Genomic DNA, 144,179 nt, shown 5'->3' on the forward strand with positions numbered 1-144,179 from the left:
AACAGATATATCAGTTTATACTTTACATAATAGACCTTACACTTCTTTCTTGCCAATTTAAAGTGATGAGCTAGTTTAGTTAGTTACTCTTTAAGTAAATACATCCATGTATGTGATTTTAAAAGGCGGCATATCAAAATCACATGAATTCCACTAGTCAATGGCTGCAGACACAGCAGTTACTGCTACTGTGCTAAGCTAAGCTAAAGGATTTATATTATATTATTAGATATATATATTTTTTTCATTTATGTTATTATCTATTTAGCTAAGCCTTGTTTATGTGGCAGTTAAGATGGTTGGAGCATCTGGATTGATTTTAAACCACAGGAAAAAGTTAGTTCATGAAAAGACCCTTTGTCAATATGAAATCACTATGTTAATAACAATAATAATAGTAATAATAACAATAAAAATACAAATAACAATAATGTGCTGATTATCTTTAGCACAAGGTCAACCAAGCTTTAAATCAGTTATTGGCGGTGTAAAATGGGTGGATGTGTCTTACTTAACACGCAGCTGCAGCCATATTTGATTACACTTTACTTTAATTCCGTAGCTCTAAGCGTATTTGTGGCAAGAGGTAGTTTAGTTAATAACATACACCCATAGAGCTCTCTATATTATGTATGCAGACCCCTATTTCCTCCTGTGTGGCAGAGAGATGATGGAGATGTGGGAGGCAGAGCTTCTATTTTGGGGTCTTATAGGCACAGCAGAGTGAGCTCAACTCCCTCTTTCCCTCCGAACCTCGACTGGCAATCGTGCCATTCGCAGTGTGCCCATTCCCCAGTGTCCCCCGAAGCACCTCCAGATGTATTCAGATCCCATTTGTCATTCCTGGGAATGTGGTGGCGTCAGCAGTTATGTCCCAACCTCCGCTGATGGCACCACACCACCACTACGAGGAGTTTCAGTCCCGCCTGAGGTCACCCTACTCCCTTATTACAGTTTTTACTTTCAGCGTGATGGATAACGATGTTGTTGCCCTATTTAGTCTGCAGTGGCAACCACGCTCACGCATCAATTGCTCGTTCAGTTGCATTTCGTCCATGCGCTCGCTCACTTCTCAGAGGTCTGTTAGCTGCATTTAATGCAACTGAATCCGCCCAGCCGAATTCCCTTTTAAACTAACCGAACCTGTCGTGTGGTTATCAGTGATTGGTGCATGCAAACGGTGTGGAGAAAGCCTGCGATTCGACTGGAAGACGCTGGTACGTTTACTTTAACTTATTGTACAGTGGGCCTTTTTCACAGCAAACCATTTGTCTCATCATAACGGGAGATAAGTTGCTGCCAATAACATTAACAATGTCTCCATTCTGATCCCAGTCAGTCCGGGCAGTGTGAAAGCGAGTTCAGCCATTATTTACACATTTTTCCCGCTGTGACAAAGACGCCATGTTGAGTCTGAATTTCAGCGTCTGTGTTCAAACTGTAGTTTTTAGTATTTAAAGCATGTATCAAATGCCTTGTAGTGGAGATATCATAGCCTCATAAGTCTATTTTGTACAATCCTGAAGTGTATTCAATTTAAAGCTCCCTTCATCTGCACCATCAACAATAAAGCAATGCTAGCTACCTTAAGGCTAACTGTAGCTGGCCTTATTTAGCATGTTGTTTTGCTACTGTATGTAAAACATATTTATGTTACAAGTCCAGACTGATGAGGAGAGTATTTTATTGTGTAGCTTAAGTTACTTTACCGAGAGCTCAAAAATAACAAACCAACTCGCCCTGCACGGCTACTGTTGAATTAGCATCATGATACTAAAAGCAAACTACCCCAAAAAGAAAAAAGTTGCAAAGCTTAACTTAACTAAATCACTCCAGGGGCTTCTGTCTGCTTTCTCTTTGTTCAGTTTACTCCCCCCTCACATTTAGCTCACCGCTGCGTTCAATGAGAAGTTTAAAAGAGGGAAAATAAAGCGAGTTTGCTAACTGACTGCTAAGAAGCTCGACTAATCGGACAATGCAATCCTCAGTGTTCATCCAAAAGACGTGTTTGTACCATCTTGTCACATAACCGTCTCTCTTTTGTGCAGAACATTTTATTTAACCAGAGAAGGTTAGATTAAACTGAATCAGGCGACGCGGCTAATAAGCTGTGATAGCGTCATCTATTTTGGACTCTCTGGCTCTCCCTCCCCTCAAAGGTCAAAACTGTCAAGCCTGCTTGCTATTGGCCGACAGTTTAACTGAGTCAATTCTGCTCACAAAACATGTTGATGTGATTTGTACAAAAGGCTTTTTACATAATGAAGAATCCCATCTGCTGGAGAGAGAGAGGATGTTGAGGCCTCCAGGAACTTGTTGCGCAGCTACCGGCGGCCTCATTTGAAACAGATCTGACAGCTCCGCTCTCATCCCTCGTAGCTACAACATTCACCTACGGAAACACAAAGGCCCGCCGGCAGCTTACACTGATGACGATCTAATAAATTAAACTCAATGAATTACCATGTTTAGCATAATTCTGGAGTTTAACAAAGGTCTTTGTGGTGGATGTATGCATTACAACAATTATTCATTTTGATGAGCAGGGATTATAAATGAGGCAATTAACACGCGGTCAGACTGGCAGGGAAAAGCGCCTCGCTGCTCATCCTCTGAATCCTATTTTTTGCATGTAAACTTCAGACTTGAGTGCGGCGACGGCGGCTGGTGTCAGGCTGTCAGATGGGGAGGGCCGGGGGTCAGCTGGGTGCCGGGACAGCAGTGGACAGTTGACCCCATCAAAACACAGGGAAGCTGAGTTAAAGTGGAGATGCTGTGTCCTTCCATCCTCTCAGGTTAACCTGATTTAACTCAACAACATCACACATTTAGGATGTTAAACCCCTGCTTTCTGCACGTCACATGCACACACACACACACAAACACTGAAACAGAGATGCGCACACATACACACTGGCTGCCAGCTACTTAAGTCCCCAGGCGGGAGCTGGGGCTGCAGAGAGGGGGAACACATTAGCCTAATAAGGGCCATCTGGTGGCCATTCATTAACTTGACCATCCTTGAAGTCCCCGACCCAAAATGTCATTTTTCACTTTGCTGAGGAATCCGTTCGGTGACAAGATGAACTTGGGCCAAATTACCAAAGATGGAAAACGTGGGCGAAAAAAGCAGCGAGAGAAAGAAGAGGGATGTGAGGAGGACTGGTGGTGGAGGAGTTAGGAGAAAAGAGAGCGAGGACTGACAGGGAGTGGGAGCAGGAGTGAGGCCGGAGAGGGAAGTTAATTAGCTCATACTGTATACACTGTGGGCTGATCCCGAGCATTAGTGACACAGTGAAATGGAAAAACACATTTGCTAATTCTTCACATCACCATCCACAATGGGGTCCAAACACTTGACATTTTTAAAATTTTTTTCATAAAAAAAAAACATTCTGCGTACTTTCACTTCATGTAAAAAATTCCACCATCATTTTTTTTGACACTTTAAAGTCTCTCCTTTCGTCTTCATGTCCTGTCCAGACGTCTACCGAGGCACAGGGAATGCTCGGTGGAAACTTAAGGCGGACAAGACGCTGTGACAAAATGCTCATCTCAGACCTTGACTGACACTCATTTACCATGATAAGTGATTCTTAAATGAGTGTACGCTCACACACGTGAGCTGCAAAGCCCTCGTGCAACAGGGGGTCTGCACGGGTTTAATCAAGCCGTCTGATTAGATCCTCGCGCTGAGAAGCACCTTTTTGTCTCATACCAAAACACTCCCCAAGGTCATATGCAAATGTTCTTACTGCTTCTCACTGTCTTAAATCCTTTCAAGGTAACGTAAGCGATCTGTGTTTTTTCCTCTTTTGTCGTTGCCGCTGAGCGGTCACTGCTGTTCTGTTTTCGCTCAGCATTTCCCACAGATCAGTAGCAAAAGGATAAATGTGTTTTTGTTTAAAACATTTTTTGCCATCTATGCTCAAGGTTATTGAGAATGAATGGATCCAATTTTGGTACAGCAGGTAACAGTTTATAGTTGATCTTTGTCTGGTCTTCTTGGACTGGAACATCTTTTGTCAGTGTTCTCACTATTTCTTCAGTTCCAGTTGGTATATTTTCTCCTTCCTTTCCACAGATCAGATTTTCTGATGACTCTGATCCTCAAGCATCTTGAGCCCTTGTTTGTTGTGCAGTCACATGGCAAAGTGAAGTGTACATAGTGTGCGGCGATACAACAATTAACAATGTCTGGATAGTGTCCATTTTCATGTAATATGGTGTGAAATACCATGTAAGCATGTTTAATGTATTTGTTAACTAAATTTCCTAAGCTGAGCCGTTGCCTTTTGGGGTTCTGCAGCCAGGTGGGCTGTGAAAACGTAGCTAAGTAAGCTAATTTCCTGCAGCCGCTGTGGATGCGGTAGCTGGCCCAGCTGAACAGGCTTTGTAATGTTTCTTTGCAAATGCATCACAACTAAATGAATTAGCTGCCTTTCGTCTCTACTAGTCGCCTTTATCAGCTAGCTAGCTGTCGTCAAAGGCTAACAGATGTATACAAGTTGATGCCGTGAATCAGTCAACACACCTTAAAGGTCAATATGACAACTCTGACGATTGCATTTGTCTTCATTGGCTCTCTAGCATGACACATGCTTTACTGATGGCTGGATTTTAAAGTGCTTAAAAAATGCATATGAATTTTGACTGGATTACCTGTCCACACTGTTTCCTCACTTGAGGAAAAAAGTGGCGTGATTCTGGTGCACTCTGGCAGAACTATACTCATGAAGTGATGGTGAGATTAAAAAAAAAAAGCAATAAAGCTTTGACTCAAGTAAGATGCATCTCTATGTGTGCAAGCGAATGTCAGTTTACAGCTGCTTCAACTCCTACATGGCTGAAATGCCTGTCGGTTATACCAAGGACAAAATTCAGAGGACTTTAAAATAGGGAGTTTCAAACCTTTGGATGGTCTGGTTGATGAAAAGAAAGGCTAACCGTCACCAACATGTAAGTGAATATCTTGAGTTAAAAAAGGGGTTTCAGCCACAGTGTACTAATTACATGACTAAACCATTCGTTGCTAAATATTCAGTAAGTGGTAGATTATGTGGTCAGAATATGACGGCGTCCAACACACAAGCTTAACCAGTAGCTTTACATTTTGACACTGCTTTAAAACAGGAAACGCTAACTGCCACCACGGTGAGCTCAGATGTATTTATATCTTCATCACTGATGTTGCAGCAAACTAACGCTGCACGGAAGACTTTAGAGCAAACATGCCATGCATAATTATTTCACTCACACACACCTGTTTGTGTCCTTGGGGATAAGCGAAAGCAAAAAAGGTATTTTCTGCTGCTCAGAGACGGCTCCTTAATGACGGTCTTCCTAGGCAACAATCTAGGTTACCGACTGCATTCGCTCATCAGCGCAAACCAGAAGGAGGAGAGATCCTCAGCTGGTTGGACGAGATTCAGGAAACAAAAACCTCCTATGTAGTCGTCTCATTATCCTTTTTTTTTTTTTTTTTTTTTACTGTGGGCTCAAAGATAAATTCAAAGCAAAAAATGTCACTCTGGTGTCAATACTTCCTGCTCTGTGTCTCTAACACAAGCTTCTCTTAAACATTTTTAACGTCTTCATGTATGGAATCATTTTACTTCCTTTTCAGCGTTGTTCAACATTTGCTTCAGCAGTCAGGCTAACACAGGCACAGTTTGCTCAAGGGCACTTTAATTCCAGTCGATGAAAAGCAAAGAGGGAGGTTTTCATTTACTTTCCCTGGTTGTAGCTGCAGAGCTGCCAACCAACACACTGTGCTATCCAAACCATAGAGGCTGCCCAGTGGTCCGATTGCCAGGCCGAAGGACTTTTAGCCATGTTTGTCTCTCTACCATCCAGTAAATGCCTTTTGTTTGACTCGCTGCCAGAGTCTTTGCTGAGATATTCCCATTAGGAGGGCTGGACCACAATACGGCTGATTATCCCATCCTTACTAAAGCAGCGGGGATGCCAGCAGTGGAGCAAACTGTATTTACAGCACCAGAGACGCTCTTTTGTTCTCCCAATAAAAGGGAAGATACAGGAATGCTGGCTAATGATGGCACAGATGACCATCTTGGCCCCTCGTTCGTAGTTAGCAGGCAGCACGTGGCATCACTGTCTCCCTCAGACCGTCACCCTTTCACTCCTATCTCCCACTACATGGTGTACCTGCAGAAACATCAAAGATAGCAGGAATTAGCCTGCCTCTTTGAAGGGAACAACGCCACAGCGATGCTGATTCTCGAACCCCCGTCTCTCTCTCTTTAAAGTGAAAGACACTTCAAATGAACATATCACTATCTGTCAAGTGTGGCCTCATTTTCTTCTGAAACGACTGCAGAAAACAAACAGTAAAGGGGGGATTATGTAGCTAACGTGGTCCCACATATAAAACCCATAAAGCTATGTGACTGACACGTTTTCTGTCATTGACTGATTTAATAACACGCTGAAAATCAGTCACACAACCACTGGTGTCTCTCCCCGGTCTGGTTTACAGAAGCTAAAGATGTCTGAAAGGGTCTCACATGTCTGAAAGGGTTTTTGCACATCAGATGTTTTGCCACAGGCATGGCACCGAATCAATTCTATTTCTGACGAGACAGCTGTCTCTGCTCTTATTAGTACAACACAGACAACAGTGAACGCTGATATGGCTGCCGTCAAGAGAAAATACATGAATGAGTACCTGTTGCACCGACACATCACCGTCAAACAAATCCACCTCACAGTGACATTACTATGACACGGATGACTTTCACTTGCACCTCTGATTGGCTTAATTAGCTGCTGACTGTGAACAACGATGATTCTGACAATGTGAGGTTTTAGGTGGGATTTATGGCAAAAGAAAAAAAAAAGTTGAAACTGAGGGCTTGACTAAGTTATAGTGATATTTTGCAAGCCAAACATTTTCCTCTGTATTTGGTCGACTTGTTCACAAGTAAACAACATCTAACTCTGTTTTTTCTGTGTCCACATATGTAAAATGGAGCGTTTGAGAAAGATGCCATGTGAAAATATCTCTTATAATAAAATTCCTGAATACGTATGGTCAAGGCCTAAAAGATGGAAAACAAAACAATACAGTTTGACAAGTTTCTTTTATTCTGGCGTGCGAGCTGTGTGACTTTTTCGTTGACCCTGTGTTTGTTCAGTCTATCAGTGTATCGGAGCGTTGAGGCTGTGGTTGCACACACTGTTTGTCCGCAGCACACACTACATCTGTGGAAAACGGCCAGTGTGTACTCAGGTTGATACTATACACACTGCAGGGAAGAGCATGACACAGAAAGCAAACAGTCTGTTACTTCAAATCTCAGCACTTCTATATTCAGCCACTTGTTATAGCTCTGACTTTGACATGAGAATGCAACTGAGCGAGCTGTGACGTGGCGCCGGTGTGCTTCATTTGTTCTCACAAAGCCTCACAGTGGAAATCCTTACAAGGCAGCCTGTTTCTTTTTCTTTCTTAATTCAAGTGACATGTATTTGTCAGCGAGTATCAACCAAAGTCTTTCCAATGAATCTACTGAACATAAAACTAGCAGTAAAGGCATCAAGAAACACTTCAGAGTTCTGATCTACTGTGACACATGCGTGAAAAGGTCGGTGTGAAACAACTTCTGGGCTTTTAAAGGCATCGCTCAGCCATACTCCACTCATACAGGTGCCTCCACTTTAGCCAGACCTTTTCCCCAGACTGTGTGGGCATGTGCAGACGGCTCAGCTCACATCTGCCTCCTGTTACACATATGCATGTACATTAGAACTTTAAACATTTTGGTTTCAGCTGTCGGCTCGCGTCAAACAAATCTGATGACAGGTTAATAAATTTGCAGGGACCTTTGACCTTCTGCTGGAAGTGATGTAGGAAGCAGTGAAATCTGAACACAAGTGGTCAGCTGGGCACATTAGGGTTTGACAAAAAGAAAGGAAATCTGAGGTTCATGTATTTTTCTGCAGTGACAGCACACCCAGTATTCAGTTCACTGACAGTGCTGATGCTGGTAATTTGATTGGTGCAATATCTGTGTACTAAAAATAGTTAACACAGTTAAAAAATCATTCAGGTGTAAATAATGAAAACAATGATGGCTGAATTCCATACAGATCAGCTTCAGGGTCTGGATGTCACTGTCTTGACCTGCTGGGACACTTGCGTAGAACAGAGCCATCATTAGTGTTAGGTCTAATATATGCTAATATATGTTAATGTCAAATAGGCTGGATTGAGATGAGCCAGGCCTGTGTGGAATCAATGACTGATCACATAATGCATGCTGATTTCTGTTTGACTTGATCAGGATTTGCTCTGACATCATGCAAACGTAGGCAAAGATCCCAAGATCAAAGCAGCAGCACTTAATGGAGGCGGGTGCTGCAGTTTCTCTCCATTGATTACAAAAACAATGTGACATATAATTATGTTTGTCCATTTGAAGACATTTTGATTTTATTAGACACATGTTGCACGTGAATGTTTGTTTTATTATGAGCACCCTGTGCAGTAGTCATGAATGAGATCCAATTAGCTACAGAGACCAAAACAGTTTTTTGCACCACGCTGTAAACATGTTTATTTCTGCTGTAAAGTTGGTCATTTGTATATGGGGGTCTATGGGGATTGCTTTGCTTTTGCAGCCAGTCGCAAGTGGCATTCAAGGATCTGCCGATTTTGGCACTTCAGCATTGGCTCTATATTTCACCCCCAGAGGTTGCTGCTTTATTTATATACAGCTGCAAACTGCTGTGACTGCATGCCTAATATGAGAATTGTAGCTAATTGGATCTAACAGGACGTTAATATTTCTTTGACCTCCTGTGAATGCTGTGAAGGCTTCTGGAGACTGTCTGTCTTGAGTGCGACTTCCCGCCAGTGCTCTCGTTCTCAGGCCCTGTGCAGTTCATCGTGAACGAGCCCGATGTCTGCTGTCAAAAAGCCTGTTAGTTGGCTTAAAAGATGTTGTTAGTGCTTTAAAAAAACAATGCCGTGAAGTAGGTTTGTTTCCGCTGTAATCTTCCCTCCCATTTCTGGGCATATTGATTAAGCTCATAAATTTAAGATGTCTTAATTTATATTTATGCCCTCTAGGGTTTTCAGTGACTAAATATCTTTGTAGTGGATAAATGAAAGAAACCCTTGTCTTAGATTTAGATTAGACTTTATTGATGGCTTTGCCCAGGTGGTAAAGATTGCACGGACACTTCACTATAAAGACAAAATCATTAGTCAGAGGTACATGTGAATATAAAAAAAATCGGGTCTCTCAGCATCTCTCAGACGACTGAATGGGCCATATCAGGATCACTCTTTAAACACAGTATGTATATACCATATCTTTTATCACAGTGTTATATTATTAGTATCACTGCACAGTGTTTGCCATAATATCATATAATTACAAATGTTCTGGTCTTCATTAATATACATTTAAATTTAGCCATAGACATGGTTGTTTTTTATTCCTCAGTCTCTTTCCAGTTTCATTCCCAGAGTTACCAGTTACAGGTGCATCATTCCAAGGTGCAGGAAAAGGTTGTCATTGCCAAACTGTCACTTCAAAAACCGCTGAACATGGTGGCTGGTGTGGGCTCCCCTCCGCTCCTGACTCCTCCCTGGCATGAGAGCAGTGTTTGACATCCATCAACCGCGTTGAGCCTCGACGGAATTTCACTTTCTACATTTCAAACATTCCCTGCTCGCAGCTGGAAAGTCATCACGAGTGTCAAGGATTTTGAAGTACTGGGAAAAAGTCTGATAAAGCCCGAATCCCGATGGCTTAACTCTGTGCCACTGCACAATATTTTCACTTCAACAAGATGTCACTCCTCAGTCTCACTTCTCAGTCACTTTATCTCCCATGTGTTGTCTCACTCAGCCGGTATGATGTGGCCCAGCACTGAATAAACAGACTGTGCTGATATGATGTGAATCACAGGATAATGAAGAAATCTTTCATTTGTTCATGTCTACACAGTCGTGGTCTTGCGTACAGAAAAGAGACATGTGTTTAAACCTTTTTTTCTTGTTAGGGACAGAATATCACAGCACAATGTGACACAATCTGAGATCGTAGTGTAGTGTTTATAGTGTAAAGTGCATAAATGTGTTTGTGAGCCAATCAGACTCAGTAAAACATCAATAACTGTGAATATTTCTTCCGAAATCATGGCAACAAAAGTCTGCCTAACTTTAAGAATATCTGGTGTTTCCAAACACTGCGAGAGCTGACTATGTGACATTTCCCCTCAGAAAAAATGGCAATAAGTTCCAGCCAGGTAAAAATCCTGGATGTGTAACAGTCAATCACCAGCAGGGAGACGTACTACCGTGGTAGCACCTCAGGTGTCCTGGTCTGCAAAGGAATCTGTACCTTTGAAAAATCAAGCCTTGAAAGTATTTGTGAGCTAGCCAAGCGTTGAGATTAACCTGCTAATAAAATAATAGAAGGAAAGATGTGGGCCAGAGGAAAAAAAAATACAAAAAACTTCATACCTCCTCAAAAGAAACATTTATAAAGGGACAAAAAGTCAAACAATTTCAGTCGAGCTCTATGAGGGCTTCTCGCTGAGTAGCGCCTTCAGTATCCCTTAATAGACATACTGTATGTCTCGTTTCAGTGTGGAGAAACCACTCAGCGCCCGCTGTAGGAAAAAGAAACACTGATCAATAAGTGCTGTGTGTGGTTCAATAAGTGCATTGATCATCACACAAACAAACACATCACAACCATAGCGGGAAAAAGAGTGCATGGGCAAGGTCAATACCTCTCAGCCCGACCTAATGTAAGGCTGCTTAAGCTTGTTTTCCCTTGCCCTCCAACAAAAGATCAGTTAAAAATCAGATGCTGAATATACACTCAACGCTCCGAGACGTCTCCTCCTCTTGAAAGGAAAAAAAAAGCTTCATATTTTTTGATATTTTATGTTTTTTTCATTAAATTGTCAAGAAATGCAGAGCGAAATAATTTTAGCAACCAAGGATAACTTATTTTGAGAGAATTGAAAATGCAATATGAATTAATTAATGTCTACCCACGTTTTACATGAAAGCCAGTAACATTGTGAATTACTCTTCAAGTCTCTGGCACATTGTAAGATAGATAAGGGTAAGAAATGTATGATTTGTATAGCTTTTTATTTGCACAAGACACAGAGTCCTAAACCAATTCTGCAACGTTCTTCATGATATCCACCAATGTCTTTTTTTCTTTAAAGGATGGCAGGGAGAGGCGCGTTTGGGGAAGCAAGGACACAGAAAATGATGACTTGCCTGACCTGAACAAATGGAAAGCCTGGATATTCATCGTGACAGTGAGTCAGTCACTACAAACCTTACAGTTGAATTGGATTGGGTCTGTATGTCTTTGATCACATGACTTCTTGCCTGTAGAAGAGGTCGCTCAAAGAGATGAACCCACGCAGAATTATCACTCAACTCTGCAAGACCCCTCAGCTCCACAGAGCTTTATGGTAACTTTCAGCTCTGTAAAGTTAGCTGGGAAGTGGTTGAATGCTAATGTTAGCAGTTATCAAATATGCTGTTTTACCGTGAAATATGGCCTGATGTCCAGCCCAACAGCGCCTCTAAAGCGAACTAAATTATGCGGTAATATATTGTGGACATGGCTCACCGAGGTTACTGCGTCCAGGCAAATATAGCTCAGTATAGGCCGAACCTGTCTTTACGTCTGGCAAGAAAATGAATATATTTCACAAAGGGTCAAATCATTCTTTTATTGATGATGCAAATTCTAGCAAGTGGGAAAAGCCTCAAGATTCACTGCAAGTGTGGGTCGTCAGGTTTACCACACAGAAACAGATGAGGAAATGGACAGCTCTGCATCTTCATTGACTGCAAATGGCAACCACAAACACACAGTCCACCTCGAAGAGAGAAGTTATTAGTTAGAAGTGTGTTCTCTTTAAGACAACTATCAAAACTCCTCTTACTTTATCCTTCATCTTCACAAACCTGACAAAGACGCCTGTCCCTTTGAGCTACGGTGGCCTGTGAGTGACGCAAACAGTTATAATTCTAGCTAATTACAGCATAAAGGCAAAGGAACGTTTATTGCCTCCATAGCTGGACTGCCTTTGTTGAGTCTTTGATCCCCCACAGATAATTCCACATTGTTTTTGCTCCAGGGCAGAAATAAAAGATAACACACTCATTGCCCCTTTAAACACTTTTCACCAGTCATTTCCACAAAGCACATTACAGGGTCGAGATAATCCACTGGCGGCGGACGGTTTGCTCCGAGGTATTCCGGAGATGCTTCATGGTTGGGTCAGCCAACAGCTGCTGGAGGTGAGATATCTAGGATGAAGTCCTCTCCCCAAACGGCGTCAACTCTATTTTAATTCTCCACGCAGCATGGTGCATTGACACCTGGGCTGAACACATGGTTAAAATTAGGGCCACTGTAGGGGACCTTGACAAACAAGTGACTTTGACTGAATTTATCAGGGCGTCCCTGGAGTCAGACGCCTCTCTCACACACAGCAGTGGTCGAGGAAATAGGGTTTGTTTTAGCTTTTGTTGTCTCTGAGCAGTAACTAATCCAGTTTGAAACATGATTCCAGCTGAATAAAATGTAAAAGAAATTAAATAAAATATGAAAGAAAAAACAGTGTTAAAAAAACAAGTTTGAAGAGAAAAGCAGCTCCAGCACTTACAGACAAAATCTGCAGTCAGGCAGTAAAATGAAAAAGGTCTTTTATTTTCATTTCAGTAAAGGTGCTGCAGTCCACTGAGGATGTTTCAAAATATGAAGTTTTGATTTAGGGATTTGGTGGCTGTGGATCAGACACAACCAAGAATATGACATATCAAAAAATAATAATTTGGCTTGAAAGAGAATATTTTAGGAAAGAAAATCTGTTTTATCCGTAACAAGCTGCAAAGAAAGCATATAGCATGTCTACAATCCAGATCAAGTTTCTTAAGGTTTTATGTTTACAGCATATGATTAGGAAAAGGGTCTATTTGCAATGTCAATACTGTCCCATTGACAAGAGCATATACAATAAAAAAAAGACACATTAGCTATTAACATAACAATCAATGGTCCTAAGTTCCTTTATTTCCTCTGAGTCAAACTTTTAAACAACAAAAGGATGGAGTCTGTTTAGCTGCAGCTGCGGTTTGAATATTTCAGGTTATGGATGAACTGTCGAGTATCTGACAAGACCCACTATATAAACTTTGAACACAGGCTCTCTGGGAGACATCAATAGTTGTAAATATTTAATTCAGTGCCTCCGACAATGCATGCCACTGAAACAAATCTTTACCAGATTGAATTCAAGATAAATAGCACGGAAATATCACCAAAGCTGATACACAGATTTATGTAGCGTGTCAGCACTTCTTAAGCAGCACCTCAAGTGTTTGCAGAACGTTGGATGTGCAGATATAAATATGATAACAATACAGTAACAGCACTTCAAGGACCTGGAGCGTTTTTATAGGAGGCATGAACTAAGATTTCTAATTCGTAATGCGCTCATCACATGAAAAGTACCTGAAGAGTCCTGCAGACAGCTTTAAGCATCGGATTAACACCAACAGTAAACCAAACAATGTTTAACAGAGCGCTTCTGCTGCTGTGATTGAAATGCCTGTGCTGTTTTTTTTCTGTATGTTAATGCAGCGTCAGCATGGTGTGCAGCTGTAATATGAAGGGAAAGGTAAGAAAAACATGCACTGTAAAACATTTTCAGCTGGTTCGAGTTTCCCTGCTGCTTAAAAATGTGAGTGAATAATTAGTTCAGTCGTCTCGTTAGCTCCGAGTTCACTGAATCCGAGTTCAATTAATTTAAGATATTGAGTGGAATCAGTTTAGCCACATTGACAAATTTTGCCGTCAGATTGTTTTCCGTTTAATTTTTTTGCAGTTTAATCATTCAAAGCAGAGTTTGTACAAATACGTCAAATTAAGCATCCCCCAAAAGACTTCTCCAGACGTATCAAAGACAAAGCAAGTTGCCATCATGTCTGTTTTCTTTAAACTACAGAAAAGCAATATCACTGATCAGCTCATCATTTCAAGTCAAAAGCGGTCTGAAGAGAAACACTGATGGCGACTGAGTCACTCTCTATGTTACTCGAGCACTTGTTTTGATTCAATTAAATGCAAACGTACCAACTGAACGCTGTCTTTAGCTTCACCATAACTGGCACCAAATCGTTCTTTTGAGGAAAATCATGGACTGGTGGATTAAACTATTGTTTTGGATTTGGTTGGCAGATAAAAGACAAATCAGGATAACGAGCAAAAAACAACCAAAAAAACAACATCCTTAATTCCATCTATGATCTATCAGTGTCAAACATCCACAAGCTACAAAATGATGCACCTACCTGCACAAACAAAATGATGGACACAGTTTAATTATTTCACTTTTATTCACTTAAATTCTCAAGTGTTAAAGCAAGAACAAAACATTTATAACGTCCTTTGGTGGGATTTTATTACACTTTATTTATACTGTATATGTAAACTGATATTCTTTGATGCCAGCACGTTGCCAATACAAAGGAAAATCAACTGCACAACTAAAAGTAATATTAACAAATAAAGTAGGTGAATGAAAGAAATGGAAATCGAAAGAAAACCAAAAACAACTGCTTGCGCATTTGGATGTCCTAAATAGATACATTTAAGGTTGCCTTTTTTCAATCACAGTTCGGCAAAGATACAAAAGGACTACATGACTCTTTTTTTGTTTGCTCTGTCGAGAAAAGATCTTGCAAATACACCGATGGTTTTCTATGCGCTTCTCGCCTGCTCAGGTGAAAACTATCCTCTGACCATGATCGTAGAGGGAGCGTGGTGGCTCTAAGATAGAAAAAGAATCAGACAGGTTTATTGGAGTATCTTTTTGGAGGAGAGGGGAAAGGAGGGGAGAGGGAAGGGGCTTCTTACACATGTGCATCACTAACATCGGACAAAAGAATCTTTCAACCAACAAGGGTTTACAGAGTAACGTTCACGAAAGCACAGGTCTGTGGCAGCATGGCGAGGGGGCCGGGGACTGCAGGACGGAACGAGAGGGAGGATGAAGAGGAGGGAGGATGAGATAGAGCTTGGGGGAGAGACAGAAAGCTGGAGAGGGATCGACGTGGGCAAGGTTTTTGTGTCACAAAGTGGCAGTCCGGACAGATTTCCTTCTATCCACAATGCACTGACAGCAAAGAATGCCGCCTGCGTTGTCTCCTCCTCTTGTTTGTCGCCGTGGTGATGTGTAACCGTTGCGTTTCCGAGGCCAGTCTCTGCCGTTCGGCAGGGGGGCGGTTTCTTTGAGATTTCTTCGGCGTCAGTCCAGCCAACATTAACTCACAGAAGCATCCCGGGGGGATCGGCGGCCTCTGTCGGCTCGTGCGAGAGCTGATTGGTCGCAGCTGTTGTTGCCGTGGCAATAAGAGAGGAAGTGAACAAGTCTGTCATCTTCGGTTATCCCTTCTCAAACTGGAAGGAGCTCAAGTACCTGGTATGGCTTAGAGGGGGAGGGAGTCTCATTGTTCTTTGCTCATTTTACTCTTATTAGGCAAATGCTCAGTTGCTCTTTTTTTTTTTTTTTTACTAATATCTGGCATTTTTAGAAGTATATGTTTTTTTCATTTCTATATATTCTTTGAAATTAAATGAAAAGTTTTTGCACTCATTTGTCGGGCACATTCCCTTTATTGTCAGCGCGAGTGTCCATTGAGTCTGGCGGCGGAGAAGCTCAGTACATACAGTCCAGAAAGCTCATGGTTGCTCTTGTTAAATGGTTGTTGGTTGTTTGAACGGGGGGGATGGGAAGGTTAAGGTGGAGGTGGTGGGGGGTTTATCTCTCCCACCGGGTCATGGGTCTCTTCAGAGCACGGCGGGCCAGCAGGAGGCCTCTCTCAGGAGCGCCGAGCCCATCAGCAGCAGCAGCGACAGCAGCGTGGGGGAGGACGGGGGCGTCAGGGGGGCCTGGCCTGAGTTGGGTCCCCCGCAGCCCCCCAGCTCCGACTCGCAGCGAGGCTTCTCGCACTGCAGGCCCGTGTAGGCTGCGGGGCAGTTGCAGCGTACGTTGTTGACGCACACCCCGCCATTTTGGCAGCGCAGGAGCTCGTTGTCACACACCCGGGCTGCGGCGGGGGCAATGCAAAGAAAGGAGAGAGGAGTGAGAATCACACATGCAGGAGGGTTTGGGTGACACTTTACTTGAAGTGCACTGTCATGCATCTAAAACACATCAGAATAGTGCTCATTATCAAATCCCAGCAAAGCTAATTTCACATCATTTCATTTTCTGCTCAGTTGCCCCATTGAGAAGGGATGAACAAATCCAAAACTCTTTTCTTCAAGTAAAGTGTTACCACAGTTTATTCCAGGTTTAAGCACTTCTAGGAGTAGTTTGACATTTTGGGATAGATGAGAAGATCGATGCCACTCTTGTGGGTGTTTTGTACCGGCCTCTTTTTCTGGCCGGGACCATTAGCTGGTTGCCTGGTAGGCCGAGCTTCTCCCAGTCAAGAAACACAAACAGGCACATAAACCTGTAAAAACCAGTGCTTTCAGCTGCTGCCTCCAGCTTCATATTTACTGTACAGGTGCAAGAGTGGGATCAATATTATCATCTTGTAGTTTTCACAGGGATTGTCTAATTTCTCTACCATCAGTCTGCCATCACAATAAATTTTAAGATGGCATTATTAGAACAAAAATAAACACATAATGGATTTAAAGGGCTCATTTATCACATCCAGTATTCCAGTAAAAGATGATGGCAAACTGTCTATATTTTACACCTCCCTTCATAAATGTAATCATACTTCACATATATTCACATTTTTATATTGTGTTCCTTTAAAAAAAAAACAAAACAAAAAAACACCAATAAGATTTCACATCCTCCTAAAATATTAAAACATGCAGTTGAACAGCATTAAAAAAAAAAGGATTATCTGTATGTAGCAAGACCAAAACCCTTTTCCTTTAGAAATACCTGGCAACCACTTTCAACTCATCTTTTGTATGTAAATCTAATCAAATGTGTTTGTAGTGTGCGCAAATTCCATTAATTATTTCCATTCCTGGAATAACATAGTTATTCGAAGCCCCATCCCGTCAGCTACGTTACTGCACAGAAATTCACAGTTTCCTCGAAGCCTGAAAGGCTTTCCCCCAACACCAGTGACTTAGACGAACCGAACGTCAGGTGAAAATTGGTGTATATTTAGAGCTGGGACACCGAGGCCACTCTATTCCCAGTGGAGGCAAGCTGTCAAGCAAGCTGGAGGCAAACAAAGCAGCGCCGCACAAACTAATAAACCAACAGAGACAAATAAACAGTGATAAACACAGGGGCCACTTCTGCCCATTTCAGTCCTTTATGGGAGTGGAAAACAATGTGGTGAGCAATCTATGAACTCTATGGGACATAAATATCACAATAACAAATATCAGGCCTTTCTCCTAATACTCAGGATTGGATGCATGCTGTCTCCCAAGAATAGCCAAATAGGGCTTTGATGGGAGGCTTGTTAAGAAACATTGACTCTGCGAATCCTATTTGTGCCACGTCTGTTTTGTTGGGGAAAAGGGAGCTGCTGTTTGGCTCAGTAAGTTTTGCTTCGGGCCACAGCTCACCAATTACCATGCACAACTAGATCCAGCCAAGACATCTGAACTCTAGTCTTTTTTCTCCATCTGACATATCAATTTCATGACCAATTCAGCCACTCAGCAGAAACTACAGTAATGAGTCAATATATAAAACTCCAGCCACTGCTACAAAAGCAGTTTCTTTCTCTGGAAAGCCTTTGGCTCCCTCCTCATGACGAGGCAGCTAAACTTGTCATCCAGATGACAAGGAAGAGCAATCATGTGTGTTAATCATGTTTTTCAGCAAGAGGCCTTGATATGATCAGTACACGGGAGAGACTCCTTTAATTAGACAATGACCTTTCGTCCTGTCCGTCTTATCCCACCTTGCATTCGTGATAAAATGCTAACATGTCATGTATTTCTGTTCAGTGTGGTTCATGTTCTTTCTGTTCTCTAAATGTATCATAGAAATACTTGAAAAGCCGTGCAAGGCATATCACTGTGTGTGCGCTCCTTTTCAAAGTAAAACCAGCTCAAGGTCAGCCACACACAACAAGCTGGAGCATGAGGGACCTGAAATCTACGTTTATGCAAGAGATGCAAAATGATGGCAGCCTTCTCCTGCACCTAAAAATAAAGATGTGACACAAAAAGAGCTTTGTGACAATAGCATATAATTTGCATATTTGTACTATTTCATTTCCATCATAGTCAGGATGTCATTTCCTACTTAAGACAATAAAACACTAACTATTCATTGGAGTAACTAACTTCATGGTGAATGTGTTATATTCATCCAATCAAGCTGGTAAAGTTTCATTTCAGCTGAAAACTACTTTCAGCAGCAGCCTTAACTAGCCTGCCTGAAGTCATTATAGTTAGCCTGAGCTATGATATGACTGTTCTGTCTACTAACTTGCGTTTAGCAGCAGTCCTAACCAGCTAAACTTTCTAGCTTGAGCTAGCAGCCAACAAACAGTATTACACACAAATGTGTCAAACAAAAAAATAATGTCTGTGAATATGAATTCAGCTGAGTTGCTTTAGATATAAATGATGTCTAACAATAGCTATGTGGGATGGCTGACTGCTAATAGCTACTGTATCTTCAGCAGCATGGATATTGTCCTCAGGTTGCATTTAGCCTCAATTTAACTGGTTCACTGTCTTCCAGAAAGTAGGCTAAGCCCAAATACAGCAACATGCGAACTGGGCAAAATGGCTCTGAAATGAAAGTGTTGTCATTTACTAATCACTCTCAGCTGTTTCCGTCGAGTGAAAGCAGCCCCTGTTAGTGAGGTGTGTAGGCCTATTATGTTTACATCTAGAAACTGAGAGTGAATTTTTATTTTACTTTAAAATTAATTCTGCATGATGCTCAGCGCTGCATACCAAGTTCAGCTGACTTCAAAGGAAAGCTCAGGTAATGGCCGAACCCTGCAGGCAAAACGCTTCGCTGGCTGCCAATTAAGCAATGCTAATGGCCAAAATGAAACAGAGATATTGATTTTTAAAAAGAACATCAATAAGAAGTTTGTTAAAGATTTATAGCAGAGTCGATGGGATTACAGGTACTGTAACACTGAAGGGGAGAGCAAAACCTGAGGGTAGTTGGAGTTCTGTTAATTTTTAACAGGGAGGATGGCTCAAACCCCAACCCCTAACCCCTATAGTGAAAACTATATCTAAAGTCATGTCTCCCCTAAATACTTTGTTACAGAGGTGGTTTGGGCTGGGGTTTATTTTCAGCAGCACAGGTGCGACTGAATGATCATAGAAATATTATAGGAATACTACAGGCAGCAGTGTGTCTATATGATCCTCTCGCTCTTCTGCGACTACATGTTGCTACTTGTCACTTTGATCATAAAGGTGATACTACACTATAAAGTATTAAAGCTACAATAGTATGGATTGAGTATTTATAGTATATACTTTAGAGAATATTATAGATCCAAGAAGAAAATAACAGAAGGCACTGAGACAAAAAGGTACAATTACAGATCTGTCTGCTCCTCCAGCACCATGGATTCATCAATACTCAGCCCAGTTCACAGCCATAGTGGGGGTCATAGATTCTAACTTGCATAAACTTCAGTCAAATAAAGGATCAATAAGTCAGGCAGAGTAGACCAACATATTCAACTTAACAATCCCTCTGCCCCTGCACTCTCTTCTGTTAGGGGGATGGAGAGGGGGGGTGGCAGGTTAACAAGGGGAATGCATTCTGCTCATTTTGCTAACAAGGGGGATGACACCCACCCACTGCCTGAGGGCACATAAAGTAACAGTGCAGGGCATTATGGGTTTGAACTGATCCTTGTGCAATTTGCTTGGTCATTGTTCCAACAGCAGGTTTAACGGAACCATGTTTTTAATAGAGTGAAGATGTTCTAAAGATGGTGGAAGAATTGTGTTGAAAACCTGAAAATTAGGATGAATTATTCTGAGAGCTCTGCACCTTTATCTCTCTTAAATCTCTCACATTAACCATTTCCCCGCATGTAAACAGAGCCAGCACAGGCAGTAAATGACAAGATTTGTAGCGTTTGCTTTCGATATGAGTGATAATATTTAGAGAGGGGACCGATGAACTAGGTGTGCCTGTCTGGGACTGTGATGTGTTTGACGAGAGATTTGAGTTTTAATTGCATTCTTCAGTCTGCATGCAGATATAGTCTGGTCCATGCACATAATTACTGCAGCAGCAGGGAAGCAGAGGAAGGTCAAGACGGAAACGTTAACTATTTCAGTGGTGGAATAACTCAGCATTAGCTGCTCCTTCAGCAGGCACTATTTCAGGTGTTTCCCATTTTAAACTATATGTGGAAAACATTTTGTGCTGCCAGAGTGAGAACAAATGCACCCTAAAACAGCTATGTGTATTTCCCTCTTTGGACCATTTGTTGTTAGGGTTATTTTTCTAATTCCCATGGAAAACTAGCTTTTTAAGTTATTGCCTGAGCTTTCAGCTACTAAAACATCAACAACAGTACATGGAGAAATCCATAGTAGAGGCAGAAATACTTATTTCCCCTGTAGCCTCAGCAGACCAGAAGGCAGTGCAGTCAGGGCTTTATCTTTGCAGGTTGTCAGTAGAATGTAAAACCCTGTGCACTCTTCACCAGGATCAAATACAACACCACACCTTCTTCTTCCGTCTCTTTCTGACACTGCTGTTGCTGTCACTCTCCCTAAAAATGCACAGCACAGAGGACACCTTACTTTTGGTGTCCCTGAAACGTTCTGGGAAATGGAGTAAAACATGCTCAAGTGTTGCAGTTGCTGGCTAAGTTTTGAGAACATAAAAATTAGTTCACACAATAATGTTTGTTTGATTTTCTAATCACTGCTTCATAGCTAATCCAACAAATAAAACTGATCCAGTCTGAGCTCTGTCTCATTGTATGTGACTTCCCATCTGTTTGACTTTTTTCACATAGTTTTTTTCTACGTTCCTTTTTACTTGTTATCTAATTACTGCTGTTGTACAGCTCAGCATTCGCAGTAGTTCATCGAGTAATGTCTCACGAGCCCTCTCCTCTCAAACATCACACTTCTACAACAGCCCTGCAGACAAAGCTCAGTGGCTGCAGTCGTCGTGGTCTCTGTGGCTGCTGTCTGCTGGTCTCATTGATGATGGATTTCTACTTGTACTGTTGCACACCAGTGGCAAATAGCAGCTCTTGCAAAAAGCCTTTGCTCTGTTATTTTTAGGGACTGACATCACAACCTCTCATTTCCTAATTTAGATCCATAGATCGACGATTGTTCAACATTATAGTGATCATATACGATTCATATAAAATGTGTTTTTGGGCATTTGAAACATGTCACCTGTGAAGATAGCATATCAAACCATCTCTGTGTTCTAAGCCTTTAAAGCCTGTGCACAACTGTGTAGTATCTCAACATATTCACTTTCATATTCAAGTGGCTTCCCACTCTTTCCCACTCTTTCTAACTCGTTGAGTTATTTTCAGAACAGTTTGTATAAGAATGTATATTGTCTGTGTTTTTCAGTTTTCTTCAGAAACATACCACAAAACCAACCTGGCCCCAGTATTGAATCAGTTTTGTAAATAGCTGCCTAATTTATTCCCGTACAGTTTTAGCAGAGAGAAATCTTCTAGCTGAATTACAGTAGGCTTTCCTTTTTTTGTAAATACTCTTACAAAAAAACTAGTGCAGATTTAAATCAATGTACTGGAAAGGTATTAAATCTTTTTCTGCCAGTGGCCAAGTGGTTCCTCTTCCTTACAGTATTCCTGCTTATGCGTAAACACAAAACAGATGAATCCATCATGTATCTTTTCTTAACTTTTGGGTGGTGCATTTATTGCACTGTGCCAGAGATGGTGGTTTTCATATGACTGGTCACATTCACAGACTTCTGATTGGATCAGGAATATTTCAGGCTCTGTGATAGGACGAATACACCATAGGAAGCAGACACAATTTTTCCCATGTCTTTGACTTTCTTCGTAATACTACACACTGCTTTCACTCACTATCGCCTTACAGCCACAGGAGGAAATAGAGGCGTCCTCTTGAAATGAAGCCCTGAAAATCCTGTCAACTTACAATGCTGAGGAGCCCTATTTAGGACACCTTTGTTAACCAGGACAGAGATTAATGTTGAGCTACAGGAGGTAGGCAAACAGATGTCACCACACTTAATCGGAGTTACAAACTGATACAAAGATGGATCGTGGTTGCTCAAATGCCAATTTGCAGCTGGTCTGACAATAAGTTATGTGCACAAGACAAGCCAGAGAGCTCCAACGAGGCCAAATCATCTGCGCCAAAGCTACACATGCATTAGGCAAAAATATGCAGCATAAACAGTGCTTGCAATGGTGGTTTTCTACCTCAAAGTCAGAGTGCTTTCTCTGACTGTCAAATAGCTGAAATCCTTCATCATGAGGTGTGTACTTTATTATGGCTACCTCCTGTAGGTTTGTCACTGAAGTTTGACTTGAAAAAAACAATGACAAATTGGTGACATTTGAAAAAAAAAAATTGATTACACAGGGCATGCATTGCAAAATGACCGGGGGGGAAATATAAACAGTAGACAGTAATAAATGGGCTGGAACTGAAAATGACCTGCATTCTCTTTTAAAAAATGTCAGTGTTGGATGACATTGTCCTGCTGTGGACTAGCAATGGGGTGATGGCTGCTCAAACAGATCACAGGCAGCCTGTCAAGCAGTCAATATTGACTCAGCTGTTGTTTTGTTGGTGTGTGACATGGCTGGATAACTGAGTTACTGAGCAGCATGCATCCTGCCATGCCATTGCCTTCTCTCTATTTGAGCCATGTGGGGCACCTGCTGATGTTACATTATTAACGCAGCCGCAGCAAGTGTGTAACACAGGTTCCGTTAGTGAATCAAATGGCAAAGTACATTGGGTTAGCTCATGGTACCGGTTAGCTCCGTATTTGTCAAGGCAGCTGAGCAGTTTCGCGCATGTGCAGCACATTCTTCCAGCCAAAGCTCAGGAATCACACAGAGAGAAGAGAAACCAGAGAGAGATAGCAGAGAGAGACAGAGCTGAGGGGGAGAACAGCCGGGAGCTGCGTGAGGGTTTGTGGTTCTACTTACATTTGCAGCCATCGTCCCACAAATAGCCGGGTAGACACTCCTGACACTTAGGCCCTGTAGTGCCCTCCTTACATATACAAAATCCTGTGCCATTACAGCGATCACTGACTGAGCCAAAGGGATTACAATTACACTCTGGAAAAACAAGACACACATACACACACAGGCTGGAAACAGGGTGGTGCTTTGACTTCCTGGCACACGTCTAGGATTTTCACAGCGCGGACCACATTCCTCGAGCTCATTTAAAAGCTCGACTATTACAACAAGGCGCTTGATTATTTTTAACTGGTAAAAAAATGTGAATAGATTTAAAGACTCATACAGAAAAAAATGCTGCCATTTCAACTGTAATGGAGACAGAATGAGAAAAGAATGAAGTTGATCATAGATGCATGAACACTTTGTATTCATTACAGAATATTTGTAATTACTGTAACATTTATTTCAACTGTTATATAGGTATACAACGTGCAATGAGCAAATATGCAAAGCATTATCAGTAGCTTTGATTTAAGATGAACCAAGTGGGCTAATCTGCACATGCTTTTCTGAAATCTGATTCATTCATTCATTCAGGTAGAGATTGAAAAAGGATGGAAAGAGGAAACAGGAAATGTGATGAGCAGGTATCAAATGGATGACGCCATGAAACATGGACAAAGAGTGAATGTGAAGGTTTTAGAGGAATGAGAACACAGAGAGTACATTGAAATGGGCATTGTTGTAATATGTTCTTTAATTCTCTCTAGTTTTCAAATGATCTAATGTTATCCTTCGTGGGAACTGCTCTTCGAATGCCTTTGTATCATTAAGAGAAGGGAGTGGTCATTAACCAGACAGAAAAAAAACCTCTATTGAAAGAATAACCTGTCAAGTCCATGGTGACTGGAGCACTCTGCAGTCAAAGTTACACCTATTTTGACAGTCCCTGACCGTCACATTGCACCTTCTGTGGCTGTGCTGGCTGCACGTGGCTGCACCCGAGTGACATCAGCAGGTCAGCCAAGAGGAGAGAGGTGACGGAAGGTGACAAATGTGGGGGGGGGGTTCAGTAAGAGAGAGGCAGTTTGGCACGAGGTAACACCTCAGTGACTCTTAATGCCTTGTGACGGTTTTCAGCTGCTACTCCTGAGGCCATTTCATGTATATGACATATGCACTTGCATGGCACCTCTGACTGGCGGTGTGACTCCACTGCGACATTTCTCTCAGAACTCTTGTTGTTTGTCAGACTCCCCCCTCAGGACTCACAAATGCACCTGGCACTGAGTGCTGTGAACTCACACTCCACATGCTGGCTAAAGAATGCAACAGGGAACCAAGCTATTGCCTAAGGAACTAAGCGAAAAGCAATTTTTCACATATTTTTACACATAAAAAAAAAAAAAAAACAACAAAAAAACAGAAGATGCAGTGTATGAATGCCTCCTTAAAGGTCATGGACAAAATAATAGAAACACCAGATGAAAATGGCCTTTCAACTTTAAAGGTCTTTACAGGCCATATTAAATTGAATACCACTAAGCAGTCCAACAGTTTTATCACTAAATTTATATTATATTCAGCCATTTTTAAAGAAGCACAATTTTGGTACTTGCTGTATAGTAAAATAACATATGGTTGATTGTCAAGTGATGCAGTAATTTCAAGGAATAGTTTCACATTTTGGGAAATATGGTTGTTAGCTTTCTTGTTGAGAGTTTGATGAGAAGACTGACACCACTCTCAGGCCTGTATGCTAAATATGTAGCTGGAGCCAGGAGACAATTAGCTTAGCAACAGGAGGAGACAGTTAGCCTGGTATGAAACATGATATGGCAAGAGCTTCAGATGTGCTCGTAGGCAGATTTTGTTAATGTAGCTAGGCTAGCTAAGCTAATGTTTCCTTTAAGCTACAAGATTGCTTGCTATGTTTGCTAGGCTGTTTGGGATACAGACAAGGAGTGCTTCCTCTAATCTTCTCTTCTAACTCTCATCAAGAAACCAAATAAGTTCAATTTTTGAAAATGGCGGCAGAAAAAAAAACTGCTTTGGTAAAGAGAAACAAATCAAAGCTTTCTTACATCAAGATGGAGATATCTGCTGGTTTATAATTCATTTCTAATTAATAAAGGGCTAAGATATTTATTTTATCATATTTTAGGTGTTTCCATTAGTTTGTGCACATGCTTGCCTATATTCGTCTATATCTGCAGATCAGTTCATTCTAGCTTTAAATCAATGCTTGACAAACTTTATGCCTTTAGACACAAGCTAGTAGCTTGAAACCAACTGTGACATACTACATCAATAATGCCAACTTTAATGTAGGAGGCCTTTATCAGTAGAGCTATTGGGTAGAAACTAGCCGTAATACTGTGTCAACCGCTAGTCAGTCCGCAGATATACAAACCATACCTGATATGCAAAAAGTTGGCGTGTGTCTACTTTAAGCTGAATGACTATCGTCCTCCATAAAATACTCATTTTGACAACGAGGTTAAGTGACACCATTGTGCGAAAGCAGAAGAAGCAGAAGAGGAAGGTGTGGAGACCACTGAAAGACATGGAGGCGGGAGGGTGTATGAATGAGGAAGCGGAGGAGGAGGTGACGGGTGACACTTTCTCTGGTGACGAGTCAAAGACAGGAGGTGAGGCGAGGACAGTGTTTGTGTGAAAGCAGGGCCAGGTGGGGGACTAACCTATGCACACATTTTCATCGTCCAGTTCTGCCGAGGCATTGCGGTAGTAGCCCAGCTTGCAGAGCTGGCAGTGCTGGCCTCTAGTGTTGTGCTTACAGCTCACGCAAATGACCGTGTTTAGCAGCTCGATGTAGCTGCATCGTTTGGAGTGGTTGAAGCATTCGCAGTCTTGCAAAGAGAGAGGGGGTGTCAAGGGAAGAGCAAGAGAGGAAAAGAAAGAGAAAGAAAGAGAGAGACGCGGTGGGGCGTGTTGGAACTGCTGCTGTCACTGCGAGTGCTGCGGCGGTGGGGTTAGCAAGAACTTGAGCGAGGCGCCATGGCATGCGAGGTAAAAAAAAAAAAAAATGGAGACTGCGTTGTGAGGGAGGAGAGGCGATGAGTGGGATAAGTTGTGAGTAGTCTGGCATGGGCGCAGCCAGAGTTAGAAAAAGACATCACATTAAAAAGCACGGCATTAGTAGGACTGAAAGAGGTCACATCACTTCAAGCACACCACAACATGAGGCGAGGAGGGCTCCAGAATGATGGCACAGAGACACGGTCACATAAGGAACACCACACAGCGTAAGGCAGGTCAAACCATGAATGAAATGGATCGTTCAGCTCTGGGAAAGGTGCTGGGGAGGTTTGATTGTTGGCTAATTGATCTCTTGCATGTCGTGGTCGATCTGGTTTGGGGTAACCGGATGACACTTTTAACGGTGCTTTGTATCACAAACCTCTGTAAGGAAATGCATAATGAATTCGAAATCCAAGAAACTCTTAACCCATCCAACAAAGAATTCTAAAGGGGCTTGATAGTTGTTTTTAAAGGCTTATTACAAGCCATCTTATACAGAAAATAAGGCAAGTGAGCGTATGGTGAGTTGCAGCTGGGTGAGAGTCTGTCATTGCCTGCTATGCAGTGTAATGTCATGCTAAATTAGATATATGGAGCTGTAGCTGGACTGAAAAACCTCAGTCTATGATACTCAGTGGCAGCCCTGGCCTAAGGGGTGCGGGATGGGAGGGGTGCAGCTGCAGCTCAGCTCTCTCCGAGTGAGGATCAGTCTGCCACGCTGAGTGACCACTGACACCATGTGTCACAGTGTAGACAGATGTGACCCTTAAGCCTCACTGGCAGCCGCTTGGACAGAAAGCCCACTTACGGATCCAGAATGGGGGGGGCTTTCGTCCAAAGGATTGTGGTTATTAAGGATCTGTATTGAGGTCAGGTCTCGCTGTCCGGCCGCTAACAACCCGACATGGCTCGGAAATGAAGAAGCAGCAACTTCACTCTACGTTTCACCTAAAGCAGAAAGTCTTGTTCGGATGTAAGCTAAGATCTTCTACATTAGATGCCTCAGTCTCACAGACATACTCTCAGAAGACAAATAATCTCTCCTTTTCAGAAATAGGCTAAGGTCATAAATCATGCACGCAGGGGGAATAAAAAGTCTCGAGTCCTGAAAACACGTTCCCCAAAAATAGTTGTAGTCTCAAGCACCCACTTTATTCGCACTGAAAAAGATATGATTCCAAGGGACTTTTATAGTGTTTAGAAACAATTCCATAGACGGATGAATCTTCGATGTGCCCTGTACAGTGAAAGCCATCAGTCCAGTGCTGAGCTGGAGATATGGATACAGCGTGCTCTCGCGCTGGGTTTGTGCTGCAAGGGTCAGGGGGCTTACAGTTAAATAGAAACATCAGTTCATACAGTCTTGGGTGTCATCTGGGGGGCAAAGTATGAACTCCAGAGCTCCTACCTCGCTTGCTGTTTGCAACGTGGACAGAAGGGGCAGTGGACAATGCAACTTGAGGAGCTACTAGACAAATTAAAAGAAGAAACAAACAAAAGCAAAACATGATATTGCAATTAAACAATAAACATGTAATGTCAGAGAATTAAGAATACTGAGCATCATGCGTAATAATAAATGTAACAGTAAAAAAAGAAACATACGCAATAATGATGAATGATGGCATTGGGAAATAAGGAGTGACATTGCCAAGTGAAGTTGGCTGCATGTAGCAGCATCTGTTACAAATGCCTGAGAAGCCGAACAGTCCTAATATTATGGTCCTTCTTTTATGCTTCATTTCATTAACAAGCGCTTTGTATAATTCAAAAGCCTCTGTGTATGTTTCCCCAGACAGAAAACTATCCCCTGACAAACTATTCACCACCTCAGTGGAGGCCAGCCAAGAATTTCCACCTTATAAATTTGTGCACAGGAGCGTGGGTAAGGAAACTGGCTAGCAGTGAACACATCAATCCCTCGATTCCTTTCCGGTCATAAAACAAACAGTGGGAAAAAGAAATAATAGGCCCAGCCACTGCCATTGTACTGGGTGACATAAGCCCCTGACACATACACTGTGTGCGCTTGGCTGCAGTCATGGAAACGCATAGCCGAGTGGCTGTGTGCTAGTTGTTTGCGAGGTGGCTGCGCATCACATCTGCATGATGGATTAAGCTGAGATGAGCCTAACATCAATCTGCATAAAAAACCTCTCCTGCTTTTCTTCCTGATGCGCTAAGATGGGACTGAGAATCCCTGGAAGCTGCACACCTAATTAAAGTCGAGTGTGTATGTATAAATGTACAGCGCACACATCGGGTGTTTGAGAGGATAATGCGCGGCACTGCAGCGTGTTGCAACATGAGTGCCCCGTGAATACAGCAGCCTCCACCGAAGGAGCCAAAACCCTTTTATCATGAACATAACCAAGACTGGGAAAAGGGAAGATGCTACCCACAAATACTCTTCGCCACCAAAGAGTCATTTTTCGCTCGCTATATAAACACCCCGAGTTAAATGAATTAGTGAAGAAAACAGAGTTGTTGCATGTTCTTAGATGCCTACCTTCTTTTCGGTTAGCGACACCTAGGGATGACACATTCTGCCGAACTGCGAGCAATTGAGAGAAACCAGCAGTTATTCATGTGCACTTGTGTGATGCACTTAACAGATAGTCTAGAGGAGGGGTTGGGTGGGGTGGGGGGGACTACGTGATAGTGGACACACACAACTGGAGACACGGACATGTCCAGCATGACTCAAATCTGGAAATCAGGAAACAGCAAATACAATGGGGCAGGGCTGACATGGACGGGCAAAGAGAATGCATCCAAAGACCCACTGAGGGCCGTGGAGAGACGTTGTATGTAATCTGGTGACTTCCATGGGCTTGCTGTGTATGTGTAGGTTCATGGCAATGGCAATGATGAGTGAAAAACTGAAGAAAAAAGATAAAACCCTAGTATTTAGTTAGTATTTAGGTCGTGATTTATGCAAGCGAGTGTAAACTATGTATAGCAAATTAAGAAGTTAGGGGGCATTTTGTTTAATTCATCACATCGACTATGTAATCAATATCTAATTACAGTGTATTTCTGCTGGAACAATAACAATGAATAAATAATGGCAGGTGTTGGGACTTGTTGGGAATGACAGACTGCTGTGGGTAGCATAACCTCATAATTACATACAAGTCGGTATTTCCGTGTCAGGGAAATACTTTGCGGTTGGAAATGGAGAAGACTCAAGCAAAGGGAGGAATACGGATAAGTTTCCTCACCGTGCCCCTTCATCTCTTCACTTGATCTTTCTGTCCTTTTGCTATTGACTCCATGAATCATGCAATCTTGGATAATTACCGTCCAGTGGCGTGTTGGCAAGAAGCCTATTAGAACATGACTGCCGCTCAAAAGGCCTGACTCATTTTAGAAACAGCGTTTTTCAAACGAAACAATTGTTTCAGACCTTTTTTTGAACTGCATTGGAATTAAATAATACATTAGCTTTGAGCGAGGCATGTCTACACACAGTGACAATCACTTTTAAACCCCCCTAACATTACCAGTCAGTGATTTTAAAACAGTTTGAACAAAGACTACCGTGCACTATCTCCTGTCTCATCCTTTTCTTTCTTTCTTTTTTTTTAAATCTTCCAAAAAAATCTTTCACAATTGATCCTGCTCAGGGATTCTGGCGTCGGTGATGACTGCGACATCTCCAGTGGCTTTAAGTCACTTGAGAGGCTCTTTGAAAATGACAGATTAACAAATAAAGAGCTGAACAAAGAGGGCACACCACATCACCACTCAAGCTCAGGTCTCATATCTTCTAAATTGTCAATTTCCTCTTTTTTTTATAAAATCTGAGTTTATATCCTTTGTCGCTCTGTTAGGCATTTAGAGGTGAAGCTGTCTGCTGACTTGCGAGGACACAAATAATTAATCTGCGACGGCAGCACAAATCTTATTTGAGAAAACATAAAACACACATGAGCAAACCGCACTGTCCGGATCTATAACGTCTAATTGGTAAAGTAAGCTCATTTTTAATTATTCTGTGGTGGCAATTGATTGGATGTAACACACATCTGGGTTCCATTAATTATTTTGTTCTGGGGAATATTCAGGTAAGGCGAGCTAAATGAGTGGTGACGGATTTTAATCAATGCCATACCCATAATGAAATGCAATCTTGCAGAGCCAGAATTGTTTTTTAAAATATTAATTTCATTTTAATGGTCCGCATTAGGCAATTCTGCCTGGCTTAATAAACTTGAAATAGAATTGAGAAAAGTCAATAAGGAATTCAATTACCTTCGAACAACAGCATGAAAAGTGAAGTGCTTTCTCTTTTTTTTCACAATAGCTTTACTTCTAGCAACCTCAAGGACATCCTACCCTTTTTTGTCCACCCTATTCTTGCTTTATTAATGACGCAGACATTAGATTGGCTTATGTTTGCACTGAGAACAGCCTCGACCTCTTCTGCGTGTTTAGTTCTCAGTGTTATGCCGGGTTGTTCTGTGGGAGTGCTGCGGTGACAAGACAGCCATTCGTGAGAGCTCTAAATCCCTGCAGGCCAATCTGGATGAGAAGTGAAGACTTTGGTTTGTCAGAGTGTCCTTTCTACATCACCCAGCCCCCCAAACACACACTCACACACACAACCACAAACACACTTATCAGCATGCGCTCTCTCCCCGTGAAGGACTTGAGGACGACCTTTGGACATGGTCTGGCCTGGCGTTAGGATGGGACAGAGAGGACTGATGCGAGCATGTATGCATGTATATACAGCATGTATGGGGAGCATGCACACACACACTAAGCCCTTGGCAGGCCATGCATGGAGTGGAGGCATAATTTCTAAGGTGTGAGGAGGCAGCGAGGGAGGCGAGCAGTGGAAGATAGGGAGGAGGGAGGGGGTTGTTTGGTCCTCTTGGCCACATGTCCATTTCTGACTCATGACACAGCATCAGACTTTACAACCAGTGTTCACTTCCTGCGTAAGCCACCACTCTAAAGCCTGATTAAAAACCACCTGGGACTAATCTGATTTCACCCTGTGTCTCACACAGCACGTTTTGGGAAACTTGCCCAGCATCTTAGCCCTTAAACGCTGAAAACAAGTGTGCCTGTGTCATCCGTGTGTCCCTTGGTGCACATAGCTTGGCTGGGTAACACTTGGGCATTAACTAGATATAAAGTGAAAGTGAAAATCAGCACTAAAACATAGTTCAACCATTTTGGAAATTTTCCTTTTCTGCTGATGAGCAGATTGATACCACTCACATGTCTGTCCGTTAAATGTGAAGCTAAAACCAGGAGCCAGTTAGCTTAGCTTAGCATAAAGACTGAAAGAAACAGCCAGCCTGGCTCTTTTTATACCTCAGTTTTTACATGATAAAATGATGGTGTTCATTGGTGAGCTTTCCAGGTGTTTTAGCCTTTGGATAGAGCCAGTGTAGCTATTTCCTCCTGCTACAAGTGTGCTAAACTAAGCTAACTGTGTCCTGGTTTTAGCTTCATATTTTACACAGACATCAGAGGGGTGTCAATCTGTTCATCTGACACTCTGCAAAAAAGGAAAATTCAGGATCAGTCGGGGAAGGGAGCAATTTGCTAATCAATCTGCTGCTCTGGGAACAGAGGATGCTCACTAAGAACAGCAATGAGAAAAAAAGATTAAGGAGAATTGAGCCAGGCTGTGAATGCACTTTGACTTGTTCAATACAGTCGTGGTTCCTGCATCACGCAGCCTTCCAGGCAGCGGTAACTTGAGACATGGCACCTCGCTTCTTCCTCCCCCTCCTCAGGGGCTACTGGTTGACGAAGATAATACCAGCTGAGGTGCATGCGGCTTATATTAAAATGACCTCCTGTGACTTTATGCTGCCAGAGAGGTCTTGGCACTTTAATAAAGTCTAGATGCCATTTATTTATAATGCATGGGGGGAGAGAGAGAGAGAGAGAGAGAGAGAGAGAGGGAGAGAGAGAGAGAGAGAGAGAGAGAGAGCAACAAATGACATTTTGCATGCAGAGCCAGGCAAGTGTTATCTGGTTGAGTTGAGTCTGGAAATAAAGTAAATTAATATACCCAGATCATGACAATATACCCCCCAGCTATTTCTTATCTGCCCCCCCTCCAAAAAAAGGACAGTTAGCAGTTGTTGAGTGATTCTTCGATTTGAATCAGAAATGAACACTTGGCACAAGTTTAGGGTTGTATGGTGAAGGGTGGCACAATAGGCAAAGCAAAGCATCAAGCATTCAGAAAGTTTGTTTGTAACTGTTTACTTACTAACGGGACCAATGTTATTAGGAATACCTGCCAGAGAGAAAGAGAAAAAGAACAATATTAAATGAAGGCATGCATTTGACTTCAAGGCTGCAACTGCAGCATTTCTCTTGGAGACTAGAAGTATATTGTTAGTCCTGCCATCCTGCCTCACAGTCGATTGAGTTCGCACCCCGATACTCGTGACTCATCTTGATGAGCTGTAAACACTAGAAATGACACATAGCCTGAGACGCTGGCATCCCGAGCAGCAGCCAACCTTCACCGTGATCTGAAAGTGTTCTCTGTGCTGCATGTTTGGCTTTGGCTTTGGTTTCTTCTCCATTATTTCTGCTTTGATGCCCCCCCTTCGTTGGTCGTGCCAGGAAACGTCATTGCTGCCCTCTCCCACAGCAAAAGCTAAACAATCTGAAACTGTCCCAGTATCAGCAAACATGACAGTCAGACTATTATATTTAGTTATTTCGAAGTTACTACTTTAAGATGCTAAAATATGTGTTGGGAAAGACACATAAGGCAGAATTCCTATGCACATCACACACACATCAAAGGACATCAGTGCAGTGACACACTTTGCCTCTAACGCCAAAGGAGGACATGTCTTATCCTGCCGCCTGCCTGTCCATCCCTCCATCACGCAGTCCCTGGTGCCAGACAGCCACTGAGCAGATAATACAGTCTGTCTCATCCCCATGGTGACCAGATCTCTCCCACACCAGGACATTGCCAGGCTGTGGATCTGAGGAGATTGAGACGTTCACATGCTTCTCGCGCTGATCATTTCGCCATCTGAACCAACCACGGACATCTTGTTTTGGGTATTAATTGGGGCTGTGAATGCGTCCACCACCCACATTCAGACGCCACGCCGCCGTCGCAAGTAAACGCTTCTTCAAAGCTGCGTGAACACCGCCGTGTATTTTTGATCGGCATTCGTTTCGAAAGGAATCTGCTTTCAGGACATCGACGCCAGCTCCACTTTTTCTAACCATCCATTTGAGCAGAGGCCCACCCTCCCGTATGCTCTACCCCCTGCCCTCAATAAGGCAGTCTGCCCACAAAAACAAACAAGCCTCTCACCATGGGAAGGGGAAGCATGCTGGGCGATCGGAGAAATGAGCCCACGCAAACTAGAGGAGAAGAAATGAAATAAAAACGGTGCCTTCTTCCTCTCAGGCTCCCATCTCTCCCGTCATCCGCTCGCCACCACACCTACGGCTGAGGAAGCCGGGGAGGCGAGGAGGCGCCTGTGCAGGATTTTTGGTGGGGGCCTTTCATCTAATGGAGCCGTCACCAAATATCTCCAAGTAGCGAAGGGAAACATGAGGATTTCCTGAGTGTGTGCGAGTGTTTGTGTATGTGGACTTTGATCCACCTCCTGTCACTCAGTCACTCTTCCTCTGATCTCTGCCTGCAAGGTGTGTTTAGGAGCCAAATCTGTGACCTGTCTGAGAGCTGTGAAGTGCAGGAGGCTATGCTGGCATATGGAGGGAGAGTGTAATGGATGTCAAACCTCAAGGGGGGTGGGCAGATGCTAACCAAGAGACAGGAGAGACAAGGACAAGGACAAGGACAATCCCAATCATCTTATTCACAAAGTACAGTTTGATTTGTCGGTATTGGCTCTGGGTGTCACAATAAAACAGAGCAGTGAAAACTGGACTTTGGAAACTAAATATCACTCTAACAGTGTTTGACTATTTAAGTCTTGTAAAGGATAATTACTGTATCAGCTGGAATAAGCCTGAAGCTGAAACTTTGATACTGGTAATTTGAACAGCCTTTTCCAAGGTTGAACAACCATCTGAACCGGCCGAAAATCTGACAAAAATATAAGTATTTCTATAACTACTAATATTACTTATTGTGAAGTAACCAGATTTATGCATGTTTCTATGTAGCATAATTGAATTAAATTTGCAATTCAAATGTATTCATGAAAGTGCCTCCTACTACAGCTACTCATAAAATATCTAAAAAATGTGTAATTGATGATAGTCCAGTGATAGCTCAGCAGCCACAACAGTTTTAGCAGCCTTTCTTTTAGCAGCCTGCTATAACATCAGCTGCAAATGTTAGCATGTCCAGCTAACTGGCTTAGTAGCTACAGTAGTAATCAAGCACAGGGAACCGGGGCCTGCGTGGCACCGGCCACCCCTGAAATATGACTGACTTCCCCAAATGCTACCCAATTATCCTAGACTATGATTGGCTCTCTGCCCGGTGAGAGACGGGACTAAGTTTGCACCAACTGTCTGATGTGTATTTATGAGTGTTGATAGTTTTCTTTTCTCCTTTTCTTTTGGATGTGCAATTTCTTTTTGAGGACTTGAAGAACAAAGTATGGACATGTTGGTAAGTGGAAAATCTGCCTAATTATTCTAAACATAATGTGCTGTGCATGAATAGAAAGCTTGGCAGGTGGGGGCTCAGCAAACAGTGAATTATTTAGGCCATATGCATGTATGTAATATGCAATTTCTAGTGTAAAATGTGTAACCAATCAGTCAGCACTGTTAGATATCAGTTATGAACTCGTGTTGCTCCAGTTACTCACAAAGTCAAAGCTGTGACACTGCAAGTGTTCTAGCTCTGTAACTGAACTGTAAAAAAAAAAAAAAAGAGTGGTAAAAATGGCCCGGTAAAGTAGCTGACAGAGCAATAACGCACAGCTATCTGCATCTAGTCAGGGAGATTAGCAGGGGACCCACTACATTAAATGGAGAGGGAAATAAATATAAAACCAGAGAGGAAGAGGGGTGACTGGCTCTTGTTATTGTTGGAGACTTCCATTAGTGTGAATACCGATGTCACTTAAGTGCACACACCCCTGCAGTAGTTTTGAACCCACCACACCACCAAAAGAAATGTGCTGTTATGAATGTGACGTTTAATGTTGCAAACAAGTGATTTTGCTGCTGATGCATTAATCAACTCCCTCTATTTATTTCCTGCTCAGTTATATTAACATAATGTGCTTTGAACATGCATCATGTTTTATCCAAACAAGTGTTTAAGTAGTCAAAATGACTCCTCATTTGACAAATGATCCTCTGTCTGCTTGTCTAGCTCAGAGCCAAATTACCTTTTCTTCCAGGTCAGGATTTGGAACACCAATGGCCTGTCAGTGCAATTACTCGCCGCTTTACGAACAACCTGTGGGGTTTGAGCAGATGTCCAGGATCCCGTGTCGGGTCATTCGATTAATTTACAATCACCGTCATTTCCAATCCCCTTCACCTGCCCGGCCCTGCCATTACGGGGCACGGCTGCAATCTAATTTTGTCCTATCGCAGAGGATGAGCATTAGGAGCTGCTTATGTTGACGGCGTGCTCCATTGATTTTATGAGTTGTGCAGGGATCATGGTTGCCGGGTGGTGAACATGATCTCGGAGACGTGTGTGATTCACTGAACATGATCTGTGCGCATGTGGGGTCAGCACATGCGACAGAACACACACACACACACACACACAAATGTGGGCATTAAAATACAGTACAAAGCCCGAGTCATGCGGGGCATCTACTGATTTACAATAAATCTCATTTCACAGCGCAGTGTGGTTACAAGTCCCTGTGCTTGATGTTCATCCTTCACTGGTTCAGTTCCAGTTTTGTTGACATCCATCCAAGACCATCACCTCAACCTTGCTAATGGATTATCAGAAAGCAATAATGAAATGTTCTCTCGCGGATCAATGGGCTTTAAATCTTTGGCTACACATACACTCATTTGTCAAAAAGAGGACATCAGATTTGCCATGATTCCTAGACTCTACTGTCAAGAGCAGAATCAGCTGTTAGGGGATGTATGCTGTGTGTGTGTGTGTGTGACTGTGGGAGTCATTACATTGCTTCCGTCAGCATCCATTCCGCTTTGACCTTCCATGTGTCTCACCTGTTTAGCTTGGCGCTACCTGGACCGCTCCGGAAAAAGGGGCTTATCTGCTGAATTTCCACCGCAGGCAAAGTTGGTAATTACTTTGCCCGGCTGCCATCATTTTATAGCAATCCATCATGATCTGGAGCTCTTTGGCTACGCCACTGACGGTGACGGGCGTCGCTAACTGGTTAGTAGCAGAAAGGCTGCCAGAACACAAGCGCACGCCATGCCGACTTGATTGAATTCCTCAGGAGCAAAATTACGGCTTGCCTTACCGGAGCGCCCGGCTCGCTCGCCAGCTCGCTCGCTGGCTCTCAGTGTGTACATCTGAATTGAAGGTGGCAAGTCTTAAAGTGCCCAGGAGCTAAGTTGGAAGAAGCACAGTTTAAGATTTCAGGGATGGGATGAGGTGTACGTCGGTGGTGGCGGCAATGTGGGAAGCAGTAAAAAAAAAAAAAAAAAAATCTGGAGATGGAAGAAACAAATATTTGAAAGAAAGATTACCGTCACAGCTGCACAGAGCCGAGATGTGGAAAAGACAGAGTAAACAAGCTCGGTCTCTGGGGTGGCTGGGGGTGTTGTGGGGGAGAGCGAGAGAGAGAGGGGGGATGCGAGCATGAAAGAAAACCAAGCGATGGAGCAAGAACAGGCGGAGGCAGAAAAAGAAGAAGAAGAAGAAGAAGAAGAAGAAGAAGACGGGGAAGAAGGGCAAAAAGAGCCACAGAATGAAAGGATGCAAAACAACAGGCGATGAGTTTCACGGAGGAAAAAAAGAAGAGGGGGAAGGGGGCTAAAATGGAAATTCAAATAGCTGCGGATAAAGGAATAAAAGCATAAATGAGTGGGCGCTGTGTGCGAGAGAGAGGAGAAGGTGAAGCCGTGTGCGTGTTTATCTGTCCCTGCATAAACACATGGCGCTAATTGAACACACAGCAGAGTCACGAGCCTGGTGGGAAAAACACCCAGTTTACACCGAGCACGGCAGCGCGCTCTGACTTAAAGAGCAATGACACTCAAATTAAATACCTTCTTTTAATCAGGGGAGGGGGAGGTTGAAAGAACAGAGCTTTTTTTTTCTCTCACAAGCGTCAACACGTGTCTAAATGGAACACGTATCGGCATGTACGTAATGTGATTACATTAGTGCTTCATTAGAGCTTCATTAGCAAAGTAATGGGATTACATTAATGCATTAGTGAGCAATGTGCAACCCAGGGCTCATTAAACCATTTAATGACTATAATAAATATTTAAACAAGACATTTTTGAGGGCAGTTTGCTATATTTTTTACTTTACTTACTGACAAATTACAGTCAACCGCAAATGTCTCACTGGCATCATATACAGCCAACACATCTCAGAGACCCATATACAGTAATAATTATTTGTGTTCACTCACATACACTGGCATTATCGGCTCCTGCGGGATTTGGTCTTGCCACTGAAATATGTACCCAAACCTACGTCTTCCGCACAAGAGCGAAGATTAATCAGAAAAATCTAAACGTGTGTGCAAATGAGTGTGAGGCATCATGGGTGTGTGTTTGGTCACATTTCCATGATCAGCACCCCCCAGTTGGACTGGAGGACTAATAATAAACCTGTAGCATCTGGCAGCTCTGCATTAACATACACTAATTAGAGAACAACAGTAGAAAAATGCAATTTGTAAGTTATATAAGATAGTGTCTGTTGTTGTTGTGGCTGTCACCTCCACATAGGGCAGCGCCTCTTTTCAGTTTCATTTCAGTTTCAGTGTTTCCCTGAAACACAGCGTCTTTAGTCACACGGCAGAGGGCTAATGTGCATCTTCTCTCCGGGCAGGGGATGAATCATTACAGAGAAATCCACTGCATGTCCACGCCTTTTACCGCTTTGATCAAAGGAGATCCATAAACTTTTGCTGGCTTCAGCTAAATCTGAGCAAGTGTCTCTTAATCCTGCCCCGACAAGGAAATCTATTCATTTCATCCAGCCGCAGACAGAACAAATGAGGACTTAATCTATAAAAAGTTTTGGAATTGGGAGAAAATAACATTTTTCTGAATACATTTGCAAAATTCAAAAACATGAAGGCCCCTTTTCCACTACTGCATGATGCTCTCAGACCAGGAAGACCTCAACAGCCTAAAGGTAATGCTCATTGTGCACAACTGTGTCCTCATCACAAAAGGGCACGCCTGCATGTGATTGGAAGGAGGCTGTTTGATTGTTGTTGACATGTCAGCCGCCATCCAGCGCAACACTCGAACATTTACAAGGTTGTCACTATGCAGCAAGGCCACACTCCCCTTACATACAGTAACTCCACTGCTTATGCCGCCGTGTGCTTCAGCAGCTCCTCTCTTTCCAGCAATCTCAGCTCATCTTTCTCTGGTGATCTTTTTTTTTCGTTTGAGCACACATAAAAAAACCCACTTCGCTCTGTATGAAGTCAAAATGTGTCTTTAACTGGATAAATAGCTCTGAAGCTGGCTATCAACAGAGGGATTTTAACATTCTTGATGAACAATGTCGGTTTCTGTGCATTTGGCAAAATCAGGTTTTCATTAATCTTTTAAATTTTGAAGCTCCCTGCCAACGATGTCAGATCCAATAGATGAGACGTTATGTTAGCTTAGCTTAGCATAAAGACTGGGGTGGTGACTTCCTGGAGTCTGGTAAGACTCTGCCTGGTTAACGTAGTGAAGAAAAGATTGCTGGAAGTCACTGCTCTCAGGCCAGTAAATAGTACAGCAAATAAAATAACAACTTTTTATACGCACGAGAAGAGGTAGGCCTGGTAGGCCGACTGTTTTCTATTATTAACATATTTAAATGTACACATTTGTACATTTGTCTCTGTGTTTGTGCGTGTGTGTACTAGTTTAATGGCTTGATGCTACTTGAAACCTTAACTTTGAGCAGAGTTGCTACTGATCCCATTGACTCCAGCACTTGAGCTAAGCTAATATCTTCTTTCAACATGCTACACACTGCATGCAGACAAAAAAAAAATCCAGTTATCCGTTTAAAGTGCATTTAACGTTTTTTCCTTCAACAAAACATTCAGAATCCATTTTTAGCCTTTGAAATCAACTTTTGAGAGGCCACTCGTTAATGCCCCCCCCCACCGCCAGCTTCCATCTCCTCCAGCATCCTCAGCCCTACAGTGGAATGAACTGCCATGGTTAATTCTCAAACTGATCCCTCTCCTTCTGTCTCCACAGAGGGAGGAAGCGAGAATGAGTGAGGCTGAGAGATGTTTTTTTTTTTTTTTTTTTGGGTTGGGGGGGGCATAGACGGAGAGAGGGAAAGCGAGATAGACAGAGCCACCCCAGAAGGCTGAGTTAGCTGTGACAGAGAGTGATGCCCACTTCCCCTCCTTCTATCGCCACCATCCTTTTCTTTCATCATCACTTTTTAAATCCTGTTCTTCTTCCTTGTAAAACGAAATATCAGCCCCCCCCCCCCCCCCCCCCCCCCGCCCCCCACTCCACACCTCCCTCCGGATGATGATTCATCGATCCTGTTATCACATCAGACGACTTGATGGGCATAGTAAAAAGAAATTAAATCTTAATTAAATTTTCATCTTTGACAAATTTGTCTCCGAAGAGCTGCCATATGCTCAGTGGGTTCGAGGGGAAGCATCAAGGGGGAAGGACACTTTTGGAATTGGTGTTGAATTGACTTGAAAATTACAGAACAGCACAAGGTGCATTTTTCTGTTAGCCCTGTGCATTTTTTTTTTTGATTCAGGAGGGATGGCCTTTCATTCCTATAGATTTTTTCAGTGTTATTACATTATAGATTTTTTCCCCTCCAAGACAAAGTATAATAATGCACTTTATACTAAGACTGTTTTTCATCACTTGCAGGATAAAGGGAGCGTGTGTGTGTGTGTCCTTGCGTTGTAGTTATGAATCTGTGCGTGTGAATGCTTTGTGGAGGGTGTGTGAAGATCTGGACGAGCACCTGTATGTGTGTGTGTGTGTGGCACTTTTTTTAATAATGTGCTGTCAATCTGAGCTCTGGGAACGGCCATTTCACGATCCCTCCCTAAGTCTCATAACACAGATCCTCTGGGAGGGAGAGTAAGTCATCAGCCGGTGGCCGGGAGTCCTCAAGCACCGTGGAAAGGCAGAAATCACAGCAGATGCAATAAGGGGACTTGGGCTTTCAAATAAAGCAGCACACTCGAACTCGTAGCCGCGCCGCTCATCACTCTGCTGGTTTAGCTGATGTATGGCAGGTGACCCCCGCTATGGATCCTGTATCCACATGATAGCAAGGACAGGACGACGTTGATGTTTTTAGATTAAATGGTCCGTCATCCATTAATGCATTTATTCATTTATTCACTGGCAGCATATCCGCATCCTAGTGGCCATTAACTGCCATTGCAAAAGCCTTGAAACGGGGCGCTGGACCTGGAGCATAGCTCAGCTCCTCACTTGAGTGCCATTAAACTAGCGTACGTAGGGTGTACTGTGTGACACTGTGTCCTTGTTTAGTTAATACCCCAGGAAGAGCAGCTGTTGCTTTTGTCTGCTGGGGATCCAAATAAATAATAAACAGCAAGAGTTTGGGTATGTGTATTAGAGAGAGTCTTTAAAAATAAAAGAGGAAATTAAGATTAGAATATTGAAATTTTGCATGGCTTGTAAAATAAAAAAGAAATTTAGCTTTTTTCCTCGCTGATGTTCAGGAGGGCCACGAGTCAGATTCAGCAAACTGTCTTTAAGCGCACAAAGTTGTAGATTTTCGTCATTTCAACTCGAAAATAGTGACCTGTTCATAAGCCGGTGTGCATTCATGAGATTTAAACATCAGTTTAAACAAATGTACTGCCTCATAAGGCCCATACCCACAAAAGGTTCCCACCGCAGCCTCAGCACCAGAAGAAGACAATGAAAAATTCCTCCCATGATGAGACGTCACATGAGACAAAGAGGAGCTGGCCCACTTTCCTCAGCTCGAGCAGGAGTAAATAATTGGTTCAATCTCACATGAGCATTGCAGCTGCAGCTGGAGAAGATTATTTATCAACTCTAATACATTTAGTACATTAGTGTAAAGCAAAGCGTATGTCCCTGCATCAACAGGCACTTCAAAGTAATAAAACTGCAAGATGATGCAGCCTGCTGCTACTTAGAGTGAATGGACCATCCAGGGAACCATGACAATTGGCCATAACTGCACATGTAGTGGACTAGGTTTATTATAGACCTTTGGTTCAAAGCAGATATCAAATATTAGGCAAAGGAGTGCACCATGTAGTGGCTCATGCATATTTTTCACCTGAACTTCTGAAATACCAAGAAATTTGAAGATGTGGGTCTTTTCATTTTTGAGAACTATGAACAAGAAAACAGCACAAAAAAGACATGTCTCGTGCCCAGCACAGTCTGTGGTGAAATTATGCACAATCACAGATAACCTGTGCTGTTAATTAATCCTCCTGAAACGCTGTTCTCGGTTACTACAGCTGAGGGCAAATTTTCACCAAAGCAGCGCTTATTTCTAGCAAGTCACCTCCCCTGTTGAATGCAGGTATAAAACGAAAAACCCTTGAAACTGAAAGGTAAAGCGAACTGAAACTCCGACCCTGCACACTCGGTTTGTTCACACACAGATGAGAGGGCGTGCGTGGTTTCTTCAGTCGAGCGCCGGCTCGATGCCGTGGGTGTTCTGTAAAGGAACGAAGAGTGAAGTCTGACACGGGCGCATCTGCCGCTGTAACTGCTGCTTACGCTCGTTTTGACACTGGGGTCAGGCAGGAAGATTCACTTCCTCGCAGATAAGCCTGCTGCACCTGCTGCATGTGCTGCGTGCCGCTCCTGCCCTTCAGTTCATGAACTATACCTGCATCACTGTTCTCTTTGCTAATGCAATTCACTCAAATTTGGCAAAATTGATTTGTTGATTCCAGCTACACTTGAGCAGATTTTCATGTCAAAATAACCCTATTAGTACCTGCTCTGCCATGTGACCCATCTTTTTAATTACTCAGCGCGTGTGTGGTGTGTACTCACAGATATTGGCCGTGCCCTTGGGGATGGGCAGGTAGGAGCCAGCGCTCCACGCTCGCCCCTGGTAATTCCTCTTACAGCGGCCACAGTCAGGCCCGGTGGTGTTGTGTTCACACTCGCAGCTCAGCTTCTCTTTGTCATACACACAGATGTTGGCATGAAGGTTGCACTTGCACCTGTCAGAGAGAGGGAGGGGTGGTTGGAGGGGGGTGAAAGGGGACAACAATGTCAAAATGAATGAATTTTCCAGGGCTGAATGAAGAAAGACACACAGCTTTTATTTTTTTGGACAAAGCAGCTGAAGGTCAGCATGCCCTTGACTGGGGAGGGGGGGGGTATTGGAACACAGTCAGAGCGGCTACAACAGTTGATTCTTCAACTTCAATAGGAGGCTAGTTCAAAGCAGGCAGGCGATTGCACGAACAAATCTGGCATCATTATTTCCTCCCTTTTCTTCCTCCTCCCTCCACTCGGGACAGTGGCTCAGTTTTAATTGTCCCACTGGAGGATGCATAATTGCAGTAAGGTCACAGTGGTTGGGTGGGGGTGGGGGTGGGGGGTCAGGAGGGAGAGGGGGACAAAGAGGTGCGAGGGGACGCTGAGGAAAACAAGCCAAGTTAAATTGTGGAACAAGCACTAGGAGAGCGAAGGCATCGAGGCTTGTGGCTGTGCGAGGCGATGAATGGCTCCGAGGTAGCCAGAGGGCGGCGTGGAGCAACAGCACGGCCACAACAAATTAATACGAGATGAGATCTCAGAAGCATATTTTCAGTCTGGAAGGAGGGGGTCCCTTAAGGTGCACTAAATCCTCACTCACATCCTGCTCACCAGAACCTTCATTTAACAATAAACTCAGCAAATTCATTTTCTGCTGTGCCTAGATGAGCATTGAGGGGATATCTACCTGTTAAATTAATTTATGATCCTCATGCAGCAGAAAGTACTCCGAGGAATAAAGAGAACTTTGAATTGCTAGACCGCTTTTTGAAGAACTTTGCAACAGAGAACGATATGACAGAGCGAGCTCAGATGGGTTGTGATGAAGCTTTGTGGCAATGCATTTCGAAATAGCCCGATGGAAATCAGAGAATCTTCTGAGGCCACAAACAGGAGGATTAAATGCTCATTTTTCTAAAGAAAGAATCAACATTTCTGGATCTAGTTTGTACAGTAGACGTCTGCCTTTGTGTTTGTCTCTCTCCTGCTGCGTTGGAGTCCTACTGACAGAAAGTCTAGACAAGAACCGAGCTGGAGTCACTCACTGCGTGACATCTAATGCTGAAATGTGATACGACACGTTTCCAAAACATCAGCACGAGGATGCTTGATTCTCAAAGATAACCTTATTATTGACAAAGCGTACGCTGAGTCACGATCCAGTCCCAGCGCCAGCACTGGCTGCAACTTTAAATAAAGCCTGGAAGTTGGACTTCCCATAGCCATGACTCATTGTGTATTAATGGAGCCGTTGCTATATTTGTATATTTTAAGAGAAAATGCTGAGAGGAACACAAAATGAACACAATTCAAGCTCCCTCCTTCAAAAGTGCCCCTTTCATTCAGCTGTTTTCAATCTTCCATTCAATCCCACGGCACAGAGCGAGAAGTGGAGGGAAAGGTGTTGAGGAGGGAGATGACACAGATAGCCCCACAGTTGTGCTCACTAACGTCTTAGTGAGGAACTGAGTGACAGCTGGCCTCTTTCACCCTGCCCATTCTGCTCCACCGCGGCTTAGCTTGATCCTCCAATAAATATAATAATTTGAAGGAAAAGCACGGTCTTAAATCACTCAGCACTCCTTGACCCTGATACTCTGTTTGCCCCGAACTCAAGGGCTGGGCCAGGTTGTGGCCCAGTTACATTTTAAATCCTCTTCCAGGTTGATAAAATACCTGGATTTGCAAAACTCAGAGGCCATAGAACCTGATATGGAAACGTTTGTCTCTGTTCGCTCATTTTAAAGATTTTCCCATCCTGCCCACAGGATATTAAGACAGAAAACAAATGGATGTAGCTCACCGGTTACTCACCGGTGGAAGAGGACCAGTCCGTCCTGAGGGTGATTGTCGATTAGCTTGCCAACCCCTGGCAACACGCCAGAAAAGTCTGTTTCATTCATAATTCATAGTTCACCCATTCTACAGAACTGGATTATTCTCCAACTCCATCCCCTCGACCCCGTGAGCCCACTATCAAACCGCTCGGCTCACAGGAGGGTGGGGTGGAGGGTGAGCTGGTCTGTTACATGTCTATTAGAGGCTTCACTTGGTTTATTTTCATTGTCCAGCTGTTGTATTGAGTCTCATTCATTGGTAGTGGAACTGTGGGTTTTGTATTGAGCACTGATCTTGAACTGATCATTATGGATTTACCATGTTTTTTAGGAGCCTTCTCGCACTGATACAGGCTCATAAAAATAACATACATTTTGTATGAAAGTGAAAATAGGAAACAATAATTAGGCCTAAATGAAAAACAAATGCAGTTGAGGACCCCTTTTTGCAGTTTAGCAGCACCAACAGAGTTACATCAACTTCAGTAGTCAGAATCTCCCTGTTAACATTTCATGCATCATATTGTTTAAGCTTCTCCGCGTATTAGATCTGATCTGGGACAGGCAGTATTTGGAGTGAGTGATTCATGAAATATAAGGTGCGTAGGCTCCACCTGTTATTTCATCATGTCAGATACACTTTTAATCATTCCCAGGTTAAGGCTACAGGACGGGAACCGTTATTAGGCTGACGCTAAAAAAATGTTGCGCATCTGCCTTTTAAGCCGGCAGTAGCTGATAAAATATAATATAATCTTATTTTTAACTTTAGTTACAAGCGTTGAAAGCTGACCCTAAATGGATCCGATAAGGGATTCTAAAGGATTCAGATTCGATAAAAATGCAATCCACCTCACCTCACAAATCCTTCCCCAACCCCACAATAACATTACAGTTAGTAATTCGTTAGATTTCCATGACAGCTTTCCCTTGCCTGATCTAGGTACTGAGCTCCACACAAAAAAAAATAATAAAAAATATAAGAGCAGAAACTCTTTTTCATTTCATTTGGAGCTTGACTGTGACATTCTTTTGTAAAAATGGATTCAATCTTCAGCAGCTATCACAGCAATATCCAGTCGACACCGAGGCTTTGCAGGACTCATTGAGAAAAAGTGCTTTGACTTGAGTCAACGTCCATCAGTGGCTAAAATCAAGCCAAGATCTGATCTCAAGTCAGACACAGCCCTGTTCAGTGTGCTCCCATTTCTAGAAGTCGGCTTTGTTAGTGTGTGTGTGTGTGTGTGTGTGTGTGTGTGTGTGTGTGTGTGTGTGTGTGGGAGGAGTGGGTGGGGTACGGGGTGTGAAACAACTTCACATGGAGCCCTTTGTGGTTTAACCTTCAGCTTCTTTTAACCTCGCCAACATTTTAATCAGCATCCAGAAATGATAGCGCCGTCGGCATAAGGATGGAGACCGCCAGCGAGGCCCTGAGGGTCTCATACCCAGCAGAGCTGTTGTGCTGCCAATCAGCAGTGGCTCCTGAATGAGGCTACCAGGGGAGGCTGGCTGCCTCGCCGCTGCGCCGGCAACCAACGGCTTCAGAGAAGGAGCCAAGTAAACGTGTATTTAACAGCGTTTTAATAACAAATGTCCTCCAGGGTTCCTCGTGCGTTGTGTCTTCATTTCCTGTTGGGGCTTCCTGCACTTTGAAAGCTCTGTGGGTTGTGTCATCCTAACTGTCCATCAGTCTTTGTATCATCCGTCATTCATTCTTCATATCTCCATCCACCTATTAGTCCTTCATTTTTAACTCCGCTCCGCTATCTCCTGTTAATAAATATTCATGGAGCTAAGGCATCTTTGTTTTTGTGTGGTTCTCTCAAAGTGATATTGCTCGAGGCATTATTGAGTGTGCCAGCCACCGCCTGTGAGCTAAAGGTCCTGATATGTATTCATAAAATTACCCATGAGGCTATGAGTGCAAATTGCTAGACTGGCAATAAAAAAAAAAAAAAAAAGAGGAGGAAAAAACCTTGACAGAAGTTTTGATTCCATTTGGTCTGAGAGAAAGCAGCAAACATATTCTGATTTCTGACAAGAGTTTAAAGTTCGACTTGAAATGTGGGGGACAGAAGATACTGTTGGGCTCAAATGTATTATTTTTCTTTATCCTGGTGGAAATGCGAGCAGAGCAGCTTGTTGAGACTCAGCTTACCTGGAGCAGTGTGTCTATGACCTCTGCAGTAATGGGATTCTGATTGACACCGTGGGTGCAGACGACATATTGCGCCTTCCCACTGATGACACAGGCAACAACAAAGGAAAACAAAGCAACCCGATGCCCTGCGTCTCACAGAAAACGCCCCTTTCCTTTCTATCGCTTCGGCCATTATCTGCATAATTCCATTCAGCCAAGTTCATTCCCCGACATCGCTCTATTTTGCTCATCGCGGCTTCAAAGCCAAAAGTCTCAGCCAGTAATTAATAGTAATTATCCATAATCCAAGCCTGCAACATCCCCGATGCACAAAGCTGCTGATCCCAACAAATTGAGCAGACTCAACTCAACATGGTCCTTAAGTGGGTTAACTAAGTGAAGCAATTAAATTTCAATCTATCGCCCAGGTGTTTTCATATGCAAGCCAATTGGGTCAAACGGAGTTAATAAACGCTTTTTTTCTTTTTTTTTAGCCCGTGCCTGCATTCAGTGTCTGCTGTAAATGAGCGCCAAAACACCAGGGGTTGCAAGGGGCGTGCAGAGGGGTGGAGGAAGTGGCGAGGGGCGGGTGGTTGAGAGAACACTCCGGCTTAATTACGTGTGATGAAAATGAAATAGAAACCCAGGAGTGGCTGGTAAAAAGGCCTTGAGGTGTGTGCGTGTGCAGGTGATTTGTTGCCGGTGGAATGGATAATTGCACAAAACACACGCTGAATGAAATTTACTGTACAATGTATTTGTCCCACGTGGTCTCCCCAAACACACACATACACAAATCTCTGTAGCGGTACACAACACCGGCCTCTTCTGCATTGATGTGTAGCTTGCAGCTGCTGTCTGTATCGGCTTAAAACAGATCAGCCTGCTATGTGTTACCTGCTAATTGCCTCCTCTCTCTCTCTTTCCCTCCTGGCCTGCAGTGCATTGTGGGAAGTGGAAGGAGTGAGATCGCAGCACCAGCTCTCCTGAGATAGACCTCAACCCCCAACCTCCCCCTAATTATATCCTTCTTTGCCCTCCCTCCTTCTTGTCTCACTAGAAAGTGAAGAAGAAAAAAGTGGAGGCTGCGGGAAAAATCATGGCTGATTCTCTGCATTAGTCCTCAATTAAATGCAAATTTCCAGTTCAATTTGTTGGCATGGGAGCATAATTTTATGGGGCCCATTCAGAATATAAATATACAGTTCAACCTAAGATATTACTGCAGGATTTACAGTAACTCATTGACTGATGGGGTGGTCAAATTTGCTTTGTTACAGTTAAGTTTGAAGTCCTCAGCACGTAAAACACAACTTTTACACAGGTGAATTCCATCTATTTAACTATCAACCTGTTTCCCTTATTCTTACAGCTGGCCAGCAAAGAGAGACACACAAGAGAGAGTGATGTTGCAGGAGCTGGTTTGAGGCCAGAGGGGGCAGCATGGAGCAATTTGCATTACAGTCAGCAAGGATGCAACATACATGAACAAATGACTTCACGCAGGGGAGTTAAGTCTTTCCAGAAGCTCCAGACACAACTGCATGATCCCATGGCTTGGCTTCGCTCATATTTACAACAGTACATATTGGAAAATGTGCTTAAGTAGCCAATTAAGCCTTGGAGTGGCACACGCTGCTGTGACCCAGCTGCTGAACTGTGGCAGCTAACTTAAAAAACTGGAGCACTGGAAATTATTTTAATGGTTGTTTTGTTGAGCTGATGACTGCTTCCTGTTTCTTTTGTACGTCTCTGTCAAAATAATTCATTATAAATCTAAAAAATAACAAGATCTTGGCAAACTGAGATGGCACAACAATAATTATCTCTTAGATGCTGTTCTGTATAACCAGCCAAACAACGCCAGGATAACAGTCCAGTATATTTTGTGATAGTGCAAGGTAAATTAAGGCATTACGGTAAATGTGCCGTCTGCCTGCATCAATCTGTCCAAGCCATCCATCTATCGAATCCTCAGGCATTACTAATGTATGGAGTTGGGCATGCTATCCAAGCAGGAGTCAATCAAGAGGTCTTTACTGCCTGTGACATGCCAAGCCAGTTCAATAGAATCGACATGCTGGGCCTCACTGATACTGCTCTCAGCTAAAGACTATTGGCCGTGGACCCGGCGACAGAGAGTGCACTGCGGGGGAGTGACACAGCTCCATCCCGGGGAGGATGGTGCCTCACACATTCAAGGCGAGGCCAGGTGGAGAGGTGATATTAAGTGATCTTGTCATTTCATAAGCGACATCACTGATTGGAGCCCTTAAAGGAAGCAACTCCCCAAAGCTCCTGCAGCATTGATCGGTTTGGGTCGGGAGCTAGTCTGCAGACTGCGAGAGGTTAGACTGCATTTGACCTCTGTGTGTGTGTGTGTGAGAGAGAGAGAGCAGGTGCAACGTTGCAACATAAAACAATCACAGCGATACATTTTCTCACCAATGATCTGATGTTTTTTGTACAAATATCTGTTTTGTACTCAGTATTACCAATACATTTACACTTTTAATCATAGAGAATAAAAAGGAGTAAAGAGTCAGCACTGGTGTGACTATCTGAAGAACACTGAAATACTGTTGCAACATTAACTGAATAGCAGGAAACATGGAATATATATAAAAGCCATTACTTCCTAATTGTCTCCTGTTATCTTGTTGCTTCTTGCTAATGTCACCAGCCATTAAACTTTGGCAGCCCTCTTCCTTGTTACATAATCCCGATGTCTGGAGCAGACGTCTCCCATGGCTACGCCTACCAGGGGCCAGAATCTGAAACCAGGGTAGGACCCAAAGAGCAGGTGTAATTACAGAAAATGTTGGCAGTTTCCCAGCTAGCCAAGGGGTTAACTCTTAAACCTCGGGCGAGGGTCATTAATAGCTCGGGTGGTAACGGTGTTCACTGTTGTGTTGAAAACTTGAGCCTCTGATAGACCAGAGGGGGCAATGTTTCCACTAAATTAAATAGGAGGCTGCGTGGCCTCCTGGTGATTAATGAGAACGGAATGAGACGTAAAGAATTGCTTGAAGGTGAGCATGCAGGTGTGTGTGTGTGTGTGTGTGTGTGTGTTTGAGAGAGAGAGAGAGAGAGGGAGAGAGAAGAGATGAAAATTCAGAGACAGAGAGAGGAACTGGCTTTGTGTGTGGTTACATCTGGGCCAGAGGTTTTGTATTTGTGCCCTTCACAGGTGCGTTTCACTAAAAATAGCAAGTTTGCGCTAATGTCAAAGGAAGAAATGGAAAGTTGTGCAAATGGTCATTGAAAATAATTCACTGCAGCAGGGGACATGAGAACATGAGAGGGAATAAAATCAATATTAGACAACAACATTTCAGTTCCAGCTCCATTACAATGCAAACTACCTTTAAGTGACAGAAACACAGAATTTTGCTGCGAAGTAAAGGATGCATGCAAAGTGTGGACAGGAGCTGCACAAAGGCCACGACTCAGACCAACAGAGTGTGTGAAAAATGAGCTGGTTTTTCATTATTACCAGTTTTTTTTTTTAATTGGTGCAGCATCTCATTTCAAAGGAGTCCTCAGACAAGGCTCTGATGATTTTATAATATATTCAGCGTGAGGCCACACCAAACTTTTTAGCTGGCAAAATGACAGGAAAGCAGTGCTGCTTAAAAAAAAAAAAAAAAAAAACTTCAGTATAACTGCAAAATATGAGAGATTGGATTTTATACAAATGGTGGTTGGAACTGATTGATCCCTACAGACTGACTGCTGCAGCAGGGGAAATGTATTTGTAATCCAACATCTAGGAAAAGTAGGTGTACAATTTGCGGGCATATATTTGTTTTATCACTCTGAGAGAACAACGGGGGCACAAAATGAGGGACAGAGATTAGAGGGTTTTGCTCTTCTCACCATCAATGCCTCACAGGTAGCGCTATATTGCAATAATAAAAAACATCCAAGTGACAGAAACAAAGAATATTTCTTGAATATTCCGCAAAGGACAAGAGGAAGTGTAATTTACGGAAGATTCAGTCGGTTCAGCACCACAAAAGAAGCCAAAAAGTATTAACAGCTGTCTGATCTACAAAAATCTGTGAATCATAAAAATCTTCCACATTATTATTATTATTTGTAATTCAAGGAAGCATTTTTAATTAAATCGCTGACCTTTTAGCTGAGTGCTGACAGCAATATTTTCATAACCCCCAAACAGCCTGCCTTTCACTAAGCGTGTTATTGAAATTCAGAAATATGTTTTTAAAAACAGTTTCAACAGCAGAAGTCACTCTTTTGCTCAGATTCTTCAATTTCAAGGTGCAATCCTTAAAATTGTGATCATATCAAACTCAATTTTGGGGATGTCATTTTTTCTGCTATGGCCTTTAAATGTATATACACTCAATATTTACCTCTGTTTGTACTGTCAGCCATTCCCATGCTGAATGGTGTGCATCAGGTGATTCCCAGAAGATATAAAAGACATAGAAGATCCAGAATACAATACTGACACTGTACATCATTTGTGTAAATACTCACTGCAAATTTAATATTGACATAAAGTTATGCGACTTGTGGTAATTTGTGGGACAGCTTTGTAAATCCAACCTACTGACATTTGACCCTTTAACCATCATCACTGAGTCAACATGCTCCAATAAGTTTACCTTGCTAAGGAAGCAAAGGTCTGGAAAATTCAATACAGCACTTTTCCTTTGTTTGATTGTTATTCTTCTCCTCTTTTGTAAGTTGCGGCTCTATTGTATGCTCCTGTTTTGCTAAAGCACTGTCGGATGGCCATACATAATGAGTGCCTGCGTTCATTGTCCTCTGCAAAAGATAACTCGCTCAGAATCGCTTTTCATGACTCAATGATCCCATTATCAAGCACTTTTTATTCATCTCTCCCTGTCGTCTTCAGATCAGAATCGAATATCACACTTGGGGAGGTTACCACATCAGCGCTGTCACTGTGTCTGTGCATTTGTGTGCACGCAAGCTGAATTAGACAAACAGGAACAGTATGATGACGCTGTCAACACTTCTCCCTCTGTTAGAAATGCTGTATCTGCTTCAGCTTATGAGCGGGAAATACTGCCATATGGTGTTTTCTTCACTGACGAGGCTCTCTTCTCATGTCGCCCATGCCGATATGGCTGGCTCAGTGGGATGTCTGACTGAATGAGGAGATGGACAACTCTGCTATTTCTGAGTAGGTACTTCTTCACAAGTAATCACCGCTTTCTGGTGAGCCCTGCAGTTACACTTCAAGTTTTGAGTTCATGGCACGAGTTGTCAGGTCTTACATATTCTATTTTCTATAATATCCAACTTATAGATAGTTATTATATGGTTACAGTTAGGGGAAGATTGTTGTTATGGAAAATAAACCATGGTTAGGTACACTGTTAAACTTGCAATACCAGAGTTTTTTGGCCAGAAGCAGAAACAAGCTGTAAACGCAATATTAAGATATTAACGGTTAACAGTTGTGTATTTAAACATCCAGCCGCTACAGAGCAACATTAGCATATTTGTCATAATTCTGGCAACTGGGGAATGTAAGTCCAATATTTACTCTCCTTTTAGCTCTATTTTTGGTCTTCTCCTAAGGAAATAACTGTGTTCGCTGTTGAGCAGGTAGCGTGCAGGGCCTTTTCACTGAAAATGTCAGTGAGATAAAACAATTCATCTGTGAGCTAAAAACCAAAACATTGAGCTGAAAGACAGTAAATTGAGCCTTAGAGCTGAGGGGAACTGCAAAATCAGAATCTAATTCTCGGTGGGTTCCTCACCACAAGTGACCCTTGATTATTGAGTGATTGCAGTGAATGTTAATTGAAAAATTGTGACGTGCAAAAACATCAGTCTACCACCCTAACCTCCACACCCCCACTACATAAAAGGCACACTGCTTCCTGCGTTAGCACTGGACGAGGCGTGGAATCGTCCGACATGGATGGGGCTGAGCGGAGGAGAGTGAATTGCTGTGCAGGCAACACGAGATCAGTGAGGTAGGTTTGATTAAAGACTGCCACTGTCGAGGCTCCCAACCCTCTCTGTCATGTGATTTTATGTGTGATAAATACAATTAGATCTGAAAAAATTGAAAAAAATTCAAATCAAAATATTCCACTGATATAACCTTATTCACAACGCTTATGATGTGTAAGTTACAGTAAAATACAGAACCAATTTTAAACTTCCTCTGAGTGCAGTGTTTTATGTTTTTCTACATGGCATTGACTATGCAAGCGTTGCCAACATCTTCCCCAATCTCTACCAGTAACTGAATCATCAGTGTGGTGGAGGGGGCTGCAAGTGAAGGAGAGGTCAATGAGGAGATTAGTCATGAAACCCTGACAGGAGGGCCCATTATGAGGGCTGCTGCAGCCGACAAAGACGGGGGGAAGACACGCTGAAAAAGGCCTCTCCATTAATAAAATGGGTCACCACATGAATGTTGAATGTGCTCTGTCGACGGTCGGGAAGAGAAAAATGCCTCCCGATGTGGCTGGTTCCTGCACCCGAGACCCCTTTCTGGCACAATAGAGGGAGATTGGCTACCCTAACCCGGAGAGAAAAAGGCTTTATGAGAAATCAGATCAGAAAATGGCCCACTGTGCCCACTGAGATTCTCATGCTTTTAATGTAACTCCACGGTAAACAGTTAGTAATCAATCATTTGGTTTGCACGGGGGTATTAATGTGTGGGTCATGACAGGAATAAAAGATGCTGCCCGCATTATATGTATGTATTAAGGGGTGGGGGGTTTGATTTAATTCCCGTTGAACTAGATTGGAATTTATGGAAGAAAATGAAAATAAGTGATAGATCTTGCCTGGAGGATGTGTGCATAAACCCGTAGACACACATACACAAACCCAACCTTAGATGTGGAAATACTGTATATGATGCCACCACATCCCTTATATAGCAGTGAAGCGTATTTGTCTCACATCAGCAGTGCAGTCTTCCAGTCCAAGACATAAATCCAATTTGTTGTCTGTGCTGGCTACTAATAGTGGTAAACCCATCGGGAGAGAAATCAATGCACAAAATATGAGATCTGCATTATCAGCAATGCAGCACTCAGTGAGTAAAGCAGTGCATCAAGCTCAAGTGTAAACTTCAGCCTCTGAAGTGAGAAATGAACGTTGCCTCATCCCTGCGAGCGGGGAAGGGATTTGTCGAGGCGACGCGCCTCCTGTCCTCTGCTCTGCTGATAAAATCTTCATGTCACTTGTAGCTTCGCTCCTCATATCTCCGGCCTCGGTCGATTCCTCCGGCCTGTGATAAATGGGAAGGGGCCGGCTTGTACACCTTCTGCGGGTTTAATGTCAGTGACATGGCGGCTTATCACTTGATTTTATTTGTACATAAAGCTTTCAGTGTACTTGATTTTTATCTCACAACTGAGCTGTTCTGTAGCATTTACACTGCTGCCAGGATTTGCTTTTTATGTTCCTTGTCACCGGGAAACACCAAAATCAATCGCTTTTAGTACGAGGAGGCACCGCAGGTGAATATGAAACTGCGTCTTAGTTTTGGAATTTGGACACATCCTGCTGAGCCTCTGACCGCTCGAAGCTCTGTGGAGAAATGTCTTGACAAGTGGATCCCCATTTAGTTTCATACAATAAACATTCCCGCTGGTGGTGTCACGCTGCTCCGCTGAACCACAGTTGGTGGCGGCAACATTGAAAAGAAAAAAAAAAAAAAGGTGCTTAGAAAGACAACGAGGAGAGACATTGCACAACTTTGAAATATATATAAAAAATAACTTCCGAATGTTTGTTAGACCTCAAGGATACACACAGTGTGTTTTGATAAGAAAGAAACAACTTTTGTTTGTTTCCAATGAAAAGCCAGATTAGAATTCACAGCAAAAAAGTGCACACGTCTGTAGAAAAAAGATGGGCTCAGACAAATTTGAAATTGAGTTGCGTCACACACATTAGGAGAAGTTTCACAGATGTTCCCTCTAATCTCAAACATGCACACACTCCAAGATCTGAAAATAAAAGCATATCACACACTACAGGATATTACTAAGAGCATCCTGCCACAGGGAGCGACGCGCCTCAGGTGATCTCATGGTGCAACACCTGGCTGCATTCTGCAGCGGGAAAAAACAAGAAGCAGAAGGCTGAACGAGTCCGGACCAGGAAGCGTTTACGGAGACGCGGTCAGTGAGAACTGGAGGTGAGATTTTAACTGTCAGCTTTCATATCTGTTAGAAGCGGTACAACATTAGCCTTTAAAGGCTGGAATGCTTGCCGTTGCTTGGCAACACTGTCAGCTGCTCCGGGAATAACAGACTCTTATTGGCTACTGTGGTCCCACTGAGAATGAACTGACACAATCAACCAGATTTGAACTTCTAAATATCAGTGTTTGAGATTGTTGGGTGTCTCTGCTGAGTGTGTGAGCAGTTCGGGAGGGGGAACAGTGGATCTGTATAATCTGGTCCCACACCAGATTCCTCCTCCGACTACTGGAGGGGTAAATCAGAGCTAAATCAGGGATAAATCTACGTTTGAGCCTGGTTTTAGTGCAGCTTGCATGGCATGGTGGAATATGTCACTTTTATTGTTTTTATATATATGAATAAAAAAAAAATAAGAGTAATACTTACGAATGAAAATAAATGTTACATGAATGTAAGATGAGGTTAACCTTGAGAATTACTTGCTGCTGCTATTAATGGAAACAACTGGCACTGATTTGTTTTAAATCTGAAACACCTCTTTTGCTTGTATATGTTTTGAAAGCAAAATTTTAAAGCCAAATGATCTGGGAAAGACTTTCGCCTCTGCAATCAGCTTCTACAGTCGCCAGTAATTTTAAAGCACAATCTATCTCAAAAGCAAAGACTGCCACTTTCACCTTTCCTCACACAAGCTACGCCTACAGAGGCAGCCTCCTTGATAAATACCGCCTCAGCTAGAGCAGGTTCATTCAGACAGGAAACAACCGCAAGCAAACACTCTGCTGTTTGTGTTATGAATATTAAAAAAAAGAAATATCATGGGCCTCATGGAAGTACAGTACAATAGGTTTAAGCTGGATTGTCTTTGGAAAGGGGCAATTCAGCAAACAGAGACTAAGCAGCCGAAATCCATCCCTCTTTCATCCCGCCATTTGTATGTGAGAGCGGTAGGCAGCGTGGGGAGAGACAGAGGAGGTTTTAAACGGCAGCGAGAAGAAAAGAAGGTCCTTTATACGTGGAAATAGTGGAAAGTCCACCTAAGCACCCACACTCACATTCACCTCTAAAGTCACACCGCGTAAGTAAAATGTGCTACTCAGACAGACAGACGCCCCTTCACACCAATCATTTTTTGTCTGTTGTGACAAAACACATTTAAAATTCCAACAAGTCGATTCAAATCTTTTTCTTAACATCAACACTGCACAACTTGTTTTGTTCACAAAGGCGTTTTCATTTTCTGAAGAGGGAGCCTTGAACACACATTTTTGCTATACACATTGTATTGAGTTTAAATGTTATTTATGTGATATTCATTTTAAGAAAGTCATTTTATATGGATTTTGTGTCAAATTCTCTGCTGTTTATACCATAGGCTAGATAAAATTTGGTTCTTAAGCTCCATTTTTACTTATCTTATTATTGTATTTCAAAACAATGCAATACAAAGTGCCCCAGATAATAGTAAACTACTTTAAACAAGTATGGGAATAAATAGAGAATGCAATATACTGCGTCACATTTCAGAGAAATTAGAACTGCTTTGGCAGGTACAAGCTAAGTGTTTCTCATGGAATCATATGTGCCTTCTTTTGAATTACAGTGATTTAATATGATACAGAGGCTTTGATGTAACCCTGTGGGAGTTTAACAGCTGAACAGCAGTTTCATTAAGTTAAAACCTGGTCACTGGCTTAAAAGCAGATCTACAAGGACCTGACTGAAAGCATTTTTGGATGGAAACAGCAGTTTGTGGCACAAGTAATATATTGCATTTAGTTTTGAGCAGTTTGCCAATAGCTAATATAAGTCACTGCCGCCTTATCACACATTATATTATTCTAAATATAAAATTCATACAGATTTTGCTGCATTTGGATCAATTTAATTTTTTTGACTTGTTGATGGCATTAGACAAAAACTGAAAAGCTTATTATTTATCCTGTGAGAACATAGATCGCAATCTATCCAGTAGGTGTTGAGACAATCTGCTCAAAAAAGGCGTTATCCTCTGGACACCGTGGATATCTGTACCAAATTTGCCGTCCACAGGGCCACGCTGCTGGCGGGGCTAAAAATGTGGCCACTCTCCTTAATGAAACCTAATTAAGCATCTGAACCAAGGCCTGACTGACAAGAAAAACAACAGCACGCAGAACATTTCTGTCCCAACATCCAGGAATGTGGCCGCTGTTTGTCCGCAGCCATAAAGGACACAGACGTGGTGACGTGGTCTGATGTTGCCAGCAGCCATACGCAGATGGCCGTGCACGGGCAGCTGCGGCCTCTGGAGGCGTGATGCTCCTCATATTCTGCCACCGCCTATCGCATTTTTCAAATCCGCCCTCTCCTCATATTCTTCCTGTTTTACCTTCACGGTTCACATGTGTATTGCTTGGGGAGGATTTTGCAGCTGGGACTATCCAATTAATTGCACAGGGGGGCCCAGCTTCTATATTAATACGGCCTTAGACAGAAACACACCCACTGCAGCTGGCTCGAGATGGCTCGTGTTTGAGGAACTGATTGATGCTCAGCTCGACGCAAGGGAACCGCTGGAAATGAATTCTACATTATTACCGACATTAGCAGCATTTAAAAAGTGAGAAGTGAAAGCAGGAGCTGCGTGAGGACAGTAAGAGGACTGCAGGTGGCTTTGTGTTGACACTGGTTAAAACTCCACAAGGAAAAATGGAACAAATCCATCACATTCAGATTTATTCCATGTTTCTTTTTGCCGGCTTGCCAGGTGCTCTGTTGTCCTGACGCCCTTCCTCGTGCATCCTTTTCAGAGCCTTATCAAGCAGGCACTCTCAGAGCTTACGAACAGGGTGAGCAAAAAGTTTTTGCACAGACTGATAAAAATGTCTTTCGAGCTCCTCAACCTGGCAGGCTCTAGCAGGGAGGGCGTCAGCCAGAGACAAACCGAGGGAGGAGGATCAAAGGCAGGAGAGGTGGAGAAACGGCCTGGTCAGAAGCCAGCAGCGACAGGTGATGTAGGTGTTGATTAGAGGAGGAAGATAAAGGGAATAGAGAGGCAGCTGGGGCTGTTTGGGAGTGTCTGAGGCAGCGACTGACAGGCTAATTGAGTTCTGTCAGTAACAAGATGCAAGAAGATAAAGTGAGGTCAGGTGTCATTCTGAGATAAATGAAGGTTCATAACAGGTCAAACGTAGAACACTGGCCCCACTGACGTCAATCAAGGGCTCAAATGTCTATTTAGGATAACAGTTAGTACTCCTTTAGCTGCTTTGGTTCTCATCAAATCTTGAAACAAAGATACAGAATCTCAGGAGGCAACCACGAACCTTCAATGAAGCAGACTAAAGATATTTGAAACTAAACTAGAGGTTGCCAGTTAATGACGCAGCCTACGCTTCCTCTCCCGGTGAACCCACATGTGTGGGAAGGGCAGCTCACAGCTTCAGACCGAACCGACTCAAAACACGGCAGAAATAAAGAGGAGAGAGCTTTTCCCCGTACGCTTTGAAGCGAGAAGCAGGATGAGGCAAGAGCAGGGAGGGGAGAAGGCGAGCGTAGGTCAGACTCGAGCCACCGTCCTCGTTATCTAATCACGCCATTCACAAACAGCGCTGTGTCACTGCAACACAGTGTGAAGCAACTGTCAAAGTGAAAGGATAAGGAAGCGTATCAGAACTTTATTTGCTAAATAAAGCAGTGGTGGAACATAAGAAAGGAGAATTTTGAGGTACTTGATTTGAGTATTTCCATTTGAAGCTGTTTTACACTTCTGTTCCACTACTTTTCTGACGGAAATCTTTTTACTTCACTATTTTTCTAGAGCTATGGCTACCAGTTACTTTACATATTTTCCCTGATTAAAAAAATGCATGATAACCTTGCAGAATGCACTGCTTGAGATTTAACGAGTGGGACCCAGCCTTTTCTTTTTTTGGCTTACGAAAGGGAAGCGACTAATCGTGGCCCCCGTCGTGTTTTAGATATCTGAGTCATTTGCAGCGGCAAATTTCTAGAATGGTTTTATCTAAAAGGCGTAAAATTATCTGATACTTCTTTAAGGATTTATTTTGTTTGAGTAAAATTTGTTTTATCTTCTTTTCCTACCAAATGAATCATCTCACCGCCCCCTAAATTTATTACCTTCGGTTGGGAACCACAGGACTAAACCACCTCACTGCATCTATGAAGTTTATACTAGCTCCACCTCAACGAGCTAACTGTAAAATTATTGTTGGCACTCATACATCAGTATTAAAAATCTAATAAAGTCATATAATATATTTGTTGCAGAGGCCAGTACATTTACTTAGCATACTTGAAGTACAGTTTACTAATCGTCCTACGTTTGTAGGGTTTTGCACACAGCACCTTGACTTGCACTAGACACTGTTTGCATTGTTGCATTGCTCCTGCAGGAGTAAGTAAAGGATCTTAGTACCTCTTCCACCACTGCTAACAGGTTAGTTCATGAACAATCTGCTGCACTGCTTTACTGCACCATTTGATGGTACTTTAAAGTGTGGGTCATAATGGTCTGATATTGACATTATCATCTTTGCATGAGCTGGAACACTGTATGGAAACAGTGACTGTGTGGATAGCAAAGTGACAGATTGATAAATGGGAGCAGAATGAATTGGGTGTATGATTACAACCACTTTACGGCTCTGGCCTTTGAGCAGCAACCACATCAGTACTTCCTGTATTTTCTCTTTGATGAGTCACCGCTGGACGCTCCACATCCATTCCCGTCATTCTACAGTAAATATGACAAAGACGTGCATTAGACTATTTGACTTATAGCCTCACCGACATTTGAAATACCTCACTTAACTCATTTCTGCTGGACTAACAAAAGGCTGTGGGTCATTTGATTGCAGCCATAAAACTAACATGTGGTGTGGATGTTAACAGATGGGCTGAGTTATATGGACCAATTGCTTGGCCTGTCCCACAAACATGGCATTCTCCCACACAATGACTAATGCAGACTGCTGATTCAAAAAAAAAAAAAAAAAAAGCAGAAATGCAGAGCACAGCGGAAGTTAAATAGATGCTTATGGAGGCACAGAGAGAGAGAGAGAGAGACAGAGAAAGAATAAGGAGGATAGACAAGTGGAATGACTTATTCAAGAGGGAAGTGGGCAGGAAGAAACATGAAATTAGCACAAATAGATTATCTGTCGACTACAGGCCGGCCTAAGAGCAAGCAAAGCACTGTGGAGGGACAGTGAGAGAGAGAGAGAGAGAAAAAGCAGATTGACTTCTTGTTTGTTCCTCCCTTAGGGGAGACCCGATAGAGTCATCACTCACCAAATTGCTGATCTGTAGTTGAAACAGCTGTATCCAAAGCACACAGCACTGAACACCACAGCAATTAGAATGCACCAATAGTATGACCCCTGACCTGTCTCATCTTTATACCTGTTATATTTTTGCATGCCTCAGATGAAAGCTTTGCTTTATTACACTTTTAGATATTTGTGTGTTGTTGTAGCGTGGACTTGTGCCAATAATGGAACAGAATAACAGGAACATTTTAAGTAAAGTTTGACATTTTGGGAAATATTTTCTTTCTTGTTAAGTGTTGGATGAGAGGATTGACACCATTCGCATTACTGTACCCAAAATATGAAGCAACATCCAGCAGCGGGTTAGCTTAGCTTAGCATATAGACTGTAAACAGGAGGAAACAGCTAGCCTCCACCTACCAGCCCCTCTAAAGCTCACTAACAAGTCACACCTTGTTTGTTAAATCCATGCAAACGTGTAAAAACGTTTTAAACACTAACTTTAACGGGTCTCCAGGAAGTCATTGGTCCAGCCCAAGAAATAACCCCCATAACCATAAACCCCCCTGCTAAGCTAATTTAACTGGCTGCTGGTGGTAGCTCCATATTAACCACACAGACATGAGAGTGGTATCAACTCCTCATCTAATTCTCGGCAAGTACATAAGTGCATTTCTCAAACTATCAAACTATTCCTTTAAGCAATGATGAATTCATTGTATGTTCTACTTAATATCTGACACACTGGTTTAGCTCTTATTGCACAGTATGCAATAAATTGTGTTGTGCCAAAAAAAAAAAAAAATCCTTTAAATGCAGCAATGATGACTCAAGAGTGAAGACATGGTGACATGTTTACATTCTGTGGGCGGTGGTAGGGGGCATAGCAATATGATTGGATTTCAATCAATCTTCAACTATGACTCATACATTTTGAGAATATATCTAAAAAAACAGTATTTTTTTTAAGTCCAATCATATTTCTCGATGTAGCATCCAAATGATTTCACATATTAAGCGAGAACTGATAAATGTAGATAAAAAAAATTTCAACATTTTTTGCTAGTCAAATGTAAACTTAAAAGAGTACTCGACTGACATATATAACACTACTATATCTCACAAAGGACAGTTTAAAAGGAAAAAAGCAGCAGAACAAAGATCTCTTTTTTTTTCCTGCATTCGTCTTCCTTGTCAAAACCCACAATGCAGTGTGACTGGGAGGAGTTTGGTTGAAGATTTGGGTGTGCTACGTTGCAGTGGCTAATGTAGCCTGGAGCCGCTAGCCTCAAGCAGAGAGCTTGACCAGCTACAGAGGTCTGGTCAGCTCCCTTCTTTCTAACTCACACACCGACCTCTTTAGCCTCGACCGACGCTGACTCAAGTGACATCACTTGAGGCAACTGCTCAGATTTTGCGTAGCTCCCTCTGGAGTCACAAAAGACTTCATATAACCTTCTTCACATATCCACATATGCCTTCTAATAACTTATATTATTTATGTTATATTACTGACATCAGTTTACTGCAAACTCACTGAAAGAAAGAATCTTCTAGGCTATAGAAGTTTTCACATAACCAGTAATGTAGAACCAGAAGAATACCTTCTAGTGATAATGAATTTAAAAAACAAGTTTAAATGATGTGCTACCACTTCACGGATGGAGAAAGGACATAATGAATCTTTATTTAAGGACTGTTTCAGAAGAGTGCGGTCAGAGTGCAACGCCTGATTCTAAAAGAAAACCTGAAGCCACGGAGACTGTGAAATAACTGGCCTCTGCATATTCACCGATATCATGTGAGTACAAATCAACTATTTCCTGCCATTACCATGTGTGCTAAAGCGATCCGGAGCTGGGGAATATGCATGCAGTGGATTGTTGCCAATGATTTAGTAAAAAAGTAAGAAGAAAGCACCCCAAATGATTGAAAGAGACTAAATCTGAAGGCAAGAAGATGAACCCACTCCCCATTTGTTTAACACCTAAATGATCTTTTCAAGACTTTTGAATTGCCAAACTTGTTGATATGAGCTCAACCCTTGTAGACCGAGGTTTGTCGTCGATGTGGGAATTCAGAGTCACTGAAGAAGACTTAACTAGAACACTTTCCATGAAGCTGATGGGGGAGCCAGACCAGAAAAAGGTGCAACCAATAACCAATTGGCCCCTGCCAGTGAATTACCTGTCTACCCTGCAGTCAAAGTGGCTGTGAACCCTAGAGGTTGTTTCTGACCTTTCCTGATAATGCCCCGCGGCACATATATGCTTCGGAAATTGAATCACTACTCCCACAGGTTCAAGGGTAAATTGTTGAAACAAACCTACTCCTTTCCTTATCTTCTGGTTCGCAGTACACAAACAGGGCAGAAACAAGCTGGAAATTTAATTCACTATATGGCACGAGTCTGTTGCCAGATTGGCAAGTTATTTAAAACTCTGGCCTATGAAATGGATTGTCCTTAAAGATTTTGGCAAATAAAAACCATGACGGTGGCACGATATAAAAGTGCGACCAAAAATCCCACCCACGTACCCTGATATAGGTATTTTCTCTGGTTTGTGGTGGGTGGTGTTTATCCCTTGAGTGGTGGTACAGAGATGAAATGGGACAGGGTCTTTGTATATAATTCAAGGCAGGGACCCAGAGCCCCTTCAGAGACAAGACTGCTCTGCACCGGAGAAGTAGAGCGAGACAGGGAGTGAGGGACAGAGCCTGAGAGAGAAAACAAGAGACCGAAAGAGATCCTTACGTAGCCTGAATCTTCCCCAGCTTTAATTACACTGTATTGATCACAGGCGGGAGGGGGGAAGAGGAGGGAGAGATCGAGCGAGGAGGAAGAGTTGACCAAATTGCAGGCTGTACTTACTGTAAAGCATGTAAAAAAGGGAGGCAGAGCAATTATACCAAAGTCATACAGTAGATAATTAGAAAATCCTCCGCTCTTTCTCCCTCCACACACTCATTTAGCTCTGCTGATACAGTACAGTGAGGGTGTCAAATTCATTTAAGTCACCGGGCAGCATGCATTGTTCTCATCCATCCCACAGCTCCACGCTCGGTTTGATTTGAAATTCTTCGCATTGATTTTCTCTCCCCAGCGCATTTTGCCCGGTCCTTCCTTGTAATCAACCATAATAGAATGGTCATGCATGACACTTCTGGCTTCCCTGTAACAACTCGAGCTACATGTTACAGATGCAAAGAGGTCTGCTTGAACTGCGAAGTTGTGCCTCTTTCTTCCTTTTCTAGGTTGACCTACTTTGGCAAAGAGCTTAGGTTCCTTTCTTTGTTTCTCACACTGTTGTGGCAAGGGCAGAAAATCTGCCAGCTCTCCTACTGTATTTCCCTCCACACCCCCTCCATCTCTTCTGATCCAACTCAGTCCAGCACAGTGAAATATGCCAGACTCAACCTCACTGCCCCTGCAAAAACGCTCCCGCCGAGTCTCACAGAACTGTATTCCGGGGGTTAAGGAGCTTATGTCTCGTATACGACGCATGGAGAAAGGGGCTGAGCAGTGATTCGCCATGGGAGGGGGAAAAGGAGAGTGTAGCCTCTCTATGTTGAGTGTGTCTCATTATGGCTGAACTGTGTGTTACCTTTGGTAAACAGTGGGAAACATTTCTCAGGCGAGCGTCACTCTAAAAGCGGCGGGCTGGTAAACGACAGCGGCCCGATGGTGGCGCACGGCCATTTCTCAAATCTACAGCCCCACAGGGATGTATGAGTTCGGTCATGATTAGTCAGATAGAATAAATAATCTGCGCTTATGACAGCCCCAGTGTTGAATGGATGCCCCGTCCACCTCTTTTGTGTTAGTAAATTCCCTCCAGTTATTTTTGCTGAATGACCTTCTCAATCACGAGAAAAGTCAAAAATTCAATTTCTGAAAGAGGCATTCATTATCGTAGCCCCCTGTGCTCAAGGGTACCTGCCCATTTACAGTGCACCAGAGCGTTGTGTCGTATGGCTGTACTCCATTTTAATGGCGTATTAAGGAAATCAACAAATTAGAGATTCATTAAATAGCTTAAAGGCGTGTGACAATATTAATGTAAATAGTGTCACAGCAGCAAACGTATTATCACAGTATGAATATGTGTTAGCCAGTGTGGGATGAGACAGAATTACAATTAAGGCGTCATCGTCATTTTAATCATTGTTTAATTCTTCCACACAACCAAATTAGTTCAATAAACTAAAGTTTGCTGTGAGTCGGACTCTACTGACGTTTCTATTTGTAGTTAAGTGCCGGGCAGCCTGACTTTAACACTTCTGCCCATATCTTTGAACTGTTGTGATGTTCCGCCACTCTGCACTTCTGCACTGCGAGCCTCTCATGTGTGAAAAGCACAACAAGAGTAATTAAATCTGCATCCCTACAACCATATTCACATCTGTTAAATTGAAAAAGCACACAGTGTAAAACAGATCCACTTAAGTCTATGCCCCAGTGACTCTTGTAGTATCGTCAGGAAGTGGGGAAGCTTTTGTCGGCTTTTCCACTAACAGTGTGATGCTTTCTTGTTTTCATGTTATATGACCCTCTGCAGACTCTGTAAATCAAACACTAATTACAACGTGCAGTGACCTGATGGCTGAAATGCTACCGCTAAGTCTTCCACGGGCTAATAGACAGCTGAGTGAATCTGGCGTCCAAAATAGAGTGCTTCAGCAAGCCGTTAGCAGCTTAGTTAATTAAGACATGCTGACAACTAGTGAACTCTGCACATCATTATGGATCTGCTGCCTAATTGGAAAGAATGGTAACGGTAAATGCATTTTTCTTCACTATTGGGTAGCTGTACTGTCGCTGCAATAAAACTGCAGAAAAACCACTGAGGCATCAGCCTGTAGAGTCATCAGGACATTATCTGTCCTAAACGTTAGTCCACCCATAGCTGAATTAACCTGATAGGGTACCCCAAGACAGAAATGGTGCGAATTCCTTGACAAATTTGAAATAGTTCGAATTATCACAAGCAGGCAGCTGTTGGCCACCACATGGCATGTGCACAATAATTCAGGTCTTACCTGCCCTGGACTTTGATGTCAGAGATGGCATAGAAGTATCTGGACAGGTTGTTCTCATCCACCATCGTGGCTCCTGTAGCGGGCCGGAGCAGGCGGATTCTCAGGTCTGTGATGGTAAAGAAGTCCCTCAGGTTCTTGGTAGTGTCCAGTTGGCCGTAAAGTGAAGCCATGTTGTGGAGCCGGGGCCCAGCAAACAGAGCAAAGCGGTCCTTGATCTCAAAGCGCACTGTTTTATCATACTTCCACACATAACCTCGTGAGTAGTCCTCAGTGCAGATGATGTCCAGCAGGGTATGTTGAGTCAGGTCCTGCACCGTCTTAGGCTCCATGGTGAAGGCATCCAGGCAGTCAGTGGCATAGAACTGGTAGGGCTGCCAGGTTCGTCCATAATCCAGCGACTTTTCTAGGACCATCTGTTCGGGTCGGCCTGACTCAAAGGTGAGGATGATGTCGTCGGTCAGCTCGATGGTCTTGTTCCAAGATAGCGTGATGTTGACCAGGAGGGCCTTTGGGTACTTCTTCCAAAACGTGGACTGCCAGAAGGTTGTGGGGTTGCGGCCCTCAGTGTCGAACATGAGCTCGGGAGGGTGGGCGAGTTCCTCTGTGCTGGCATCACATTCATTATTACACATGTAGGGGTTCTCCTACAGAGAGAGAGAGAGAGAGAAGAGGAGAGAAAACCAGAGAGAAGGAGGGGAAAAGTCAGGAAAAGTTCTTCATCTTGGTGAGAACAAATTAGGTCATTTTCATAGCTGATTATGAAGAGAACTCTACGGAAGCATGGCGTTGCATCTCTCATAGTGCCACGTTATTGGGACAATAATTTAGGGAATGAGTGTGTCAAGTGCATAGACATGCTCTGCTGGGTGGAGTGTGCAGTCATATATGAATACTTGAAGCCATGTAGTTCTATGTTGCATATTTAGCTTTGAGGGTCTGCCAGCGCCTCTGTTGACTCTTGTCATTACAGCACATTTCCCCCTGTCTGTTGTCATTACACCACGTTACTGTGTGTATCATGTCATATCCTTTCAGGCCCTGAAATTAACATGTCTGTTTTCTCCTGCTCTCCAGTGTTCAAACAAGAATACTGTGCCCTGTGTGTCAAATGGCCCAGAGAAACACCAATTAATTCATAAACTGATTAGAGAAAATGAACAGCTTTGAAAAATGGCCTCATTATTTCATTATTTGGTTGGCTCTTTAAGTGTCTTGGGTTTCTCTAGCATCTTATATATTTTTTACACTTTGATTCATTAACACAGAGTATGTTGACTCTGTTAAACAGGTTATGCACCAGACTTAACCAAATTATTTTGGATCGTTTAATCAACTTCATTCATAAAGGGCTCACAGATCCCTCATGTCAGAATTTGACTTGTGGTTTTCCGGATCTCTTCGCGAGCTTCAAATTCATCTCACCCCTTGCTTGAAAGAGGTTTTTCCAAAAACATTTGTCGGATTTACCACAAATCATTACCAGGCGATGTTCTCTCCTTGCTCCCTGGGGGCTCCATCTAGCTGTCAGGGGGAGGAGGCACTCCTCCAAGAGGACCTTTCAAGTGCTACAAGCTCCAATTTATCAGGACAAGATAATCCACTACTTGATTAGGTGGGAGATGTCACCCTGTGCGTGAGCCTATGTGTGAGTGTGTGTGCAGAAGCGAGTGTCGCATTGTGGTGAGGAAACAGGGAGAGGGGCAGGCCTCTGGTGCAAGACAGTCTAATGAAGTGGTGAGGCAGAGATTGAGTAAATTAGAGGGAGAAACAGCTCCATTCAGCTAATAAGCTTTGCAAGTTTTTCTCCGTCCTCCAAGGCAAGGTGACAATGAAACAGGGCTCTGTCAGGCCTTCTGACTGTAGGAGGGTCCCATTAATATCCTGTCTGGATCATCCCCTGCAGGCTTCTCCCAGCACTGGACAGCGGTGGCTGGGAGGAGAGACGGAAGAAAGCAGACTGGCAGTGGAAAATTCCACTTGGGTTTTAGTGTACCATTTCATGGTGGGAGGTTAGGTGTGCCATTAACTGCAGCATCTGGCGCACGGCGTATCCACAGACAGATGTGTAATAACTCATATCCGACAGTTATGCCTGCTTAGGGGGTGTGGACAGTCTCTAAAAAACACACTTGGCATGCAGGATGGCCGACTGTGCTGCCGGAGCTTGTTGGAAATGTGCATTCATTCAAGGAGACCTAAAACTGTTAGAGAGTGACAGTGGAGCACAAGTGTAGATTTGGGCGGACACAGAAGAACATGTTGCTTTTCTTACCCCTCTTAATTATTGTTAATTATACTTTATTTCTACTGTATCACACTAACTGAACAACACTCCTGCTAATGCATTTTAGTGATCAGCACTTCCCCTTTAAAATGTTGCCTAAAATCCTGTTAAATGTTGTTAGAGAAATCTATATTTTAACAAAATCTGACTTCAAATCAAGCTGCAGTGATGTACAGGTGGACCCTGTGACATCACTGTTGGGTGTTGTTACACTTCAACAGACCACAGCCAATCAGCAGCCAGCATCACTGCTGGGTGAGGACAGAGGTGAAAACCAGAGACAGCAGCAGAACACTGCTTTTCAAGTTACTCATTTAGTAAAAGTATGGATGTGCTACCAGAAAAAATACTTAAAGTAGCAAAAGCATAAGTACTCAAGGGCTATATTATTGTATAAACTATTATTGGATTATTATTATTTTATAATGGATTATAATACTGATGCAGATGAGCAGCATTTTAATATTGTACATATTCAGGTGGGGCTGATTTTAACTACTCTAGGCTGTGTGAGGAGATTAATCTTAAAAAATATTTTAGATTTTACAATCTGTTCAGGTTTTGTATGTAAAATATTATTCTTCAAAGTAAATAGTAACTACAGCTGTGTGGAGTAAATTTCACTCCACAAACATAAATAGGACATCTATGCCACCATCCACCCAGGGTATGCGCGTTCGATGCGAACCAATGCTGTCGGCTCTGTGTTTGGCTGAAGGGTAAAGTAAGTAAACACTACTTAAGGTGTCTTTGTGTGAGCAATTGTATCATGTCTGAGGTCAAGCTGCTTTTTGTTCCTTTACATCTAAATCAGGCCCATCAAGTGATCGGCTATTACCGTAACACCCACAGACACACACACACACACACACACACACACACACACACACACACTGCCATCCACACCAGCACATCTCTGTAATCAGACGAGGATGTATCCATATCGATCTCTGTGGCCAAGCAGCTGAAAATCTGCTGCGTGTAGCACCTGGCAGCCTTGGCCAGTCGTCCAGCTCCCCCCTGAACACACAGGTTAAAAACCTTTCATTACCGTCTCCTCCGTTCTCGCCCGACGACAAAATACTGCCTTTATGAAGATCAATAACCTCACCGGTCATTCCAGAGAAGAGAAAGGAGATGCTGAGTATACAGCCTCGTGAAAATCAATGGCAGGTTTCTGTGTTTTGCTGTAGGGCGGCACGGAGGGCTCTGCTCTCCGATGCCACACATTAAAATAATTGACAGGCACTGCAGCATTGCTGTAATTACGAAAGATGTTTCTATTAATCCCAGTGTGATGATAAGTGGCCAGGACGGGGGACAGCCATCGTGGATTACAAAGCCAGGGCTGAGGTTGCTGGAGCGGGATGAGTCACGCTAAATTGGTGCTAATAGAGATGCCGTCAACCCACCCAAAACACAGCGGCTTAATCCGATTATTAGCATTGTGATGCGGTGAGATAGTGTGAGGAGCAGGCGTGTGTGTGTGTGCGTGCAGGTGGGTGTTCATGTGCGGCAACTCGCATGTGGTTGTGGGTGGATTTCACAAATCGTCAGGAAGCTGCTCTAAATTCACTTGGCGTTGTGCCCGTTATTGTCCAACTGCTCAGGCTAATTTTACCAACTGACTAGAGGAATAAAAATCAACAAAGCGTCGACGTGGAGGATAATGAATTAGGCTAAATCCATTCAGATGCACTCAACAGACCAGTGTTATTTGTAGCGTTTAGGTCAGAGGAAAGCCTCGCTTTGCCAACCGAGGCTTTGAGATATGTCAGAGACGGCTCAATTTGGCCGATGCACTCACAAAGTATGACAACACTTCATATTCTTTGTCTGAAGCAGTTTAACTCTCAAGCGTTTGTAAATCATATTGCTACATATTTCAGTTTCATTGTGCCTCTCTGACTGCTAAAGTTTAGTGAACAATGATCAATCACCTTAACAATTATCACCTGAACTTTTTCCTCTGAGAAATGATTCTTACTTGTATGCAAATTCTCACATTTTTTCACATTCTTGTGATTTATTACTTGACTTGAATGTGTGAATAACTACGGTGCGTTCCTGGCAAACACACCCTGCTGCATGCATTCTTTTTTTCCCTTAATTCAGATGTGGTTCCTCATCGCGGCTCTGTATGGGTGACAAGGTGTTTAATGTTTCAACTTTTACTCTAACAAAAAAAAAAAAACAAAACTTAAGAACAAACCTTTATGTAGAAAGTTGTTCTGACAGAAGGGGGTCGGGAACATTTGTGTATTTGTCCTTATCGATTATTGTATTTAAACCAAAAATCAAATACTGAGGTCAGAGTTGGGATGAAAAGTAGATATATACGTATGCCAAAGAAATGTAGAGCATGAAGTAACCAAGGCTTTGAACATGTCTCGTTTTAAATAAGATGACCGTGGTAGCTGACAGCCTCAGCCCCCCCTGCTGATGGAGGACGGCACTTGGGGGAATATAAATTTACTAACTGTCGACAAGCCATCTAGATAGATGGGTTCCCACCAATCAAACGAATCCGTTTGTGTGACAGATGTCTTGCACTCCTAACCCAGATAGCAAATTGAATCCACCCTCCGTGTTTTTTTTCCTCTTTCTACCTTTCCTTCTCTTTTTCCTCTCGCACTAATACATTTAATTTCAAAGGTGTGCACACTTGTGAGAAATAAATCGACGTAAGAACGTGACTTGATCTTGTTTTTAAACCTTTTTTTAAGGAGGAAAATGCTACTTGCAGGACTGACACTGTGAGGGGAAGGCAGTATTTTATGAAATAACGAGCTTTGGTTGTGTTTATCAGCTGTTTCTTATCACTCATCACACCCGCTGACCTTGGAGAAAATGTTGGAGCAGGACCGGGTGCAGTTTGAATAAAAGAGCTCTGACATCGACATTCAGACCGTCAATGAGCAGCCTATTTTACAGCTTGGTCACTTTCATTTTTGAATCTGTAAATGTAAAACAAGATGCAGATAAACCTTTAAACTATGAGCTCGAAAAAGAGCTTCATTGCTAATCGCCCAATACAATGGCAGTGCACATCCTCCATTAAAGGCAGTTGCAACATAGAATGCAAAATAATTTCTCTGTTGTTGATGGGTTTTACAAGACTGGACTCGATACAATGTTCCTGTGGACGCAGTTACATGAAATGCTGCACCCTGTTACTTGCCTTGCAATATAAAGGCAGTTGTCAATCATTTCAGCTTCAAGCACTGGCTATTGCTAGGAGACTTTGTTAGGAGGATTCTTTCACTGTACATATATACTTACACTATATGTAGGCTTTAGGGCATTCAATCGTTCGCAACTGGACCTCGTCAGTTTGTCTTAGAAGACGTTTCGCCTCTCATCCGAGCAGGCTTCATCAGTTCGTATGAATGGCTTTGTTGTTTGTTTTCAGAGGCTAAATCTTTGAATCTCTTAGGGAGAGATGAAAGGACAGCATTGTATGTGGGAAAACAAACAACAAAGCCATTCACACATGGCTCAAGGAGCCTCCCAATGACAACAATGGGACACTAACGAGGCTAACGACTGTCGTTGACACCAAAGGGTTGCACCCCACCCCGCCTTAATGGGGGGATCGTTTGCCTCACAATAGAGTGATACCATTCTTGTTTTTGTGGGTTGGTCTCACTCAGGGGATAAATACTTGAACCTAACATCATTGCATTGGACTAGAGCTGTCCTATCTAGTCTGGTTGCGTACGAACTGATGAAGCCTGCTCGGATGAGAGGCGAAACGTCTTCTAAGACAAACTGACGAGGTCCAGTTGCGAACGATTGAATGCCCTAAAGCTTACAATGACCTGGATGAATGAGAATATTCACAGGCATACACTATATATATTCTTCTAACTTTCCATCCTTTCTACATTTTGACTTTTGGCTTTTTGATTGCAGCTGTTGCAAGAAATTTAATTAATTCATTTGCATAATGTGTGGTCCATAAGAGGTATAATGTCTTATTTATTCAGATGCATGCAGATTCAGAGCTACACGATGCCACAGTCGGCAGACCAACACACACACACACACACTCCTGTCTTTCCTGTCACTGTAGCGTATGTGAGAGACAAAGACGCAAGGAGAACGATTGGAGGAGTTTACCACTAAACACATATCAATACCAGAGCCTGGGAACTCCCGACGAGAGAAACAAATTGCTTCCTCACCACATGCTCCAGCCTTTGCAGGTTTGGTAAGAAACAGAATTTTCGAAGAAATAAATCCGAATCATTTCCAAGTCACACTCCCACTCTTTTCCTTTGCTTTGCATCTGCAACTGCTGTCTTTAAAGATTCAGTGGTCTATTAACAGAGTAATCTTTATTGGCACAGAGGTTTAGAATACATTAAGAATAAAGATCACATGCACTTAGATGTCTGTAAGCAGTCAATGATGTGTTAATTTTTAACAGGGGGGATGGCCCAATGGGTTTGGTCTGGGGTGTATTTTCAGCAGCACAGACTAGTGATCACTAAAATATTATAGGAATAGTACAGGCAGCAGTGTGTCTATATGATCCTCTCGCTCTTCTGTGAGTACATGTTGCTCCTTGTCACTTTATTTATGAAGGTGTCACCACTCTGTAGAGTCTGTAAGATACTAGTTGAGATTTTATACTTCAGCACCATGGACAGCACCAGGGATTGTTCAATACGCAGCACAGTCAGACCCCAGCAATAACAATACCAACGTAAGATATTGTACCCAAACATCTCTTGATAACAAGAATTCACAGGTATACTGTAATTAGACTACCATCCATCCATCCATCTATCCATCCATCCATCCATCCATCCATCTTCTGTTCTGTCCAAGGTCATGCAGGACTGAAGCTTATCCCAGCATGCACTGGACAAGCTGTACATTCCACCTGGACAGGTCAGCTGTCTCCTGTAGGGCTACCTGCAGTTTACCATCACATCAAAATTGGTAACAAATGAAAGGAAATGATCAATAAGTTAAGATGAAATGAAATCATCTTAACTTATTGACGAGTAAAAAGTGCTACAAAGTTCAACATCAGCTTGACAGAAATTCACAAAGCAGGCAAATATTTCTGTCACACACACTTCTATTACAACCGTGTGCCACGTGTGTGAACATTTCATTGCATCAGCGGCGTGGAATTTCTCCCACCTTCTCCCCAGAAATGCATAATCTGGTTTCTTCTATCTATCTATTTCTCTTCCACGTTTTTACCTCTCTGTCCTCGGCGAGCTGTGTGTGTGTGTGAGAGAGAGAGACGGGGGTGGGGGTTAAAGCTATCCCTGCTGCATTAATGAGACCTTGTGTTCCACGATAGATTTCTTCTTCCCCGACCCAGGGGCTTGATTGAAGCAGTGCTCTCTCAATTTCAAAATCTCTCTCTCTCTCTCTCTCCAGTCATGCCAACACCTTTACTGGATTCTCTCTCTCTCCTCCTCTCCCATGGTGACGGGTGATGCAGACAGAAAGAGGGGCTTAACCTGGACGTGGAATGAATATTGGATGCCAGTGTGACAGATTACAGTGGTAATAGACACCCAGGCCAAATCCTCACAAGGATTACAATCATATTTTCAAATGGCTCAGGGTCGGCCGGAGGTCGACCAGCCTGGCCCATGGTCAACAATGCGACGAGGGACCTGAAAACACACACACACATGCACACTCGCATGCACACACACACCTACTGTGTCTCAGATCAGGCACGGTTTTCGCATATATTTTCATAGATTTTACAATAGCTTTTAGACAAAGTTAGTTATTTTTACTGTAACCTTTAGGTCAAAACAGTCACACCGGCACAGACACAAGCACAGGAGCATGAATTAATAATTAGACATTATGGGTTGAAGATTAAACACCGGTGAGGGCATTAGAGCCTTTGGACACTCTCTTAATACCTTATTTCATTTCACTGTGGTGCCATACTGATATGATGATATATCATCTTTTTCATTAATTTATCAGCTCTGAATTAATTCAGTAGTCGATTGACAGGAAATTGACAACATTTGTTATCATGAACTGTTGAAGTCACTTATCGATCAAAAAGCCAGTTTGGCTCCAGCATCTCAAATGTCATGATTTGTTGCTTTTTTCTGGCTTTACTAAAATAAACTGAAAATGAACAAGGAAGGAACGAGCCAAAAAATTTAGCCTCACCATGCCAGTTGTTGCACACCCGCACAAACACAGATATATAAAGAGTGTTGGTGCTCCTGCAACCCTCAGCAGCTTGAAGTGGAATGTAGACCGACGGCTCGAAGCGTCCGGCAGATGAAATATGCTGTTTTGTGGCACCGGTGGGGGAAATCCAATAGTGATCTAAGGCAACGAGCCGCACCGATCAGCCACCTTAAGCACCACAGTGCGGGCCGTCCAGTCGACTGGGGGGAGTTTATGAGGCAAGACGATGTGTAAATGTCCTCGTGTTGCGTTCATCGCGATCAGTGGTGGCGATTTAGAAGATTCATGAGCCTTAAAACAATAGTGGGGAATGCCTTCAGCACGCAGCCTCTGCACATTCAGAAGATATAAAAACAATTTTATATTCCATTATCTTTTATATGGCAGTGCAAGCCCCACCGGGTGCCACTGCGACACGCTTTGGAGGACAGGACGATATCCCCTGCTTAAGAGATGGTAGATTTGTGAGAGCAAGGCAAGTGCACCCATTAAGAGCTACAGCCAAGGGTTGTTTGATGGCTGGAAGTACACCTTTAACACAGGCAGTTAAGCTGACAGGTTAATGGCACAGTACAGTACATTGCCGCAGTTCACTCTAAGTTAAGGAAACTTATTCACGCAGCACACCGTGAACAATTCACCACATCCTATCTGTGCAAGCTTCTGAGCAAAAACAAGTTGTGATATATGGAAAGACCTGATCTAGGTAGAAAGAGTGAAAGGGTGAATGATGTCTGGCAGCATGGAAATAAATCTCTGAACCACATACAGCACAGCACCTCACCTTTTTAAATATCGATTTAAATTTAAAGAACTTGTTTGTGTAGAGCGGCGACACATACAAAAGCCGTTCAATAGGTCAATTAGCTATGAACTTAGACACATAGTAAATGAGCCAGAGCTAAGAAGCCATAGATCCGGTTTGATAACAACAGCATTGCCCATTGTACACATTCCAAATGTGTGCCTTTGAATTTGGATGTTATTTGACACTATCAGTTATATGAACACAGACATTGGGACTATTTTTTGGAAACCATCTTCAACAGCTGGAATGCTGAGGATGAGAGCAGAGGAGAATGCTGTTTTGTGCAGCTGCTTTTATTTGGGCTGTCCAGAGGACCGTCTGGATGCTGGGACGCAGCACTGGCAGGAGAGGAACCCACATAGTTGTTGTATGTGCACCAACAATTGCATTTACACCTGCACTTTCATGTGGTCAAGCACGATGCGATTGCAAACAAATCGCTCAAAATGCATTTCAATGCAAGATGTAAAGGGGGTCTGTTTTAACCATTTGTCTCTTCTTCTTTATCGCCTTAATTTTCTCAAATTAGTCAAGCTATCATCAAGATCTTACCACCTCCTGGCAACTATCCCGTTGGGTAACCCTGGTTGGGAAGCACTGTTTTCACACTGGTGTCTTAATAGAGAACATCCAAAGCTAACGATAAATACCTGTGACGAATATCTAAAGAATACCCAGTAGAGGTGCATTAAAATGGAAAGAGAACAAGTGTACCGTGTGCCATTTCAAATCAAACCCTCATCCTTTATTCAAATCTACAAAAGAAAAATTAATTTAGAAGTAGCTCAAATTTAAAAAAAAGTACCTTCTCTGAGTGCTATCTGAAACTGGTCAACTGGATTATACATTATGCGTGTTGTAAAAAAAAAAAAAATGTCAGGCAATGTTGCTGCCTCCACCAGATCAGGTGGAGATCAGATCATTCTTATTTTCAAGTGTCATTCATCTTTTATTCAGATGACATTTCTACAGTGAGCCAATACACCAGGGCATAATCGATCCGCTGGCTGCTGCAATGCTACATCTCTCGATCAAACTGTCCTGTCAGATAACATGAAGACTTTGGAATTTTTCGCTGGACATTAAGACTTGAAAAGAAGACTTGCCTGCAGCCATGATCATCCCTTATTTTTTAGCTAAGAAATCCCCCAGGAGCTGACATCATTAATCAGGGGCTACATCACGCTCACTACCGCTCCATCCCCCATCGCCATTCCTGTCCCTCTTGCCATCTCTCCGTCCACAATTATTTTGAATGGTATAATAACGCTACATATCCTATATAGGAGCCCTCTAGAGACACATGAATCTCTGTCACCTTGACCAAGCTAAGAGGCTAACCCCAGCGCTGGGAGCTGGCCCGGCTTCTTCCCGATGGATACAAACCCCGACCTGCTGCAACAATAACGCTGCCTTACAAATTAGTGCTAGAGCATTTGCTGTCCTGACACCAGAGGGGAAAGAAGTAAAACACAAAGGAATGTGTGAGTTATAAAGAGGGGCACTGACGATATGGCAAAGCCTGGGACTAGCCATGCCTGAGCCTGTCCAAAGAAATAAGAAAGAAAGAAAAGAAAATGCAATATATATATTTTTTTAACAACCCTGTTCCTGCTTGCATTGTAAGTGATATATATGCATATTATTAAAAGGTGTTCATCTTGTGAGTTTTCTATTAAAATTTGCCCATCTGTTCAATGTTATGCTACATGAGCATGTCTTTTCAGTTTCACCCATTCCCAGCTAATAAAGCTGTGGACTGAAGTGAAAGAAAGGTGTTTATCTGACTGTTGAAGCACATGGGTCGGTTTGGTACACACAAGCTACGCTGAGGGAAACATGAACATCAACATTCAGACTTTGATCTGGCGCCCCCATCAGCCAGTGAGGTGTATTTTTAAGTTTTTTTTCTTCTGTTTTACGTGCGTGACAACCGTAATTGTGAGTGACCTACAATCACCGCTGTACCTGAACGCATCCTTTGCAGATACTGACGAAGGACTGGCACTGCTGCTCTGCTAACGTGCTGTTCACGCAGTGTGTATTAGCAGGTGTGTTTAAATAGAGAGGCAGTTACACTTTTTACTCATACATCCTGGAAAAAATGAGTTTAGATGGAAATAAATGCAATCGGGAGAAATGACTTCTCGTCTGGCCCGCTGCCACTGAGGAGTGAGCGGCGCAGCGTGGCGGCCATCGCACCATTTGTGCTCTGAAAGCTCTTACAGCCATGCAAGTGCCATCACATTTCACTCCGAGCGATGCCTTTTCAATCAAGCCCCCGTCATCAAGCTTCACCCCTCATTAGTGGCTCTACAGACCTCCAAGAGTACATGGCGAATCTATTCCTGTTAATGAGTGTGTCTGTGACTCGGTCAGTGGCAGCCAGAGCAGAGGGTAAATTTAGCACCTTCTTATTATCTCAAAGGGGTCTGCAGGATGAGGTCGGAGGGCTGAGGGCGTGTCAAAAAAAGCAAAACAAACCATAAGTCGACATCTTCCGGATTCACGAGATATCAATTTTCTTTTCTCTGGTCTTTAGGGTCTCCTATTTTATTTATTTTTTAAAGTCTGAGCTTTTAAGAGATGATTAAAATCAATATTGTGGTAAAGCTCTGACTTGGCAGTGTGGATATTTAACTGTGCAGAGTGTAGTTGAGATTCAGCTCCAGGCCTCTCTGTCAGATCACTGCAGGTCTATTTAGTCATTCTACAGGGAGACTTTCTTCTTTTTCCCCCCTCTTTATTCTTCTTTCTTGTCTCCTTCCCTCCCCTCCATTTTTTTCTTACCACTGAGTCTGAGAAAATGATTGGCAGATGACTCCTGGGAAAAAGAGCTCGGGCCTTTTCCTCTCTCAGAGCTCGAAGGATCACGACACTCAAACACGCTGACAGGCAACGTGGGCACACTGCGTGGCGCGAACACACACACACACACACACACACACACACACACACACACACAAATTCATTTTAAAGGCAAGTCACACAGAACCCTTAAGAAATATAAGGACAAACACACGCATACACACACACACACACAGTTGTCTTTCCATCACTTTAGGGGACAATCCATAGACTTTCATTCATTTTCACACACATACACACACACACACACACACATTGACTTAGCATTCTTCCTATGATCTTTGACAGCTTAGTGTATTCAGAAAAATGAATGAAACTCCTAAACTTTGCCAAGAATGGAAAGCTTACTGACCTCACATTATCAGCATCTGTAACCACAGAACATAATCATGTCTCCTTGAAGTCACCACTTCAAACTTTTGCCAAGGGATTAAAAACAGTGGCATCAATGTAACAACATGACAAATCTACTCTTTAGTTTAAAGCTATAGAAAGCACTTGTGAACACCAGTCAGCACAAAGGCAGCCATCAAAAACCGCGTGAATAACAAATAAACTTCTGAAACACGCCATTATCCGTTATCATGCATGATTAAAACGGAGATAAAGGAACTCTTCAATCCCACCAGCAACAGCGCACCAAAGCAAGAGGTACACTTGATACGTCAATTCTTTGAAAGCTCGTCCTCTCTTCCCCTTCATCACGCCGGGCTAAAAAAAGGCAGCAGTCTGGAAATAAAAACTGAGGGAAGACTCTAAGAGCACGCAGCCAGCAACAATGGAACACAAGTGGATCCACTCGATTCTACGACAATAACCTCAAGCATCCGCCGCCGTCGTAATCACAGCCCTCAAAAAGGGAGTCAAGGGTGCTCCACTAGCTGATTGTCTATGAGCTCTTGATGAGCAACCATTATAAAAGATGAGAGAAAGCTGAGCGGTGGGGGTGTGAGGGGTAAAAGGAAAAAAAAAATACAGAAAAGGATATCAAAAACTTTAACAGGGCCAGGGGGAAATACTACACTAATCAACTCCACTCTGCTGAAATTATAGATGAATTAAACACTCTGTTAGAGATTAATTAAACCAAGAGATTCAAACTAATGAGACCACACAGAGAAGTGTGTGTGTGTGTGTGTGTGAGGTGGGATGGCCTGCAAAATTTCTTGTGTACATTTCTGGATCCAGACACAGCAGCGGCAGCAGCGGCAGCAGCAGCAGCAGCAGCAGCAGCGCACCGGTTTCAGGCTGCAGCCTCTTTAAAGAGGGATTAGATGCAGTGGTTGACTTTGTGATGGCTGCACACAGGCCGCGCTCGTTAAGGAGTCAACAGAGAGCTGACATGAAGAGATATCTGCTCCTGGACTTTAGGGGAAGAGAACATCTTTGTTTACAATCACAGGACAATAAAAATGTAAAACCAATAAGATCCCACATAAATATTCATGGTTTGCCAATAAATACAGGAGCGAGGGGCACTTATGTGACGTAAGGGGTTTGATGGGCATGCTGTCTCATGCTGGGGAGGAAGAGGAGGAGGAGAAAGGGCAGAAGAAAGAAAGACGATGACTGTATTTCTTGTTTTTTCATATCGTAGATGTTATATGCTTGTTGCTTGCTCATTTTCTGTTTTACATAGACTGAGACAAAATGTACACAATGACATAATATTAAGCAACGTGACTTCATTAGTCCAGCAATAAAGCATTGTTGCTGCTAATGGTCCAGGTGGGAATGAATAATGGACGTAATGTAGAACAGGAGAGTTTAACACTTCCGAATACAAGCAGGATTGCATTGAGCCAGATTGTATGCATTTCATTTTTGTTAAGGAGGTCATGTTTATAATGAGGAGAAGGCCCAGATGGATGTAAAGCTACACAAAGTGTTTCCAAAAAATACAAATCCAGCAAAAACAGCCTACTGGGTCATAATTTGAAGAAAGCCGCTTACACATGCAGTTGGAGGAGTTCCATAAAATAAAGTTGGTCTTAAGTGTATGAAAAGAAAAAATAAGAGAGAGCAAGAGAGAGAGAGAGAGAGAGCTACCAACAGGTGAAAGAAGCTCACAGGACGGTCCCTAACTTCTGATGACTTCTTACAGTCTACAGTCTGATCTGGGACAAAGAGAACAAACAAATCGACATTTTCCTTGTTTGGTGAGGAGCAGAGTCTTGTAGGCTGGGTTTGTAGAATAAAAGGGAACAGTGCTGACTGCAGGTTCCTCTGTCCTATTTTGGTGCTTGACTGCTCATGAACTCCACCAGAGATATGTGCAATCAAAACTGTATTTGTGCAACCACAGTGAGATTTCACCTTACGGAAGGTTTTCTCATTAAATCCAAAAGCTGGCATAAAGGTTTTCCTCCATTCTAACTGCTGTAAGGAGCAGCGTATTGTTTGAGGCTGCCACATTGGTTGGTCATTATGACATTCCTACATGTACAATGTGGCAACCAGAGCAACGCGCTGTACACATTTGCATTTCAGCCATGGAGTACTTAGTTTAACCACAGAGGGAGTCGTTAATTAGTGTAATCAAATGCTAATGAATGAAAGCCAGGCTACAGCATTTTAGGCAGAGCTAATCATGTGTGCAACTACTTCTACACACTCTGATTTATCAGTTTCTTCATGTGCTCGAGAATGTGCGTTCACATAGAGCCGCTCCTGACGGTGCAAACCAACAAATCCCTGGTGATGCACAGGTGCAATCGCAGGTACGACAATTCCTAGATTACAGACACGCGCCTCCCCACGCTGCTGTCAAACCACGTAGGCGTGAAAAATAAACGTGTGTTTCCATTTTTATTTGGAAAACAGGGGAATCGCTTCATTCAGAGTGAATTCATGCTATTAACGCCTCTATTTCTTCTGCCTATTTTTCTCCTGTAGTGCATCACTGAGCAGCTGTGGCTGCATGTAAGAGTTATTGACATTCAGTGGCAATCAAGAAAAAGACTAAAGAGCAGCTACCTGTTGGTACCTGTTTTATCTTTATTGATTTATCTAAGACATGCATTTGTTATGCTGAACAGCAAATTTGTAATTTACAGATGACTAATAACTATAATTGTACTTTTTATTAATTTTGAGTTCTGCGGTTCTTTATTTGACCATCAAAGCTTTCTTATTGGTGCAGGCAGTTCTTGCACACATCTACTTGTTGTAAGCATGCTTTGATGCTTAGTTGTTTGCATCCGTGTCAGGATACTTTACTGGTTGTTTCATTCCCAGGCGCTGCGTCCAGGATCACCGTTTCACCACTCGAGGTGCTTTTTTAACGTTCATTCTCACCCCTGACTTCCTGTTCAGCTATTCTCCACCACCCCTGACTAGACTTTTCTGCCTGTGACTGACAACAATAAGAACACCTGGTGAAAACTAGGGTGCAGCGCCTGTGTTTCCAGCCCCAACAACATCTCAAACCCCTACTCGCTGAGCAGAAAAAGATCTCTCCCTTACTGCTCCACCACCTCTGCCTTTACTTCTCCTCTCGGAAAGTTGATTCAATGTGACGTGACAGAGTTGTGGAAGCCATGGGCGGAGGTGTTACAAATGCTCTGTCACCACGCTAAACATGGCAGGAAGCGAACGCCTCGACAGCTCTCGGCTGCAACTTGGGAAATCTTGGGAAAGTCTGTTTGACTTCAGCCTTTATCTCTCATTTCAACTGCACCGGCAAACTGCTCTGCGCCTACCCTGTTCAGCTGGCCTAGTTTTGATACTGGCGAGGGAGAATGCGCTAGCGGGGAAGTGGTGGCAAGGAAGGGGGAGGGGAAGGGCGAGCGCTGGATGCCGAAGGGAAAAATTCCTGGTTCAAACGATGCATACAAAATGTAAACACAGTTCACTGTTTGCTTAAACAGGCCTTTTGTTTGTTTGGAGTAAAACGCTAAAATGCCATCTACAAACAAGACACATTATCAGAGCAGAAAGCAAACAGCAGCAGCAGCTTCTTATGATGCAGCGGGGTCGGCCATGTCAATACCAATCAAAGTGGCGTTTCGTTTCAACGTAAATAAGGTGTCGCTTAAGCGGTGGTGGAAAAAATAAAGTTAATGCATATCAGTGCGGAGTATCAAACTTCCACTTTTCCTCTGACTCAACAGTATCGGCAGAAATGAGGCTGGCTGTAATTCAGCCTTCCTTAGAGATCTAATCTCTGTGGCATTATCCGACCACTGCCCGGATTTGAAAAATATCTGAGTTGGGGGAGTGTGTGTAAATTTTCTTGTGTGTGCTTGTGTGTGTGTGTACAGATCACTTCTTATTTTTTTGGTTAGGTCAGTGTTTCAGCTTCAGATGTAGGATTAAATGATGCCGATGAACCAAGAAAGAAAGTTGATCTTGTGCATGAGCTGTATACAACTTAATTCAAACTTGACACACAAACACGTGACACAATGTCCATGTGGTGCTTTGTACACTGTATGTGATACCATCTAATTTGGAGAAAATCAAAATCCTAATATGGCCAAAACAAGTCCTCTGAATGAAACAACACAATATGTCCATCCCCTCTAGAACAACACAAGATTGACTGTCTGTGGCTTCCAAAACTGCTACAGATCAGTGTTTAGGCACAAAAACAACTTGGTAAAGTTTTGGGAAAGATCAGTTGTCGACTGTCGGTTGGAAACATACAGCAGCCTCCCGTGTCCATGTTGACCCATCCATGCACCACAACCTCCTCCCCACGTGGACTTTGTCTTGAACACCACCCGACTTCCTTCTTTTCTCCTGTCGTAATTACTGTCATAAGAACTTGCTCAGCAGTGCATCAGCGTTTCTTCTTGGCCGAGCACAACCGCTCCGTCAAAGCTGAGCAAAGACGAACTCTGACCTGCGAGTCTGCTGGAACACAAACCAAAATAAGAAACACATGCTTGAATTCATCCGTCATGTGGGCTTCAGTAGAGATATAGGGTAGACAGACCATCCAGCATCAGCATCTGACCTCGCTCACGCTCTTGTGACCGAATGGGAACAAATCCCGGCAGTAGAGCACAGTAAGGCCAATGGTTTTGGAAGAAGATATTCAACCAACAAGTATGGCTGGTTACTTTGTCCTTGTACTTTGGGCTGCGTAATTCAGATTAGCATTTTGGGAATGGCTTTCAATGAGTTGATTGGCAACATTTTTTCTCACTTCCCAGGTTGACCGCTACTGACTGCGAGCCAACATGAATTACTGAGTCATTCTTGTCTTTTAGCAATAAGTGAAAAAATAAAACCTAAATGGACATTCATCAGCAATTCACAAAAATGCTGTAATATTAATAATAATTATGCCTGAGCACATGAGGCTACTTGCACAGACACACATAGTGAAAGCAGTTCTCTGGCTCTACACTGTGAATGTGTGTGTGTGTGTGTGTGTGTCTGCCTGCACTTCCAGACTGAAACCCTTGGAGACAGTCTGTTGGCAGTGATACAGAACTGCCTTGCCAAACCTCCTCCCAGTTTTAACTTCTTAATGGGGAATATGACAGCCAATCTACCTGAATTAATAAACCTCCAAAATATCAATAAACCCCTGAAAACAAGCTGCGGTGCTGTGTGGAAATTTAACATAATTGGAAATTGTAAGTGCCAATTTAACTCACAAACACAAAGTGCCACAGTACAGTTCTAGTAGTACTGACAATGTTAACAACATTGTCTTCAAATACTCCTCATTTTTAATGTGTAACTGTTTTTATTGTGATTAAGTGCTGGAAAAATGGTCCGACATCCTAGATGTCCAGGTTTCCAAGGCAGGAGTAAAGAAACATTGAGCAAAGAAACCATTATGGAGCTGAAGGTTTGCACTGAACTTTCTATTTCAGAAGCTTTCTTGAAAAGAAGGTTAGAATCTTTGGTGTTTGTTGTCCACCAGCCCTGAGCCTGAACTCTGCAAAAGACTGAATGACATGAATGACTATTCTGAGCAGAGGCATGTGCCTGTAAATGTTATGTCATCTGCATATAGTTATATGTAGCACTGTAGCTGCACTGGAATAAATGTGGTCCACACACCTAGAGTGGGAACTGTTAGAGAGGGGAAAGTGTTGCACTCTTGTAAATCACTAGGGCTGCAACTAATGACTATTTTGCTAATTGAGTTTAGGTTAGTGTTCGCTAAATCTGCCGTCTATGGACGGACGATTTTGCTTAGCTCTCCAGCGAGAGGTGGTGTGTTGCGCGTTTGTGCTCAGGAGGAATTCAGATGGCGATGAAAAAAGGTGGGAAAGAGCAACGGAGAGTCTGAGAGGGAACCTTCATAGCGGATGTGCTGCAAAGCGTCTTGAGAGAGAGAGAACGGGTAAGCACAGAATCATTGTAGGGTACTGGATAGAAAGTGTTGTATGGCTCCTGATGAGCGGGCTGGCACCTTCCAAGGCAGCCTCTGCCATCAGTGTACGAATGTGTGTGTGAGTGAATGGGTTAATGTTGACATGTGCTGCAAAGCGCCTTGAGCGCTCGCTAGACTAGAAAAGCGCTCTTTAGCGTAAATGCAGTCCATTTACAACAACAACACCAAACAGACGCAGAGAATGAGAGAAATGATCGGGAGTGCTGCTGGTGTGTTTCCCTCAGCCTGAATCTCCTCACAGCAGGATCTCTCTGGGTGTGATCATCCGGGCCAGATCTCAGCAATCCAGCAGGTCTGCTCCTCACCTCAGCTTGCTTCACACGAGCCAACTCGCCTCCAAATTCTCAGCTTTGGCTCGTGTGCCGTGCCACCGGCAGGCAAGGCGACACACTGGCCATACAGTTAGCCTTTACTCGCACATCTACGCACACTGTCACAGGTCATGGCCGCAGTTTAAACTCAAACACTGAGGCCTGGTTGGGGGTAATCGGAGAGGAGAGTGATTACGTGTTGGCACGCCGCAGCCCTGCAGCTCTGTCTGCCGGTTAAATATTATTGTTTGTTGCTTTCAGAACATTAGCTGATTACTCCACAGGCTCCACTTATGCTGTGTTTTATGGCCGACAATAAGCCTAAATCATCGCCATAATGGAGGTTTAATTCAACGTAATGATTGTTTTGCAATTTTGCATGCAGCTGAGGTGTGATACTTCCTGTGAGTATTTTAATGCTGAAGAGATGCCAATCTGTGACCATTCAACCTGGTTCCAAATATCTGAAGCTGGGGATAGCAAATCCTCGCCTGTCTTATTAAGTCTTATTGACTTAAATCAAAGTATGGCTTCAAATTAGACTCTGTCTGGCTTTTTGCCAATATTCAATTCTGGATTTTAGAGGAAATTTGATGTTGTTGTCTCCAAAGCAGAGAACTCAACCCTCACTGGGTTGAGTTTCAGAATGACACTGAAAGCTTTAAATTCACACACAGCAGCAGGCAGTTTGAACTGTGTACAGCGTACAACAAACGTGATCAGGTACCACGAGTATCTACCAGACAAATCCAAACTGAAACACTCTGAACTTCAATGCAGCAGCAAACTGCAGCAAATGACAAATCAAACTGCCTGTCAATCCTCAGCAACATGAGCAAAACTCAAGCCTCTGCCTGGCTGCACTCCCCGAGGGTGTATTTCTCCTTCTTCAGAGGAGGAAAAACAAAGACCATTGTGAAAAGATCCACTTGCTAATTTGAAAAGCAAACTAAACAGTGAACACGGCTGACTTGATGACAGCTGTCAGTGTGACAAGAGGTATTACCAGGTGGGATTTAAATTGTTATGCTGGAGGCAGCCAGGCGGTGTCCAGAAGGGATTTGAAGAGACAAGGTTTGGGAGGAGGGGGGATGTTTAGTGGCTGTCACTCAAACACATATCATATTTCTACCAGGCCTTTATGTGAAAGTTTCAGTGCTGAATATTCATAAGGTATAACTTATAATGGGCCCTGGAAAGGGGTACAAAACAAGAACTACGCCACAAGCAATTATATAACAAAGGTAAACACTGGTTCAGCGTACAGTAGCTGAGAACAGGGCAAGCTTTAGTTTTCACATCTACTGTAATTTCTTCAGGGAGCAGCCACGGTGGTTTACAGAGGAACAACTGGGCCCGTTATGATTAGATAGATGCTTTAAACTCGACACATTAAAGAACGAGGGTAACATGCATGTGGTGAAAAGAATAATGTCGATCTTGTTCGAAAAAGTCTCACAGCCCGCTCTCAACTCTCGGATGCCTGAGCTTCCCGAGAACACACCACGACAGACGCCTTTTCAAATCAGTCAGAGTCAGTCTCGCAGAGGAAACAGTGAATTTCAAAGGTTACAGCTGAAGTAAGTTTTTAACAGCACTGGAGCGAGGAAGTTAAGGCAATCGGATAATGAGCTGCTGCTGCTGGATAAATGAGCTGTTCATTTACAGTGTCCTTTTGAGAGATCATTAAGTGTAAATAAACATATTAACTGACAAACTGGCAAACAAAATTGGCAATGCTTTTTAGTCAGCACTTAGCGTCCATTCAGGCTTCCACCACTATTACCTACCTACTAAGGTATGGCAGACTTTTGTTACCTGAGAAGCTATATTCAGGGCAAAACAAAATTCTACAAAGCTGCTCATTGGTTTCAGCACATGGTATTAACTGATGGAGACTTTTGTTTGGTTGCATTGCTAGAGAAACCAGCATGAGACCATATAATCACTGACCCCTTTGACAACAATACGAGACACTGAATTACCTCTATGGCATTGAATTATCTTAGTTCTGCACACTTGAAACAAGCTAAAAAGGCAGCCTAACAAGGGTAAGCACTGGTGAGGCAAAAGCCTGTGAGCACCGTCAGCCATATGCCAGCCTCCGCCTACACTTCCCAGCAGGCACTGCCCTCTTGTTGCAGACCTAGTTGCTGACTGCTGCCAACATTTCACTGGCAGAAATCTTCTGCAGACATTCATCCAGTCAGCACAACAGTCTAACACCTTCACTTGAAGAGCCAGTATCCCTTCATTTCACTATGCGCTCATCTGCAATAACACAGTAGATTAAACAGCATCGCTCACATAATCTTTGTGGCGCTGCAATAACATAAAGCGCTTAACATTAAAGTACTTACATTATCAAAACACTTCCACCAGCCTATTACATGATAATATTCCTAATCACCACGTGAAATTGCCCTCCATGAACAATCCTTTAACAACCTTATAGTTTCCAGCCTTTGCAGGATGTAGCTTATTCTTCTCTCTAAAGTGCTTTGCCATTGATAATCTATTTCAAATAGATTCTCACATGGAGCATGTACGGCATATAAAGTCAATATGGCGCTCTGCAAGAATTGTCACTTTAGAAATAGAGCAGCCCTACAACTTGCAAACAAAGACGATTCAGAGGTGAAATCCAGTAGGCTGGCGCAGCGAGCGGCTTACCCTGTGTTCTTATCTCTTGGCAGAGCAAAGCTGAGTCGCTCAGTGCCACATGGCACCCGGATACACAGCGAGACAGTCACACACACCAACACACATATAGACACACGCTGGCTCTTGTGATCTGTTCCCCAAAAGCACTTCCGCAGGTTCAAAAGAGTCAGTCGCAGTGAATCAGGCGCTCGAGCCAGGTTTTTCCTCCGTGATATCATTACCAGGGTAAAAGCTGAAAATGTGGTTGTGTTTCTTCTTGGTTTTGTCATCTGATCAGAATCTGGTCGTGTTTCCTCTTTGTAAACTCATTGACAGGATGCATCATGGTGAACAAAGACATTTTTTAAAATTATTAAAACATTCTAGTGAGGAAGTGAGACTGGTTTCACTTTTGAGAATTGCTGTTAATAAAAGGATGGGTTTAAAAAGAATGGGCAAAACCCTTTTCTCCACCAAAACTTGTGTGGATGTTGCTCTGGAGCAAGGCATTTAATCCCAAGAAACATAGTGGCAAGCAGAAGAACTAGTTGAAATTGGCAGAAAGATTGAAAAAAAAAAGAAGAACAAAATCAACATTGCATGTTGTTCCCATAGACTGCAAAAAACAAATAATGTTCCTGGCTATTTAGGCCCCAATATCCATCCAACGCGTGCCATAGCACCGTGCTGGACAAGGGGCACAAATCGGCGTGTCCACCCAGGAGTCATGTTTCCATCACTGGCGATCAGAGCTGGAACCGATAAACACCTGTGACTACTGCAGAGTCATTTGACGTGGGGATGAATGCTGATTGCACCCTTTCCCACTGAAGACAAATGCCAGATATTTATGGTTTTAGTAGCTTTTTGTCCGGTCTGAAAAAAAGTACGAGTTGCCTGAGAGGAATACCTGCAGTCACTACCCAGGGCAGGTATTATGTAGATTTCTGAAATATTTTTACTTAATTGGTATAAAAGCTAAAGCAATTTGGGAAAATTATGTTTAGTGGGAGGCTTTGCTGACCTTCCATTTATGACAAAAGACTAATTAAAGCCTCAAACAGTTACACCAGTTTCACCCTCCATGGTGGCTAGAAGTCTTGCCATCAGTCAGACAGGCAGCTGAGAGGTGGTGGCAAGGCTGAATGGGTTCCAACCTGAATTGCACAGCAGAGGGAGTATTTAGACGAGGAGGGGGAGTTCATTAGGGGAGCTAATTAGGATTATTAGCAGGATGTATTTTATCCCAGCTGGGATTTCAACAAATTGCTTAACCATTGCAGAATAAAATTGAAAATGAGCGTAGAATTACTGACAGCCAGAGCGCACTTTTTCTTTAAAGCCAGTATGTGCAGTGAGAAGCAGAGTTGCTACATGGTGGGATTCAGTGACACCAGTGATGTGCCGTGTTGTCTAATCAGCAGCTCAAACACTGCTGGCTCTATTCCATTAAGTGTCCCAGTGAGCCACGTCGGTGAGTGAGCATTCACAATACCACATTCCCTCAACACTGAAATGGATTACAGCCATCATCGTTGTTAATTCCGCCGGTGCCTTTTGTGCTCTGACAGGTCTAAATGACTGACCTATTGTAGCTGTAAAACACAGAACAGGCATTGTTGGCGAAGACATATGTTGTCATGTGCCATGTATTAATGTCTATGTGCTGCTGACAAGAGAATAGTCTGCCATGTTGTTGCATCACAGAGAGCGCATCGCCTCGCTCCTGCTGCAGCCTATAAAACCATGTCAGTGGGGTTTTTATTAAAGGAAAACTTCTGAAATTTTAGAGATGACAACTATTCCCTTTATTGGTGAGTTAGATGAGAGTCGCATCTGTTTGCTAAATATGAAGCAAGCTTAGCTCAGCATAAAGACTGGAGAGACCGCATGCAGCTCATGAAGACCCCCAGGAGTCACTGCACCTGGTCAAGAAATAGTCCAACACATAACCTGTCACAAAACCACAACTTCTTGTTTTTTACATGTTGGTTTTTAATCAAATTAAACTAAGACAATAAAACATGTTAATCGGTGAGTTTTAGATGAGCTGGCAGGTTGATTTTGCTACTTTTGTTATAGAGCCTAGTTAGCTGTTTCCCCCTGTTTCCAGTCTTTATGCTAAGCTACGCTAATGATGGCTGATGGCAGTCGCCGCAAATTTGTCGTCCAGACATGAGAGCGGTGTCAATCTTCTCATCTAATTCTCGCCAAGAAATCTAAAAGAACATATTTCTCAGAAGATCAAACTATTCCTGTAAAATAATACTGTTCATAAGTTACATGCTTGTGTTCAAACTGTGCATTCAGTAAACAAATCAACAACTATCGCTGTAAACTCATCACCACGCACAGCATGAAGTTGCGTTTGGCGTGCAGTTGCTAATACAAAGTCATCGGGAAAATGGAGAAACAGCATTGCTGATAGGTGACATATAACAGCATCACTTTAAGGGCAGATCAAAAATAAATCGATCATCCGTATACGGGTCGGGTATTCATAGAAATGTCATCAACTACCGATATCTAATTGTCTGCTTCTCAGTGTTTCTCTCTTATTTCTAAAGCATTTATCGTGATGGCAAGACAGCAAGACAGCTAATAATACAAGTAGTTGAAAGCCCTTGATGAGATCCAAGGGAATTCAGGCGAGGACAGGGTAGCAGACTCATATCAAACACCAACGCTCCCTGCCACAGAGTCTGCAGCTTGGCATGTCGCCCTCATGTTTACGGTGGGGGAATAGTCTGAAGCCATGCTGAATGTTGTTGAAAGAGAGCCTTCGACGTGACAACAATGTGTGTCCCAGAGTAGCAGCTAATGCCTGGCACCTCTAACTAAATCATTTCATTTAGAGCCTCTGATGTGCAGACAGAGGGGATGTAAAATGCATTTCCACGCCAAGCCTCTCAATCGCTAGCTGTCCTTGTGAACATAATGAACAGATTACCGTTTGCACCCTTGTCACATGACGCTTCTCTGACAAGCGCCTGGCACCTTGTGGGAGACGTTTTTTAACCCACGTCCTCTCATTCCAGGCAGTGAGGCCTATGAAAAACGACTGAAACTAGTTTAGCAGCCACAGGAAATAAAACAACTTGCTAATTAGCGGAGCGATGGGCTGAGGCAGACAGTATTGCCAAAGTGGATGGCTTGGGAGATGGAGAGGTTGAAATGCCAAGTGTCTACATCCCAGCACCCTTAGGCCAGAGTCCTGCAGACACTGCAAGTGTACACCCAATTTACCAAGTACTCTTTCTGTCCTGACTCGAGTTAATAAAATGCTAGCCATCTCAATATCCATGACGGCTTTTTGCTAACTACCTCCCCCTCTAGTTAAATTCAGCTTCCCTTGTCCTTTTCTCTCCAATAGAAGAGAGACAGTAACTCGTGCCTTGGCTTAATCAAGAGGATTGCTTATTAAGGAAAAGCTCTGGGGTACTTCCTAAATTGGGGAGAGGACAGTCTCGCCAGTGCAATAACTTCAGATTTATGTCAGAATTAGGTGTAAATAGCTCCACTGGTTGTTCCCCTTCTTTAATTAAGCAAGCACATTTTCCAGGGCCTTCGCCTTGTGCGCTGACTGCTCCGGTTCATTCTGCTGGGCGGATGCTAGCTTACGAAGCAGCTCAGCCATGTGTAGGACGGTGCACAGGGGAGCCATTCTAGCGCCCTCCGAATGTTAAAATGCCTTAAAAAATGATGTGAAAGTAATATTTCTTCTCATCTTGTTGTCTGCTGTCTTTTTGAACTCGTAATCCAGCCTGTTTGCAACTATCAATGAGTAGTCATCCAAAATGATACATGGCAGCAAATGTCAAATTGCTTCTCAGTGTCAGATCAAGCTGAGCGCACAGGAAAATGAAAATGTTCTGCGGGAGTGTAATATCACTTTAAAAGACTGCCGACTCTGTACTTTGAAGACAATTCCGTCTGCGGCCTCTCATCTCCCTGAGTTCTATTTTTGATGCTCCAAAAAAGGTGCACGTCCCAACAAACTTTACACCCTCTCTTAGCTGTGGCTGTACACATATCTGCCAGGGAGAAAAATACCACAGATGAGCAGCAGGAAAATGCTCTTATGCAGTTCACGAGGGGGTACTCAGCGTCCAGATTCAGCATTCAATTTCCATCGCTGATAGCTTTGCTATTGATTCAGAGTTTGCCCTATGCTCGGCGTGGGCCAGACACAACAGATCTTAGGGTTTGGGAGCTGCCAGTCAAGGTAATGCAGAAGTCTTTTTTGAAGCCTGTCAGGTTGAAGTGTACAGCCTCACATTTCCCTCAAACAAGGAGAGACAGAATGGGCCTAAAAGCCGTCTGAGAGGAGAGGAATACTCCTCAGAGGAAAGACAGCGCGACCAAACAGCAAGAAAAACATCTGTGAAAGTGGCATCCAACGAAGCACTCATTAATGCTTTGAGCCAAAAACAACAATTAGCGTTTAACATCAGTTCATACCACATTTTATCTTTAAAACTGCTGTTTGAGTTTCCTCTATCTCGGTTTTTGCAAATGGTCTTGTTTTCACATCAGGAAATTGCACACATTACATCTCTTATCCTGAATTTTCAAAGGCTGTGTTGATTCTGCAGCTGAAGGTGTGACCTTTCTTAATGTTTCCCTTCCATCTGATGCACAGTTTATGATTTCCAATAAGTCTCAAATAAAAAAGCTGAAATTGCATTTTTCACCTCCAGTCAGGATGCCATGGATATGTCATACAAAACCGCTACCAAGGCGTGCGGCCTACTTGTGTCTCGCATTTGAATGCTGCAGTCTGAATTTGTAGCGTTTGCTATAACACAGTGAGCAAAATGCTGCTCACCTGAGGCAACTATCACAACACGGTGAAATGGCAGCATCACAGTGTGGCTGAAGCCAGTGGTGTTAAGCCAGCATGTGAAGGCACATACTGGCACGTGATGTTTTTCCGAACATCCTCGTTTTTAACACATCATGGCGGTTCACGATAGTATGCCATATACAGTGAGTTACGTCTTAAAATAGATGTGAACAGTCATCTAAGACAGTCAGGTGTGAGCTGCAGAGGATTCATGAAAGCCTGTGGTGTGGATGTAGATACAGACACAAATAGAAACAGAGGCTCACATGCACGCTGCACACCACAAAAAAAAAAAAAAAAGGTATTTATTGTGCTGATAAGGGACGGGAGGCCCCGCTGCTTTGAAATGCTGAGTAGAGGAGGGAGAGCGTCTGCCGTGGCTGTGGGAGCATCTGACCTCCCACCATGGATAAAAATGAGAGGTGGGATCACTGGGATTGCTTCAGTCAGAACACTCCTACTTATCTGCTGCAATTAACATTAAAAGCCCCTGAACACAAAAAAATGAGAACATGAGTGCCTCTAAATATGAATGCTACCATATGCCAGGCTGTGCGCTCTGCAAGCTTGTCTGTATTGGCCTGTGTGTGTGTATGTGTGTGTTCTTGCAATTTGTTTTCTGTGTCCCAAAGAGGGAAGGAGATATTGTGAAAATCAGTGTTGGAGCAAGTGAGCCCTGAGGGGAACTCCACCCCAGAGGTTCAAAGAGCAATTAAAAGTCAACGGAGCTCTCCAGCAGCCCGCTGCTGTATCTCCGTCTATGCTCGGAGCCTCGCGCACAGGGGGGATAATGGAGGGGGGAGGGGGGGGGGGTTCCAGACCATAATTTTCCATGAGTGATGAACTGTGAAATGCAACAAAAACCCCCATTACTGCAGGAGGGATTTAGAGCCCACAGAGCAATAGAAGAGAAAAAGGGGTAAAAATGCCTTCGTCAAATAAAATACATGAGAGAAAGAAAAAAATCCATGTCATGGAAATCAGACTGTGAAGGCCCATATGGCTGGTTCATATTATGCATGGGTCTTCCAATCCAGTGAGTGCGGTGAGCATTTAACAATGAGACAATGTGATATTTCTGGGTGACTTGTAGTCAATAGCAAGAGCCTTTAAGAAATCCAGAGGCTAAATGTGAGCTATGAGAGATCATTCCTGCCTTGACTTATATTCAATACAAATTTTCTGGGAATTCATCACGTCAGTTTCTGGAAACCAAAGCTGAATGAGAGTGGAATATGTTTTTGTTTCCCAAAATGAAACATTAGCTCTCCTCCTATATCGAACTTCATTCTCAGACGTGCAAGGGAATATTTTTCAAGTGGCACTTTCGCAGTCTAAGATAGTTTTACATCTAAATATGGGAGAAAAAAAAAGAGAGAGAGAGAGATTTCCGTTCTTCAGCGTCTCCAAACTTTCCTCTCCATACTTTACGGCAAAGGAGGAAATGTTTTGCTCCAAACTTTGACAAAAAAAAAAAAAAAAAAAAAGTCAACAGAAAACCCTGTGGGAAGCTGGAGTCAAGGAGGCCCCCTGTTATCTTGTTATGGCAGAGTAAACGGTGAGGCAACACTGAACGCCTTGATGGAGCCCAGATAGACGAGTCACACGCTCACACAACACTGCGCCACAGAGCAGCACCTGATGTTGCACACCAACTTCTCACTAACTTCCCTTTCACAAACTTTTCTCCACGGGAGTAAACATTTCCTCCTGTTTGCACTTTTTTTTTCAAACAATACTCTGTCACTTCCTCTCGTGCTTCAACCATAAAATCTGATGTGGTGACAAGGAGGCTAATGATGACAATGGTAGTGACGGTGTTAACGGTGTTAATGATACTGCTGCTGTTCGTGATGGTGACGATAATGAAAATAGCAAATAGCAATAGCGAAGAAAATGGAGAACAAGGCAGGTAAATAACAATGTTCAACTGCAGCAACAACAGCAATACACAGAAAACTGACCGTTCATTAAATTTCACCCGTTGTGGCTTCTACGCCTCAAGCTTCCTGGTCTCAAATGGCACATATTCAGTTTATAACAGCACCACCGGCAGATTTACTGCTTGAAATTCTTAATTTTTTACATATGGATCTTTGGCGACAGACAGAAGCAGACAAGAAGGTTTTTCAGTGACAGGTGTTAGCAGCTAGATTAGCAAGCTTGCTAATTAAGCTAACGCAGCTCCACGAGTTGGTTGGAAACGCTCCTTGAAGTTGATTTTTTTAATGTTTCCAGCTGACAGGTTTTGAAATAAAACTCTTTGAAATAAAAAAAGTGGTGTTTATTTCGCACTTGGTGCCTACATATGACTTCATGCTAAAAACTGAGGTCATCCAGTGTTAGTGGATCAACTGTGCACACATACAAACTAAGACAAGTGAGCAATGAAGCCATTACTATAATCACACTGTCCCTAATTATCCATCCAGCCTAATAAGCATCATAAATGACACAAACCTGAAAAAACACGATCCACATCACCAATTTCCCACCTTGACCACACTAGTTATGATCATCATTTCCTGGAGGTTTCCTGAAGACACTCCAGGAAATGCAAGAAGCCGTTAATGAAGTGGATGTGGCACAATGAAAGCCCTCCTGGAATGCATTCAGCATGAAAAACTAAAATGAGATAGAGTAATGCTGATGTTTCCTCCAGTCTTACTCAAACTGTGGACTGTGCAAGGCTGGGCCACAACATGCCCACAACAGGAAATGTGGGATTTTCTGCCGACACCTGTTTAATGGACTTCTCTTGAGCCTGGCCTGGGCTGCCTGAGTCTGCGTTGCCGCCTGAAGAACTGGAAGAACGAGTGGTTGGAGGAAATAGGAAAATGATCAAAATGCAGACAGTGCCCGACGCTCATGCAAAGTTTATGGCACAGGATGGGTCGGAGAGAATATGATGAGATCCTCCTGTGACCGCGGTGTGTATAACCTTCACATTGGGCAGAGAGATACAGGCTGACAGTTCTGTGCTGTATTAGACAATATTCGACCTATTCTCACTGCTCTGGTAGTGTTTCAGATGAATGTATCAGGCTACAAAATGAAAGCTTGCTACGCTGCTGGGCTCAGATTAGGGGAGCCACGGGGCAAATCAACAACTGTTGCATCAACTGCAATCTGTGGCAGTTCATTGTGAGTATTGAGGAAAGTTTTCAGTGACTGACGTTTGATGCTTCATGCACGTCTGTCACAGCTGGACCTGAGGAGGTTGTACACGTACATGTTGCTTAAGACACGGCTGCAGAAAGGAGAGATGCTGGGGGAGCTGCAGCAACCCCACACCCCCAACTGGGTTAAGTATATTATGGGTTATTATTGTCATAACGTCATATGGTGATGTCAAGAGGTGATTCAACACATTGCAGGGCATTATTAAAGTCGTTTGCACAAAAAAGTGTATTTAACTCTGTGGTTTCATTGGCTGAATTGCAAATGTATTGCATGTTAGGGTCCAGCAGGATTCATCCCTCATCCCTAGTTTCTGCTGTTTCTCCCCTGCCTAGTCTGCCATGGCGACCTGGTTTCTTCTTCCTGCCTACTCACCTGCATATCTGCTGCCAATCCACTCATCAATTACACCTGCAGGCAGTATATAGTATATGTAACTCCCAGTCCTTCACTCCACTCTTCACCAGATCGTTCCGTGTGTCAAAAAACTGTCAAACTTTCATGAGGAAATTCTGAAATATTTACATTATTTTACCATTATCGTTTTTAATGATTTATGAAGGCTTAAAAGAAATCAGGGGAAATCAGTTTCCTCTGGCTGCAGGACTGTGGCGACGTCATGCTCGATGTGGGTCACTGAAACACAGCAGATAACCAAATCCTTCAAGTTTCCTAATGTTGCAGTCACCATTAACTCTCTCCAGGGACACTTGCAGCAGTCAAAGCCAACCAATCACTGTTCTTGCTGTAGCCACGACCTGCAAGCGTAGGAGGGGCATGTCAGCTAGGGCATAGCTTGGTGCATAGGCTCCGTAGGCTATACCATAAGTCCTTGATGAGGTATGACCAAAGTGTCAGAACTGTCTATTTTTAGGGTAATTTGGAAGCCTCTGTTCCTGTAGAATAATACACATATCACTGGTGGTTGCATCAATGCTATTGTAACTGCAGCTTTAGTCTTGTTAAAAAACTACAGTCTGAAGAACTACTGTCAGGCTCCTGAGATGATGAAAAGTGCTCTCCCCATATAGAAACATGTGTGCTACCTTAACTCCAAATTGAAGATGCTGAGGGATGAGTCGACTAATTAAATCACACAGAAAGACACACAGTTCCCTTGAGCACAGATTAAGATCATGTGTGAAAAATGCACGTCTCAGACGCTGCTTGTCGGTGAATTATGCAGAAATAATAACTCCAGCCTTGTTTGGCGCTCCAGATAGCTATCAGTAATCAAACAAAGAACAATGCTGTAAGAATGGGAATTACACACATCTGTCCTTTTAGCTTGTTTTGGTCCATATCCTGTGCTTCTGTCACCAGTTTCAATAAACCTTTGATTTTGTTTGATCTGGCAACGATGAAAGAAGGCACATAAAATGGATCAAGCTGACTTAATCCTCTGATGTTAAATAGTTCTATTTCATGCATAATTAGTTTTTTCAGTGCTGGTTTATTGCTACTGCAATCCTGGAATCTGACCTTCTTTAAAGTCAGTCAGCAGGTCTGAAAAGCCTTTGTGCTTGTTTTTGCTATCTTGCCCCCTCACAAAAAAGCCAATATAAACAAGTTTATATAACAGAATGTCACAAACACTGTAGCCCCGCGAAAAAGCCGCCTTCCCCGCTCTCTCACTCGCGTCCTCCTCTCACCCTTGCACTGACTGTTACAATATGAAATGAGACATATTGCTGCTGACAGCGCACCCGTTTCTCAAGGAAATGTCAGCGTGGAGCCTGTTGAGAGGCGGCACAGTGTGAGTGAGGGGTGGGTGGGGTGTGGGGGAGTTAAAGCGCTTTGTCTGTCTGAAACCTCTAATCAGGATCAGCTTAGGAAAAGGTCAGATTTGTGTATCACAACGTAAATCCATGGGAACCCACAGCATCCCTTCATTCGTATTTATTGGCAGACACACCTCGAGAAGCCTCTGCATGGGACTTGAATTGGTTCTTGGATATTAGGCCAACACTGAACATGTTGCAGCTCTATATTACCATCATGAGTGCTGCTTGTCGGCTGTGAAATGCTGATAGGGATGATGAACAACGTACATCTTATAATGGAAGTACATGCAAAAAAGGGGGTGTTTTAAAGTGGGTATAAATGCACCCTCTTTCTTATTGCTCTTTGTCAGTCACTTTGAATACTGCTCTGATCCATACTCGAGCATTTTAAAAAACCTGTTTTAAAATATTTGAAGACATATTTTTGTGATCACTTTTCTTTCTCTCACTTCAGACGTCCATTTCCACCACGAATCCCAACATCATCACATGACAGTTCAAGTCAATCTCGGGGATCTAAACATGTACAACACAATACAACTTTAATGGAAACATCCAATATGTTCCATCCTGCCACTTCAATGCAAAAAGTAAATCTCACATGGCCCAATGTGGCTACATTTGCTGCTTATCGAGCATTGCTGATGGTTAAAAATTTGCCACTTTCAAAAGCTTAAATCAGTGCATCACATTACTTTTAGCCAGGCAGAATGATTAAGACGCTATGTGTGAGCTACCTTCTCTTATCACGGTACAGTTTAAATGACATTTCATCAGGGCTGAATTGGGAAAAAGCCACATGCTGCACCACCTTTTAATAATCCTTTTTGTTTCCTCATTTGGATTTGATTGGCTATGAGATGCACCGGCCTGCCGGGACTCAGGTTTCAGCATTCATCAGCATTTCCTGGTTGTAAATTGATGGCACAAAAAGAGACATACAGTACTGGCACGAGAATGCATAAGTACGTCCAAACACACACACACACACACACACACACACACACACACACACACACACACACACTGTTTTCAAATGTAGTATAAATTATGGAGTCCTACCTAGAAAGAGGGTTCTTCTATGTTTAATGCCATATGCATCAAAGAAGAACCAACGCATGCACGGTTCAGCTGATTGATAAGTTGTGCGTTGGATTGTTGGAGCTACTGAGTGGATGTTCCTTCAGTTTAAACCTCTGCAGAGGAGTAGATGAATTCCCTTTAGGCTCCTTCTATGTGGTACAGGAGCTTGACAGCTACTCCGTTTAACCTAGCTGCACTAGCCAGCACAGATTTGCTGAAATGCAATACTATTTGCATTCACTATTTTGTAACCTGGTCATGTTTTCCAGGGTGGAGGTTTTCTGAATACACAGCTGTGCATTGGTTAACAAGAGCTTCTTCCACTCCTACTATTCTTCTACTTCTTGCTCCTCTGAATCCGGCACCATCTCAATCATCACCTGGCTGGGGCTCTGCAACCTGTCCAGCCTTTTAAAGGCCAGTCTGAGTCTAACTGGAGGGGACAGTGAAATCTCATATGATGGCAGATTTGTGTGCCGGAGTTCAGTGAATGCCAGCTTATTGCTATCGAAAAGGTCACTGGGCTAGAAGGAGAATAAAAAGCCTTCACTGTGAGAGTGAGGCGTGTATGAGTGTACAGTGTTTTAGACCTTGTGTGTGAGGACACCTTTGGAAAGTGAGGACATTATGGCCTTCAGACAGACCTTGAAAGGCCTTTTGGGAATTAGGAAGGTTAGAATTAGGCTGAGTTCAGGGTTAGGTTGAGGGTGTTGAGGTTAGGTATTTAGTTGTGAGGGTTAATGTCAGGGTAAGGGGCGATGTAATTGCATTATGTGAATGAGCACCCTCACAAAGATAGAAGTACAAATGCGTGTGTGAGGGCCGCAACATGAGATAACCATCCTCACATAGGGACCACGCCCTCAAGCTGCTGCATCCCTCTGTGCCTCCCCCCTCTCCGTCAGGCTTTGGTGTCTGTTACCTTCAGCACTACAGGAAGCAGACGCAAGGCTTTAAAAAGCACCCGCCCGCACGAGCGCAAAATCAATTACCAGAGAGATGAAATTCTCCGATAATGCGGCCTAATGATAATTGCCCCGAATCTGCAATGATCTGACTTACGATACAAACCACTATTGGCATTGCAGTAGTGTATTGGCAGCCAGAGTAGCTGGAATATCAATGGTAATTGTTCCGATGTTGATTTGGAGCCACGTTACTGCCTGGGGTAAACACAAACCAATTGCAGAGAATTGGACTCTATGGTAAGCAGCAGGGGTCATATTTCACTGATGTTTGTGATTTCTGATGAGTACAGTACAGTAGAGAGGAAATGGTTATGTGGGAGTTAACCACTGCCTGTTTAATTGAAGCACTCCTATCACACTGAGTGCCGCAGACATGAGGGCGACAGCGCGGCGCAAACTCACGCTAATTCAATAAGCGATCATCAGACTGTTGAAAGTCTGGCAATAGTAATAATAAAGTCAGTTTCGGCCGAGCGTCCAGAAATAGAACAGCTCCACTGAAGCATCAGACACGGATGACTGCTGTTCATCCAGGATTCATCCGCAGTCGCTGCAAAGCAAATACGAGACATGCCTCAGGTTCAAATGTGGATCAATCGGAGGTCACGGGGCCGCCCCGAGGGAGATCGGAGGGTGACCCCATTTTGACGATGACCTCCCAGATATGCCATCCTACCCCCACAACTCCCTTCAACCAACCTTGGCCGATCACGGGAGTCAGCATTTTTCATAAGTGCCTGAGAGATGTCGGGCTGAATAATGTGTCCTATGAATAAAACACATTAGCTACAAAACATGTTGAATTATTCACATTTCAGAGCCTCCATCCCACCCCACGCAGTAGATATTAGTTCCTCAGTCACTGTATGCTTTGCACATAGTCCTCCGAGTCTCCCTCTCCCCCATGCTCGCTCCCTCTCGCTTCTCCCTTGATCATTCGCTCACTGTCTTTGTCATCTGTATTTTGTTAATCCCTCTCTGTTCCTCTGTGTCTCCTCTCAGCTGACTTGCTGCTGATGGCGACCGTCTATTTATACTCCTCAACTTACTGCTTTTCCTGGAACATCTCACTATTTATCAAAAGAGCTCTTGAGGCTGTTGAGGAGTGCATTTGTTCTGAGAGAATCTTTGATGACTCGGTAACACACGACGGCCCAAACTGGATTCATCATTTAGCGTTAATCTGAGGCGACCAGCTGTGAGTTTCAAAGTGAAAAAGACCCAGAATAAGGAGGAGGGCGGGTTGCTAATTAAATACTTGACCTAATATGCATCTCATTTTATTTTCAGCTCCACCAGGACTCTGTGATTTTCATGATTGCAATGTAATTTGCAAAATCAACAGCACCACATGAACTTCAAAGGATGAACCAATCAACCAATCACTGCTTTTCATTGTGCTGTTTAAATCTAAAATCCCTCTTATCCTACAAAATAGCCCTTTTAAGTCATCACGATTTTACTAGTGTGCAACAATGTGGAACCCTTTATCAACAAGTCCATCGTGACAAATTTGTTAAGTGATTCAACAACCCTTGCATTCTATTTTTGTGTAATTAATGTGTAATTATTCTAAAAGCCCCCTTGAAGTATAGTGTACTTGGTCATAAAACAACTTCAAGCACATCACTTGTAATTAGTGCAAAATAAAAAGTTTGACCTGGTGATGGCACTGGAGGAACAGTTCAGTGAACATGAATGTTCACTTAACTGTAGTCTTCCAACAGCTGTTGAGAAAGTTAACTTAAAACACTACAGAGGATTAGTCAGAGGATCACCAAAGTCATACGAATTCATCCTCAGGGGACCCCGAATGTCTGCACAAAATCTCCTCGCAATTCCTCCAACAGTGGAAGATACTTCAGTCTGGACCAAAATGGTGGACTGACAGAACAACCGACAAAGAATCATTGCCATTGCCTAATTTCCGCTGCATGATAACCGAAAGAAATGGCTTCAAGTTTTGTATAGCACACAGCGCTTGTTTTTTAGTATCACATTGGTCGAGGTTCCAAGCAAGCTGAGCCGATACAGATAGGTTAAGTGGAAGCACTGCAAACCACTCATTGGAAAATCGTTACTAGAACTGTCACTCGCGGAGCAACCACAGTCTTCTCGTTGTGACGCTGTGACGTAGGATTGCCCAAACTTTCCTGTTTTTTTTAAGCAGTGTTTTGTCTCGTCTCCTTGCTGTGACCATCAAAATCCTCTGTTTTTCCTGTATTTGCGTCACGTTACAGATGGTGTCACAGCAGTTTTACGCTGCATCGCTATGGCAATCAGCTAAGAATCTTGTTACACTGAGGGGGTAATATCTACAGTGGAGGGGTGGAACAGTGCCAAAAAGTGAGTAGAGTTCAGTCGAACTGAGCCATAGCATTCGGTGAAAACGAGGCTATAAAGCCGCTAGCATGGTGAAAAAAACAATTTCACCGCCTTTAAAATATATGCAAATGTGCTGAAATGGAAAGTCACGAGATTGCACTGCATGGGGAAAGGTGTTGCTAAATGCAAGAAAACAAAAACCTTGTGTGTTGGCACTTAAAATAGCGCTCCACTTAACTTATTTTACACTGTATTTTTAGTCCACCTGTGCTCTATTTCACCCTGAGATTGTTTACATTTTTGGGCTACTCACTCATCCAACTCTGCAAAAAACACAGTGATGCAACAGAAAAGCTGCGCTGGGACGTCTTTTTCCTTTGAAACCACAACGACTGAGGGAACTGTATTTTTATGCCACTCTGATGTGTGTGGGGGTGAGGTGAGCATGTTTGTTTTCATTGGTAAAATCACATAATACAGCGTTTTCTGCAAGTAAGCAGCGTTGACAGACACACCAGACAGCGTCTGCAGCGCACACCGAGATGCAGCTCTCTGAACAGCAGAACATGACGTCAGTGGGCCCAAGCCTCTATTTCCTCAGCCACAGAAACGTGTCTGAGTCATGCAGGCTTTGAAAGTGTCACGGCTGTGGGGTCAGAACAAGCCGAGTAGATACATGATACACGAACACATTTTTTTGGCATGTACTCACCAGGGCACAGTACGTCTCTGGAGGGTCTCCACAGGTGATGTTGGGGGGATCCAGAGTAACCTTCAGGTACTGGGTCATGTCTGCTACCTCTGGCTGGCAGGCCATGTAGTCCCAGGTTAAGCCTTCGTCCGAGTATATCTGGGACTTGCACACATCGTAATGGCCCCACGCTGCAGGGTAGTGCTGCATGGCTGCCTGGCAAACACCGGTCCACAGCGCCTGCAGCGTCAGCACAAAATGAAAACGCATGACTGTTCCTCTCTCAGCTCCTTCTCCAGGAGGTGTGCGAACAAGGGATCCCTCTTCTTCTTCCACTTACTACAACTCACTCAACTGGAGTGAGGAGGCATGCCAAGCTCCCTTCAGGTGGAGCGAGGATCGGTTTAGAAGCGTCTCGTTGTTTTTCTTTGCAATTTCTGTCTCTTTCGAGTTTCTGGATTTGGGTAGATAACTGCGAGGGATGGTGAAGTTACCAGCCCATTGAGAAGATAAGAGGAGAGGACTGAGGGAGGGAGGAGGATGGTGGAGGAGAAGGAGGAGGAAGAGGGGGGAGGCGAGAAGCAGATAGCCCTCTGACACGCTGATAGGAAGATGAGTGACAGGTCTCCTCAGCTTGCCTGGCTGTCAATCATGGTCCTCGTCCTGCGATCTGGCACTGCGAAGAAATGACAAACAGAAGAAGGGGGGAGATGAATAGACTTCCCATATGGGAATAGAATTTGACAGTGAGAGAACATTAGCTGGCGCCATGGTATGGGTGAAAGGTGTATGTGTGAATAGAAAGTTGGATGGGTGCTGGATAGGGTGCCATGTTTGGTGTTTGTTGCCCATCAAAACAAAAATCAGTGAGGCCATCAGGGTAAATTGGATCCTGCTGCCTTCACACCCAACCCTCATCTCACTCAGCGGTATGAAGCCTACACTGTTGCAGCGTTCCCCTCTCCCTCACACCCCCCTCACCCCTCACACCCCCCCTCACAGCAAGAGCTGGAATGATAGATGGAATGAAGAGTGGGAAGAGATTTAAAAAAGATGAAAAAACATCATGTTTTCTGCAATCATGGTTGTCTAGCACTATTTTTATATCTGTCTTCACTTGATCTGATGGCGTTGTATTGATTATGTATGATTACTTTCATTTCCACTTATTGTTGTAAACTGAATTCAAATTTGCATGACTTTTGTGGTAACCTGTGCATATTGTTTAATGTGCCAGTCACCTCATCACATGGGATGCTGATGCCTGTTTATGTTTGATGCTACTGACACTGCTGGGTTGAGCTGCCATGATTCCACTGACCTCTGTGGGCATTACTAAACAATTTACTGATTGAATTTCAACATATATTTGCTCCATGATGGGAAATATGACACTAAAACCACGCATATTATTATTAAATGCTGTTGTTTTTGCCAGCAGAAACTACTTTCCCACAGGAATTGTGGGGAGAAAAAAAAGGCTGTATAGGAGTGAATGAATATGGCAGCATCTGAAATCGCTGAATGAAAGTTGGCAATCAGCCATATGAAATTATGGTTATTACTCTTTAAAACATCTATTGTATATATAAATCAAAGCATGCACTAACAATGTATAAATGTGTGTTAAAACTTGTGTTAGTGGCCTGCCATCACTCAGAATCTTAAAGTGCCATCATGAAGCACTAGAGTCAATGATCCACCAGGGACTTGTGGAGGACTTTTATGACTGTGTTGTCATCAGTGGCTATGTTAACTACACTGGCTTTATTTCAGCATAAAAACAACCTGTGTTTCACAAGAAAAGGGTCAAACGGTGGAAATAACTCAAAGATAATTCACATTTATGCTGATGTGCTTTAGTTAACACTTGATTAAATGTGCCTTGTTCTACCTGCATTCATTGATTTTTTTTGTCCACTTGGGGGCAGTGTAACAACTGTTAAGCACACCGCTTCCATAAACTGTTAGCAATCAGCCGCCTATTTACACATCCAGCTGACACGAGGCAACACTGCCATTCATCTGAAGTCATGTTTCCGTCCATCTGATGATTGAAAGTCCAATATTCACTGTCCTGCTTTGGCCTCCACCAACTCCTGAGGGAAATACCTGCCTTTTTAGCTGCTAAATGTTCCCCCATAGTCACCAGATAGTTGCTAGCAGTGTCCATCAGCAGGTAGTCTCTTATAGCAGAAAACGACTGCCTGCTGTGTCCGGAAAGACGTCAATGAGAGCAGCGACACTGAACCAAAAGAGCGAAGTTTGTGAAATCAACAGAATGAGCTGCAAGAGGCTGAGAAAGTAGAGCTGAGAGGAACCACATGCTGATGAAAACAATTCTCCGTGGACTCGTCATTGCACCTTTCACATTACACATAGTCCCATGATCCATGGCTCATATAATAATATTGATTAAAGCAGCTTTAACTGACTTTTTACAACAGTGAACAAGTGAAAATACCAACACCCATTTCACTTCAATAGGATAAATTGGCCAATCTTCCCACATAATTTAGTCCCACTTTGCAGTTAAGGATAAAAAAAAAAGTCATGCTTAACATAAATATCTTGTAACTAGTGCTGCTTTCCCCTCTTAAGTGGTGGAGCTGTCCATAGCTGGAGCAGCTGCGCCACATCACATGCAGTGATTCGCTTTCCAGGCTACAGAGCATCTATTTCTATCTGCCAGTCATTACGGACTGTGGCCCCACGTTTCCTTTGGTCTAAAATGTTTGTATTAAAACATCTATTCAAACATAGCTGAGCATCAGGATTGCAAACATTTAACCCTCCTGACTGTTATTATTATTATTATTCCACAGCTCCTGTAATCAGTAAAAGTCTAATTTTAAGAAAATGTTCTTCTTTTCTTTATTTTGTTTCTCAATTGACCTTAGAAAGTCTTCTAAATTAGGCTGTCTACAACCTGCATGTGCCTTGATGTCTCTCTAGCCAGAAACACAGCAGTAAGCCAGTTGGCTGAGCCCATGAATACAGGTATGTGAAGGTTTCCTTCCTGCCTTCAAACAGCAGCCAGACTGCAGGTGATTGATGGAGACCAGAGTCAGTGTTCAGAGACAGGAAGGACAGACTGCTAGACATTTTAGTGCTGCTTAATCAGTCAGCTGAGCCAGTGTGTCTGTGTGTGTGTGTGTGTGCGTGTGTGTGTGTGTGTGTGTGTGTGTGTGTGTGTGTGTGCTGACCAAAACACCTTCCAGTCAAGGATCAGTTGGCAGCTACAGTGCATGCATTGTGGTGTCATTGCTAATTAATTCAGATTTTCATTTCTAAATAGACTAGAATAGATTAGATTAGACACTGAGTCATAGCAGCATTAAACAATTTTAAAAAGGAATACTGTATCAGTTAACGGGGGGACAAGAAAGTGGCAAGATTGGAGTATATTAACTATAGACTGTATAAAACTGTATAAAACAGTTAATAGACTGTATAAAACACTCCTCCTTGAACTGCCACCTTATTGTGGTGGAGGAGTTTAAGTACTCGAATGATCCTAGGAGCTATGTTGTCAGGGGCTTATTGCCCCTGGTAGGGTCTCCCAAGGCAAACAGGTCCTAGGTGACGGGCCCCCCTGATGACGGACATACAAACTATGTCGCCCAGACTGGCGTTAACGGGTCCCCACACTGGAGCCAGGCCTGGGGTTGGGGCTCGCAGGCGACACCTGGTGGCTGGGCCTTTCTAGCTATCAGTACCCTGCCAATGCTGTTTACACAGACTTCGACTGGGGATATTGTTGGGCGGTGGAAAGAATACTTTGAGGATCTCCTCAACACTGGACCAGCTCTACACCCTCTGCAGGGTGCTAAAGGGTTCATGGGAGTTTGCCCAACCAGTCCACATGCGTTTTGTGGACTTTGAGAAGGCATTCGGCCGTATCCCTTGTGGCATTTTGCCACCAATTCTGGTGCTTCAGAAGTCCGGGGCCCTTTACTACTGGCTGTATGACTGGAGCAGGAGCTTGGTTCGCATTGCCAGCAGTCAGTCAGACCTGTTCCCAGTGCATGTTGGACTCCGGCAGGGCTGCTTTTGTCACCGGTTCTGTTCATTATTTTTATGGACAGAATTTCTAGGTGCAGCCAAGGGCCGGAGGGAGTCTGGTTCGGGGACCACAGGATCTCATCTCTGCTTTTTGCGGATGATGTTGTCCTGTTGGCTCCTTCAAACCAGGACCTTCAGCATGTGTTGTGGCGGTTTGCAGACGAGTGAGAAGCAGCTGGGATGAGAATCAGCACCAAGAAGTGGAAGGCCATGGTTCTCGACCGGAAAAAGGTGGCTTGCCCCTTCTATGTTGGAGGAGAGCTCCTGCCTCAAGTGGAGGAGTTCAAGTATCTTGGGGTCTTGTTCACAAGTGAGGGAAGGATGGAGCGTGAGATTGACAGGCGGATCGTGTGGCGGCAGCAGTAATGCGGTCGTTGTACCGGTCTGTCGGTGTGAAGAAAGAGCTGAGCTGAAAGGCAAAGCTCTCGATTTACCAGTCAATCTACGTTCCTATCCTCACCTATGGTCATGAACTTTGGGTCATGACCAAAAGAACAAGATCTCGGATACAAGCGGCTGAAATGAGTTTCCTCCACAGGGTGGCGGGGCGCTCCCTTAGAGATAGGGTGAGGAGCTCTGTCACTCGGGAGGAGCTCAGAGTAGAGCCACTGCTCCTCCACGTCGAGAGGAGCCAGCTGAGGTGGCTCGGGCATCTTTACCGGATGCCTCCTGGACGCCTTCCTGGGAGGGTGTTCCGGGCATGCCCGCCTTGAAGAGGCCCCGGGGAAGACCCAGGACACGCTGGAGGGACCATGTCTCTTGGCTGGCCTAGGAACACCTCAGGGTCTCCCCAGAAGAGCTGGAGGAAGTGTCTGGGGAGGGGGAGTCTGGGCTTCCCTGCTTAGACTTAGCCCCCGCGACCCGGCTCCGGATGAAGAGGAAGAAGATGGATGGATGGATGGATGGATGTATAAAACGTCGTCTCTGTGACATCACCCGAAGGTTTCTGATGAGTCATCATGAAGCTCCAGCTGTCACCATTTTGGCAGTGCCTGATTCCACCAAACTCCAGGCTAATGCAAAAATGGGCATCAGGGCGGAGCTTGGGTGGAGCTGAGGCAAACTGAAAGCTAGCGGGTAGCTGTCACTCAATGCGGCCACGCCCAAAATTATGCATAACTTTAAGCCTTATCATTTAAATGAGTGAATTATATATAAATTCACCAGCTATAAAGATAAAGAACTTCTTTTTCCCTCCACCAATTATTTCTGCTGTAAAGTGGGGGTCTATGGGGATTGTCTCACTTTTAGAGCCAGCCTCAAGTGGCCATTCGATGGACTGCAGTTTTTCAAGTCTTTCAAGCTGGCTTCATTTCTATTAACCCACATGCATATCACTGTTCAGAGAGATGCCTATAAAGTCTGGGTTTCAGCATGAAAACACATATGCAAAAAAAAAAAAACAGCCCTGTCATCTGAACACAAGCTGTGACAGAATGATGAGGTGACTTGTGTGTAATATGACAGTGTGAGAAAGGCAATATTTGAAAAAATGATATATATATAGGAGTGGTATTCAAATGTAACCTGAGGCCTGAAGAAACAGTAAAACAACCACACACAGTCCACATGATGTGAAGCAGATGGAAATAAGTTGATACTGGCTGAAGGTATTCAAAAACATTTTAAGATTAAAATTGTTTTCAAATATTGGATACAAACTGAAAAAAATATATATTGCAAATTGCTCCTTGTAGCATATGCTCTGTTAAAAAAAAAACACTTCAAGTGCAAAATAAAGATCCATTACATCGACAGACAGAAGCATAATCTAAAAATACAGCTGGAAATGGGACTACATTTTTCACAAGATGATGGAGCAAGACGATGTAAAACCAGCAGAAAAAAAAATACAAGAGCGAGTATTGCAAGTCATAGGACGGAGGAAGGAGGGAGAGGTTAAGGGGAGAAAGAAATAAAGGACCTTAAATGTAAAATGTAAGAGTGTCAATGGGGGAGATGTCAGCAGGTGAGGAAGCAGCCAATTATCCAGAGGAACTCTTGGCACCGAGCTCCCTGTTCCCATTACGAGACATAATATTACCGTGTTAAGAAGGAGACTGAAGAGAGGGCTGAGCGAGTGTGTAAACGTGCGTGTGAGCTTCACGTGCAACCTCTGGATAAAGAGAGGCTCAAGTCATGGGTAATGAGACAACAAGCGCTGGCGAGGCTTCGATAACAAGCAACGGAGAGCACAAAAGCGGGGCCATAATCACTCTACCGTCCCGGACAGAGCGGCCCCTTCCTCTCATTACTCCCTGCTTATAACCCTCCGTCACCCCAAGGAGATGAGGTGAGGGAGAGAACGGGGGAGCAGATGGGAGAAGTGTGGCTGTGCATTTTAAGTGAGAAAAAAAGGTTTATTTTAGGGCAGGCCGCTTCCTTCGACCATCGATCAAGGTCCGAGGACACGAGAGGAGGCGCGCTCACAGGAAGTCTGAGATTCTTCCCTGTACAGGAACATGCAGGCACGGAGCGACAAACACTTACAGTAAGAGTGGGAGGCTGCTGGGTGTGAGGGAGGGTGACTGCCACAGAAAAACTATTTTTGTATTTAGTGTTGAAAGTACAATGATTTTTCTGGGACTATTGTGAGTAGAACTGCTTATTAAACGAAGTCACTGTGTATTTATCTTGCACCTTTTATCAATGACATTACAACTTCAATGTGAAGGCGTGAAAAAAGTAAGATATGAAAAATAGAGATGTAAAAATGTGAATATAAAAAAATCAAAGCTGATATTTTAAGGTGCAACAACAATGGAAATATTGGCTTGGTTCAGTGGATGTTTACAACAGGAAAGTTGAGTAGACCAACTGGATCTTAGTCACCTGTGGGTGTTATTAGAAAAATATAATAAAATCTAACCATAAAAGATCGCCCAGAACATGTTTTAAGAGATGTTCTACGTGATCATTTGTGCTGTTGTGGCTTTTTCCACAAAAAGGTGAGAAATCATTAAAATCTACTCCAGCTCTCTCATTCAAAATGCAGAATTGATGCATATGTATTTATTCATTTCAAAAGTTAAAAAAAAAAAAAAAAAAACGACTGCACACTAAAACTAACTCAGCTCAGTCTCGGTTTACGTTCAGCTGCACACTGGACCACGAGTCCTGCTGGTACGTACAGGTGTTAAACCGAGATTTATGGCGAGCGCAGAGGAACTTCCCTCCATCGGCGGATGAATGCAAAAGCCAAACTTTTAGTGTCAAACTCTGCACATCCATCATCCCGCACAGTGAAGGCCAAACATTCATGTGAGGTAACAGCAAGCAAAGTTTGAGTGCAGGGACTTTCAACAAAAATGTAGATAAATAAAAGATCCAAAGTAAAAGCAGCAATTTTTAGGTGGAACAAAGCGGGAAGTTTCACTGCTTTTTAAAAGGAGGGTTTGAACAGAAAATGAAGATGCAGAAAAGTTAGGAAAGTAGCCAAAATGCTATTCTCCTATGTACTGCATGTGGGTATCAAACTATTAATAAAATGAGATTAAAATGTTTTTGTAAATGATGCCAAATTTGGAGACTTAGGTATCTCGTGGACTCTCGTGGATCTAAATAATATCTCCACTATCAAAGAATGGTGGAATCTGGATATTTGCATGCTGCTTGAAAATGATCAAACAGCCAAGTGAACACTTGCAAAAAGGCTGCAGGACAGCAAGACTTAAACACAGGAATCTTTCACAGGGCCCGGTCGACCGGGGAGAGACTTTGTTTGGCCGGTGAGTTCATCACACCCCCACAAGCAGCCGCCCATGCGCCCGAGCGCTCGCCTCGTCTCAGGGGCTTAGAAACAGCCCTTGGTGTCCACTTGTATTTCATCCCCGGGGCCACTCGAGCATCGCTGAGTGTTTCTCCAAATCGCGGGGGAAATGTTACACGCGTGTCCCCAGAGCCGCTCTTTACTACTGGTGGAGGCCGCTTGTAAATTATGCACAAATAAGCTCCTCGGTCTCACTTCTTCAAGTTCAGGACAGTGGCAGCTTTATCGAGCAGCAAAATGAAAACCAAGTTTTTTGACCCACTGTGTCTTCCTCCTTCTGTCTCCAACCGCTTCATCTCCCATCGTTTCACTCGTCAAGCTTTGCCCTTACTGATCATTTTATTTCTTGTTGGCCGGTGGTTTGTGTTCAGCTGTTTCCTCTGCTTCTGGCTGTGCGGTGCCAACATTTTCATTCGCTCGAGACTGATTTTTAGCCGTTCTTTGATCAAAAAGCTCCCTTTATTTCGTCAGCCAGGACACACCGGAAAGAACTGTCAGGCCGTAATCCCCCGCGGTGACCCACAGGGGGCAGTACTTACACACCTGCTCGACTGTTTAATAATTCAAAATATTGTCCCAAAATTTTAAAACTGTCCACTTAAGCTGTAAAGGATGTGCAAAGCCCAGAGTAAGGTGGAATAATTACAAGGTTACCACTGACGTCCAAGCCCCCCCTTTCATTTTTAATTTCACGCATTTTATGCACTTTCAAGGGCAATTTCTGACCCTGCTTCTGTCCTGTCTGTACCTACTTTCATCTTTTCTGACTCTACCTGTTTCATATTCCCCACCAGTGCCTCACTAAAAGAGAAACAAGAGCGCAGGAGAGAGAAGGGCAGAAAGACAGGAGGGCAGACAGTCAGAAACAGATGAAAGATAGATAAAGATAGAAGCTGGCCCGGCTTCAGAAAAAAAAAGCCTCCTGCCTGCTCTCTGTGCTCCACTCACCAGATTTCTCTGCCTGCCTTTCCAGAATCCCTAATCTTGCCTGTTAACAACCTGCCAATAGGGCCTCTGTCCTCATGAATAAACATATGGAGAGTGGAGCATGGCCCCGCAAACATGACAGCCAGCGTTATCGTGGAACAGCGAGCACGCCTAGAACGCATCCCTGGGGCTTGCCTCCTAGTCAGCCCATCACTTAGCTCTCTTTTCCACTTCTTAAAATGTCGCCGCCTTCAATCGGCAGGCGTATGATCTTTTAATAATGACGACAGGTAGCAAATGGGTGGAGTGCTGACAGCTGGTTAAGTGACTCTGCGCTGGGGATGGATGGCCTCAGAAGGAATCAAAGCTGCTCTGCTCCAGGGTAGTCTGGCTGTTTCAGGCAGCCAAACCTGGGCTTATACTGAGGTTTGTTTTCCACCTCTGATATGATAAATTATTACCTGTCTGTGAAACCTGCATGCAATAACAACTTCAGCCATAGCCAGTGTCTCGCCGTGAAAGAATTTCATTCGCTTAGAGTTCCAGTTTCTCATGTTTGGGAGGCTTTTTGCACCCTCACTAGAAACTGGGAAACGAGAAACAAAATTCAGGAGGATTTACTAAAAAAGCTGTATTGGTGTCGGCTATCAAAAAGCCATGCTCGAACCCTGAGGTAATCATTCCTTCAGTGGCATGCAGCTGCAGCCTCTCCTCAAATCCAGCGTGTAGCCAGACAGGTCAGGCCTCTGAACGCAGGCGAGCCCCCGACTGCTGAAGACGTGCTTCACTCGCCTCCACCAGCTGCATCTGCCACTATCCTCTATCACTCCTCTGACTCCATCCACCCCACCCCCTCCCCTGAGCCGCTGAAGCTGCCACATGCACTCTGTGTGTGCGAGAGCAGCACTTCTGACAGGGTGACTGCGGCGACGCTGCCCCGAGTCGAGCCGAACACCCTCGGGCGTCAGTTACTCCAGCGCCACATACGCAGCAGTGCACGGGGCGCCCAATGAGACAGTGAGACAAGATCACGCCTCTGCCAACCCTCCCTCCCTGCCTCCCCCTGCCTCGCCTCGCCACCAAGCATGCTTCTCTTTGCGACACAAGAACACCTTATGCATTATTAAAGACACTTTTCCTAAAAGGCTGCTAGCACATTATTCTGCAACCACAGTGACATGTCTGGATACTCAAAATGTCCACTTAAGCTCTAAAGAATGTGCTCACCCAGGTAGCTCTCTCATGCTGGAAATACAAGCCACATGGTTTGAAGCGACAGCTGCCAGCAACCACACAAAATATGACTATTTATTCCCCATCATTATGTCAGAAGATGAGTGAAAACATAGAATGCAATCACAGTTACTCAGCCAATAAGGATGTCAGCTCTAATATGAAACTTAAAACAGCACAGTGCACTCTTTGCTTGTCCTTAAAAGAATAATTGCTAGGTATTAGCCAATGCAAGGCCGAGGCAAAATCATGCGGTTCTTGCAGATTACTGCTATACATAATACCAGAACTAAAGAGCATGTACAGCAACACGGCATTGTGTAAAAATATCAAAACCACCAGGAGCATGGGGTCAGGCAGCTTTGAATGAAAGGAGCTGATGCATGTGTGGAGGGGGAAGCCATGCTGAGAGCATGTAGCCCAGAAAACAAACCGGAATAGGGCTCCTCGTTTAATGACGTATCAAAAGTAGGCCTATTGGCTGCAGCATGACACAAATGTAATTATGCGTGATAGATAGGCGACGATTAGGTAATAAGTTCCACAAGGGGGCGCCGCCGAAAATGACTTGAGGAAATAGTGCTAAGTTTTGGACGCGTTCAATGTCGCTTCATTTGTAAATATTAATGCCTTCCTCCGCGCTTCGGAAAGTCTTAAAAGTTCCTTATGTCGTTTGGATGGAAAAGACCCTCAACTCCCCCTGTCCCGTTCATCATCTGTTCATTACAGGAGATGAAGGCAGCCAGGCCACAGCAGAGTAACTTCCAGCGATAACAACCAGCCACTTCAACGCAGGAGTGTGGAGAACACGCTTCAGCACGCACGAAAGTAAACTTTACAAGCAAAAGGAAAGACTTACATGACTGGATCGGGGGTAGTACTTCCTGTCCCCCTGCTCTTTAACGCCGTTCAACAAGTTCAGAGCGGAAGAATGAACATGAATGAAGAATGAAGCTCTTTAAGATGCGCTCCTTAACAGGAATGTGATGAGTGCGCACGTCAGTCTCTGAAGAATCGCTGTGCGCACCATCTCTCGCTCTTGTTTTTTTTTTTTTTTTTTTTTTTTTTTTTTTCGGCGACCGAGGGGGGAAAAACGATCAAGAGGAGGATTTTCCTGCCACTTCAAAACAAATGACTGATCGCCGTCCTGAGGGCTCGGTCAGCACCGCGCCTGCTGGAAGAGGGAGGATTTGTGAGCGGGAGCCCCGGTGCCAAAGTGTCCATCATCCTCTCTCCAAGTGTCATTCCATGACGGCGTCAATCTGAGGCACAGTGATGTCCGCAGAAAAAAAGCCACTTCTGCAGAACAAACTTTGACCCGCTGGCGCGCGTCCCTCCTGTTTCCCCCCCTGTTTATAATTCCTTCATTTGCAAAGACTCCTGCGTGCGGATCTCTGCGCGAATCTCGTCCCCACTCTCTCTCCTTCTCCCTGACTCTGAGCAGATTTCAGCCACTCAACAGGGGCATGAATCACACCAATTAGACTCGGCGGCAGAGAATATCCGCCCGCATCAACGCATCTTCTCCAGGACGTTTCCCCAGCACGGCGCAGCACCGACCGCCCAGACGGAGATGACGGGGAAGATAATGCGCTCCGAGGCTCTATTAGATGAGACGCACACTCAGCTTGTTTCCCCCCCACGCACACCTATGGTTTCGCTCCCCACCCCTCCAGCCTGTCTCCACCTCGCCTTCAACCCCCACCCGCTCCACGCACACACATCCACGCGCACGCACACCATCCTCTTTTGGGACCCGTTAGAAACTCAGGAGGGAGGAGGATCGCCTGTAGTTGAACCTCTTTTGGTGGAGTTCAACTGAGTCGCCTCATCGCGTTAAATTATCTAACAAATGCGGGCTTTAGTAGTCTCAAAGGAATGACTGCACCCGACGGAAATAGAAATATCAGAGACGCGCTTGGTGATTATTACTGGGCTGCAAGAGTGTGTAGAAAAATCTCAGATATTTGAAGAAACGCGTGTCTCTGTCCCCTCAGGTGCCCAGCCCGTTATGAACGGATTGAAATGCCACATTTAAGTGCTCAACCCTGTTTGTTGCTAATCGTTACATGTGGTTTATAAAAGGAAATTTGATAAGTGATTACTTTCTAACAATTTGGAGCGGTGCGCAATTGTTCCAAAGAAAAAAGAAAAAAAAGCGGTAAAATTCTATTGTGCCAATAAAAAAGGTCCACTTGGTTCAGGTAGCTTTACGATCCAGTAAGGAGTTTGAACTAGAAATAAAATAAATAAAGTAATTCTACTAGGAAGAGGAAGAAGAAGGTGCCAATCTTTAAAAAAAAGGACGCTTTTAATTGTGAAATAAAGAAGTAAATAGAGGAGAAGGGGGTCTTGCATTTATTAGAATTTCACATTAAAACTATCTTAAACCCGTGTTTCTCCGCATAAACGGGATGACTGCCTCGAGGCGACATGGCTTAAAATCATTTCCTTTTCATCTGTATCATGCAATGAAATTGCCAACGAGCGCGCAGTCCCTGTTTCTGAAGCCTGGAGAGCGCGCCGTCTTCTCTCCCCTTCATGGATTAGCACAGGCAGCGAGAGGAAGGAGAGGGTGGCGCGAGCAGTCAGGTCATGACACTCGGCGCACAGGTTAACCTCGCGGCAAGCCTTGACGAGCCTCTGCACGGCTGAATGTGCCGATGCTTACAGTCCGCATGCAGCCTCCACAGGCCCGGAGAGGGCCCCATCACCCCCGCGCGTCTCACTCTAACCTGTGGCTGTGCTTCCAACGTGCGAGGCTACCATCAGAGAGAGAGAGAGAAAGGTGGATTACACAGAAGACGTGTGTCAAAGTCTTCTTTTCACCAGAAAAAGATGGGTTTAAAAGATGAGATTAAGATAAAAATAAAGAAGATAAACGGTTGTCTTAGTGAGACAAAATATTGAAATGGATGACAGGAAACAATGAGTATTATCATTAGCACAGAGCATGACTGATTTCAGCACACTTGGATTTGGTAACGCAGTGCCCATGGTTCTGTGCGCTTGCTGCTTATAGCCTCATACACACAGGTGAGTTATGCACAAAACTGTCAGAACAAAAGCAGTTAACTGTGAGAGCCAACGCCGCTCCTACATTGTCTGCACACCACAATGTTGAAGCTACACCTGCTTTATTTTTGGTCATCGCAGCAAACGTGTCGCCTCCGCTCATCGGTACATTTCCACACATGGAAAAGGCAGGGCACTGACCAAAAGCAGACAAAGATAACGTGAGGAAAAACGGCATCTGCTCTCAAAATAGTCGACTTGCGTCCTCTAATCACGACGCACAATTTGGCCACCCACTCGGCGCGCGTCGTAGAGAAGCTTCAAAAGTTTACGCGCCCCGGCATTCGCCTGGAGATTAATGAAATCTAAAGAAATCAGATGCCCGAGCTTCTCACCTTCGTGTTCAGTGCTTCATTGCGTCGAGGGCAGCCAGTCATGCAGCCTGTTGCAGCCAAATAAATCCGCTTTGAAACGGGACATCTTAGCACGGCGCAGGAACGGGAGAGTCGCCGAGTGGAAGCGACCGGTTTGTCTCCGCCGCTCCCGGGGAATGGAGGAGAGCTCCCGGCACCAGCGCAACGTCACTTAGAGCCGGACACACAAGTGGAGACGACAGGTGAAGATCCTGCGAGCCAGATGAAGCGATTCAAAAAAAAAAACAAAAAGTTGATAAGAATAAGATTCCAAGTGGCTGCTTAGAAAGAGCCTGAGAGACAGCAGAGAGCGACCGGACTCGCTGCTCTCAGACACAATGAGGCGGTGAGCTTTTGACAACTGACTTTCACTTCAAGTTTATTTCTCCGCTGAAGCCTGTGAGCCGCAGCTGAGAGCAGCCGTGGACAGAAACACCTTCAGCTGCTGCAATTAGCCCATTTTATAAACCTTAGAAAGGTTTATTTATTTGATTTGATTTTCCAGTTACAGTTTTACCACTGACAGGTTTTAATGATCGCAGGTAAATCTGATCATAGGCAGTTAGTAGCAGGAATTTGTGGGGAGTCTATTGATTGCTTTGAAGGGAAATCGCTTTATTGCACAAACCTGTGGGAAACAACGCTTTCAGGACCGAGTGATGGTAAAATAACCTCAGGATCACCTCTATGAGACACAGAAAGCAGAGGGGTCATGCTACATTTTCAGCTGCGGCCGGAGAGGCTGCCACTCACCTCCATCACAGTCATCATCATCAAACAAAGGGATAGCAATTAGTTTGGCACTAATAGAGCAATGCTTAAACTGCTCCACACAGCACTTTTATGAATGAAAGGTTATATGAAGAAATGCATGACTCTTATGGAGGTACAAAGGACCTGGAACAATGTACAGTAGCCTGTTACCAATGGAGGGTTTGAGCAAGAAAAAGTAGCTAATATTGCTCTTAATTTCTTTTTCTTTTTTTAAAAAAACAGACAATATGCCACTCACTCGTTTTTGAGCAGCTGGGGGGTTTGAAAGCCAGAAATCTCTACAATAAGCCAAAATGAGTTGAGTCATTGGTATTGATCAATAAGCCCAGCCAAACCCTGCAGATACAAAGTACAGGGGATGCTGTTATCCTGATTTATGGGGCACTTCACATCTTAGTTAACTCATCTTTAACTTTATTTGTGACACAGTGGAAAGGTTAAGGCTACGGTGGCGACTGCCTCGGCCGTGGAGACAGCTCCTCACGCAGCCGCGTCTCTCCTCCTCTCCCCTCTGTGAGCCCAAGGGCAACTTGCCTGACATGAACCTCCTTTTCTAATTCACTCAGCGAGAAGAAAGAGGAGCGCGGTGGAAAGCTACCAAAGAGGGCATTTAATTCCCGCTTATTGACTCGGTACAATGACACCGTATAACATGTTCACTCAAAATACATTTCTGGAGCTCATCTGCAGACTGTTAAGCTCTTTTCTGTCTTGCTTTCAAGGCCTAAAAACACTAAGCTCAGGCGGACCGGGTTTGCACAGTGGCTCTGTAAATGGAGCCAGGCACCATTAAAAAGCGAAGGTATTTGAACACCAGTTGGTATATCCTGTATATTAACACGTTATAATAGGACTGTTTCAAGCTGGAGGTCAGCGAGGAGAGTGAAAGGAGGATGTGTTTGAAGATGAGGATGTGGAGGATTATTATTATTCACAGATACACACACACACACACACACACAAGACAGCATGTCTTCAAATCCATCAGTGGGTTCAATAAATGGCTCTGTGCTTAAGAGTCCAATAACATCACATGGCCCCCTGTTCCGATATCTCACCTCCACCCTTGTGTGTCGCTAAGTTTCTCCTCTTTTGGTTCTTGTCATATTGCATGATGGTTATTAGAAAATTGATGGGGAAGCTGTTTTTGCACATCCCTGTCTGGCGGACGCCAGGCACAGAGCTATTGGATTTTTTCACGCCTGTTCAGTGGAGGGTAATGTTGCCTTCATCTAGAGGAGTGTGTTTGTTAGCAGAGGGGGTTGAGGTGGGGGAGGCAGGTTCTTCATAAAGAAACGTTGTGTTTATACACTTTCATGTGGTAAAATACAGCTGTGTCATCAACCTAAATCTGAGAGTGCACAGGGCTGAGACAGACAAATGTAAGTTCAGGCAAATCTGCAGGACTCACAGAAATGAATTTACTTCAGTAGAAGCACCAACAGAAAAATGTAAAAGTACTCTATTACATGTCCTGCATTCAGAATTTTACTTAAGTAAAAGCACAAAAGGATTAAAAGAAAAATGTCCTTAAAGTATTAGTACCAAGGCACAGAGTATGTGTGGAGAATATTATATTATACAACATGAGAAAATGCATGCAGATAATATTTGGTTGCATTAGACCATTGTCAGTAATGATTGCTAATTATTTAGCAGGACTGTGTCATGACAAGAAGAGATTTATGGATCTTTTGGCACAGATGTGTTGATCATTCATGTTTTCATTCCTTGTATTAGTCAGTGAAACTGACACTCCAGTCTGTTTATTGTACCTATAAATGGTTTCTCAGTATGATCTCAAAGCCTCACTACATCATGTTATATATTTATATCTATTAATGCAATTAATGAAATATTAAGAATATAATCATATGTTATTTCTCATGGTGCTCCCCTACTGATGCAAAAATGTGTAAGAAGCAGTTTAATGTTATTGCTGGTTAAACCAAAGCTAATTTTTAATTGTCAGGTGGTTTAATATGCAAAATGGCACCAAGTTTCATTAACTGATATTTGTTAATAAAATGATATTTGTTAAATGAAGTATCTCAAATTTGTGCAGTACTTGAGTAAATGTATTTCGTCTTTTTATGTTGAGTTTTTTTCTTGCTCCCTCTTGAGTCTTGTACAGATCTAAGTTCAGTTTTTGGACAAGGAGAAAAATGACAGACATGTTTTCTTCGCACTCACTTCAGTGCAGCTTTGACTTTGTGAGCTTCTGATTTCCTGCTTGCATGATATGGACAAGGTGAATCAAGATGTCAGAGTCGCTGTCTTTACTTCCTTCATAAACTGCCCGGCTATGCAAAGCATAGTTCAACTTCTCTTGGGAGGTGAGACACTTAGTAAGAGTCAGGACAAATACAGGGTTCAAACTGCAATATGGGATGCCTTCGAAGGACTGAATCAGGTCAGTCTCAGCACCTTTGTGCACCTGCTCCATTTGGACTTTGTGTCAAAGGTTTATCACGCTTCTTTCAGCCTGGCACTAACCCTCCGCTCCAATCTGCTGCCTGCAGACCTCTGCCGCTTATCCAATCCTGCACGGTGTCCTAAACCCATAACCCAACTCTCCCACATTGAAATATCATATTAAGTTATAAAACAATACCTGAGAAGAATTACATAGAGGCATAATCCAAAAAGTGCATGATTGAAAAAGGATTAGCGTGGAGGAAGGGTGGGGGGGCTGCAGCCACACAGTTTGGTAGATTTGTACTTTGCTCACAGGCTGAGAGCCGTCTGCCTCGGGCTGATTGTGAATCGGGGCCATCCCGTTCAGATTTACGTGCCCCTGCGAGTGATTTGGGATTTACTTTCTTAACAGGCGCCGTCCAGATCTGTCCTTGTTGTGTGGTGTGTGTCCGTCCATGAAGTCACGCCTCAGTGCTTTCAGCTGGATGCATTCGTGATAGGCAGTGGCTTTTTGCGGCTGAGATTTGCAGCTCAGGGCTAGAATAAAAACTGTTTCTCATTTAAATAAGTGCACTGTTCTATTACTGTTGAGGAAAAATACAGGAAAGTACAATGGATGGAGCTATTCCGGGGCTGAGCAGTAGGCACATGGGTCAGTTCCTGCTGCTAAAGATAATGATGACAAATGGTCTGGCCTGCTGGGCCCTAGAGAAATGAAGCCCACCTCACTTGGGGGTTGGCCCACCAAATTAGCTTTTGTCAATACCATGTTCCCAAATTGTCCTCACAGGATGTGCTGACAGAAATATCGGTTACTGTAACCGACTGTGGGAATTGAATCCTATTGGCTTATTCATGGTGTCATTAGCATACAAGGATGAATGAGCGGCCATGATTAGACGCCGTGTGCCACCGGAGTCCAGTCAGGTTTCAGCAGCGATCGAAAATGAGCTCTGTGGAAAAACGCTAAATGATTTCCTCCCCAGTTTTAATATGCAAGTTAAACCAGTCACTAAAAACATCAACAGGAACAAGTTACTGCAGGAATTTAAATGGACTTCCGACACTACTGACAATGATCTCAAATCAAACCAAATTACATTATGGAGATTTACATTTTTCCTATTTTAGATTTAGAATACATAATTCATGACTGTTGTCACAGAGGGCGCTATTTGGTTTTAACAAGGTGACAGCGAGGTGTTGAATATTGGGATGAAATACCCTGAGATCCATCACTCTTCATACTGGGTATCATCCAATGTGTGAACTGGTTTACAGATTTCCATGTATTTTTCTTCTGAAGTGAAGTTGTCGTTGGGTTACACTGACATTAGTGCTGCGCTCTTTAAACGGGCTGCCGTTAAAATCGACATCAAACAGAGTGTTATTGTGATTTTCAGAGCCGTGTAAGCGGAGCTGAACGCTGTGGTCAACACAGATGTGCAAGCTGCACACCGTGTTCCCAGCTTTGTCCAGGCTGACAACTCAAGGACAAACCCGTGTCATCGCGGTCGCGTAAAAACCACATAACTCCAGGTCGTGTCTTTTCGCTTGTCTCCAAGTGAGTTTCCTGAAATCAAGTCTGCTCCAAACCTCATCCTCAAAATCCAGATCGAGTGGTCCTCTCTTCTTCATCGCCGCTCTGCTCCAATGAATGCATCTGCCTGGTGTGTACAGGTGTTTGAGACTGCTGGACACTGGCTGAGCTTATATTATACAACATTGTGTCTGGATGCTGCTGCAGAGTGACTATCAGCATGTGTGCATAGATCAGGGCTACATGAGACAAATGGCGCAAGAAAATGTGTTTAAGAAAAGGGACTTCTGTATGTATGTAAGCATAACGATCACTGAGCAAATGGCAAACTGAACCAAGCGCTGACTACAACAGAGCGCGTCTTCTCATGCTGTTACTATAGTTACACAATGGCAGCTACTCAGCGCGAGACCCATGAAAAATATTACATGCTAAAATCTGAGAGGACGCAGTAAACTCGCTATTGACGGAGGATGCACAATATTTTTTCCCCTGATAATGCTACTGTGAACAACAAATTGGTGTTGAAATCGGAAGGAGGAGAGCTAGTTATGTGCTACACCACCAGCCGTGGTGTGTTTGGCTAACAGCTAACAGCTAATAGGGCCACCAGAGCCAACAGCTTATGGGGCTAGTAGCTCAGAACTAGCTAACAGAGCTAACAGCTAACAGAGCTATCAGCTAACGGAGCTATCACCTAACAGAGCTAAACCCACAGCGGGACTGAGAGCGACAGTTTAATGTGACAACACAACAAGTTTCCAGTAAATTAATGTACTGAAGTACTTCAGCTGAGTATCGTTTAGAGGTAAAAGTACTTTGCTAAGTCTTTCATCTGACAACTACTAATGATAATAACATGTAAAGAAACAACATGTTGATTTAAAGATGGTTTACATTCACTCGAGGACAGCTAAAGTTGTTTATCGGGACAGTGGTGAAAAGTCTGGAGCTCTGGCATGGCCGTTCCCAGTGGTTGACTTTTATACATGGATCTGTCCTTGGACTGGCCCTCCTTGCCTGTGTACTTGTGTACAGTACATGTGCAGGACTAACGCCAGTAGTGCCAGTGTGCTCACAATGGTAAACTTTTTAAATATGTAGCCTCTTCCTCCTGGAGCAATGTGCAGAAGGAATTCAGACTCGGTCAGTGTGTTTGCTTCTGAATTGTTTATGTTGTATGTATTATAATAATGTTTTAACGCTGCCTCCTTGGCCAAATCCTTCTTGAAAAAAAGGTAAAATATATTTACATGGTTAAGGAAAAAAAATGAAAAAATGTACTCATGCAAATGTTTTTTGACCAGATAACAGCAATATGGTGCTTTTAAGCACTATTCACTGCATTTTTCTGGAAAAAAAAGTGACAAATTCTAAGGCTGAACAGTGAGGAGGCGCGTATCTGGGGAAGAGTCATATCTCACAGTACATTCATCTTCATCATCAGTACACTTGGTATGTCTGCGCAAACAGAGGAACAGGAAGCAGATCAAGGAGATTGTGATCATGGACCACTCTGACTGAACTCTATCTAAAGGAAAATGTGCAAAGATGATGCTGTTATTTAATGTTGTGGTTTGATAAAACCAAAACTGAACCTCAGGCATAATGCAAAGCGCTCAGCATCAGAGAAATAGCACCATGATATTCTCTGGCAGTTACTGGGAGATTTCTAGCAACAGGGGAAACAATAAATAAAACCTGCTGCTGAATGCCAAAGACCTCAGACTGGGTGTTCCAACAAGACCTCGGGCGTGAAGGCTGGCCAAACCAACACTGGAACACGTACAAAACAAGGATGTGGGGGTCTCTGAGTGAGCCAGCTGAAACATGGACTTGAGTCTCACAGGCACTTTTGTGTGATAATTTAAAGTAGTTTGGAGATGTTTTCTGTCCAACTTAAATGAGACTGAACAAACCTGAGAGGACGAATGGGAGAAAATCCAACAGTGGTGACATACATGTACAGTAAAGCTGCAAATATCAGACTATAAGAAGATCTAATCACTCTCAAATAAGATTCTACAAAATTGTGATGTAGGCAGTTGATTGATAAAATTATAGCTGACCTGTCAATCCTACTGTCTGAGAGAGGTATTGGAAATATTTTCAGCTCAACACAGCATAATTTATTATACTAGAGCACATCATTTTATTCCTGCCCATTAATCCTGACTGTCATTGTCAGAAACCCAGGTTCTGAAGACAACAGCGTATATTGTGACTCCAGCTCGCTGATTCCTGGACAGTGCTGTCTCTCAGTCTCGTTCACCACTCCCGCACTGAACAATGAGTCTTGAAATCGGTCAGATTAAGCACATTGTCTATTGATTGGCTCCTAAATTGCTTTGCAATACAAGACAAATAATCCCATTTCAAGTTTCAACACTTGTTTCTAATGGTTTCCAAATCATTTCAGGCAGGAATGGATCACAATTAGTTTAGCATTAAGCAGCCAAGAGTGGCCGTGCATACATGAGTGTGATTCTGGGCTTAACAGCGGCTGCCTGCGCTGCATTTGACATTTCCATTCTCTGGACACCTTGCTTTGTTCTGCCTGCAGGGCTTTTTTTTCCAGGCACCTGTAGAGGCTGAGGAGAGATTCAGCCGCTGTGCGTGCACATTAGGCCAGCTGCAAGCGTGGAATTCAATTTGTGAAAAGCCTGAATTTATTCCTGCCTTTCTCCGACACAAAAGTGCTTCTTGGGCAACAAAAAGACACCGAGACCCACTTCACGCTGTATACCCCATTCACAGCAGAGCGGTGACGCACGACCCTGTTGACATTTGACGACGAGGATCTGACCTTGGCCACAGACAAATGGTCACAATGCCTGACAAAGATCTCTGTTAGTTCGAGACGTTGCTCGGTTAAAATTGCCCCCCCCCGTCCACCCTGTAATATCCACCCATGCTCACTGCAGAAACAGAACAGGAGAGGCTGCATGGAGGACAACTGTCCTCCTGAGCAGTTAGTGTGTTCTTACTGTGCACTGATCACATGCATCATGAGTCTGATTGCTGTCCTGTATTTCATTTGCAGCTGCTGTCGCTTAAACCTTTAATGAGCTGAAAGCAAACAAATCTTACAAAGTTTTTAATCATCGGCGTTGAGGCAGCGATGACTGATTTCTCCATAAAGCTTTTTTGACTGATTTCTCCATAAAGCTTTTTTGGAGCATGTCTCCATGTTTTAGTGTCAAGTCTTTGCTTGACTTCACATTTTAATATGGAACTCATATCTCACACAAACCTCACCACCACACTCAGCTGTGGGATTTGGCATTTCTGCTCTCTTAATGGAGTTAAGGTGCCAAATCTTCTACATTAAGGCAAAAAAAATGAGAGTGAAGAAAACCATTTGAGACAGTTTAAGGCCAGATTTACTCTTTAGATTGTTTCATGAGGCTTTGATTTGGGGTTTGATTAACTTTAGCCACCTTTTCCCAAATTATTACGACCATAACTAACATAGTTAATCAATTTGTTTTATGTCACTGTGAAACGGCAGCGAGAAGTGTGGTTATTCTATTAGCTTTCTGCTGATTCACACAGTTTCTGGATGTGTGTGCTCATTTTTTACTCTTCATAGGCTCAGACTGTTGCAATACGGTCCATTCAAGTGGAAACCAGAGGCGAGACGTTTGCAGTTCAAAGTGCGGTTCAGCCATTACTCACTCTTTCCCAAACTGACAATGCCCTTGATTTGTAGACACTACAGCGTGATTAATTCCAAATGTGTTCATTAGAGACAGGGTTCACATTTGTATAGACGACACTGAAACGAAAATCATCCGGAACATCATATTTCAGATGATGATGGGGTGTGAAAGATGAATCTAGGAATCTATGTGTATTTATTATTGACTGCTGTATGATAAGAATGCAGAAAAGATGTGACTCATTCACGTCTCTTGACTCCAATTCAATGCACACTGAGATAGACTTTAATAAGCGAAGGCCACGGTGTGTTTTAGTTATAGAAAGGTTTAATCAGCACATTGTCCTTGGTTTGACCATGAAGTAACATATTATACAAAAAAAAATAATAATTGTACACCTATAGAAATATTGACTGGGAGTGGATTCATTGTTGGTATCAAATCTATTGTTACTGTCGCAGCTGGAACACTACAGCAGTGAGCAGGCCAATACTAATACTGAGAAGCTAATCAGAATGAATTAGTAAAAATATAATTGGTAATCATCTTTTTATATTAAATGTCTGAAAGTTTTTTGCAAACATTCTGACATTACTGTTAGAACTTGGCTTTCAGGTTATTGGTAGACCACGAAATGTTATTATATCTGTATGATATCTGTATTTGTAATAACATCACAGAAAAAAGCTTAGTCTTCAGAAAATGACTCACCTATCTCACAGATATAGATGGTAGAAACTCTTTTTCACTAATAATGAGCCCAATGAAATGCAGTGCAGCTCTCCTGAAGGTGGGCCGAGCCCCACAGTTGATTCCCAGGACAGTCATTTATTAAAGCTGCAGATTCTTCTGGTGAATTATATATGTCTGAATGAAGCTGTCCAAAAATATCTACAAATGTTGACACATGCTCAGGATTCTTGCTTCTGTGTTTTTAGTGGAGCTGCAATGCTTAATTGATTAGTTGTCAACAAATAAATTCATCATTTTCAACTATTTTGATAATTTATTTTATCTCAAAAATTTGAGTACATTTTTAAGAAACAGTCATCTCGGCCGTAGAGAAACACTGACATTTTCTAGACCAAACTAATCAATTAATGGAGAAAATAATCAACAGATTAATTGACAATGAAAATAATCTTTATTTGCAGTCCTAGTTTTTCATGAGGACTCACGGCACATTGAACTGTCCAACAATTTATGTCTGGCAATATTTTCTTTTAACACAGTTGTTAGCACACTAAACTCTCTGCAATATAAAAATCCAGACCTACTTCATGTACATTGACTTGTTAGTGTAAGTGAATCAATGATTGATCAGTGATCAGATAACATTTTTTGTTCAATAAATGATAAATGTCACATTATTAAACATGGCCGTGAAATTATTAATTGTTAAAAAAGATTTATTCTTGATTGCAGCTGATGATAGACACCTGGATACAGCACAGCCATATGGCCAGGAAGGAAATACTTCACTGTACACATAACGAAGCCTTTGCTATTTTGCAGAATGCTGCAGTAGAGTCACAATTCTGGATGAATTCAGTGGTTTCTGGCAACAGACGACAGCGTGTGCTAGTTTTAAACCAAAATAATGAGCCAATTTAGCTGATCAAAAACTGAAACCCAGCCAGCGTAAAACACCTCGTAAAAGATGCAGCTTCCTTCCTGACTACAGCCAGTCCAAATCAATACCCTGGTCTCATCCTCATTCGAATGCAGCGTTTTGACCAGATTCCACACAATATGCATGATTAAATTCATTAGAATATCAGATGTCTGCAACGTGGTGTTGAATTTATTCAACAATTTTGTCAAACCTCCAGTGGAACCTGCTTTACACAGCTACACACTTACCTAGAACTACTCATTAGTCAGGACAGTTTTAAATTCTCAAAATGCTTTTCACCCAAACAATAAAGACACTACTAAAGCCTGAATGGTAAAACTGAAATAATGAGATGATTAACTGAAAAGTTGATTGACAGAAAACTGTTTTGACCATCAACTAAATGTGTAAAATACCAAACATTTCTTAATTTCAAGTCTTGGCTAAGCATTTGTTGTGTTTCTTTGTAACAGTATGTAAATAAGTAAAGAATAAATAACAGCCAATTAACAATATTTGGGTTTTGGACCGTTGATTGGTAAAAAGAAGACTCTGGAAAACATTTTTTTCTAGTTTGTGACATGTTATGATGAATGGAAAATTCTGCACCACTGTAATGTTTTGGTATAAAATGGGCTGTAAAGGCTGTAAATTGAATTACACAGTGTGCAATACAAACAATATCTGGCAGTACTGGCTTTCACAAACACACACTGCTCTGGCTGGGTGAGCTTCATAAGAATGTATACAAAGGTGTGAAGGATACGCATTCTTTCTCTTCCAGTGTAGGTGTCAAAGTTTTTATAAGGTGTAAAAACAAGCATAAAAGCAAGCACACCCTGGAGCAGTGTGTGTGTGTGTGTGTGTGTGTGTGTGTGTACAGATGTCAGCTGCAGCACCATCATGCATTTGCTCAAGTGAGACCGAATGTGATATTCTAGTTTTGAGAGAGGAATAATTCGCCACTTTGGTCACAAATGCAGCCATTGCTCCACTTTCCTGCAAACTAACTAACAGCGAGCCGCTTTGTGAGTCTTGGTGACGGGATGCGGAGTGTTGCCTGGTGATTACACTGGAACACTACATGCTTGATGCTGCACTACGGCTGAGCCTCACTGCTCCAGTCAGGGATGGAAAAAGTCTTGGACTGTCTCTTCTGCTCTCCTATCGAGTAGTCCACGTGGATACATATGTGTCTGGCGCTTTCCTCCGAGGGATACATGCTGACCTCGCCGGTAACCACCGTGTCCTGCACCACGTCCGCCGGGACGTCCAGGTACAGCACCGCCTGCTTCCAGTGCGTTTCCGGTTTGAACGGGGACGTGGAGAGCACTAACGGTTTGTCCGGGCAGGGGAAAGTCACCGTGAAGTGCACACAGAAAGCGTTCACCGCCGCCGAGCCGAACGACTCGCACCTGAACTTGCCCCTCACCGACCGCAGCTCCTCCACGGTGACCGAGTACAAGTCGAGCTCGGCGAAGCGGGCCGGGTGGGAGAGCACGTCCTCGACGGTCACCGAGTTCACGGTGATGTCGGAGTTCATGATGCATCTCCTGGCGAAGTCGGACATGCAGGACATGTCGACGCCGTAGCGGTCTTTGACGGTGTACCAGAAATGCAAGCGGTCCTCTACCACCGGGTCGCCGATGGGTGCGATGTAGAGCTCGGCTTTGCTGGGCAGGATGATGCCGCCCGGCTCCAGCCACTTGTCGCGCGCGTAGAGTACCGAGTTGAGCATGGACTCGTGCAGGAGGGCATAACCCATCCACTCGCTCACTATCACCTCCACCTTCTCCGGTAGGTCCACCGTCTCCACTGTGCCACGAATGACTTCAACTTTGTCCTCCATGTTGTTCTGTTTAACTATTTTTACGGCCTGCTCGGCGATAGAACAAGCTTCCACCGCGTAGACTTTCTTAGCACCGGCTTGTACACAAAAAATGCTCAAAACGCCGGTTCCTGCGCCGACGTCCAGTACAACTTTACCCCGTATGGACTCACTGTTCCTCAGTATCGCCATCCGGTAGGTGTTAGTTCGGACGTGGTCGGCTATCATTTCCTCGTGGATAGTCACATCGGTATAGCTGTCAAAGTACAGTCTATCCTGTCGGGTTTCATCCAATTTTCTTTTCTTTACAACATGAGACATCTTCTCGGCTGTGATGCTGCAGCTCTCAGTGTTTTGTTGCGCTACTTCCGCATTGTGAATCTGGAACTTGGAGTTTCGAAAGGCACACAGTAGGTAGGACACACGTGTAAATGGACTACAACTCCCACATCGAACGACAGTGACGCAGGGGTCGGATTGCTGCATTCATTGTCACTGGGAAGATGGTACATATGAGCTTCCTCTGGATAGAGTATCGACAAATGACACAAACGGTGCTTCTCTCCTCTTTCTCTGACATGCCATACCGGATTTGAGACGTGGGACTTGCTAATCTGATTTTTCTGGGAAGAAAAGAAAAAGCCACCTGTACTGTCGCCATAATTGAACCATGGTAGTGTCACTTTTTCTTTGCGAACAATAGGCCTACTTAAAAATTGGACATTGACAAAGTCCTTTTTTTTTTGTTTCGTTATTTTATCATTGCATCTACTATAATATTACATTATTGTCCCTCTGTGTTTACTTTCATGAGACTACTGATGTTTTGGGGCAAAATATATTTGTTGTGGAAACTTTCAAATGTATATTTTGATATTTTCAATTTAGCTTTTTATTTATTTTTCTTGTGCAACTGTCAGTAATGAAATTGCTTCAGTTTAAAATAAACTGCTGTTTGGAAAGTGAGAGATGCCTAAAAACAAACTGAAAAGTGAACAAAAATGTTTAGCTCATTGATGCAATATTACAGTTCTCAAATAAATTTACATGGCTGCATGATTGTTGTCCAGGATCAGTTTTGACTCTTATTTTTTTGTAAATCCACCTCTTTTAAAACAAAATCAGACTTTCTGCTGCAATTTGTTAAATTTAAGGCAGCTATTTTTGGGTATCCTTAGCTCCAATGTGTTTCTGACCTACACTGAAAAGACAAATACTGAGCCCCCCCTCCCCAATGTTCTGTTCAGTGACACTGAAGCATGTTTCCTAAGAAACCTTGAAAGGGTTTTCTGTATAGAAAGTCCTTGTTTAGAGTCAGGATGGTTCTGGAGCTCAACCTGTTTCAGTTTGTGAGTATCCATACGCATACAAGTGATTTTAGAGTCATAAAGCAGACCCGTAAATGTATACTTTCAAGCCTGTAAATAAGTTCACTGTGCAGAAATCTGCTGTCACCTGGAGCTCTCCATCATCACCACCTCATACACACCATATGCTGAGAAGAAGATATTAATGTAGTAAGCTGTAACCTCAATTTGGGCTTGCAAGAAGTTAACATTATTTCATGTTAATGATACTGTATAGTGCAATTTGAAGCTTCCAGAAGCAGCATTTTCCAAGTATAAATTTGCACCATGCAGCGCATGCTGCTAGACACGAAAGAAACATTATGAGAGTCTTGATACTGTGCGTTTTTGTCATTTGCCTTTCCAGGGTTTTATATTTCATCTGTCAGAAATCAACTAAAACAACAAATTATCCGGAGCATTTCACTTTCCCTCTAATTTGCACAGGGCCCAGTCACCTATAGTACATACTGTACAATGTGTTTCTCATAACAAGCTGCACAACACAGCATGGCCATTACCAGTTTTGAGCCTTTCCCAAAGTTATGGCAGGCAGAACACAGCTGCTCTCTCTAGACAGCCCTATGGGACCCTCTCCACTCTGTTTCTGAGATCTTTGGCAAAAGATGCTGGACAAATCAGCAGGAGCTGTATCCCATTTCATAAAGATGAAAAGAAAGAGAAAGAGGCAGTGGGTTGAGAGGAGAAATACAGCAAGATGCTAGTAGGTATTTTGTTGTTTTTAAGACTGCCTTTTAAAGCAAGAAGACAGCACAGTGTAATGCAGGGAATATCGAATAATAGCTCCGCAAAAAAATAAAGTATTGCTGGGGAATTTGTGTGTGGGGGTGGATAGGTGGGTGTGTGTGCGTGTGTGCATTCACATTTACATGCTTCTGCTAAATTTGTATCCAGTGCTGCCTTTAAAGCAATGACTCTTGGGAAAATGTGTGCATTTAATAATTCAGCCTCTTCAAAACTATATAGAGAATAAAGCAGGGGAATAATTCTGCATGAACTGATATGTTTTCAGCTTGAGTAATGGAAACCGCAACCATCAAGGGAAATGAGCCATACCTTTGTAGTAAACATTGACTTAAAATTCAGAGCTCCAGTTTTCCCTTTCTGATAGATTTAATTTATGTTAAACCAGAAACACAATAACAGCAAACATTATCTCAAGATGCAGTGTAATCCTAAACTGAGCCAAATATCAAAGCTGGACACCCACATCCGACTGGTCAAAAGCTCAATTGGACTAAGAGCAATGGAGGAATGGAAATATACAATAGGATAGATTACTGGACCATGAAATTCAGGCCACGGAATTCAGACTGTGATTCTATGTGCTTGGCAGGAGGGTTTGCAGGCGTTGTAGCTGGTAGACAGAACAGACAGACAAGCAGCTGTTGGCCATGTTGTCCTGTCCTCCTCTCAGGCTTCAGGTAAACTGCTGCCAGGTCCAGGCACAGCCAACACCCAGCTGAGATGACTGGCACACTTTACCTTTATCCTTAAGGTAAGCAAATGTTTGTGTGTCTGTGTTCATGCAGAGACAAGTGTGACATCCATGCAGCCAGTTGTTACTGGTGACCCTGGTTTAGATCAGCACATGCATCATAACTGGGTTAGACCTGGTTAGATCATACTCAACATGATTCCACGGGAGTCTTATTCTCCTATTAAGATAATGTGTCTATGTAGAGTATATCCTACTTATATCCTGTTTCAATATTTGCTTCAACTCGACATATGCCCGAGTCCCTTCAGTTTCTAAACTCACTTGAAAAGTATGCTTTCATGTTTGATGTCACTAGAAATTCAAATGAACTCTGGAAAATGTTCAAATTACTATACTTTATTCAGTATGGTAATTAGTTGCAGTTCATTTATGTTCTACTTTATATTCAATCAATACCTCTGTTTCAACTCAAAACTCCACTGTGTAATTTGCATTTTTCATTTTCACTTGTTTGTCTTGTATTTTTATATTGTGCAGTTTGTTGTTGGTAAATTGTGATGGCAGGACTTCTCTCACTCTAGAAGTTGACATAAACCCCTGATGGGAATATTACCTCTTTCTTTCTATACCAGACACAAAAACTCACGCTAATTTAAAGAAGGAAGGGAAACATCCTGCAATTTGGTATCAAACGCCCTTCACTCTCAATTCAAAGCAAATCCTAATTTTCATTTAACATCTGGAGATTTATCCCAGCAAAAATCATTTCATCCTTTGTCATGATGAGTGTGAGGTAAACAGTAGTATCAAATCATGCACATTACAAAGTAATCTACTGGAAATGTGTGCTTGCTTGTACTTGATTGGCCAGTGCAGTGCCTTGGCGGAGGGCGCTGCATTGCCATGTGGCAAAAGTTGAGCTAGGCTCAGCTGAGTCTGCTTCTATTTTTTCTGTGTTTAATTGAAATCACCAAGGCTCATGACTCTGTGATTCCTGAACTATATCCAATGCCAGTGTTTCTAAATCCATAATACCTATATTCATATATACAGTGTATATATATATATATATATATATATATATATATATATATAGTGTTCGCCTCACAGCTAGAAGATCCCCGGTTCGATCCCGCCTGGGATCTTTCTGTGTGGAGTTTGCATGTTCTCCCTGTGCAGCGTGGGTTTTCACTGGGTTCTCCGGCTTCCTCCCACAGTCCAAAAACATGCTGAGGTTAATTGATAACTCTAAATTGCCCGTAGGTGTGAATGAGTGGTGTGCTTGGCTTGGTTGTCTGTCTATATGTGTAGCCCTGTGGTAGGCTGGTGACCTGCCCAGGGTGTCCCCTGCCTTCGCCCGAGAGACGGCTGGGATAGGCTCCAGCCCCCCCGTGACCATGCAAAGGATTCAGCGGTGTATAGATAATGGATGTATATATATATATATATATATATATATATATATACACACACACACTGAGCAGTTCAATCAGTCATACAGTGTCAGTAACACCAAAACATCCACTGTTGGTTGTTGTTGGTCAGTGGTACTTTGTACTATATATATGTATTTTATATAGACACACTTATTTTTCACATACTTGTGTTTACTTGTTCAGTTTTATTTTCCTTGTTCTTAGCTAATACCTATTCCTGTGTAAGTACTTCAAAAGCCATGAAGAACATGGAGTCAAATTCCCTGCAACTTGGGATGGGACGTGAAATTCAATCTTCTTAAGACTTGTTGCACGCTCACTGGCCCCCCCAACCTCCAGCGCTTACTTTCTGCCTCACTACATAAAGGCCACAGTACTTCCTGCACTGGCACGGACCATTTACATTCACCATGAATCTTAAGACGTGGAATTATCCACCATATACACATGTCTTATATGCGGTATGTCTTATTTCATGTACATGAACAGAAACAAAAACGGACATACATGCAGTCACCTTATCCTACCACCCAGTCCCAAACACTGCCTGTAAAATCAGAATACTCCCCCACTCTCAAATGAGTGGAGGATTTAAAACAGAGCCACATATTTGCATAGATATGCACAGCTCATCCTCTTTAATTAAACTTGGCCAATTCCTGTTTGCACATCTAAATCACAGTCCCACATACAACTGACTGAGGATCTGGTCAGGCCCGAGGAAGGGCAGAGGAGTTCCTGAGCGCGGATGTGTGTTTCCTGATTGTCTGTGTGCCAGTGCCCTGTTTGTGCCTGAGACGTGTTGTGTAAATCCAGAGATAAGCATGACGGCGGGAGAGGCGGTGGGGAAAGCGGCGCGGGCGAGGGTCGGTCAAGCATGGTGGGGACGGGTGGAAGCCCAATCACTATGGATAATGAGGGGTGTCATGGAAAAATCGATCACCGGCTTTTTCTTCCCCCTCGTTCTCTCGTCCCTCAAGCTCTGAAAGTTGTGCGAGGATGCTGAATCGCAGAATTTGTGGGATGTGTGTGTCTCAAACCAAGAGAAGAAATGTTTTCATATTGCAAAGAAAGAGGTAAAGTGGGAGGCTATACCAGGCATAACACAAAGAAACTGAAAACAAACAATAAGTGATGAAGTGAATACGCATCTCCAGAGGGTAGAGAGATGAAGGGGAAGCTCTGTGTGGGCTCTTTGTACTGGAAGCCCATCAGCAGCTGTTCTTCTTCGTGGCCAGCTGCTGTCAGCATGCACGGCCTCATGGGAACTGCCTGCGTCCTGTCAGTATTACTGGACCTGTCAGCTGCTGCAACGAACACTCGCACACAATAAACCAGCCTTCCACACATATATGTATACACGCATGCATAGCAGCCTGCACAAACAGCATGCAGAGGCGGCTGCGAGACGCCTCAGCCCCCAGCAGCCTGACGCACACATGCACACCCCATACAGAATACCGATACATGCGCACACATCCACACACAGCCATCACTTCTGTGTCGTGATCACCCATTTCAGAGGAAGGCAGACCGCTGAGCAACAAAGACAAAGGTGCAATGGCTTCATATTGATCGTTCCCAGAGATCAATACCAGGCTACTTCGATATCTCACTCCCAGAGAAACAGCCCACATCTGTGACTGCGGCTGTGCCATAACACACTTCCCATCTCTCATTCACCTCCTTATTCAGCCGTTTCTTACAGCAAACTTAATTCATCTCACCCAAAAGACTGTTTCACGCATGGATCCATCTGGGTGCCTTTTCCAAGTGTGCGCTATCTCGTTTCATGCTTTGACATCTCCCTATATGGACACAGTGTGTGCCAGTACTTATCAGTGGAAAAGTTATAAGAACGGCCGGAGCAAGATTTCCTGCACCGGGCGATTTCATTCCCCTTGTTTGTACAGTCCACGAACCACCACACATACACACAGCACTCCCAAGCCTGCCTCCTTTCAATTGCCCCAACCAATCACTTTACAGGATCTTGGTCTGTCAATCCAGAGCCCCGGTAATCAATTCATTAATTACATCCCCTTCCCTGCAGACTCACTTCCCTCATGCCACCCCAGTATCAGTTACATTACGCAGCAATTAGATTAAATTACTAAGTACAACCTGCATGTGACAGCCGTTATGGCGGCGTCAGGGGGGTATTATGCTGACTCCATGACAAACCCACTGCGCAATCTGTAAAATGGAAATATTGTCTGTTTGTTAATGGGTGTTATTTGATAAGTACATAAATGAGGAGACACCGTGATAGTCCCATCAGGATCCCACAAATAAAACTTCTAAAGTCTGGGGTGGTTTTGCTGCTCGAGAATAATATTGAGCATTATTCTACACACAAGAACAAGGTCTATAATGACCAAATATTACAGTATAAAATGTTGAAAAATATCCATGAATTTAGTCATCAATCGAAGGTAAAAGGGCCTGTAAGACACATTATGTCTTTAGGGGAACAGTTTGGCATTTTGAGAAATATATTTATTTGCTTTCTTGCAAAGTTAGATGAGAAGATTGATATCGAAATATGCCTCTTGGTAAAACAAGAGTCTATCAGAGGGAGTGTTTGTGATTTGAAGCTGATTCATCATCATCACTGCCAAGAGTCTACAGTGATGTTAACATTAATGTAAAGAAAGGCAGGAAATTTTGACCTGCTGATGGTGCTGAAATTCAGGACAATTCCCAGAGCTACTTCCTCTCAGTATCGAGGATGTAGAGAAAACGTCATGACAATCCATCCAAAGTGGTCGTTAATCAGACCAAGCAACACTGCCATAGCCGTGCCCCTGATATGGCTAAAAAAGTCCACAGGCACAAACCTTCCCCACTACAGCCAGTAATCTACTGAACTCTATGAATGGAGAATGAACTTGTTGTGCCGAATAACAGTGAAGTTATCCTTGAAGTTCCACAAGTCTTTCACAAAGCATTCCTTTCTTTCATCTAGAATTTAGACGTGTCCTCAGAACCACACTTATCAGACACCTGCGACACTGTGCACAACCTGCTACATCAACAGAGCATGGATCTCTACTGGTGAATATATGTGAAATTTCAACACTATTAATGAAATACTCGATACTTGAAATCCTGGTGGGACTAATTTGTGCAGACACAGGTTTGTAGTCAGATGTCTGGGAGTTTCTGCTCAGCAACCAGCTGCATCCTATACAAGTCCTGCTTTGTACGTGAGGCTTTGACTCTTCTTCTACTTCCTCTGCAATAACATCAGGACAAGGACTATGGATCACCAGCAAGCCACGTCAACTGCAGACCACTAAGAAATCAATTCTGCCTCCAATTTTTTTTTCTATGAGGAGCAAGTAATTCACTTGTGGTGCAAAGCAAGCACGCAACGCGAGGCAAAGGGCAGGAGATGAGTTGAAAATTCAGGCAACTTCATGCAAATGCATGCTGTGTTTGCCATGAGAGGATCAATCCATTTGGCCAAAGAGGATAACATTTTGTGTAATGCTTCTTGCGGCTTTCACACACTCATCTCTTTCTCATGAGGAGGAAGTTGGAGCCCTTTCTCTGGAGCTGTGGGGATGGCGAAGGAAGGAATCAAGTAGACTTAGTTTTCAGGAAACTGGATTGAGGAAAAGTTTGCCATTTTTGGGAAATATGCGTATTCCCGTTCTTGCCGAGAGTCAGATCTGTAATCACTATGAACAGATATCTGCATATTAATACAGGATCTGTAAGCGAGGGATGTGATTTTGGTTTGGAGGTGTTCTGGTTTTCGTTTGTAGTCAGAGAGGTATTGACCAATCATACTTGAGTGGACTTTGGTTGCTAAAGGTAAAAAGTCCCTGTGGAGAGTAAAGGCGGCAGAACACATTAGCAGAAATGCAATCTTGGAACCCACTGACTATCGTCTGACGACAATTTAGCTTTTTATTAGCATTTCTTAAAATCTGCTTTCATATGCAGCTATCTGCTTATAGAGATTAGCCGAAATCTCGTCTTCATGTCTCCAGCTGCTAATTGGACTGTAGTCCACGACCAGCACAGGGAAGAGGAAGCCTTAGCCAGGATGACCGTCATCCACCATTCAGTTATCCGCTGGCTACACAGGATGCCATGAAACATTGGCCATTGCTCCACGAGGCTCAGTAGTTATCAGATGAGGTAGAAGAGAAGATCAATATCACTCTCATCTCTGAAAGCTAGAGCGATTGGTTATTTTAGCTTAGCATAGGGATTTTAAACTGGGAAAACAGCTAGCCTGGCTCAGTCCAAAGGTAAAGAAAACAAGCAGAAAAAAAGGGGATTTTTCAATATATCAAACTACTTCTTATAAAATGAGACACCATGGCTTGAGTGAAGTTGATGGACTTGTTTTCTAACATGACTCAACATGTCCATTAGGAATCACTTTGAGAGGAAGCTGTGGCTCTATGTGATTACATCTGTGCTCTGTCTCAACAGTCTGTCTGCAGCCATGAATCCATCCATTTATCCATTTGATCCAGTGCAAATGATTTCATACATGTAGCCTTAAAAGGTATGTTTGGAGTGATTTTTTAATCAGCCACATCAAATGTGATCATACACCTTAGATTCTGAGAAATACCCCTATGATTTGTGTTAATTTGATGTAAATGCAAAAGCGTGGTTGCAAAACACAATTCATTATTTTCGTTTTTTGTTAAAAACAGAAAACTCGGATTGTAACAATTTGTGAAATCCATCATGAGCATGTTATTCATGTGCTAATTGTCCTCCCAAATAAAGGAAAGCAAACGCTTTTCAAAGTGTGATTCATACCATCACACAGTGGTACTGTATGTGTCAGGGGGATTTCCATAATAACAACAACACAATCATGTAATGAGTAATGTTTGTGTTGGGAGAATTTGCATCGTTACCTCCTGTGTTCTGCTGTCAGTTTTAATTCTGCTCATGTACTTCGGGCCAAGTTTAAGTCATTCGCTGGGAAAGAATTAATTTGGAAGTGCTGTCACCTGCCATGATGAGGCCCATTACTTGTTTACCGCCTCCGAGGCAGCGTGTGTGTTGGCTTTTGTAGCCTAAGTAAGATATCACAAACAGCCAAGGAAATGCTAAGTCTGAGGTTAGGAGGTAAATTTCGACTGTGGAAGAGCAGATAAACGGGTGCCGAGCAATTTGAAAACACTGACACACGCAGCTTTCAGTGGAAGCCATAAAATGAAAAGATATGGGGCATCATAACGCATTGTTCGATTTTCTCTTAATTCAAAAACGCCTCACAGTTTAAACATTTAGTTGTTTGTTGCTTTGCCATTATGCAAGGTCACGATAAGTCAGATAGCTGTGTTCCCAACTTCATTTGTGTTTATTTTCCCTTCAGTAAATAGACTGAGAGGAAGGCCTGTACTTGTGAGGTGATAAGATCCTCCCGGCTTGTTCTCCGCGCTGACCTTGGGCGCCTCAAAGTAAAAATCGATGCTCTTTCAGAAGGACAGAAGGCAGTATTCACTTTCTGTTAAGGTAGTGTGCATCTTCCACAGAAGGCAAGACAGGGGAAGAGAAAACCTTTGGTGTTAGTGCGTGTCAGTGGAGGGTTTATCTGAACAGATGGGCGCGCGCACACACACACACACACACACACACACTGGGATACTGTAGATATTAAAGGATAAGGTAAGAATATAGCTCCCCATTAGTGCCACATTGTTTATCTGTCTAAAATCAAACCTCTCCATCTGCCTTATGAAGCTGCTGACGTACAACCCTCAACATCAGATTTAAATGCCTTTAAAGCTGCTGGAATCCATGTTTTCACATACATGAAGTGGCCGTGTGTAATGTGAAGATTCCCATTTGTCAGCTCCACAGTATGGAGCTCAATCGCATCTTTCAGCTCACTGTTTTGGTTTTATGGCCCTCAACTTTACTGTTGTGGTTGACTCTCACAGCTCTCATCAGCGTTGTGTCTCGACACAGCGGACAGTTTTTAGCAAGAAAGAATGACAAGAACGCAGTAGCTACGAGCTGGTGAACACGGTGGAGCATTAAGCAGCTATTTCCTGACAAAACAGATCTAAGAGGTGGGTTAGTATTGGGCATACATTCAGATCTGCTTAAAAGGTGATTAAATGAAAATGTTTTGATCATAACTTCCTTCCGCTGCCGCCCAGTGGCCAAAAAATCAGTTATTGCAGGTTCGAAATAGGTGTAGTAATGTTGCTCTGGATGTGTAAATAATCAGCAGTTACCTAAAAAGCTGAACTGAGAGTTTGTTAGAGAAGGGCTGTAAGAAAGTGGCCACACCACCATCATCCAATCCTTTCAACAGGCTTTTAAAATGTGAAGCATTAAACATGAACACATGTTTTTGATATTGTTGCCAGTCTCCTCTCAAAAGCTGTAAAGGTGTTAATTTACTTGAACTACTGCATCGGCCCTGCATCATAATTCGGGGCGCACCAGTGAGACGCCACTTATTCTCTCCATTAGCTCAAATGAAATTCTATTGACTGGCAGCATCGCTTCTCTGCCGGCAGGAAGAGGCGAGTCAAAACAAACACTCTCTTCTACCTTTTATATACTTTGGAAATCACAGACTGGCAGGGTTAATGGACACACGTGTGCACCATAATGGTATCACCTTACATTTTTTGTCAAACGTTGAATGAGTTTTGATATTTTTAAGCATTGGAAAGGTCTGTGCACCTGACGAAATTAGAGGACAAGACAAAAGAGACTTCATTCAGCATTTTTCAAGCCCTCATTGCCAAAAGTGTTTCTCCAGTAGAAAAAAAAGAGCTCTGAAATGTTGCAAAATGCAACACATGACAGTTGAAATATACGATCCTGCTCTACCTCTGCAGGAGTAATCAAATGCTTCAGACTCGTGTGACTGTACTGTCAGGGAGACGCTGACTGAGGACAGGTGGCTGGAGATTTAGCTGTACAGTATTGCTTTCCTCCAACCAAATCAGAAAATCCATTCCAGCACATTAGCACAACTGCTAATTGCTAGGCTCTGTGTGTCTACTTGCACACATTGATCTGGCCACAACCTCCTCCGGTTGAAATGGAATAGCTAAATTAAAGAAAGTGGACCGATAAAGGATTTCGTGCCACGCTCAGCCACATAATTCAGATAAGATGAATAGAGACGGTCGCTGTAGAGCCTGAATTTATATACCGGTCATGGAATTTGTTCAGCAATAGCATCAAGCTTAGAGTGACACATGTTGCTTAAGTTCTGCATAATCAATTCAAGTCTAAAGACACAAATGTGGCCTCTCTCAAAGCTCAATCAAATCACTCCTGCAGTATACATGTGTTACTTAAACATCCTGTTCTCCAAGTTTATTGAAAAAAGTTAAATCCAGTGTCCACATGCAGCCAAAAATACTCTATATACTCTATACTTTAATAATAAAAAGCATTCACACAGTGATTTGGCCCTTTAGAAATATGTTTAATGAATTCTAATTGGAGTGACATGTGTTCGTGCATTATTAACCGAGCTCGCTGTTACAAAAAGTTGACCCAAAGTCAAATGTACAGCTTTGCCTTGAGCAGTTCTGATGTCCTTATTTGAACCTGTCATGGCGACTATGTGGGCCCCAGGCAAATATGGCCAGTGTCCTCAGGCAGAGCAAACAAAGTGCTACTGTCCACCCCAAAACATACTTGTTTTCACGTGTGAAGAAACATCACGGCGGCTGTCTGTTTGCTTTAAAGCCACATCTTAAATGCAATGTTTCTTATTTGTGTGGTGGCATGTGAGCATGAACTGCGCTGTGTCCCAGCAGGGGAATCGCATGATTTCCGTCCTCAAAGTTCTGCTTGTCCTCACGCTAAAAGCGAACTGCAGGAAAATCCTTTGCCTTTGCTTTCTAAAAAGTTGCACTCACGGATCCGGCGAGCCATGACTCTTCATTCCGCTTTGTGTTCATCCCCAAACAATGACATCATCTATCTGAAGCGGCGCTCCGCACAAGTACCTCCATTCTGACCTCTAATTGGCGAGGCGGTATGTGCCAGAGGGAGCATTACACTGCATTCTGAAATGGCTACTCTGGGCCACTGCACAGGACATTCAGTTAAAGTTGGTCATTCTCCATCCCTGGAGAACCAGTAAAGAGTTTGCCACATTGCTTGGAAGAAAGTGCAACGACGTACAATGTGCTGCGGATGACACGATTCTGCTGTGAGGTCCCTGGATGCAGTCAAGATGGCAGGCCGCACAGCGTGGAGCTAAGTAATGCCCCACTGCATCTGGCTAATAAGCTGTAAATAATCGGCTGGGCTTCACTCCCCTCTTTTTCTCTGTATTCTTTCTGGCATAATAAGAAAACATTCTCTTGGATCAAGCTTTTTTCTAAGTGCGCGGGGAATGGGTCCCTCCTGGAGCACGCCTTGTTTTTTAGCATTACCTTAACACAACATGGATGTAAATTACAGACAACAGGGCTTCAGCACACTCTCAGTGAACCTTTGTGTTTGCGATAAATCAATATGAACTCGTGCTGGCACTTTCCCGTTGAAAAATATTGTGACTGTAGGTGGTAAACACGGCGAGGGAAGTCAGAATCTCCTGCCGTCCCTGTGATGTGATATTTTGAAAGTTTTGAGGGTTATTTCTGTTAAGGTTTGGCACGTTTTTGAAGTTAGTGATCATAATCATTGTTTGGTAGATTAAAACAAAATCAGTCATACAATCAGTAACAATATCGTGGTTGAGTTTGCAGTTTGGACATATAAGCCTCACCCCACCCTCCCCTGTGGTGGCCATTAAAAATGCAACAGGCCCTCTGTACAGCCAGCGTTCGGTTTGTTGTTCCGGGCAACATGGTGGAAGAGGATCTGCTCCCTCCCTAGATATAAGAGCTCATTCTGTGGGAACAAAAACACAATGATTCTTATTTACAGGTGATTATACACCAATGAAAACAGAATTATGAATATTATGTTCAATTTCTGCAAATAGATCCTCCTGAACACTACACACTGGACCTTTACAGCTGCAATAATGCATATGTTTGAATTGAGTATGGATCAAATGAATGTGTGTAATGTGACAGGAGCTGCTTGTAGTCATGAAGCCACAGACCAATCTGGCGCTCTCCCTCAGCACTGTGGAGTGTTTTAGTGCCTTTCAGCTCATTGTTTTGGTTGTACGGGCCACAACTTTACTGTTCTGGTTCACCCTCACCACTCTCGTCAGCGTCATTTCAACAGCAGCAGACAGCTGATTCCAGCAAATTTGCTCTGATAGACCGTACACTACCTGCCCAGCACCAAGCGACAAACACTCAAAGTTAGCGAGCAGCTGGTGAACATAGCAGGGGATTCAGTAGGAGGTGGACAAGCAGCATCCGCCTTTGACAACAGGCAACTGGAATGTGGTCTTAGTTTTTGAAGGGGCACAAAATGCTGCACCTGGCACCTTTAAATGTTTAAATTGTTATGTAAATAGTTCAAACCAACTAAATTGACTTTCCTCCTCTGGGTCATATGCAGCTGTCAGCACCAGCATTCATAAAAGCACCATCATATCCAGCACCACGACTGTCTGCGAATGCATAGTGATGATCAAGCACTTGCAGCTTTGGCCTTTTTGTCAAGGAATCATTCATTTTGAAATGAAAAGCTCATCCGTCCAATAGCAGCAGTCTTGAAGCCCAAATGTAAAAAGTGGCCTCTTCGGAATCACAGTGTCCTCTTGTGTTTGCGATTCGAACTGAGTGACAGCTTGTTTCAACCGCCCGTGAATAATAAATATATTCACAAGCTGCATCATGCTAAACCTGTTACATTTCCATATGAAATCAATACAGCTTTATTAACTGCAGTTTCTTGTGGGCTTGTCTGCAGATCAGGCTGACGAGAAATGCTGATGTGACACGTGGTGGTGTTGTGTCACAGTTAGTGTCATGCTTTTAAAGTGCGTATTCAAATTATTATTGCGAACTTTGTATTCACATTAACATGCACATATGGGTTCAATCAATCAGAGAATCTGATGCTTCCAAAGACGCTGCCTCGTATTACTTTGTGAGCTTTAGACAGTGACTCAAAAGTACTCAGTAGTTGTACTAATTGCTTTAATTGCAAAGTAGTAGTAAAGCAGGTCATTACAATTAAAGAAAGTAGCTATTACTAAATAATTGCAAGCATTTTGATTACCTAACACTAGTCACTGAAAATGTGCATGTTTCCCAGGTTACACAGAAAAAAAGATTCAAGACCCTGTGAAAAAAAATCTCAAGCAGCTTCATTTTCTGAGCAATGGGACGAAGAAAACATTTGTAGCCAAAGTTCAAATGGTTTTGGTTATTTCATATGATAGATTTGTGCCCACTGGCTTGGAGTGGGCCGGACTTAACTGGAGAAAGGCGATGTAAACTGATCAAAACGCACTCTGGCGGTCCTAATGAAGCAGACTGTTAACCTCTGAAGCTGTTTTTTTTTCCTGACTTCAGCTTGCTTCACAGTTCAAACGGAACATTTCTCGTTCTCACAGATCTTTGAATGACTGAGTCCAGCGTGGCAACACGTGGTACCTCAAGGTGCAGTTCTCCCATCAATAACATGTAACAACCATGAAGTACTAAGTCAGCTGTGCGACACATCAAGGCCACCGACAGTTCCAGGCCGCGGCGCCTTCATCACCGCAGCATCACTCACTTCACATTGTTCAGAGCCGCTGAAAAAAAATTGAAACGGGCTCCGCGAGCAGGAAAAGTTGAACGCAATGATTCTTGTGTGCGCGGTCAAACTCTGCAGTGCCTCGCCACGCTGTGACTTATTTCACACCTCCCACGGTGTATGACAAGTGCAAACATGCTTGATGACTCTGTGAACACAGCCGCAGCCTTTGTGCATCCGACATAATGAGACCTCGCTAACAACCAAATGAATGGCTCGTCTAATGAATCCCCTCGCGGAAAAAGACCCGGCAGCTCCTCTGCGTCTCCTACAATAGGAACAAATTTGCCAGTCGTGACCTTTTCAACCTTTCCTCATATATTCCTGTGATAGCAGGAACAAGACCTTTCTGGAGGATGAGATTGTGCACTGTTGACTGTAAATTAAATGCAACCGGCATTAAACATTTTACCCCCATGCTAATTTTTTCCATCCTTCAGCCTCAAACTCCTTATGACGCATCACTTTTTCTTTGAAGCCGGTGTGAAAAAGTGTATATTGCTTAAGTGGGAAAGGTCGGGTCAGAGCATTTGCCTCTGATAAACAGGCTGTGGAAATTCCTGCAGTGCTCAGTAGTGATAGGTGTAATGCAGCAAAACTGTAGATGGCTTGATGTTTCGTTTCATCTGTTTCCAAATGTTTGATATCAACTGTATTCAGTCATTTTAATCCCTTTTTATTGTCATGTTAATTACGAAATGGGAATGGCCCAATTACATGCCTTAATTAGCAAGTAAACACACAAACAATACGCACGGAGCCACAAACAAATCCTTTCCATCATGCCGAGTTTGCAGAGTGGCCCTGCCTCCTGTGCTCTCCTGCACATCTGTTACAGAGTCTCTGCTTTTCTTCAAGGTGACTAATTTAATTTGCCTGATTTGACTGACCTTTGCCAGAGTTGTTTTGATGCCAATGATTTCCTGTCCCTTTGCCTCAGCACTCGCAGCAAACAGAGCAAGTGTAGCGGTCTGGTTTATGTTCCCGGCTCTCAGACGAAATGTGAAGTGAGCTGTAAAGAGATCCTTGTGTGTGACTGAGGGTCACCAGACAGGAACAGGTGAAGCCACATAGCTATACTGAAGTGCTGTACAATGGCTGAGTTGATGGGTTTGGGAGGCACCTTAAATTAAAAACACATTTTCACAACATTATCCACTATCTTAAGGGGTGATTCTAATTTCTGCATGTTATGATGTGGTGTCACTTCAACAGAAACTGGGATCATGGAAAAAAAACAAACAGTAAGTTCAGTGCATTGTGGCAATGAGAGGCAGCTGGACACATTCACATTTTACTGTAGTTTCCCCAAATGGCAGCAGGAGGCATTCATTTAAATAAAAATCTTGACCCACCAAACATGCTCTAATGCACTTAATTGCACCACCCTTAAGATTTACAGTACTTGTGAGAGCAGGTGGAGGATGTGAAGCCACGTGGTGTTTTTTTTTCTTTTTTTTTCCCCTCCAGCATGGCAGGAGCACTCACTTTCTGCGAGTTCACCTCGATTTGCTTTGACATGTATCTTCTTGGAAACTGAGTCAGTGTCCATAGCTGACAACTCGAATTCATGTCGGCAAAAAAGGTCAGTCTCCAACAGATGGAATGCTGCAGCCCCATTTTGTCATTTATAGATGCCCGTGGACTTTTCTTGTAAACAACCAAAAATTGTGTTTACATTCACTGTTTCTTAACCGAACGCTTTGCGGGAATCTTTGAGGCCTGACGAATGCTCTGAATGGATTGCAAAGCTGATGTTTTTGACATTTTAAAATCTTGCATGGTTTACATCCATGTTTACTTGCTGGCAGCGTCTTCTTCTCTGCCGTTGTCGGCACGTTGCTGTGTTTCTTGGTGCATTACCGCCACCTGTAGTTGAGTGTAAGTAGTGTGACATCATTGTGTCCTCTGTGTGCTTGTGCAGGTACGTCCTTGCTGTATTTTTCATCTGTTTTGTGTTTTTATTTAGTTTGTAAGTTTCATTTAAGTTTAGTGTATTTTCCAGGTTGTGTTTGCTAATTTCATTGTGTTTAATCTTTATTGTTGAAATTTTTGACTTTTATTCGTTTCAGTTTTAGTTCTGGTTGTTTTTTATTATAGTTTAAGGGCTGTTTGTCAGGGGCCAGATGTAAGTTCAGAGGTATTACAACACAAACCCAACACTCTGAAGACTATTGACTCACAGTCATGCAGACATCCCAGTTACAACAAGCATGTGCACCAATGCCTCCTTATGCTTGTTGTGTTGGTGTATTTTTGATACATATAAGACATTTGATAAGACATGTCTTGTTTATTCTGACTTTGTTTCAGTTGTAAGTGAACGATACTGTTTCATTTAGTTTTCAAGTCTGGTTTTAATTTTTTATGTCTGTTAACTAAAATCATATTTCACACAAGTTTTAGGTTTTAGTTTAGGATATCCAGTAACAACATTGGTGTGCAAGAGAGCATGAAATGGAAACTGACACATAAAAAAATGCTCAGTAGTGCGGGTAGTAATCAAAAACTAAATATATACACTATACAAATTTGATGCATGCAGCTTTAATATTTGATTTTATTCATTTCAAGCTACCATGTAATGTAGCGATGGCAAATTTAATTTAATTT

At 43.2% G+C, this 144,179-nt stretch overlaps 2 protein-coding genes across 4 annotated transcripts; both read right to left on the reverse strand.

The window, feature by feature from the left end:
- Positions 1-14,452: 14,452 nt before the first annotated feature.
- On the reverse strand, positions 14,453-101,659 carry ntng1a (netrin g1a). Of its 3 annotated transcripts, none has more exons than XM_041961971.1 (7): positions 101,411-101,659; positions 65,049-65,692; positions 42,365-42,537; positions 32,466-32,492; positions 25,882-26,049; positions 23,198-23,332; positions 14,453-16,126 (listed from the first exon to the last, which is right to left on the reverse strand). In XM_041961971.1, exons 1-7 carry the CDS (start codon positions 101,657-101,659, stop codon positions 15,867-15,869), a joined length of 1,656 nt encoding a protein of 551 aa, XP_041817905.1. In that variant the 3' UTR covers positions 14,453-15,866. The 3 variants fall into 3 exon arrangements, with proteins under 3 accessions (XP_041817905.1, XP_041817902.1, XP_041817903.1); XM_041961968.1 differs by lacking the exons at positions 23,198-23,332; positions 25,882-26,049 and adding exons at positions 27,630-27,689; positions 28,731-28,775; XM_041961969.1 differs by lacking the exons at positions 23,198-23,332; positions 25,882-26,049 and adding an exon at positions 28,731-28,775.
- A 21,930-nt stretch (positions 101,660-123,589) lies between these two features.
- Positions 123,590-127,005, reverse strand: prmt6 (protein arginine methyltransferase 6). Its single transcript, XM_041961973.1, has one exon. The coding sequence runs from the start codon at positions 126,967-126,969 to the stop codon at positions 125,920-125,922; it is 1,050 nt and encodes a 349-aa protein (XP_041817907.1). The 5' UTR covers positions 126,970-127,005; the 3' UTR covers positions 123,590-125,919.
- Between the last annotated feature and the right edge of the window lie 17,174 nt (positions 127,006-144,179).

This window comes from Chelmon rostratus, chromosome 20 (genome assembly GCF_017976325.1).
Source record: "Chelmon rostratus isolate fCheRos1 chromosome 20, fCheRos1.pri, whole genome shotgun sequence".
NCBI classification, from domain to species: Eukaryota; Metazoa; Chordata; class Actinopteri; order Chaetodontiformes; family Chaetodontidae; genus Chelmon; species Chelmon rostratus.

Excerpts from the sequence above, each read along its gene's own strand:
- ntng1a (XM_041961971.1), bottom strand. The coding sequence starts at position 101,659 with ATGCGTTTTCATTTTGTGCTGACGCTGCAGGCGCTGTGGACCGGTGTT. Across the intron at positions 65,693-101,410 it reads CAGAGACGTACTGTGCCCTG|GAGAACCCCTACATGTGTAA; the intron begins GTGAGTACATGC and ends CTCTCTCTGTAG. Across the intron at positions 23,333-25,881 it reads CGATGAAAATGTGTGCATAG|AGTGTAATTGTAATCCCTTT; the intron begins GTTAGTCCCCCA and ends TTGTTTTTCCAG.
- prmt6 (XM_041961973.1), bottom strand. The coding sequence starts at position 126,969 with ATGTCTCATGTTGTAAAGAAAAGAAAATTGGATGAAACCCGACAGGAT.